This window comes from Oryctolagus cuniculus, chromosome 2, assembly GCF_051225735.1.
Source record: "Oryctolagus cuniculus isolate XC-2025 breed Fujian yellow rabbit chromosome 2, ASM5122573v1, whole genome shotgun sequence".
NCBI classification, from domain to species: Eukaryota; Metazoa; Chordata; class Mammalia; order Lagomorpha; family Leporidae; genus Oryctolagus; species Oryctolagus cuniculus.
The window spans coordinates 143390846-143514353 of record NC_142868.1 but is presented as its reverse complement, the minus strand read 5'-3'; the positions used below and the strand labels follow the sequence as shown (position 1 = coordinate 143514353).

The 123508-nt window shown below is 42.2% G+C and overlaps 1 protein-coding gene and 1 pseudogene across 14 annotated transcripts; both read left to right on the top strand.

The window, feature by feature from the left end:
* Positions 1-25285: 25285 nt before the first annotated feature.
* On the top strand, positions 25286-34842 carry LOC127488498 (large ribosomal subunit protein uL3 pseudogene; annotated as a pseudogene). The gene has a single exon (XR_016230325.1). The product of XR_016230325.1 is annotated as a large ribosomal subunit protein uL3 pseudogene (transcript).
* Positions 34843-44516: 9674 nt separating this feature from the next.
* Positions 44517-117496, top strand: AFTPH (aftiphilin). 13 transcript variants are annotated; one of them, XR_016230322.1, is made up of 11 exons: positions 44532-44842; positions 76219-78158; positions 89815-89966; positions 93468-93594; positions 94872-94928; positions 98424-98546; positions 103203-103263; positions 104203-104242; positions 104753-104836; positions 108553-108676; positions 116417-117496. XR_016230322.1 is itself a non-coding variant. In XM_051837987.3 (11 exons), the coding sequence occupies exons 3-11, from the start codon at positions 76251-76253 to the stop codon at positions 116559-116561; spliced, it is 2781 nt and encodes a 926-aa protein (XP_051693947.3). In that variant the 5' UTR covers positions 44555-44842; positions 60039-60096; positions 76219-76250; the 3' UTR covers positions 116562-117496. The 13 variants fall into 13 exon arrangements, 9 of the variants coding, with proteins under 9 accessions (XP_017196220.3, XP_002709726.3, XP_089183738.1 ...); XR_016230324.1 differs by lacking the exon at positions 104753-104836 and adding an exon at positions 60039-60096 and having other exon boundaries at positions 44555-44842; XM_051837987.3 differs by lacking the exon at positions 104203-104242 and adding an exon at positions 60039-60096 and having other exon boundaries at positions 44555-44842.
* Positions 117497-123508: the final 6012 nt, after the last annotated feature.

Genomic DNA, 123508 nt, shown 5'->3' with positions numbered 1-123508 from the left:
TGGGCCCCTGCATCTACATAGGAGACCCGAAAGAAGCTCCTGGCTCTTGGCTTCAGATTGGCCCAGCTCTGACCATTGTGGCCATTTGGAGAGTGAACCAGCAGATGGAAGACTCTCTCTTTCTGTTTCTCCCTCTCTCTGTCTGTGGCTCTGCCTCTCAAATAAATCCTTTTTTTAAAAGATTTATTTTATTTATTTGAAAGGCAGAGTTACAGAGAGAGGTAGAGACAGAGAAAGAAGTCTTCCATTTACTGGTTCACTCCCCAGATGGCCACAATGGCCAGAGCTGTATTGGTCTGAAGCCAAGAGCCAGGAGCCTCTTCCAGGTCTCCCACATGGTGCAGGGGCCCAAGGACTTGGGCCATCTTGCACTGCTTTCCCAGGCTGTAGCAGAGAGCTGAATCAGAAGAGGAGCAGCCAGGACTAGAACCAGCACCCATATGGGATGCCGGCGCTTCAGGCCAGGGCTTTAACCCGCTGCGCCACAGAGCCAACCCCTCAAATAAATCTTGAAAAAGGAAAGAAAAGGGTGTTCCAGGCAGGGAGAAAGACAATGATGAAAGGAAAAGTTTGAGAAGGAAAACTTAGGATGTCCAAAAACTAGAGCAATGACAGCATTTTATGTTCTAGTAGATTCCATGGAGGATATCTCTGTGGGTTTTTTGTTTGCTCAATATCCTTTTTCCCTGTATTACCCCAAAGCTTAGCAACTCAGAGAAACACATTTTTATTATGTCACAGTTTGTATGATCAGGAGTTTGGGTGGGGCTTTGCTGGGATATCCAGCTCAGGGGTTCTTACAGTGCTACAGTCAGAGAGTTGTCCAGGGCTGCCTTGGGCTCCTTCCAAGTTCGCTCAGTTGTCGTTGGCAAGATCTAGTTCCTGGGGGGCTGTTGGGCTGAGTCTCAGGTCCTCATTGGCTATTGGCCAGAGGCAACCCTTGGTTACTTGTCGTATGGACCTTTCCATAAGGCAGCTTATAACGTAGGAGTCGGCTTCATTAGAATGAGCAAGAGAGGAGAGAAAGAGAGTCACCAGCTTTCATAAAACAATCTCAGAAGTGATGTTCCATGTTCTATTCAATAGAAGTAAGTCCCTAGGTCCAGCCTACACTCGACAGGAGAGGATCACGTGAAGGCTTGCATAACAAGAGAAGTGATGACTGGGGGCCATCTGACTACCCCTCTGCCCTTCTGCTAAAAGCTACCCTCCTTCCTCAGTAAAGCCACATATGCTTCTAGTGGGGCTGCCCTCCATGATACTTGCTGTCCTCACCACATCCCCATACTGGAGTAGCATGAAACCCAAATTTGGTGAATCATCATAGCATATCCCCTTGGTCATAGCGATTGGTCCAAGAAGCTGTATGACCCAAGCTTGGCCAATCAGAGCCTTTCCCTGGGACTTACATGTAACGAAACAAAAGGGGAGAAATTCTCTTTCATCTGAAATCGCTAACACGAAATAATGTAAGTCTACGATTTCCTGTGCCTGTATCATCTGCTAGCCCTCTAAAGGAATTCTAAATATCCTAGGAACAAGAGAAATCATCACACTCTGAAGCAGAGACAAAGGATTTGAGATTAAAGATTAAGGCACAAAAAGAAACTGGCAACAATTTTTTTGAATCCTAGAGGATAGTTTCAATTCTGCAACCTAATAGATCTCCCCTTTTTGCTTGAGATCATTTAAATTGGTTTCTGTCACTTAAAGCAAAAATAATATTGATTAATTAAGCCACAGTTTTTTCATCTATAAAACCAAGGAACTGAACTAAATGATCTTGATGTTTTTTCATATTTCAAGTTCCAAGATTGTGACTTAAAATATTTGATCCTTCCCTGAGAAACATACTTTCCCAAAGTGGAGCAAGAGCAGGAAGAGTAGCCTGAAGGAAGAGAAGTGCAGGAGAGTGAGACCAATCACTCCTGGGACCAGTGAGAGCCAAAGCCCTACTCTGCCTTCTTCATGACTTAGATAAGGCTCTAGTCTTTAACTCAGCACCATAAGAACATCACCAAAAGGACTCAGGCATCTTGTGATCCCATGTAAGGACCAGGCATATATTTCTCTTACTTGCCTTTAGAGCCAGGATAAACAGTGCAGAACGGCATGGGTTTAGATGCAGTAGCCTTGGACTCCATGATCATAGTAACAGCAATGTTTATTGAGTGTTTATCATATACTTGACAAGACTCGGTTTCTTTATTTACTACTCGTATGACCTTATGCAAGTGACTTAACCTCCATAAGCCTTTGTGTCCTCTCCTGTAAAATGGGGAATAATAATAGTTCCCTTCTCATAGGGCTATTAGGAGAAGCAAATGAGTCTAATGCAGGTAGGGCACCAGAGTGCGGCTCTGGCACACACTGTTCTTACAATGTTCTGTGATTTTTACACCTAGCCCAAATAGCAGCTATTCTACCAGCCTTCTCCAACTGCTGTCCACCTCCTCTGTTCCCCCACAGTGCTTTATTCCTGCCTGCCAGCTTTCCAGCCCTGTGGCTCTGTGTCTCATTTACCTATTCACATATCCATTGCTCCTGGATCACCATACCTTCTCTTTGGGTTCCTGAAGCCTAGATTAATGCCAAACACATAGTAGGACTTGAACAAATCCAAATGGATTGAATCAACAATATTATCACTCTCAAGAAGACCAGACAGCTTGATCAGGACATGCCGCACCTCTGGATTCACCACCTCATTCAGCACGAAGGACTTTTGTCGGGTGAAACTCTGATGTGAGGTTGTAAGGCTGCTTCTCAAATGAAATCACCAATTGCTCAAGCTAAAAGTAACAATTCCTCACAACTGGCAGGCCAACCCAGTGGCAACCAGCTGTGGAGCCCTGTGTTAACGGGTGCGGCGCAGCTGGTTTGGAAGTTGACCAAGGAGACAGTAAATATGACGGTTGCCTGGGTGCATAAACACATAACCGCTCCTCCTCATCTCTTCCCCGGCACACTCCAGTCCCGACATCAGGGACCTGCAAGTGGCTACTAGTCAGTGCCAGTCAAATGTAGCAGCAAGGGCCTTCCACCTCCTGAATGTCAATCTTAAGCACAACATCACAGTAACTGAGGTTTTTCTGGGAAGCTGAACAGTGTGTGCATTCAGAAAAAGATATTTTTCCAAGGCGAGTCTAAGTCAAGGGCCTGAGTTAAGAGAGGAAGCATTTCCCCAAATCTGAGACCACATTCTTTTCACCAGCTAGAGGCTGTGTGGGGCTAGAGGAACTCTGTTGGAAGCACCCACCCAGCTGACTACAGAAAGGACCTCTGGGGGACTCCATTGTGCCACATGGGCTGACCTGTGGTGCCTTATTTCTCATCAGTGTAAATGCTAGTCAAGGAAATAATGCAAACACTTTTGAAATCTGTCACACAGGCCGGTGCTGCAGCTCACTAGGCTAATCCTCCGCCTGTGGCGCCAGCACACCGGGTTCTAGTCCCAGTCGGGGCGCCAGATTCTGTCCCGGTTGCCCCTCTTCCAGGCCAGCTCTCTGCTGTGGCCAGGGAGTGCAGTGGAGGATGGCCCAGGTGCTTGGGCCCTGCACCCCATGGGAGACCAGGAGAAGCACCTGGCTTCTGCCTTTGGATCAGCGCGGTGTGCTGGCCGCAACACACTGGCCGCAGCAGCCATTGGGGGGGTGAACCAATGGCAAAAGGAAGACCTTTCTCTCTGTCTCTCTCTCACTGACCATTCTGCCTGTCAAAAAAAAAAATTAGAAAAAAAAAATTTTAAAAAAAGAAATCTGTCATGCAAGGAGAGTAGGAAAGGAAGTGAGATGAGCAGTTGGCTGGGTGGTGTGGAGGTGTCAAAGTAAATAAGGGGATAAACCATTTTAAATACAACTTTTATTCCCCTGCATTGATCTGAATTCAACTCCAGGGCATGGTAGTGTTTACAGAATTACAGTGGGTGGTCTCCCAAATGACTGGAAGCCAAAGAGGGGAAAAAAAAAAAAAAAAAAACCCAACCCTCTCTTGCCCCAGTCCCTATTCCCCATCTGTTTGTTTCTATTTCCTGCTGAGCTCTGGAAAGCCATGAGGCCTTATGCTGGGCAGGCACTGGGGAGTTAGCAAGTTTTTAAGCAGGACACCTCCACGATCAAATATGATTTTTACATCATCTAGAATCAGCACTGAAAATAGACTCAGAGAAGTCTGAGACTGGAGCCACCCAGATGAGTCCTGATTAAAGACCATGGAGGAGAGAGCCTGGAGATTTAAGTGGTAGAATGAGCAGAATTTCTTGGGTGGCTGAATGTGGGTGGTAGTAAAAGGGAGAAAAAAGAGGGTAAAAAATAACTAGGAAGTGTCTTGTTCAGATGACGTGGTGAATGATGACAAAGCAGGTTGGGAAGCCAGGAGGAGAACCAGTTTGGGAGATAAAAGCTTGAGGAATGGCTTTCGTAAAACGCGCCAAACAAGGGTACTGAGATTCTGATCGTGTGTCCAGGCACCGGTGTAGACGAGAGAATGTGCTAAGAGATCAGCGGTTGCTTCGGCGGTCCCCTGTGGGTTGAGCTCCAGCTGCAGTGCTTGAAGCTGTCTGTCCTACATGCACAGCTTGTCCTGAACGTGCCCCACTGGCACTAGAGGAATTTTGAGAATGTGCGAATGGAGCAGCCGAGGCCCCGGGACACCCTTAGAGACGCCACATGGGCTCTTTCACATCTAAACAGTTAGAGGTTGGGCAGAAATCTGTCGGCAGTGGGAATCTAGAGTATAGTAGTTGATGATGTGCAGGGTGATTGTCCTCAGGCCCGGTCAGCCCAAGTGTGACTTCATAGCTTGAGAGAGGCAATGGGGAAAGGAGTCCTCCTGTCCAGTTGGCCCGGTCTTCTCCCTTCCCCTCTCCGTCAGGGTCTCTGCTGCTCCTTCCGTGTCCCAGACGTCTTCCTCTCCACTGTCGTCAATTCTAATCTCCAGGCAGTTTCCTGGAAGGGAGAGTTGCTGTTATGTATTGGTGCGACCTATTACTGGACTTAGTCTATCTGCCTGTAATTGCTCGCAGAGAGAAGGCTTTCATTTAGCTTGGGAATTTTTTTGTGTGTCATCTATTCTCATCTTGTTGTTTAAAATATTTCAGGCATCTTGGGTGTAACAGGCTTCAAAACAAAACAGGGCTGGGGATGCCTTTCCTGGGCTGAGAGCCTAAGGTGCAAAGGTGGGGGCGCCCCCTGCTGGCTGGCTTTTGCTCCTTCAGCCTCTGCAGACATTGGTGAAGTCAAGTGTAGCTTTGGGTGAGAAAGTTCCAGCATCAGAAACCACTCATGCCTTTCAGAAACAAGTGTGAGTGTGCTGTTAGACTGACCTTGCTAAAAACTCATTCCATCACTTTCTGCCCTTCCCTTTCATTAGCTCTTGTGCAAATGTTCAGGTTCCTCATTTGTTCATTTGTAGACATTGCCTGGGCTTTGCTGCTGAGCCAGACCCTCTGCTAGTGCTGGGATTCCCAAGGCAAATGTATGAGATATTCCCTGCCTTTGGAAGGCCAGCATCAGCCGAGCTGCCCCCTTCAGAGGTTAGTGGTCACCAGTCCAGGCTGGGCACACAGCCTAAAGGAGCCTCCCAGGCTCAGGGCCCCAGACTCAGGTACATGGGTGGAAAGGGAGTATTTTAGCAGGAATCAACTTCACTGTTATCTTGGCCCTTCCCCCAGGCACAGGCAGGACCAGGCTGACCCCTACAGGTGGGAGGGAAAGCCAGGCATCCTGAGGGCCGCAAGCCCAAATGGCTCACCCTACCCAGGTCGCCTACCCCGAGGGGTGCTCTGTGCTGGGCAGGGAAGGATTCTTAGTTCTCAGCATGTGGTCTGTACATAAGCAGCAGCAGCAGCAGCACCCAGGACCCTGAGAAGTGTGGGTTCAGCGGTTGATCCAGAGGGCAGACCACATGGCCACCCCTGGGAGCCCTCCTAGATAGCTCAAAACTGGGCCTCTCCTGCCTCCCATCAGCCTCAAAACCACTGCTTTGGGAGGTCATCATAGCACCCCCCTGCACTTTACCAGTGAGGATTGCCCCAGGCAGTTCCCAGGAAAGGGACCTACCAGGGTGCCCAGACCTACCTGCTGGGTTCCCAGAGCCCTGCCAGTCCCACCCAGCTCTGCCTCTCCCTGGCCTGTGAAGCTTGGGACCTTACCCCGCAGGCCCTCTAGGCCCTCGCTTCGGCTTGCTCTCCTCCTGGGTGATGTCGCTTTCAGCTTTCTCCCCTTAGACCACCTTGTCCTAGCTGCCACTCAGGGATGAAAAATGAAGGCCCCAGCTGCAAAAGGATCACAACAGGCTTTGGGTTTTGTAATCAATCACTTGCATCTAAAAAAACTTGTCAATATCACAGAGAAAGGGAATCTCTAGAAAGACAGAAGATGTTTTAGAATGGAAACCCATGCCTTCTCAACTGGTCATGGCATACACGGCTTTGCAGATATGTGCCAAGCAGGCTAGAATTGAGGGAATGTTCTGCCCACTCAACGCATAGTATTCACAAATGCTGATTTTTTTAATATACATTTTTAAGATTTATTTATTTGAAAGGTAGAAAGACAGAGACATATCTTCCATCTACTGGTTCACTCCCCAAATGGCCACAACAGCCAGGTCTGGGCCAGGCCACAGGAGCAAGGAATTCCATTTGGGGCTCCTATGTGGGTGGCAGAGACCCAAGTATTTGGGCCATCATTTGCTGCTTTCGCAGATGCATTAGCAAGGAGCTGGATCAGAAGCAGAGGTAGAACTCAAACCTAGGCACTCAGATGCAGGTATCCCAAGTGGCATCTTAATCACTACACCAAATAACCTCCCCAAGTTTGTTTTTCTGCAAGGGATGCAGAGGGAGGGGAAAAAGAGAAAAGAATTGCATCTTTATTAGTAGTACCGTCTTTGTGAAAATCAACAGAGGGCTTCGGTCCCGTGGGGGGACTGGACTGTGAAGACACAGCTCTGTCTCAAAGAAGAGAAAGACAACAGCTCGCAGTGTGAGCAGGTCCACGTGGGCTGCACGGCAGCTGGTGAGGTGCTGCCTCAGCACCAGGAGGCCTCGCCACACTTCCACTCACCTTGGTCTTTGCAGTGGGCCCAATGGTCCTCCATTTGAAAGCACTGCCGCACACGCTCTGGCATCTCCTCCCTACCCAGTGGGCAGGGGTGGGGGAGCACAAAGGATAAACTACACCTTCTCACCGCATGTAGGGGAGCCAGTCTTTGGGGGGGCTTTTATGGAATGTGCTAAGTAGGTTTGGGCAAGCGACTGTTCTATTGGGAGGTGTTTCAGGGAGCATAAGCACCGTGGCTGGATTTCAGGACTGTAATTAAAAGGAGCAAAGGAGAGAATCTTGCAGCTGGCTTGGAAAGGGGAGCTCGAGGTATACAAGCAGCCCCTCCACACCCTGCCCCCTGCACACTCAGAGCCACTCCTGCTTTGTTTCAGAGATCCCACCTCCTCAGTGCAAGGAGTGGGCAGCCCTTCCATTTCTTAGTCTCAGAAAGAATAGAAAGCGAGTATTTCCAGAAGATGAATTCTCTTCCTAGCCTAAATGAAAGTTTAATCTCACTGAAAATATTATATAAGATACTCTGCAAGTGGGGGAGGGGCGTTGGGGGAAGGATGGCTGTTGAGCAGGAGGAAGAGGACTCATGAGGACTCATGGGTTCATCAGGGACCGGGACCCACACCCTGCTCTCCCCGTGTCCCGGAATCCAGCAGGGCCTTGGGGAGTGGGATAAAGTATGGGGATACCCAGTTCACATAAAGACAGAGTGGCAGTGGGAAGAAATCCGATAGCCCGCTTTGAGCCCAGGCTCTGCCCCTTCTGGGTGTGTGACGCGAGTCCTCACTTCTTTGGATTGCCTCTGTTTCCTAGTCTGTAAAATATAGATTATCTATTTACTCCATGAGTCTTTTTTTGAAAGATTTATTTAATTATTTGAAAGAGTTACAGAGAGAGGTAGAGACAGAGAGAAAGGAATTCCATCCATGAGTTCACTCCCCAGATGGTCACAACAGCCGGAGCTGAGCAGATCCGAAGCCAGGAGCCAGGAGCTTCTTCTGGGTCTCCCATGCAGGTGCAGGGCCCAAGCACTTGGGCCATCTTCTACTGCTTTCCCAGACCATAGCAGAGAGCTGAATTGGAAGAGGAGCAGCCGGGACTAGAACCAGTGCCAATATGGGATGCTGGCACTTCAGGCCAGGGCTTTAACCCACTATACCACAGTGCTGGCCCCTCCATGAGTCTTTATTGAAGTATATGCCAAGATTGTTTCTAAGGATTGGGAGACGGATGTAAACAAAACTAAAACTCTACCTTCATTCACAGTGATGGAAACTCAAAGCAAGTTACGCCTTCTGGCTCATAGAACTATGACGCTCAGAACTGGTCCACAAGCCATAGCTGAGACAGAAAATTGAGTGTGAATAATGCAGCATTTATAGCAGAGTCAAGATAAAAAATAAATGCTGTCCACATATTAGGACACAGGCAGGTGTGAGGCTCCCTGGGACTCTCAAGGCATTACTTAAAATCCTTTGTAGGCCATTTCCTAGAGCAAAATACATCAAGCATCGACCTTGGGAAGGCAGGACATGCGCAGAGAACTGCTGAATAAGGGTCTAAAACAGAAATTGTGAGCCTGCGATCCATGCATGGAGTCACAGTTCCAGATATGCTCTGTCTGATCCACAGGGTGGGCTGTTTTCCAAACTCATCTATAACAATTGTCTGTTCAGTGTGGTGTGCTAGGTGCTGCTCTAGGCAGATGGCATACAACAGTGAACAATGGAAAGAGGACATTCTTGCCCTGAAACACTTCAATTATAGTTGTTGGAAATAGGAAATCAACAAGCTCTTAAAATCTATTATTTTGGAAGATGATAAATAATATGGAAAAAAACACAGGGAAATGAGAGCAAGCAAAAATGGGGAAGAGGAGGCACTGCAAGGGGGATCGGGAGAGGACTCACTGAGAAGGTGACTTCTGGGCAAAAGCCAGATGAGAAGGAGAAGCAGTTGCAAGTGTCTGGAGGGATGGAGGGCGGCATCCCAGGCAGAAGGCACAGCAAGAGACAGGATACACATATGCTTGGCAGACAGCAAAGATGTCTGGTCCTTAGTATTGTTTTGTTCATCTGTATTAGCTGCCATCATTGAGAGTTTCACATCAAAATCTAGATTTACTGCTTTTCTTGGAAAAAAAAATAAAAACTAAGATCTGGCAATTCTGGTTCCATGTTATTTTATAGAAAAATGGGCTAGATGTGAGTGGCAGCTCTTCCATGATGGGACCTGCATCTCCAAACCAGCGTTGTCCCCCTTCTACCTCTAGAGTCTTCTCTTAGACTCACTCCCAACTGCTTCATTTCAGTTACTGGGAGAGCTTCTGCAGGCTCTAACCCCTTGTGGCTGACCTGGGTCAGCAAGGCCACGGTCATCAGCAAACTCCCAGAGCTCTCTTGATTAATTTAACCAAAGATTCATTTCTTGTTCACACAAAACCCAAAAGAGATGGGATGATTCTTCCAGGCTGTGACTCCTGGATTTGAGTTGTTTACATCTTGTGACTTTGTGAACTTCACAATCGGGAAAAGAGAGCTTGGTGCCATCATGTTGGCTCCTATGTACTTCACCTTGTAAAAGTGGTACATGTCTGGCCGGCGCCGTGGCTCAATAGGCTAATCCTCCACCTTGCGGCGCCGGCACACCGGGTTCTAGTCCCGGTTGGGGCGCCGGATTCTGTCCCGGTCGCCCCTCTTCCAGGCCAGCTCTCTGCTATGGCCAGGGAGTGCAGTGGAGGATGGCCCAGGTGCTTGGGCCCTGCACCCCATGGGAGACCAGGAAAAGCACCTGGCTCCTGGCTCCTGCCAGGATCAGCGCGGTGCGCCGGCTGCAGCGGCGGCCATTGGAGGGTGAACCAACGGCAAAAGGAAGACCTTTCTCTCTCTGTCTCTCTCTCTCACTGTCCACTCTGCCTGTCAAAAAAAAAAAAAAAAAAAAAAAAAAAAAAAAAAAAAAAAAGTGGTACATGTCACTGTGCCTACGTTTTAATGGCTAGAGCTAGTCACATGTCCAGCCCTAACTACGAGAGTGCTGGGAAGTACAGTCTTTGCATGTACCCAGGGAAGGACGAAGAACGGGTAAAAGTATTGTTCTCTTCCATTCCCCTGTTTAAAACTGTGTTTAGAAACTTCACATAGTCTTAGCCAGAGTTACCTGGTTATAGCTTTATGCTATAAGACTGAGACATTTCCAGAGAGCTGAGCCTCCGAGCCATGTGGCTGATTTATCTAGGCAATCTTCAGTAATTACATACCTGACACTGGGGTTAAGTACAGGGCTCTGGAATCGGATGCCTTGCTTTCAATTACGGCTCTACCATTGCTGATGGTATGACTTTGACCAAGGTTTTCAACCTCTCTGAGCCTGTTTCTCATCCCTAATTTGAAGATAATAAGAGTGCCCATCACATAGGTTTTATGTAAAGATTAAAAGAGATTATACATTTAAAGTGCTTTGAAGAATACTTAGTAAGTCCTTAATAAATATCTATTGTCTTCAATAAACATTGCATAGTGTTTTATGCAATGTTTTAAAACCTCATATTATGAAATAACTTCCAACTACATTGCAAAAATAGCACAAAGAATTCCCACACACTCTACCAATTGCCTAAACGCTGATACTTTCTTCACTTGCTTTTTGTTCTCTCTCTAAACACACAAAATTTTTCCTGAAATATTTGAAAATAAATTATAGGTGTGATCCCCCTTCACTTCTAAATATTTCAGCGTGTATTTTCTAAACACAAGGTCATTTTCTTTCACCACCATAGTATAACTGCCAAAATGAAGCTGTGGCATTGAAGCAGTAGTATTATCTAATCTACAAACCTTATTCAGAGTTTGCCAATTGCCCTCTAATGTCTTTATGTGGGTGTTTGTGGTCCAGGATCCATTTGGAATTATATATCACATTTAGTTGTTATGTTCTTTAATTCCTTTTAATTTGAAACAGTTGTTCTTTCTTTGTCTTTCATGACTTTGATTTTTTTTAAAGTAAAAATTAATTGTTCTGTAGCATGTCCTTCAATTTGAGTTTGTCCGATAATTCCTTGTGATTCGTTTCAGGTATGCTGTTTTGGAGGTCAGGAATGTTCTAGAAGCAAAGCTGTACTCTTTTGAATGCTGCACACCAAAAGGCACATGATGCCCATTTGTCCCTTTAGTGCTGATGTTCCCTTTGATCGCTCGGTTGAGGAGGTATTGGCCAGAATCCTCCACTTGAAATTGCTACTCCTACCTTTTCAATAAGTATCTTATGGGGAAATATTGCGACTGTATAAATATCCCATTTCTCATCATTCTTCCGCCTACTAATTTTAGCTTCTATTGATGAGTCTTGCCTGAAGAAATTATTACTGCAGTGGTGACCAAATGATAATTTTCTAATGCCATCAGTCCTTGTGCATATCTTCATTAGTTATCATTATATATTAACACATCTTGAGTCTCTTAAAGGGATAGTCCTCTGGTGTGAGACCAGGAGACTAGTCCTTAAATTCTAGGTGGTGGAGGTAGGCTGAGCACTGAAAGACTGTAGCAACACCAAGGACCTATGGAATATTGTCTCTATTGTCTCTATGGAAACTGATGACGTAATGTTAACATGAATAAATGTTGCCACCACCACCTCCCACAGCCTTCCAAATTGGTGAGTTAGGGTGGAACAGTCTGATGCAGACTTGCATACCTTTCAAAATTATCCAAAATAAACTGTGCCTCCTGGGACTTAGTATACTCTTAGTCACACTGTAGAAGCAGGCCTTTTTCAGGATGCATGTGAATGAATGGGAAATCAAGGTTCTGGGTCTTGGGAGAAGAGAACCCATCATAAAGGGGAATCTTGGGCAGATTCCACTTTACAGCACGTGAGAGCCTGTGAGAAAGACCAGAGAGGAAGGAGTCATGTTGTGCTGTGAAAACCACGTGAGAATGTGAAGCGAGAGAGTATCCAGTGTTGTGTTCTGCTCCTGGTATAGTCTTAGATCTGGAATAACTTGACTTGTTCAGATTAGAAAGCTTGGGGTAGCCATTATCAATGTGCCTAGGTCCTAAATTGCATCATGAGATTGGAAAGGACATCCTGAGGTCTGAATTAACCAGGTCAGTAAGGTGGAGAGCAATCCTGGAGACGGGTGTGACATACTCAGAGTTCCTGCAACAGTTGATGAGCTGAGAGACAGCTCGTATGTCTGGAGTGTAAGAATTGAGTAACCTCCCCTGTAGGCTCCGGGATTCCTGTCTAACACCTTTTCCTCAAAACGGAAGCCACATGGCTGCCCATCTGCTCACGCAGTGCTACACCCAATCCCACCAGAATGCACAGGACATGCTGACCTGGTTCCGGTAGCATGACCTGGGAGCCAGCTCTGTCCCCTCCACTTAACACAAAAGGGAATACAATCCAAGGTCCTGGTGTGTTTGGCTCAACTTTACCTGTGTAGTGGCTGCTAATAAAATCTTCCCTTCTGCTCTGGAATCCATCATGCCCCTCTCACTGTCTATTCCCACTGGCCTTCTTTTCGAAGTACGAGCAGAAATCAGGAGCATTAAGCGTTTCAGAGATGAGCAGGATGGGGTCTTGGATTTCTGGTACTTAAACATCCATTGACAAACTTTGAGAAGCTAGTTTCAATCAAAGTGTGATGATGTCTGCCTGAAAGAGGTTTGGAAACAAAGCAGAAAACCGGACAGCAGTCTACAGTTTCTAGAATGTGTTTGTAAAAGGAAAGAGAGGATAACAATGTGACAGGGAAGCAGGGTGGTGCATGGGCACAGGCTTTCACAGCTGGGCCATTAGGGTGTCTTCAAGGAGCTAAAGGGTGACAACCTGGGGAGGCCAGAAAGAGGCAGAGAATGGTGGAGGGAGACAGGTGTGGAGAAGGATTGGCAAGGTCAGGGATTCCAGGTAAGATTAGCTTTGAAACAAGTATAGGTTGCAACTTCTCTGGAATTAGGAAGAAAGAATGGAGGAGAAACAATAAATAGATGATGATCCAGACAAAATTGTGACAGTGGATTGAGAAAGTAAACTAGATGTGGAAGCCATCTGTGGGGCTGGGGCTGTGGGAACTTCTTTGAGAGGAATGAAAAGAGTTCGGCATAGCTTCCTGGAAGATTTCAATAGAAAGTCACTTAGACAAACATGCCTGAGGATGCATCAAGTACAGGTTCATTTGTTCCAGAAGAATTTATAGGCCCCTGCTGATTGTAGCACTTGTTGGAACATCTATCTGAATGTTGAAGTCTGATAGAAATCTTTGGCAGGCAAACTAATGGCTGGGGTAACTATTAGCATGCACTTTTCAATACTTAAAGAAATGAAATTTTCCACGCACAGCACGCTTTGGAGAAATCCTAATTATCTCCTTGGAGCCTGGCTCTCCATTTCAGAAACTAGCTCCTTTGCAAAGGCAGGAAATCGCATGCACAAGTACCCATTCATGCACATCATGAATAAAACAAACCGACCCCCACTTCCCTCCCCGTCTGGTAAGGTACTCTTAAGTCACTCCTTGACACACTGACTTCCTGGTAATCCCGTTATTGATTGTTCTGCACAAAGTAGGCTTCCCGCCTGTGACCGTGAGAGCAGCAGCTGTTTTCTGTTGGAGAACACATTCATGTAGCTGTGTAGAACCTTCACTCGTACTCTCAGTGCCGCCCCTTGCCACGTGATGGCCAGTTAAGAAGGAAATGCCAGTTCCTTTTCTCCTGGACTTTTGTGGAGAGACTGAGGACATCGCTTCCTGGAGAAATGTAAGGAAAGAGATAATCCTTCAGAGAGGAGGAACAGGTTGGTGGGTGGGGGAGGGCTGGGGGTATAAGGTATGGATGTCAGAAACAAGGTACCAGTGTTCCGGCTCTGAAAGGGCTTCTCCATGTTTTTCAGCCAATGGCAGCAGTCAAGCGGCTAAGCAGTGAGGAAAGTTGCCCTCCTTTGGTCCCGAGAACAAAAAATGACGTGGCCTAGGAAACCCCATTCAAACAAGACCCTTTGGCAGGTTGCCTAAAAGAGAACCTGGAGCAGGTGTTTGGTCTAGTGGTTAAGACACTGATTGAGACACTCTGATCCCATATTGTGTGCCTGGGTCCAAGTCCCAGCTCAGCTCCTGACTCCAGCTGTCAGCTGAAGCACACCCTGAGAGGCGTTAGGTGATAACTTGAGTAATTAGGTTTCTTTCACCAGCCTGGGGGACCCAGATTGAGTTCCAAGCTCCTGGCTTTGGCCTGGCCCAACCAGGGGCTGTTGTAAGCATTTGGAGAATGAACCAGTGGATATGAGCTTTCTCTCTCTCTCTTTCTGCCTCTTTCTCTTTCTCTCTTGCTCTCTCTGGCTCTGCAAAAAAGAAAAGAAAAGAGAGGATGTTAGAGGAAGTTTGGGAAGCAGCCTTGTTTGAGTGACAGGTGAGCAAAAAGGAGGGAAAGGGAACAAAAATCGTCCTCCTTGGTCACCTGCTTGGAAGATAGAATTCATAAAATTAAGAGACTCAAATATACTCTACAAAAACTTAGAATTGCAGTATTTTGTTATTTGGGAGTTGGTATAGTTAGATGTAAAGTTTAATACAGAGACTCATATCAGATACTACAGTAATTTTTAGAGATACTTTGCCATTTGTAAAATGTGCCTTGTGGGAAACTATCATCTCCAAATATGTGAAACAGAAGGAGTGACTCGGCCGGCGCCGCGGCTCACTAGGCTAATCCTCCGCCTTGCAGCGCCGGCACACTGGGTTCTAGTCCCGGTTGGGGCACCGGATTCTGTCCCGGTTGCCCCTCTTCCAGGCCAGCTCTCTGCTGTGGCCAGGGAGTGCAGTGGAGGATGGCCCAAGTGCTTGGGCCCTGCACCCCATGGGAGACCAGGATAAGTACCTGGCTCCTGCCATCGGATCAGCGCGGTACGCCGGCCACAGCGCGCTAGCCGCGGCAGCCATTGGAGGGTAAACCAGTGGCAAAGGAAGACCTTTCTCTCTGTCTCTCTCTCACTGTCCACTCTGCCTGTCAAAAAAAAAAAAAAAAAAAGGAGTGACTCAGTGAAGAAAAGAAAGTAACCATAAGCTTTAGTGCTTGAAAGAAAAAAATCAAGTGTGGGGGCAAAGTCACCTTTAAAGGTTGTGCTGATGACTTGAACAGCCCTTGTCTTGACTGTCGAGGAAAAGGTTTTTTTCCCCCCTTAATGGAGAATGGGACTGGGATTGGGAGAGGGAGGAGGCGAAAGAGGGGTGGGGGGACGGGTATGGTGGGAAGAATCACTATATTCCTAAAGTTGTACTTATGAAATTTGTACTCATTAAATAAAAGGAGGGGGGAAAGTTAGACTGGACGTTCCAGGTGTGCATTAGGAATCCGCTAATGGGAAGTGGGAGGGGAAGGAACCAGCGGGGCTATGAGGATAGGGATACTTTGGGGACATGGCCACGACAGTTAAAGTACAAAGAGGGGCGGTCATTCGGCTCAGCACTTGAGTTGCCCACACTCCATATGCGGGTGCTTGGGCTTGAGTCCCGGCTCTGTTCCTGATTCCAGTTGTTAACTAATGTGTACCCTTGGATGCAGCAGGTGAGGAGTCACATGAATGGGGTTGAATGAATGCGAAGGTAAATAACAACCAGACAGGTGATATAGTGTTCTTTCCCAATGCTGGCTTTTCTCTAGTTGCGCTGTTTATCTTCCAAGAACACTTAAGTAGTTGCAAGGCAAACTGTGAGCTGAGAATTGAAATCTCCAGCACATCCACTGCCAGCCTCCTATTGCTGCAGACCCCTCAGGATGGAACCAACCACGCAAGCTGGTCTCAGGCTGAGGTTTCAGATTAAGACATAGAAGAGTCGGGGCCGGTGCCGTGGCTCACTAGGTTAATCCTCCGCCTGTGGCGCTGGCATCCCATTTGGGCACTGGGTTCTAGCCCCGGTTGCTCCTCTTCCAGTCTGCTGTGGCCCGGGAAGGCAGTGGAGAATGGCCCAGGTGCTTGGGCCCCCGTACCCTCATGGGAGACCAGGAGGAAGAACCTGGTTCCTGGCTTCAGATCAGCTCAGCGCTGGCTGTAGCGGCCATCTGGGCAGTGAACCAACGGAAGGAAGACCTTTCTCTCTGTCTCTCTCTCTGTCTATAACTCTACCTGTCAAATAAAAAAAAAAAAAAAGACATAGAAGGGTCAGTGGCTAAAGCATTCAGTCGAAAGAGATGGGTTAACATTGGGCCTCTATCATCCAGCTTGAGTAATACTGATGGCCTAATAGTAGGGCGGTGGGAAGTATGAGGCCTGCCCGTCTAACCCAGCATCATCCCATCTGCTCGGCTGCCCTCTCTACTTCCTCCCTCCTTCGCTCCCAGCCCTTTTCCAAGAAAGCCAACTGCTCTGTGGAAGTGCTTTCTGACAGACTGAAGTTATTGTCGCAGCCTGAACAAGGCTTGCTCACCCTTTGACAGGCTCCAAACTTACTACACTCTTTTCCTTCCAGTTTCTAGCCCACTCCACACACAAATTCTTGAGGAAGTCATGGTGTTGTTTGTCATAGCAAAATACCACAGAGACATCTTAGGGGCAAATAACATGGGGATTGGTTACAAAGAAATGTATGGAGGCTGGTACTGAGGGGTAACAAGTCAAACTGCTGCTTGGCATGCCAGCATCCCATGCCCAAGAACTAGATTGGGTCCCCGTTGCTCCACTTCCAATCTAGCTCCCTGATAATGCACCTGAGAAGCAGTGGAAGATGGTCCAAGTACTGGGGTCCCTGTCACCCCTGTAGGAGGCCAGGATGGTATTCCTGGCTCCTGGCTTCAACCTGGCCCAGCCCTGACTGTTGCAGCTATTTGGAGAGTGAGCCAGCCAGTAGAAGTTCTTCTCTCTCTCTCTCTCTCTCTCTCTCTCTCTCTCCTTCTCTCTCTTTCTCTCTCTCTCTTTTTCTCCCTCTCATTCTTCTGATGCTCTGCATTTGAAACAAATAAATAAATGTTTTCTATAAATATGGTTACCACATTAAAGAGTACTATGCAGCCATGAAAGAATAAGGGAAATGTATGCAGGGGTGGGAGTGTCTGGCCCATGGGCCATATAAGGTCCATGAAATTATTTGGCCTTTTTTTAAAAAAATATTTATTATTTAAGAGAGAGAGAGAGAGAGAAATCAATTGATCTTCCATCTACTGGTTCACTCCTCAAATGGCTGTATTGGTCAAGGCTGGGTCAGGCTGAAACTAGGAGCCAGGAGATTCTTCTGGGTCTCCTACATGGGTCCAAGGGCCCAAGCACCTGGGCCATCTTTTGCTGCTTTCCCAGGTACATTAGCAGGGAACTGGATGAGAAGTGGAACAGCCAGGACTTGAACTGGTGCCCGTATGGGATGCCAGCACTGCAGGCAGAGGTTTAACCCACTATGTCATAGCACAGGCCCTAAAATAATTTGTTCTTACCTTGCCAAGGCAACCACTGGTGGGATTCAAAATTCAATAAATCTACAGCAGGCTAATTTTTTAATTGCTAATTTTATATGGCCATATGACCTGTGAATGATGATGTTATAAATATACAAATGGTCCTTGGCAGAAAAAAAAATCTCTCATCCCTGAAATGTCTATAATATGTGGATGAGTTTTTTTTTGTTTGTTTGTTTTCTTTGTTTCTTAAATAGAGGCAGGCATTTGATCCACCAATTAAGCTACCTGTATCCAATATCAAGTGCCTGAGTTCAAGTCCCGGCTCCAGCTCCTGACTCTAATTTCCTGCTACTGCGACCTTGGGAGGCAGTGATGAAAGCTCGATAGCTCGTCATTGGGTTCCTGCCACCCATCCAGGAGATCTGGACTGAGCTCCCGGCAACTAGCTTTGGCCCTGCATTTGGGGAATGATGGGATCTCTCTCTCTTCCCCTCTCTCTCTCTCTCTCTTTCTCTCTCAAATTAATTAATTAATTTTAAATTTACCTGAAACTGTTCAGGATAAAATGATTCCATAATGGGACTGGCGCCATGGCTCACTTGGTTAATCCTCCGCCTGCAGCACTGGCATTCCATAAGGGCACCAGGTTCTAGTCCCAGTTGCCCCTCTTCCAGTCCAGCTCTGCTGTGGCCCAGGAGGGCAGTGGAGGATGGCTCAAGTGCTTGGGCCCTGCACACGCATGGGAGACCAGGAGGAAGCACCTGGCTCCTGGCTTCGGATCTGCGCAGCGCCGGCTGTAGCAGCCATCTGGGGGGTGAACCAAAGGAAGGAAGACCTTTCTCTCTGCCTCTCTCTCTCACTGTCTAACTCTCACTGTCTAACTCTGTCAAATTAAAAAAAAAGATTCCATAAATAAAATAGAATAAAAACTATACAGATGTCTTGATCCCTCCAAAGTTACCACTGAGGAGCAACAGGTCGTCTGGCTTGGCCAAGGCCCGAGACTCTTGCCTCCCTGGGTTGGGTAGGTGTAGGAAGCAGAGAACCAGAGCCAGCTCTGGCAGGAGGCAGGACTGGGAGCAGGGATGAGCAGGAGCGAGGGGGAGGGGGAGACCATGAGGGAGATGCCACAAAGAGAAGAATTATATGCTTCGGGGCTATCTGGCCAGCTACTCTGAAAGCCTCTTCAGGTTTGGGGTATCATCCCCACTTTCTAGAGCCAGTTTCTTGGTTCACAGTATTTTTTGTTTGTTTGTTTGTTTGTTTTTTAGATTTTACTTATTTAATTGAATGGTAGAGTTATAGACAGAGAAGGAGAGAAAGGTCTTCCATCTGCTGGTTCATGCCCCAAATGGCTGCAATGGCCAGCACTGAGCCAACCAAAGCCAGGAATCAGGAGCTTCTTCTGGGTCTCCCACATGGGTACAGGGGCCCAAGCACTTGGACCATCTTCTGCTGCTTTCTCAGGCCAAAGCAGAAAGCTGGATCGTAAGAGGAGCAGCCGGGACTCGAATCAGCTCCCATGTGGGATGCTGGCACTGCAGGCAGAGGATTAACCTAGTGTACCACTGCAATGGCCCCCACAATATTTTTTTAGCATACTTGGAAGCAACAAAATTCCTTGTTGAGTTTTAGATTTACAAACTGTTGGAAGGATTTTTATCTAGTTAGTCTTAAACCGCTGCAGGAGGAAGGTAACGAGGCTGGCATTTGGCCTGAAACACCAGAGATCACAGTGCATGGTCTTAAAGAAGAAACACCCAGAACAAGGTGAAAAATGAGAAGAAAAACATGCATTGGCTGTAGTGTGCCTATCTCTTCACATGACGGACAGGTGACTTGTGAGCCAGCAGCATCGGCTACACTTGTTTTATTACCGTCCGTGACCGTCTGAGCCTTTATCTCAGGCTTCTCTGTGCATGCAGATAAAAGGGGCTGCATTTCCCACGGGTAAGCTCTGTAGAAAAACCATTTGGCGACATTGGGGTCCTTGTCTCAGTATCATTAATGACAAGAGAGAAATCTGTACTTTGATGGATATCAGCCTGCAGACAAATTTATTCTAATTTGAGACATTTGCCACTTTCCCGGTAGTCAGCTAACAGGCTTTTGTTTAGTTCATCACGTCTGCACTTCAGCTTCCTTATCAACAAAGAGCAGGGCACTTGACACACTAGTGAATAAGCACAATATTTTAGACTCAAGTGATTTGTTTCATAGACTCCACTTAGTGTAAACTGACTCCCTTCTTAAGGGTTTTGGTAGTTATTTCAGTATAATCTTTTCTGTATTTTCCAAAATGTTGATGATAAGCTATTTAAATTCATAACCCCCCGGATTATTTTAAAAGACAGGAGAGACCAATAACAAAAAGAAATGCTTTATAAAAGCTGCCGTCCTCCTCCTGAGTCTGCACTGCTGTGTCCTCCCGAGGCAGAGGCAGGCGTCTCCTTAGACAGGACAGCTGATTGTGCTGTAGGATCTCTGTTGGCGTCTGGGTCTGCCTGGCTGTGCTGGCCCCTGGAAGATGCCATCGGCGGATTCCACCGTTGGTAAACCATGTACCCTGGTTGGAGCCTGGGTATTTCATTACTGTGCTTCTGGTTCCCACAGGAGATGAAGCTTGCAAAGTGTGTAGGTATCAGTCAGTGTCCACCCAGAGGTCAGTGGGAGAGACATAACACAGACAACCAGTTACCACGGGGTTGGGACAGCTGAGCAGCTCGCCTGGGGTCAGTGCTGCAACCCAGTGATTAGCAACCAGATGACAGCTGCCACACACACACACACACACACACCCCGCCCCGGGGCTGGAAGGACAAGACTATTGGAGGGCACAGAAGCCAGGGCTGCCTGCTGAGAGCTGGCTCCACAAAGAGAGGGGCTCACCCACAGGAGGTGGACGTGGTGGGAGGCACATCCCCTGATGGATGAGAAGCAGAGAGAGGGTGGTGAGAAAGACCCACTCTTCTCGCTTCCACCCTCTGACCTCCCTGCAGTGCCACCCACAACCGAAGCTTCGTGGAAGCCACTTGGCAGAGGAGCCTGAGAATCAAGCAAGGAAGCGTCAAGCACCGTGCCCTGATGGTCTCGGGGCTCAAATGTCGACTGACCTTCTACACTCCTACGTCAACCCACTCCGCATGTCTCCCACTTGGGTTGTGCAGCGTCTAACCCTGACCCAGCCTCCACGCTGGTCCTGCACCCCAAACTGCTGCTTAAACCCTTCAGTGGCTGAGGCAGGCATTCGATGCTGCGGTTGAAACGCTGCTTGGGATGCCCAGACCCCACGTTTGAGTGACTGGATGTGAGTCCCAGCACTGCTTCCTGGACTAGCTTCCTCCTAATATGCACCCTGGGAGGTGGCAGACTTGAGTAACTGAGTTCCTGCCACCCACTTGGGAGACCTGGGTTGAACTCTGGTCTCCTGGCTTTGGCCTTGGTCTAGCCTTAGCAGTTGCAGCCATCTGGGTAATGAACTAGTGAATGTATTACCAATCCAGAGTTCTTTGACCTACACTCACAAATGGAAATTGCCAAAAGCCAACATGCAACCCAGACAAGGTTTATGGGGGCTTATGCTCAAGCATAAAGGAGGCAGCACCACCAGCTGGCTCCCCGACGAGCTGAACAGGTCTTTTCTGGGCCTGAGGAGTAGTTTCCCTCCTCACACAACCCATCCGTGTGCACCTGGCCTAGTGGTCTGTGAAGGTGAGCACAGCCTGCTGAAAATGGCAGTGTGGCTCACTACCACCACCTCAGGATGGTCGCGTGAGTCACACTGGGCTGTGGCAAGCATGAGTGCAGGCTGCGGAAGTCCCTAACAGGGCACTAGCGGGTCTTTTGCAGTTCGGTCTGGATGCTCTTTGCTCCTGATTGGTTTGGAGCTGCAGCTGGACACACAGTCCTGGTAGGAGACAGATACTTGTCAAGTCTGGAGGGGCTTAATTTGGTGAGTCCTGCTTCTGATGGAAGGTCGCTCTCGCTCTCACTCTCCTGCTCCCTCTGTCTCTCTCCATCTCTTTCTTTCAAGTAAATAAAATTAATGAAAAAAATGTTGAAGAAAAACCCCCTGTGTCTCCACAGGGTTGTCAGGTGCAATCAGTGTCAGCTCAGAGTCCTCCTGCTCTGACCCCACCGCCACTCCACCCTTGCCTCTTCTGACGGCGACTGCCAAACCAAACCTCTCATCTTAGCTTTGAGCACTTGGGCCATCTTCTACGGCTTTCCCAGGCCATAGCAGAGAGCTGGATTGCAAGAAGAGCAGCCGGGACTAGAATCAGCGCCCACATGGGATGCCGATGCTGCAGGCCAGAGCTTTAACCCACTGTACCACAGCGCCATCCCCCATACTCTTTTTTAAAAAAGATTAATTAATTTATGTATTTGAAAGCAGAGTTACAGAGAGAAAGGGAGAGATCTTCTATCCACTGATTCACTCCTCAAATGGCCACAGTGGCCTAGGCTGGGCCAGGCTGGAGCCAGGAGCCAGCAGCTTCTTCTGGGTCTCCCATAGGGGTGCAGGGGTCTAGGCACTTAAGCTGTCTTCTGCCACTTTCCCATGTCATTAGTAAGGAGTTGGATTGGAACAGCCAGGACTCAAACCAGAGCCCATATAGGATGCTGGCATCACAGATGACGACTTAACCCACTACACCACAATTCTTTTTTTTTTTTTTCAATTTATTTTATTTTATTTTTAAGCATTTTTTGAGAAATTTAATGAACTTTGAAGAACCCAAGAATGATACATCTTTTGCAAGCACTTAGACATAACTATAGCTTATGCAACATAAGAATATCCTTCACTTAATACACTAAAATGAACTAAATCTTTGAGAACAAGTTTTACTATTAACTCTCATAATCCAACTCTTTGAGGACAGAGGTCCTGCATGGGAAGTTAGTGCATAGTGACTCCTGTTGTTAATTTAGCAATTAACACTTATGTATGACATCAGTGATCACCCGAGGCTCTTGTCATAAGCTGCCAAGGCTATAGAAGCCTTCTGAATCCACAAACTCCATCAGTATTTAGACGAGGCCATAAGCAAAGTGGAAGTTCTCTGCTTCCTTCAGAGGAAAGCACATCCTTCCTTGATGCCCCCTTCTTTCCACTGGGGTCTCACTCACAGAGATCCTTCACTTTTTGCCACAGTGTCTTGGCTTCCCATGCCTGAAATGCTCTGGTGGGCTTTTCAGCCAGACCAGAATGCCTTGAGCTTATTCCGAGGTCAGAGCACCACAATGCTTGACTCACTGTGCTCACTTGCAAGGATTTTTCTGGAATGTACATCTAACCCAGAGTTGCAGCTGATTTGTGAGTTACATGCTAGCTGCTTCATTGCATATTGGCAAGTTGCTCCCAGGAATGAATGTGCAGTTGACTTCCTTATCCTTATTTTTGCTTTTTGCAATTTCAGATAGGTACAGTCAGCCATAGTCTGAAAATATGAAATGGAAAAGCCCAGAAATAAACAATTCATGAGTTTTAATTGTACACCATGCTGAGTAGCAGGATGAAACCTCGTGTCATCTGGCTCCATCCCACCTAGAATGTGAATCATCCTTCTGTCCAGCTTATCCGCGCTGTAGATGCTATTCATCCACTAGTCACCGAGTGGCCGTCCCAGTTATCTGGTCAGCTGTCACAGTATCACAGTGCTTCTGTTCAATAATCCTTACTTTACTTAACAGCCCGAAGTGCGACAGCAGTGCTACTGGCAACCTGGATACGCCAAAGAGAAGCAGTAAAGGGCTTCCTTTAAGTGATAATTCTCAACTTAATAAGGACAGGAAAAGGAAGAGCATGCTGAGAATGCTAAGATCTTTGTTTGCTAAGAGCAAAATACAGGTCATTGCCATCTGTGGTTTCAGGCATCTTCTGAAGATCTTGGAACATACCCCCCCTTAGATAATGCATGGTGGGGGGGAATCACTGTGTTGATTTAAATCCCCTCTAGCAGGAAAACAAGCATTCCTGTTTCTCTACATCCTTATCAACACTCGGTGTTGTAGGTTTGCATTGTTTGTTTAATTTGCTGCACTAAGGTGTTGAAATTGCATCTTAATGGAATTGGAGAGGGAGCGGGAGATGGGAGGGGTGCGAGTGGGAGGGAAATTATGGGGGGGGGGAAGCCATTGTAATCCATGGGCTGTACTTTGGAAATTTATATTTACTAAATAAAAAATAAAAGAAATTGCATCTTAATATGGTTTTAATACTTTTTTTCCTAACTAGTAAATTTGGGAATCCTCTTATGTTTACTGGTCATTTGAGTTTTCTGAAAATTGTCTGTTATTTCTTTGTTCATTATATGTTGGGATGTTTACCTTTTTTTCCTACTTAACTGTAGAAATTCTTTATGTATTCTAAATATTAATGCTTTGTAATTTGCATTGCAGATTCGTTCTCTGGATTTTTGGTGTATCCTTATACTTTATTTTTTTCTTACACTTTTTTCTTAAAGATTGATTTATTTGTGTGAAGAGCAGAGCTACAGAGAGAAAAAGAGACAGACAGAATTCATCCGTCTACTGGTCCACTCCCCAAATGGCTGCTATGGTGGGAGATAGGCCCATCTGCGGCCAGGAGCCAGGAGCTTCCTCCAGGCTTCCCATGTGGGTGCAGGGGCTCAAGCACTTGGGCCATCCTCCACTGGCCTCCCAGGCCATTAGCAGGGAGCTGAACTGGAAGAGGAGCAGCCGTGACATGAACTGGTACCCATATGGGATGCCAGCACCACAGGCGGCTGCTCTACCTGCAACACCACAGCGCCAGCTCCTCATTACACTCTTTAAATAGTCTTTTATTGAGATTTTAAGCTGTAAATTATAACATAGTCAAATTTATTAGGCTCCTCTTGTGTGGTTATGCTTTTGTATTATATTTAAGAAATAATGCCTTATAATGAGGTCATAAAAATATTCTACATTTTTCCTAAACAATAAAAATTTTTGCTTTTCAGAACAAGCTTTTTTTAAAAAAATTATTTATTTATTTATTTGAAAGGCAGGGTTACAGAGAGGCAGAGGCAGAGAGAGAGAGAGAGAGAAGTCTTGCATCTGCTGCTTCACTCACCAAATAGCTGCAACGGCCAGAGCTGGGCCAATCCAGAGCCAGGATTTGCTTCCAGGTTTCCCATGTGAGTGCAGGGGCCCAAACACTTGGGCCGTCTTCTACTGCATTCCTAGCCATAGCAAAGAGCTGGATGGGAAGTGGAGCAGCCAGAACTTGAACCAGTACCCATATGGGATGCCAGCATTGCAGGTAGCAGCTTTACCTGCTACGGCACAATGCCAGCCCCCAGACCAAATTTTTATCTACCTGGAATTTATTGCTCATCTATAACAAAATATGGTTCTGGTTTTATGACTGGATGGAAAATGCAAATAACCAGCTTCGACCAAACCATTTTCCCATTGTCTGTTCTTTCACCCCTCATCTGCAAGGACAGCTCTGTAATATACCCAATTTCTGGCTTTCTGCAGTTGTGTTTCTGAGCCCTATTTTCCACCCCATGGGTTTGCATGTGTGTGCTTGAGCTAATGCATATTGTCTTTAACATTATAGCCTCTAGTCTGGCCCCATATCTCATTGCTTTATAGTAAGGCTTGATTTCTTACAGGGTGAAGGGACCCATTTTTTCAAATTTGTATTTTTCTTGATCCTTTCTTCTTCAAAGAAATTTGCTTGTTAAATTTAGCACCAAAAATTTATTGAATTATTATGGGAAATTCATGAAATTCATAGATTTATTTATGGAAAACTAATGGCTTTACCATAGTGGATTCCTTTTCTGTGAATATGGTGTACTTCTTTCTTTGTCGAGGTTGACTTTAATGTATTTTGATAAAGATTTATTCTTTCCCTCCATAGGATCTTGCCCATTTTTATTAGATTTACTTTTTAAACTCTTTATATTTTTGTTGCTTTTATAAATGACATATATATTTAAATTATATTTTTCTCACTGTAGCTTATATATAGCCATGCAAAGATTCTTACATGTTAATCATATGTGTAGTAAACTCGTTGAGCTCCAATAATATGTAGAGCAGTCTTTGTTTTTGTTTTGTTTTGTTTTGTTTTGTTTTGTTTTTTGACAGGCAGAGTGGACAGTGAGAGAGAGAGACAGAGAGAAAGGTCTTCCTTTGCCGTTGGTTCACCCTCCAATGGCTGCCGTGGCCGGTGCGCTGCGGCCGGCGCATCACGCCGATCCGAAGGCAGGAGCCAGGTGCTTCTCCTGGTCTCCCAGGGGGTGCAGGGCCCAAGTACTTGGGCCATCCTCCACTGCACTCCCTGGCCACAGCAGAGAGCTGGCCTGGAAGAGGGGCAACCGGGACAGAATCTGGTGCCCCAACCGGGACTAGCACCCGGTGTGCCGGCTCCGCAAGGCGGAGGATTAGCCTAGTGAGCCGTGGCGCCCGCCAGTCTTTGTTTTTATATGGCCATTCATACTACCTTTGACTTTGCTGTCCCCATATCTATGTTATTTGAGAGGCAGAGAGACACTGAGGGACAGACAGACATCGGAGATAGCTCCCATCTGCTGGTTCACTCCCCAAATGCCCACAACAAAAAAGGGCTAGACTGAAGCTGGGAGCCAGAAACTCAATTCAGGTCTCCCACAAGGGTGGCAGGAACCTAATTATTTGAGTCGTCACCTGCTGCCTCCCAGGTTTCGCATTACCAGGAAGCTGGAATCAGGAGCTGAAGCCAGGGATCAAACCCTGAAACTGAAATGGGATGCAGGCTTCCCAGCCCGCATTCTACCGGCTAAGCCAAATGACTGCCCTGCATATATTGAATGCATGCTTTACCCTGCTGGCTAGGGCCTCCAATATGGTGCGAAATAAAAGTAACAGCAGACATCTTTGTCTTATTCCCGATTTTAAAGAACATGCTTCTAAAATGTTATGACTCTTTAGTGTTTGCCATAGGTTTTTGTGACACTCTCCTTTGATATTCCTCCTCCAGGAGGGTTTCTGCATTCCTGCTCCCTTTGTCACAGGCATCTGGGAAGGAGCAAGCAGGCTCCAGTAGTCTGACTCATGCTGACCACACTTTCAAAAGACTGACTAGAATATCAGTTAATTACTTTACTACAAGGAGGACAAATTTCAAGCAGTGTTTTCTAGGCCAGCACTTTCTGTCCATAGACAAACCTTTCTGAGAAATCAAATTCTCAGCAGAAAGTGGCAGAGTGAGGTCGAGAGTTAGCTGGCTTGTCATCAAACCGTGATCAGCTGATGCTTCCTGCTCCACAACAGGGAAAGACCTATTTACCCGCATGGTTGAGAGCCAAGCGTTCTCTCCCATGGACTAGGTATTTGCTTGCCCGGCTCTCTGATTTCCATGTGGACAGTTCAGCCAACCCCCTTCTAAGTGACATACCCTGTGGCATGTTTGTATCTTCAGTCGTATTAACACCTGTTCTCTTGAGGATAGCTTCATGTATTTCTGCTTTGATCAATAGTGTGTTGGTTTTATAGCTTGACAGTCACAAGGCAATTTTATTTCATCTAATTTTAATAATTTATAGTATAGACAACCCCAACATACGCACACCCTTTGCTATGGTTTGAACATGACTTGGCTCCCCAGCTCAAGCAAACTCGTAAGTTAATGGAACTAAAGAGGGTGGAGACTCGATTCAATTATTCTGTCTGAAGGTTGGGCCTTTGGAAAGTGATTAGATTGCTGGAATGGAAGCCCCAGTGATGGAATAAATGAGGAGAGGACACGTGGATAGGAACCGTAAGCACATTCCCTGTCTTCTTCCTGGCTCTGCATACGATCTTTCCTCCGCACTTGTTCTTCCATGTACCCCTCTTCATACTTCAGACCAGTGAGGCCACCCAGTCTTGGACTGTGGACCCCCAAAACAAGAGCCAGAATAGGCCTTTTTCCATCATAACTAGCTTCTCTCAGATATTTGTATTGTCACACAACACTAATACACTCTTAGATCTTGCAGTTCCAGTTCTAGGAAGTAGTGGCACGAGTTCTCAAAGGCACAGAAGGAGAATGTTCCAGTGTTATTTGTAATATATGCTATTGAAACATAAATATACCTCAACAGGAGATGGATTTAATTAATGGGTATTTTCAGTCAATGAAATATAATACAGCCACTAAAGAAGCTAGAATAGGCTTTTATATCCTTACATGGGAAAATGTACCCAATATATTTCTTATAGAAAAAAATGTAGGTCATAAAATACTGTTTATAGTGTTATCTTCCTTTGTTAAATATGTGTGTGTGTGTTTATAAGCTTTTGCTATTCATAGGAACTACATCGCAGCAAGGAAGGAGAGGGCTCACCAGCCAGGGGCTGGGAACACCAACCCCAGTTCCTTGGCGTATGGGTTTTACAGGTTCTCTTTTACACCTTAGTATAGCCCAAGACACAGTCCTGCCCCTCCACCATAGGAGCTACTTTGTGAACCACAGGGAGGAAGAACCTTGCAATACTTGGACGCTGACCCCTCTTCTACTGTTAGTATTGCTGCAGAGCATAGGGTCTGGTACTCACCTATTTTTAGGAAGAATTTATTTATTTGAAGGGCAGAGCCACAGAGATATGGAGAGGGAGAGGGAGATTTCCATCTGTTGGTTCACTCCCCAAATGACCACAATGACCAGGGTTGGGCCAGGCCAGGAGCCAGGAGCCAGGAGCCAGGAGCCAGGAGCCAGGAGCCAGGAACCAGGAGCATCTTCTAGGTCTCCTATATGGGTGCAGGGGCCCAAGGACTTGAGCCATCCTCTACTGCTTTCCCATTTGCATTAGCAGGGAGCTGGATCCAAAGCAGGGAGCAACTGGGACTGGAACTGTGCCCATATGGGATGCTGGCATTGCAGGCAGCAGCTTAACCCACTATACCACAATGCAGGCCCAGTACTTACTTATCAGCAAACTTCTCCCTTGCTCAATTTGCCTTCCCAGAGTGAAGTCTAGCCTCCCAACCCTTACCTCCCTTTCCAGAGATGTGTTATCGTGAACTTTGATATGTAATATTTTCTATGCATATTTTTATATTATAAAATAACATATATATGTATTATTTTATGTTAAATTTACATGAACAATTTTGTGCTTTGTGTATTCATTAGCATCTTGCTTTTCTTTTCAGTTAACATTGTTTTTGAGATTTATTTGTGTTTATCCATGCAGCTCTAGTTCATTTTTGATGAGTGTGAATAACCACATTTTATTTACCCATCTCTCTGTGAGTGAGCAGTTAGATTGTCATATGCAGAGCTGCAGTTAATGTTCTTGTACTTGCTCCTTGTGTGCAGGTGCCAAGATAGTTCATGGTACTCACTGGCATAGATATTTTCTGCATTTTCTCAAAATGCATATTGAACTCTGAAACATTTAGAATACTGCCTCTGTGGTTCTGTGGATATGGGTGGCCTTGAGTGTCTCTGGGTATGTATGATTTGATCTCTCAGAGTGTATTATGAATTCAACAGGACTTGGCTCCCCAGGCTCCTGAAGACATTGAAGCCCCAAAGAGGTATATTTTTTTTAAGATCTATTTATTTGTTTGCTTGTTTGAAAGGCAGAGTACAGAGGGGGAGAGGGAGAAACAGAAACCTTCCTTCCACTGGTTTCACTACCCAAATAGCCACAATGGCCAGGGCTGGGCCGGGCCTAAACCAGGAATCCTGAACTCCATCAGTGTGGGTAGCAGGGGCCCAAGTACATGAGGCATCTTCCACTGCTTTCCCAAGCACATTAGCAAGAAGCTGGATCTGAACTGGAGAAGCTGGGACTTGCATTGGTGCTCTGATATGAGATGAAAGCATAGGAAATGGCAGCTTAACCCTCTGCACCATAACACTGTCCCCTAAACTCCACAGTCTTATGCTGATGGTTAATGGTTAAGGCTAATGATTGATGAATTACGGTGGAGGCTTGATCTAATTATGATGGCTAGGAGGTAGGCCCAATGGGATGTCTTTCATTCATGGTGGCTTGATCTTAGAAGGTAGTTCCCACCAGAGGGTTGGTTAAATAAACAAAGAAATAATAAACAAACAAACAAATAAACAAAGCTAGGTTTGGCTCAGCTTCTCTATGTTCCTCACTCACCGTGAGATTGTTCCTCCACACGTGCTCCACCATTGCCAACCTCTCTCAGATGCCAGACTAATGGGGCCACCAGATCCTGAATGTGAACCTCCACTCCGTAAGCCAAGATCACCCTTCTTAAATTGCTTGTCTCTAATGTCTAGGTGTTGACTGATCTGGTATGTTAACTGAACCTTATAGTAAAATGAAACAGCAGAGTCAATAGTAACTATTCTGCAGAGTCAATAGTAACTATTCTTTTATTTATTTATTTTTTAATTATTATTTGTCAGAGTTAGTGAGAAAGACAGAGAGAAAGATCTTCCTTCCATTGGTTCACCCCCTCAAATGGCCACCACGGCTGGCACTGTGCCAATCCGAAGCCAGGAGCCAGGTGCTTCCTCCTGGTCTCCCATGCGGGTACAGGGGCCCAAGCACCTGTCATCCTCCACTGCCTTCCTGGGCCACAGCAGAGAGCTGAACTGGAAGAGGAGCAACCGGGACTAGAACCTGGCACCCATATGAGATGCTCGTGCTGCAGGTGGAGGATTAACCAAATGAGCCACTATTGGGCACCGGCCCAATAGTAACTATTCTCATACCTTAAAAAGAGAAGGGGAAGGGGGCAGGCATGTGGCATAGCACTTGAGTCACCAATGTCCCACACTGAAGCACCTGGGTTTGATACCCAGCTCCAGCTCCTGGTTCCAGCTACCTGCTAATGCAGACCCTGGGAGGCGGCAGTAGCTGCTCAAATAATTGGGTTCCTGCTGACCATGAGGGAGACCTGGATTGAGTTTCTGCCTTTGGCCCAGCCCAGGCCCAGCCATTGTAGATAATATTTGTGATGTGAACTATTGGTAAGACTCTCGCTCTCGCTCTTCCCCCCACTTCCCCAACCATGTGTGCTCGTTGCCTCTCAAATTTAAAAAAGATCCAGTGAGAGCAGGACTTCACTGTGTTACCTGACCATTGTCCGCCTTTTTAGACGTGTGTCCTAGCTCTCCAGCGAGACCACGAGCCTCTTCCTCAGCAGGAGTGACAGCGTGCCGAATTTTCAGAAGTTCCAACACCGAAGATAGTGCCCTTTCCATAGTGTAAACTCTTGCTACTCAGGGTGCGCCTCCAACCAGTACCGTTGGCATTGCCTGGGTGCTCGTTAGAAATGCAGTATTTTGGGACCGGCGTTATGGAATAGCAGATAAAGCTGCTGCCTACAGCAACGGCATTCCATATGGGCATTGGTTAGTGACCCAGCCGCTCCACTTCCAATCCAGCTCCCTGCTAATGGCCTGGGAAAAGCAGCTGAATATGGTCCAGGTGCTTTTGCCCCTGTATCCATATGGCAAGACTCGGATGAAGCTCCTGGCTTCTGGCCCAGCCTTGGCTATTGTAGCATTATGCGGAGAGCATCAGTGAAGGGAAGATCTCTCTCTCTCTTCTCTCTCTCTCTCTCTCTCTCACATCTCTCTATCTGTAATTTTGACTTTCAAATAAATAAATCATTAAAAAAAAAACAGAAAAATTAATATCTCAAGTCCCATCCCAGACCAGCTAAATTGGTTTCTGCATTTTAACAGGATTCTCAACATTCAAGTGTGAGTAGCACTGATGTTAACTGATTGTTCCCTGGACCTCACCAATATGTGTGCTTAATTTTGATAATGTTAACATCAACGTCTCATGTTACCTGACTTCGCCTTTATTTACTTTCAGAGACCTTAATTATTATGGTGCCATGTGATTAGTGTTCCCGAGTGTGCTCCGGGGCACAGAACAACTGCATTTTCAGGGCAGTGAGTCAGAACATCTTCCCAAAGATGCTGATGTCTGAGCAAGTCTTATAGGACTTGGAGTCATTACGCAGACTGAAAAGGGAACAGTGTTCTAGGCAGAGGTAAAAGAAAATACATGCGTGATTGAAAAATGTGGAGCTCCAAGTAATTGAATGCATCTGAAGAAGTATAACAGGAAGCCGACAGCAAATTATGAAAGATCTTATTAAGTATAAGATTTCTGTGTTTATCATGCAGGCAGGCTGGGAGAAACCAGTGAAGTGTTTTTGGTGATAAATGACACAATTAGATTTGTAGTACAGATAGGTACTCTAGAAGTAGTTTTGAGGTTGAATTTTGGGACTGCACTGGGGAAAAAAACAATAGATGGCAAAATGGCTAGCATACAAAGAGGCGATCCACAAACCCAGATCAACAAAGGGAGACTTAAAAAATACACCACCAGAGAGTGGATGCCCTACCTGACTGAGAGATTCAAAGCTTCAGAATGTGCGTGACTGCCAGTCCAGTTGGCTGATGCATGATGGGACTGGCAGGAGTGAGCTGCAGTAATGCTTCTCTAATCGGTTAAAAGGATGGATAAGCCGGCGCCGCGGCTCAATAGGCTAATCCTCCACCTTGCGGCACCAGCACACTGGGTTCTAGTCCTGGTCGGGGCGCCGGATTCTGTCTCGGTTGCCCCTCTTCCAGGCCAGCTCTCTGCTGTGGCCAGGGAGTGCAGTGGAGGATGGCCGCGGCAGCCATTGGAGGGTGAACCAACGGCAAAAAGGAAGACCTTTCTCTCTGTTTCTCTCTCACTGTCCACTCTGCCTGTCAAAAAAAAGAGGCAACTTCCTGTTTAAAAAAAAAAAAAAAAAGGTGGATAACTGGGTCTCTCTGAGTAGGTGCCTCCATAAGATCAGTGCACAAGATGCTCAGGATGGATGCCTTTCTGAGGGAGGTAACACAGATGCAACAGTGCTGATGCTTTCCCGACATATGTGCATATGCATTAGGTAAGCATTTGAGTTACCCATGTGCTTAATACTCATGCAAGGATGAAAGCACCAGGTAAGCCTCTACTGGCGGATTGGCAGTGAGATGTCTCACTGGAAGTTCTCCACGCCCAGACATAGGTCCCTGGGCTTCTTGCCTGGGAAGTGCAGCAGCAGGCATCGGGGGAAAGTGAAGAGCTACCAAGCCCCTGCACCTCACCACCTTCCTGGGCTCCAAGGCCGGCATGACTCACGTAGTGCGGGAGGTCAACAGCTGCGCTCCAAGGTGAACAAGAAGGAAGTTGTGGAGGCTGTGGCCATCGTGGAGACCCCACCCATGGTAGATGTAGGCATCGTGGGCTACGTGGGGACCCTGCGAAGCCTCCATACCTTCAAGACCATTTTTGCTTAGCATACCAGTGAAGAGTGCAAAAGGCACTTTTACAAGCACTGGCACAAGTCGAAGAAGGCCTTCACCAAGTAGCGCAGGAAATGGCAGGGTGACATCGGCCAGGAGCAGCGGAGGACTTCAGCAGCAGGAAGAAGCACTGCTGGGTCATCCACATCATCACCCACATGCAGATGCACCTGCTTCCTCGATGGCTGAAGCAGGCCCACCTGACGCAGAGCCAGGTGAACGGCGGCACCCTGCCTGAGAAACTAGACTGGGCCAGGAGGGCTGGAGCAGCAGATCCTGCTGAACCAAGTGTTTGGCCAGGACGAGATGATCTATGTCATTGGTGTGACCAAGGGCAAGGGCTACAAAGGGGTCACCAGCCGCTGGCACACCAAGAAGCTGCCCCACAGCACCCACTAGGGGCTGCACAAGGTCACCTGCACTGGGGCTTGTCACCCTGCGCGAGTGGCCCTCTCTGTGGTGCGGACTGAGCAGAAAGGCTACCATCACCACACAGAGATCAACAAGAAGATCCACAAGATCAGGCAGGGCTACCTGATGAAGGACAATGCCTGCACTGACCACGACCTGCCCGACAAGAGCATCAACCTCTGGGTGGCTTTGTGCATTACGGTGAAGTGACCAACGACTTTGTCATGCTGAAAGGCTGTGTGGTGGGGACCAAGAAGCGAGTGCTCCCCTCCTCAAGTCCCTGCTGGTGCAGACCAAGTAGCGGGCCCTGGACAAGATTGACCTCAAGTTCATCAACACCACCTCCAAGTTTGGCCATGGCCGCTTGCAAACTGTGGAGGAGAAGGCAGCATTCATGGGACCACTTAAGATAAACAAGATTGCCAAGGAAGAAGGACAGTAACGTCCTGGGGAACAGATTATGCAGCTGGTGGTTTTGCAATAAAGTGGCTTTCCAGTGGGGTAAGGGGGAGGGGAAGCACTGGGTAAGCTCAGAGAACGTCCCAGGGGATGGAACCACCAACACCAGTTCCTTGGCATGTGTATTTTACAGGATCTTTTTCTCTACACCTGAGTACAACCCAAGATTCATCCCTGCCTTCCCCCTCTCTGGGAACAGCCTTATGAACCACAGGGAAAAAGGGCATTGCAACAGCTGGAACTCTGATCCACTTGAACCTGTGTTCAGGAGTCCTGAGCCCACTGAGTTCCAAAGTACACCATGGTCTTTTGGCATGACTTGTCTGTCTCAAATGCATTGCAGCTAATGTAGCCAGAAGAGACTGGTCTGTCCCCCCATTGGCAGGGACAGCAAAAAGCTCATCTTTGCTGGTATTTACTGTGTCTCAAGCCTTAACTTCAGTACTTTACTTACTTAAACCTAGGGAACATTTCACCTGGACCTCACTTATGTTCATGAGGTAGAGAGAATTATTTATAAATAATTGTTTTATTGAGGTATACAACACACAAAAAAAGTGCACACGACACATACAGAACCTCCGCATGTACCTGATACCAGGTTGCAAATTCCTGGAGGGCAACAGAGCACCTCATTCATCTTTATGTACCCACAGCACCTGGAATTTAAGTGATTAAATAATATGCTAAAAGCCAAAAGAAAATAATTGGTCCCTTGTCTTAATTCTGAACTTTTAGTACATACCCCATCACCTGTGAAACTCCAAATGACACAGGTGCCAGTGCCCCAGTGCCTGGAGATCCTGATGCAATGGTCAAATCCTGACACAGTAGCAGGAATTGGATCATCTAAATATTTGAATTCATCTTTAATCGCATGCTCTTTTCAAATGAGAATAAGTTTGCCATGACTTCACTAAACAAGCAAAGGCTGAAGGCACCATGATACGTATCTATCATCTCTATTTCTAAAATAATTTTCCTTATACAGCTCTTCTGCTCACATAGTTAGATTAAAGTGCTCTAGAGAATATCATCTAAGTGGATTTTTAAAGCCCACACTTTAAACATTTTTACATCAAAAAGAATAAAAGTCATCATTGGAATAACAATGAAAATTTTTCCAGCAGTACACAAAAAGGAAACAGTTACTAAGTTGAGAACGAGTCCATTTATATTATGGATACCAGTATCACCAAAGAATTCACAGTGTTATTTTTGAAAAGCAATATAATAAAATTTGCTCCATTTTTATTGTCAGTTTAGCCTTATCAATGTTCTCTTACAAGAATGTGAATGGTAAATCGAAACCTTTGAAATGATGCCTATCTATGTCACTCTTCTAAACACACTAAATTTCATATCATATCATTCATCCAATTATTCATTCATCCAACCAATGTTATACAGACACTGTTCTGGACACTAAAGATACAGCGATGACAATTTCAGCTGTTTCCTTTAAAGTTATCACTTTTACAAGGTAGGCATTTTAGGAAATTTGAAATTCCAGTGGATACAAAAAGACCAATATTGTAGATACATACAAGACCCTGCAAGGGTTTAGAAGAAGCGCCACAAGTCTGGAGGTGAGGTCTGGGGAAAAGATGTCAACCAAGGCTTCCAGGAGGAGTAATTCACAAGCTTTTAAGTTTACCTTAAGAAAAAAAATAGGAAGCAGCTTTTTAAAATACATGTCAGAGGTCCTAGCCACAAGCAACAGCCATCAACATTGACTGATCAAAAAGAAAAGAAATTTACTAAATGACGTTAGGGAGCTCACAGAGCTCTCTGGGTAAGAACAAGGCTCAGAGTCCACACAGCTACAGACCCTCCCAAATCATACCAGATATCTGGTCTAGTGAGGGTGCTGCTCAAACTGCTGTTGCCAGAACCACTGACCTTGACCTTTCGATAACAGCCCCCTACTGGTGCCTTGGAAGTTCAGTCTGGCTGCAACAGCAAACTTCACTGTCAGAAAAAAGTTCTCTGTGGTTCCTTCTTCTGTATGTTATTAGCTCCTAAACCAAATCCTGAGTAGAGATATCTGATCAGCTTAGCCTAAGTCACATGTCTACACCTCCTGCAAAGGAAGCTGGGTAAGTAGGTAGTTGCTTGTTTCATTATCCATTGCTGCATAACAAACCACCTTAGGATTTAAAATAGCAGCCGCCATTATTGTATTTGAATATTCTGTAGGCTGCCAACACTCAGCTGGAATGTTCTGCTCTGAGGAGTACCCACGGGTCTCTAAAATCATTGAAGGCTCATCTACCTGATAGGTCCACGATGACAGATAAGCTCCCTCTCCCAATATAAGAAGTGACACACACACACAAAAGCAGCTCTCACTAATTCTCCACACTGACATATTCAGCTTTTATACTGGAAGGAATGCTTTGGCTTCCACCTCAGGTGAAGTTGAAGATTTTCCCAAACACAGCCAAGAGGCTCAGATCCTCAGCTGTCCAAAGCAAACAGGACTGTCCATTGTAAAAAGCACGAAGAAGGGCATTCCAGCTAGAGGGAACAGAACTGAAAAGTCACAGAAGGCCTCAGCTGATGCTGCCACTTAAATAGTGCTCTTATAGTAATATACTTTCTACTGTTCTCTTACTAACACTGCATTAGAACCCTTGCTTATTGAGCAGAGTTGTAATTCTACTGTATTTGTGCACATTAGACGGTTTAAGCTAGTTACAATTGATTCAGAAGTCGCAGTCTGTGTTTGATTTCTCCTTTCTGCATCTTTAAAACCCTTTTCAAGATCACTGTTTACAAGATCTGCTCCAAGACTGGAAATGTGTATTTGACAATGATTACTTGGGGAATGCAATCATTTGGAAATAAATAAATCCAAGCCTCTTCTGTATACTCAAGTATTTCTTAATAGTATTTTCTTTTACTTCTCATTATGGAAAATATTACAAATAGCAAAAAATAGACTATTTTAATAGACCTAGATTAAATACAGTTATTGCTAACATTTTGCCATATTTTCATTTTTGTCCAGGTATATGTTTTTTCCCCGTTCCATTTAAAAATAAATCATGATGGCAGGCATTGTGGTGCAGCAGGTTAAGCTACCACTTGGAACGCCTGTGTCCCATATCAGAGTGCCTGGTTTGAGTCCCAGCTACTCTGCTTCCAATCTAGCTTCCTGTTATGCATCCTGGGAGGTAGCAGGTGATTACCCAAGTATTTAGGTTTTTGCCACCCACAGGTGAGTCCCAGATGCAGTTCCTAACTCCTACCTTTAGCCTGGTCTAGCCAAGGAACTGGTGTTGGTGGTTCCCAGCTGCTGTTTGGGGAGTGAGCCAGCAAATAAAAGATATTTCTTTCTCTCTCCCTTTCTCTCCACACTCTGCCTTTCAAATAAGTAAATAAGTCTTTTAAAAAATAAATTATGGACATCATTTCAATCATCTCCAAAAAGTGAGGGCATTTTCATATATATATCTGTAATTGTATTACTATATTTTAAAAATTAACAATAAACTCCCAAAAGTATTTAATACCAGTCCATTTTCTGTTCCTCAATCATTCCCAAAACATCTTTTATAATTGGTTTATTCAAATGGGGATCCCATCAAAAAACCATGCATTGCATCTGATTGTTACTTCTCTTAAGTCACTTTTAATCTTGAATATCCTTTTTGCAAAGATCAAGTTATTTGTCTCACAGAATAATCCATGTAGTAGATTTCTGTGATAGTTTCCTTGTAGCACTGTTTAACTCGTTCTTCCAGTATATCTTGTAAACTGGAAGCTAGATTTAAAGGCTTATGTTGATTTGTCTTAAATATATTTGGCGAGAGTACTATGTACTTCTGTGAGATCTGTACTTCATATTGCATCACTTGAGGAAACTCACTGTGTTCAACTGTCATTATCATTTAGTTTAGGGGTAGGAGGAGAAGCAAAAATAATGTACATCAGGCTGGATGAAGTAAAATCTCCAGGAAAGAGTCACAATGGGACTACAGGTGTAGAGCAGTGATAGCCAGTCCATGGCAGTGCTGTGTGCCGCGCCTCTGTGCCCTTAGCTTCTGTGAGAGGGGAGACGTTCCTTTGGTGGTATTAATGCATGGAGGCAGAGGGCCTCCCACTCTGGTCCTGGCTGCTGTGGGCAGACCAGATCCCCTCTGTGGTAGAGCAGCCAAAGCCCCTGCACGGGTCTCTCAGCAGAACCAACCGGATACACTGATTTAAACACATTACGGAAGCACTTTTCAGCTCTTCCAGCAAATCTTCCTTGCCTCTGAACTCCAATTACTTTCATTGTCAGTCCTATGTAGCTCAGCATTTAATTGTTCTGTGTTTGATAGAGTCAGAAGTTTCAAGGACGCAATTGTTTCAGGTTTATTGGTCTTATCTCCCCAACTAGACTGTACTCTTTTGTTTCTGGCCAAGAAACAAATCCTGTTTCTTTAGACTAGTCTCTCAGCACAGTACAAAGTGCAGAAAGGTGGTCAGTAAATTGTTTATTTTCAAAGATAAATTACAAAATTAATCAAGGATGGGATAATAAATGGATTTATACCTAGATGACTGTAGAACCATTAAAAGACATGATAAATGCAAAACCTCAAGAAAGCTGATTAATAGTTACATTACAATTTTTTTCTGGAAATATTCTACTGACTCAAAAGCAGGTCACTTGTAGAATATTAATTGCCATCTTGAGGTTGGGAATACAGAAGTGAAGAAATCTCCACCCTCATGCAGCTGTTGATTGCACAAAAACTTTGTTGCAGCTCCTTGGACGCTATGACTACACAAAGTTAAAGACAGATGTAGGGATTTTGCAAAGATCATGCTCGAGTTCAGCAATGTTTTCAAAGACACAAATTCCATCTACAAAGGTCTTTCAAATTCTACAGACCTTTCTAAAGATAAAATTTGAAGGATAGGCTCAGGAGTGTTGGAGTTGACATAAATACATGACATTTAAGTCAACAAGCAAACACATTTCCTGGACTTAGGGAAGTATGATTAATATCTAAATTTAACTCCTGTTTTGGTGGCCTTATTAACGTACTGAAGTGGCTATCACATATGTGATTGCCTAATCGAATGCATTATTGAAAAACAACTGAAGGGGCTGGTGCTGTAGCATAGAGGGTAGGGCTGCTGCCTGCAGGGCCAGCATCCCATACGGATGTGGGTTGGAGTCCCAGCTGCTCCACTTCTGATCCAGCTCTCTGCTGTGGCCTGGGAAAGCAGTGGAGGATGGCCCAAGTCCTTGGGTCCCTGCGCCCATGTGGGAGACCTAGAAGCTCCTGGCTCCTGGCTTCAGATGGGCCCAGCTCCTGCTGTTGCGGCCATCTGCAGAGTGAACCATCAGATGGAAGACTTCTTTATTTCTGTCTCTCTCTGCTTCTGCCTCTCTGTAACTCTGCCTTTCAAATAAATAAAAAAATCTTAAAAAAAAAAAAAAAAAACACCTGGAACTGCAATATCCAGCATGGTAGGCGCTAATCACTGAGATGTCCTGTAAGTGTGAAATACACACCCACAGGGTTTTAAAGCCCTTGTACAAACACATTGCAAATTGTCCCATTAATAAATATATCTATTGCATGTTAAAATATTTTAGATACACTTGATTATTAAATATTAAATTTAATGTTATTATTCTAATTATTAAAATTAATTTCAGTTTATTTTTTTTAAAGAAGTAGGTACCAGAAAATTTGAAATCACGTGTAGCTCACATTAGGTTTCTATTTTTTGATTTTTTTAAAGATTTATTTATTTCAAAGAGTTACAGAGAGAGGTAGAGACAGAGAGAGAGGTCTTCCACCCACTGATTCACGCCCCAGATAACTGCAGCAGCCTGATACGTGCCAATCCGAAGCCAGGAGCCAGGAGTTTCATCTGGGTCTCCCACATGGGTGCAGGGGCCCAAGGACTTGGGCCATCTTCTACTGCTTTCCCAGGCCATAGCAGAGAGCTGGATCAGAAGTGGAGCAGCTGGGACTCGAACCACAGCATCCATGTGGGATGCCAGCGCTTCAGGCCAGGGCTTTAACCTGCTGTGCCACAGTGCCGGCCCCCTGATTTTTTTTTTTATTTTTTATTTTTTTGACAGGCAGAGTTAGACAGAGAGAGAGACATGGAGAGAAAGGTCTTCCTTCTGTTGGTCCACTCCCCAAATGGCCACTATGGCCGGTGCGCTGTGTGGATCCAAAGCCAGGAGCCAGGTGCTTCCTCATGGTCTCCCATGCAGGTGCAGGGCCCAAGGACTTGGGCCATCCTCCACTGCCTTCCCTGGCCACAGCAGAGAGCTGGACTGGAAGAGGAGCAACCAGGACAGAACCGGTGCCCCAATCGGGGCTAGAACCCAGAGTGCCAGCACCGCAGGCGGAGGATTAGCCTAGTGAGTCGCGGCGCCGGCCCCCCTGATTTTTTTAAAGATAAAAAATATTGCAGTTACAGATGAAGTCCTCTCTAATGCTGCTTGATATTTTAGCACTTCTAATGAATTGATGTATATCCTTATCTATATTTATATTATATATATATTGAGATATGTCTATATATCTGTCTATATTATCTGTAATTTACTATAAAAATGTACACCCATAAAAATATTTTTCTATTTTAAAATCACATACATTGTAACATTTGTCATATTTTACTTGTTTTGAAACTCTTGTTTTCATTGTTATAATTAATTATACTGACTATCCAATAACTGTAGTTTAATTGCTGAATAGTAATCTATGAAAATGTCATTTTTATCTACTAAAAAGTATTTGTTTAGCCAGAAAAATTGTACTGAGCTATAAAATAAAATCTTAGGTAAATGTTCGGATAGAGAAGGGACCTTAGAGATCATCTGGTATAGATTTCTTAAACTGAGGCTCATAGACCCTTTTCTATGAAATTGCAGTGTCTGGGGTTAGAACTGTTTTCTTCAAAAAGGGCCCAGCCTTGACTACATTCTCAGAGATATATGCACTGGTTTCTTGTCCTTTGAGGAGTCAGAGTTTATGGTGTAGTTCTACTCTCAAATTTGACATTTAAAGAGACCGAGGTCAAAGTTAAGTAATTCATACAAAATCAGAGTTGTAATTGAGTCTGTTCATAGACCCGGGTCTATGTTTATTGCCTTTTTAGAACACTACATTGCTTGAGTTTTATGCTTGCTTGTTTATTGATTTCTCATATAATATAATGTGTATTAGATTTCTTTTACTTTTTAGTCTAGTCTTTTATTTTTCTCCCTTTTAACTATTCCACTGCTAGTGAGGATGTGTTAAAATTAGTATATTCCTATATTACTGGTAGCACTGTAATTTAGTATCATCTTTTAGAAAATAATATGAGATGATTATGTGCCAATAAAATACTCATAGCATTTTGGCTCAGTAATTTTTATATTGAGAAAAAATGCTATTTTTCCTAAATAAATAATACATGCACAAAATGTATTATTTGTAATACTGAAAAATATCCACTAATAGTATCATAGATAAATCATGGTATACCCACTCCTTTGACTACTATGTAGACAATTTTTAAGTGCTTTTTTTCAAAAGACTTTTTAAAAATTTTTTGAGAGGTAGACTTGAAGACAGAGGGAGAGACATAGAAAGTTCTTCCATCCGCTAGTTCACTCCCCAAATGGCCCCACAGTTAGAGATGGACCATTCCAAAGCCAGAAGCCAGGAGCTTCTTCCGGGTCTTCCATGTGGGCTGCTAGGGGCCCAAGCACTTGAGCCATCCTCTGCTTTCCCAGGCCATAGCAGAGAATTGGATTGGAAGTGGAGTGGCCTGAACATGAACTGTCCCCCCGTTCCCTGCCATCCCCATATGGGATGCCGGTACCACAGATGGAAGCTTAACCTACTACACCACAGTGTTAGCGCCTATATAGGCAATTTTTAAAAAATATTTATTTATTTATTTATTTATTTGAAAGGAGGAGTTACAGAGAGGCAGAGGCAGAGAGAAAGAGAAATTTACAGGTCTTCCATCCCCTAGTTCACTTCCCAAGTAACTGCAACAGCCAGAGCTGTGCCAATTTGAAGCTAGGAGCCAGGAGCTTCTTCTGGGTCTCCCACACAGGTGCAGGAGTCCAAGGACTTCTGTCATCTTCTACAGCTTTCCTAGGCCATACCAGAGAGCTGGATCAGAAGTGGAACAGCCAGGACTCGAACTGGTGCCCATCTGGGATGCCAGCACTACAAGTGGCAGCTTTACCTGCTATGCCACAGTGCCAGCCCCTGTTCCACTTCTGATCCAGCTCCCTGCTAATGTGCCTGGGAAAGCAGCAATATGCCTGACCCAAATGCTTGGGCCCCTAAACTCACATTGAGACACCCAGAATAAACTCCTGGCTCCTGGCTTCTGCCTGGCCCGCCCTGGCTGTTGCAGCCATCTGGGGAGTAAACGAGCAGATGCAAGATTTCTCTGTCCTCCCTCTCTCTCTGTAACTCTGCCTTTCAAATAAATAAATCAATCTTTAAAAAAAACTACTTACATTATGATTACAACTTTGTAAAAAGTCCACAAGAAAAAAAAATAGAAGTACATGCAACAATTGATAGCCAGTCTATTTTTTTAATATTCCAACATTATTTATTTAATCAAAGTAAAATACACTTTCCATCACTATAAACTAAGCACAACTACAGTTGTTTACACATCCATATATTTTCTTTTCTTGATTATAATTCTTAGGTCATGCAGTTAAAGTGATAATTTTAAAGGAAAAAATGAATGCAAAAAGAATATTGTCATCAACTCCAAATGCAATGAATATAATAAATATATTTCCCACAGATTTATCACCTTAAAAATGTCTCTTTTTCAATACAGTTCCATAAGCATTAAAATGCTTTCTTCAGATTTAAAAGACTGGTTTTCAATTACAAATTTGTTGATTATATTTGCAAATTAGTTGGCCAAACAGCCATTTGATTTTTACATACAAAGTTGGAAACTGATCTTTCCACTGTTGTTCTTAAATAGAATTAGTTTCTGTATTTACCTGGCAAAAAGCATTTTGTAATCATAAGTATGAAATCAGGAAGACATTTTCCCAAAAGAAGGGCTTCTTTTTCAATGTTTTGATGTGTAGATTAATTTTTTTCTTAAAAATTTTTTATTTTATTTACGGCAGGGGGAGAATCTTCCACTTGCTGGTTCACTGCCCAGATGACCCCACCTGGCTAGAGTTGGGCCAAGTTGATGGAAGCCAGGAGCAAAGGCGTTCTATCTTGGCCTACCACCTGGGTGGCAGGAGCCCAAACACTTGCGCCACCACCTGCTGCTTTCCCAGGCCCATTATGCAGGGAGCTGCACAGAAAGTGGAGCAGCTGGAAATCAAACTGGTGCTGCGATAAGGGATGCTGTTGTCACAGCCAGGGTTTAGCCTGCTATCCAGAACACTCTCCGGTAAATTCATTATTTTAAACACTTTCTTAGTATAGGGACTATTTTAGGATCTTGTCATATGCTCTCATTCCAATTTTCTATTTAGTAGAGCTCAAATGAAAGCAAGCATATGTTTGTCTAAAATCAATTCATTACCAGTTTTCACACACACATATGCACATATCACACACAAATATTTAGTTTGTGTCCTTCCTGGTTAATACACATTTGTACTGACATACATAGGAGTATTCGAGCTTGCACATGAGCTAAACCAGCAGGGGGCGAAATACAATGGGAAAAATTCGACAAGCCATGTAGATTTTTCTCACTTTAGCGACTTAAGCAATAATCAAAAAATCCAGCGTCACCACAAAGCACTTGGTACTCCGATGTAAAGGGATGCAGTCTCCGTATACTTTACAGCGACTGAGTTGTAAGGAGGCAAATGCGGGTCTATTTTAACGCTGCAACTTAATTTGTCTAGAACATTGTAGGGGCGGGATAGACCATGATGAACTGCTATTGTCCTTATCTTTCCCCTGATTTGTTTAATTCCTCCTCAGATGGGTGGACACTTCTCTGTGGCGGAGGGTGTTTTCCAGCCTTGTCTCTTGGCGTAGTTGCTGAGCTTCGCTGTTTGGGAAATATTTTAAATTTTTCAAATTACTGATGCAGAGGTTGGGCAAAGGTGGGCAGACCGGGGGACCCTGCAGGGGTCATGATTCACAGAGCAGGACCCTGGGCTCAGCATCCCCGACAGTAATAATAATCTGGGGGATGCGGTCAGATTTCCACAGTGGCCAGAGTTCTCACAGGATTCACCGTAAAGGAAGGCGAAAGGTTAGAACTTGCTATGACCTCTGTTAGCGAAATGAGTTCAGATTCAGAGGTTGATTTTTCAAGTTTCATTGGCTATTCCTCTGAAAGAGCTATGAAAAACGGCCGCTGTCTCCGTCCGTTAGCAAAAGTCTGGATTATCATTATTTTGCCCAAGACTATTTGTCAGTCCGGCGGCAAGCTGCAGCTTTCTCACCTTAAGTTCGATTTGTAGCCATCCGTTCTTTGTTACTTATTAAACACCGGCTTGCTCCTCTGTTGGCTTACATAGAAAAGAGCAAGGGACTTGGACTGGGAATGAAAAAGTCATTTTTCAGGGCGAAAAGGGCAAGCCGATGAATGTTCCCTAATTGGTTTATGGTACAGAAAAGTCTGGTTCCGTATTTCCAAACCCGTGCAATTTTAATGGGAGTCTTAACTCGGTCCTGGGTTGACCAATAATTCCGACGGGCTGAGAGCAGCGGCTGCTCCTCGCCGGGAGCGCTGCCTCCTTGGGCGGCGGAGGGCGGGAGGACGTCTGTCGCCCACAGCTCGATGACTCGCAAGGAAGTAAAAGGAAAGGGCGGTTTGCCCGTACCCAAAATGGCGGCCGGAGCTCGGCGGCACGGCGCCTGCGCAGGGGTAAGCGTTCTGTGACACTAATTCCCCTGGAGCGTCTTCCCCCACCCCACAGCACCCACCAGCGCCGGGCCCCGACCTAGCCACCTGCGCCCGGAAGTGACGTGTCGGTGGCAGCGGTTCCCCCGCTGCATGATGGGAGAGTGTGTGGAGTGGGCGGGGGGTCTCCGCGGAGGAGGAGGTGGAGGAGGCGGCGGCGGCGGCGGAAGAGGGCGGAGGGTAGTGGGATGGGGGTCCCGCGGCAGCGCTGAAACTCCGGGTGGGCGTCCATGGCGCTGCTGCGCTGACAGGGCTGTGAACAGCCTGTCTTCCGCTCTCAGCAGCTCTGCGTCGGAGTAGCCGGTCCGTCCCCGGGGAGCCAGTTCCTCCCCGGGCCCCTGAGCCATGCCCATCGCGGCCGCCCCAGACGAGCCAGGTAAGCGCTGCCGCTCCGCTCCCCGAGCTGCGCGGGGTGGGGAAAGGTGCGGGGACTGGGCCCGGCCCACAGGCTGGACCCTCACCCTGGCCTCGAGCACCTGCTCGCTGCGGACCTGGAGGCTGCGGAGACGGGGACGGCTCTGCGGGCCTGCGGGCGTCGGGCTGTGCTCCCTTCCGCGCGGGTGCGGGAACGCCGCTGGCGGCGCCCGAACCGCACGGCCCCGTTCCCGGCTCGCCGGACACCGGCCGGGGGAGTGCGAGCCGTCCCTTCCCCGGCCGCTGCCGGCTCGCCCTGCCCCTTGGCTTCCACCTGCCCGCAGCTCGGCGCCGGCCGCTCCCTCCCGGGAGCTGTTGAGAAGTTTGGGGCACGGCTCGGGCTTCCTCTTCCTCCCTCCCCCTCCCTCGTGACAGGTGTAAACACTGCTTGCTCTGCCGAGGCCCGCGGCCCGCGGCTGCCTGGGGTCTCTGAAACCAGCGGATTTTGAATCCTCCAGCAAGCAGGGGCGACAGCCCCCAAAGCTCGTGCATCCTTTTCTAAGGGGGCCTTTTCTGCCTTCTTCTTGGGTCCCTCCAGAAATAATCTGCGTCTCTTCAAATTGCGTTTGAAAAGTTGGACCATTATTCTTTAAGCGCCCGGCTTGGCAGGTGCTGCGTGTTGCCTGGGGCAGGGACAGGGTGTGAGGTGAGCCGTGGTGGGTGCTTTCCATTAGGAAAGGAATAGAAGTTGTATTTATTTTCCTGTGGGTTTGCGCAAGTTATAGCTTGGTTCCCCCCCCCCCCCCCAATCTTCTGCTGGCTAGGGTAAGGACTGACTCACACATGCAAATAATTGGGGGGGGGGGGTGTAGGAAAAGCAATAGTTGAGTTCCAGAGTTCTACTTTAGGAGAAGTCAAAGTAGAACTTTGGGTTTGAACTTTTCCTATAGTATAAATCTGCCCTCTAGCTTTTATCTCTTAATCGGAGTTTTCTTTTTAGGGGGGTGGGGTGGAGTGGTGAGCAGAGTTTATCCTTGATGTTACATTTAATGGTTGCTTTCCGTTAACTTCTTGGACGTAGAAATAGTGGCATATGCTAAATTGTGGGGGAAATACGTTTGAACACTGTTCTGTTGAATGATTAGCACAGTTTACCTGCACTTCAGGGCTGCAGCTTAATTGTTGGCTTTTGTAGTAGTCATTTTTAACACAACAGAAAGTATATTTGTTTAAACCAAGTCTCTGTGGTTTTTCTCAATTTTGTTCATAAAGATAATTTCCATATGGATTAAAAGTCTAGCTCCATAAATGGCACCTAATGGGTGTTCCTCTGGGTATCAAACTAGATCAATTAATCTTCAAAGTACAGAGACGTGTTAAAATCTTTTAAAAAGCTCTTTAAAGAAATTCACTAGAATTCAGCTAATTTTTAGGACATCTAAGTTTGATGTTTTCTGGTCATTTGACCCAGAGATTACTTTAAAATAATCCTGTATCAAAACAGAGATAATGCGTCTGTAATCCCATTGATGAATTTTGCAGAATCCAATTGTCTTTAGAAAACACATATAATCTAGGTGCATCCTATTTAAAACATCGTTTTAATTTTTAATTTGTTCTTACAGCTAGTCAAAAAGAACTAGTTCAGAAAGGGGATGAAATTTGAGTAGCAAATAGTGTTTTATTTTGTGTGACATCTGAAGTGCCTCCTTCAACAGGCAAAGACTTTGTGTATCATCTCATTAAGGGATTGCCCTTTCCCATTTCTTCCCTCAAAATTCATGAAAAGAAGTCACTAAGTATTTAGATATTTTCAAAATCAGAAAGTATTTAGATCAGCTATTTATATTCAAATTTGATGATGCCTATAGATTTTAAACTAAAAAAAATATTTTTTTCTCTCAGCATTTTCAGTTCCTCTTTTTGTAGGCTAGTGAGCCTTTCCACCCTGAACTTCATAAGCATTTTTAATTCTTATGCAATTTGGAAAATATCTGTCATGGATTTTACGTGTCATTTTGATCATCTTTTCTGAATCAGCATATGTGTGTGCATAAAGATACACAGAATCACAGGTCCTCTTGTAGATTTTTATGATAATTCCTAACACCCATTTACATTGCTTTCTGTGAGCAAGGTATTTTTCTAAATCCTTTCTGTACTGTATATTAAGCTTATTTAATCCTCAAAACAACCCTATAAGGGAGAAGGTAGTGTTATCCCTATTTTTCAGAGAGGAAACTGAGATAAGTAATTTGCCCGAGGTCAAACAGCTGATAAATGACAATGAAGATGTAATGTGATCCCATTTATATAGTTTTGAAACATGCAAAACTGTTCCATGTGAGTGTATTCTCTGTGATTGATGGAATATGTAGCAGAGTGTATGCATAGTAGTGATATCAACACCAAGTCAGAGTAAAAGTTATTTCTAGAGAATTGGAGAGGAATGAAGAATTGAGGAAAGGCCGAGTTTTCACATATCTCTTTACTGTCTTTAAATCTGAAGTATATTTGGTAAGCGATTAAAACTTAATCACAGCAAGGTAGTGGACAATTGATCATTCTTCCCTCTTCTGACCCCCAAGCTTTGTTCTGTGCTGAAATCCTTCATAATAAAGTTTAGATATTTAACTTTAAAACATATATAAAGTATCACTCAAATTTTAGCATTTTACATATATATATGTATATGTATTTTGATGCTGTTTTGAGTGGGAGACAGAGCTCTCATCCTTTGGTTCACTGATTCCAGGTCTCCTGTGTGGGTGGCAGAAACTGAGTTATTTGAGCCATCACCGTTGCCTTCTAGGATCTGCGGTAGCAAAAAGGTGGAGTTGGGAGCTGGGAATTGAATCCAGGCACAGTAATATGAAGTGGGGACATGTTAACTGCTAGGCTAAACACCCATCCAAGCACTATGTATTTAACAAGAGGACAGGGACGAAACTAGTGTTATTTTCTGTTGATTTCCTTTTAAAATATAAGGAACTTCTAACTCAAAAATATCTGGGGCCAGCACTGTGGCATAGAAGGTTAAGCTGCTGCCTGCCGTGCCAATTCGAGTCCCAGCTGCTCCACTTCTGATCCAGCTTCTTGCTTATGGCCGGCGAAAAGCAGTGGAAGATAGCCCCAGTCCTTGGGCCCTTGCACCTATGTGGGAGACCTGGAAGAAACTCCTGGCTCCTGGATTCAGCCTGGCCCAGCCCTGGCTATTGCCACCATTTGAGAAGTGAATCAGCATATAGATCTCTCTTCTCCCTGCAACCCCATCCTGCCTCCTTTTCTCTCTATCTCTGCCTTTCAAATAAATAGATAAATATTTAAAAAAAATTTTTTTTTGACTTAAGAATTGGGTTCTCTAGTCTCCTCTGCATTAACTCCTCTTGCCTGAACTCTGATTGCTGTCAGCCATCTCATATCCCTGATTGACACTCCGTGTTTTTCCCACCTTACCTAGGAGATAGTAGAGGCTCCTAGGTCTGTGGACTAGACCTTTCCTTGCGAAAGGAAAAGGTCAGAAACGATTCAGTGGGTGGTGGAGGCATGAGAATCATTGCTCATTCATTTAGCAGAGGTGAAAAGAGGAGGAAAATAGAGATTTAAGACTCCATCCTGTCAGTCACCACCACCCTTATTCCAAAAAACTAACTTCCAGGTAAGCCTCTTAGAGATACATTGCTAATAAATTGAAAGTTGTGTCTATGCACAAAGCCTGATTTGTAAGCACTGTGTTCATGGATAGTTTCCAGATTAAAATCACATAGTAAATTAGAAGAAATTTATTGTAGGTTCTGTTTGTGTCAGTACTTCAAGTGTGCATAGCCATTTCAACCAGGTATCTTAACACTGCAGCGTCCTGTTCCTTTCATTCATACAACAAATGTTCATTGAGTACCTGCCTGTGTCAGGCTCTGTTCTAGGTCCTGGGGATACAGAAACAAACAAATAAACAAGGGAAAAAAGAAATCTGCCCTCATAGAGCTTCAATTTCTTGTGTTATGTGTTTGGTGTATTTGGAACACACAGTTGTAATAGCAGTAAGATGGCAGATGACATTAAGTGTAATGAAGAAAAATAATCAATTTTGGGGCATAGGGAATGCTGACATTTTCACTTAGAGTAGCGGGAAGGCTTGCTGTTTTATGTAGCGTGGAGACAAAGAAAACTTAAGACCTAGAGGAGACAGAAGAAGGGAAAGAGTGGTAGAGGCACAGGTATGCCTAGAATAGTTAAGGAGTTGTGGCAGGCAAGTCCAGTGTGGCTAAAGTAGTCTGAGCAAGCAGAAGAATAGATCTGAGCAGAATTGGAGGGTGAGGGGGAACGTGTTGTAGAGTCTTTGTAGAAATTCTGGTGACTCTGGCTTTTTATTGTGTGAGGTGGGAAGCCATTGGAGGACTTTTGACTAAAGATGTAAGATAATGTGTTTTAAAAGGGATCTGGCTGGCTGCTGTTTAGATGCAATGATAAAACTAAAAGATGGTGATGGAACCAAGGTGGTAGCAGTAGAGCTACTGAAAAGTGGCCTAGCCAGTATGGAGAAGCTAATCTTCCTCTACTGCCCCCGTCCCCTAGTCCACCTGAGATATGAAAAGGCCCAATCTGGAGGGTTCTGGGCCTTCTGCCATGCATTTTGTCTGTGTACACGCTGGCTTTTAGTCGACCTCTGTGAATTTATTTTCTCTGAATAAATTGGTTGTTAAAAAAAAAAAAAAAGTGGTGTAGCAGTTTTCTTGAATTGGAACCTTCAGCAAGTCCTCCATTGATGAATCAAATTTACAGAGACAATCCCTTCTGAAATTTCAAGGCCCTCACAACCTGTGTTCTAGTTTACTGCCTTCTCCCTTCATAGATCCATTGTTTATTTGAAAGGAAGAGAGATTAGATTTTTCTTCCATCTGCTGGTTCATTGCCCAAAAGTCCTTGACAACTGGGGTTGAGCCAGGCTGAAGTCAGGAGCCTGGAACTCCATCTGGGTCTTGCACATGAACCCAAATTCTTGGACCATCACCTGCTGTCCCCTGGGTGCATTAGCAGGAAGCTAGATCCAAAGCAGAGTAGCAGGGTAACCTGGGCTTCAGCCAGGCAGCCCCTTATTAGATGCAGGCATCCCAAGTAGCAGCCTAACCCACTGTATTCCATTGTGTGTCTTACTGTTCTTGATAGTGGCACCATGTTGTTTTTTTTTTTTTTATTGATAGTTCTGCCATTTCCTCTATCACTTAAGTTTTTCCAGTTATAAATTCTTTCTCCTTCTTGAAACTTTTTCTCATTTCACCATTTCTCACAAAAATGTTACAAAAATGTAACAGGTCATCATACTACAAAGATAAAACTGTTAACATTTTGGTTTTTCCTTCATTATTTCTCCCCTTATGGATATGGGAATGTGTCATCCACACACACACACACATACACATTTGTATATAAATCAGGTTATATAGATTTTCCTTTTATTTACTGTTAAATATTCTTTAAAATATGATTTCTAATGGCTTTGTAGAATGCCATTAAGTGAGTTTCAGGTTATTTTTCCTATTTCTCATTGATTTGGTTTTTCCAGTTTTTGTTATCACAGAAAAGCATCTTGGTGAACAAGTCTGTGTGTAAATCCTTGCCCTTGCCCTTGACTATTTCCATGGGATCAAGTCTTAGAAGTAGTTACTAAATCAAAGGAAAAGCCCATTGCTTTCTAAGAGATTGTAATAAAATCACTCCTGTATACAGTGGTGTAATACCTTTTCCCCATTAATCCTCTCAGATGATCAGTAAATACAAAGTTTTTAAATTATTTGCCTGAATTTTTATTTTGGATTTAGGTATTTCAGCCAGGATGGTGTGTTTATATAATTAAAAAAAACTTTTAAGGATTGAAACCTGACCTGTGTCCTGACTTGTTATGAAGTTAAACTTGCTTAGTTCTATGCCCTTTTTAAAATGTTATTCTGAGGCCAGCGCCGTGGCTCAATAGGCTAATCCTCCACCTTGCGGCACCGGCACACCGGTTCTAGTCCCGGTCGGGGCACTGGATTCTGTCCCGGTTGCCCCTCTTCCAAGCCAGCTCTCTGCTGTGGCCTGGGAGTGCAGTGGAGGATGGCCCAAGTGCTTGGGCCCTGAACCCGCATGGGATACCAGGAGAAGCACCTGGCTCCTGGCTTCGGATCAGTGCAATGCTCCGGCCGCAGCGGCCATTGGAGGATGAACCAATGGTAAAGGAAGACCTTTTTCCCTGTCTCTCTCACTGTCCACTCTGCCTGTCAAAATAAATAAATAAATAAATAAAAATAAGTTATTCTGTTGCCAAATAAGAGGGTATTTTTAAATGCTTATAGAAAATTATGAAAAAAACTGCCATGAATTTCTTTTTTTTTAAAAGATATATTTATTTATTTGAAAGGCAGAGCTACAGAGAGGCAGGGGCAAAGAGAGAGCGAGGTCTTCCATCTGCTGGTTCACTCCCCAGATGGCTGCAATGGCTAGAGCTGAGCTGATCCAAAGCCAGGAGTTTTCTTCCAGGTCTCCCATGCAGGTGCAGGGGCCCAAGCACTTGGGCCTTCTTCTACTGCTTTCCCAGGTCATAGCAGAGAGCTGGATCAGAAGTGGAGCAGCTGGGACACAAACAAGTACCCATATAGGAAGCTGGCATCACAAGTGGCTTTACCTGCTACACCATAATGCTGGCTCCAAATTTGTATTTTATTTATTTGAAAAGCAGAGAGCCAGAGAAAGAACTCTCATCTGGTGGTATACTCTCCAAATGCCAGCAATAGCTAGGGTTGGACCAAGCTGAAGCCAGGAACCAGGAACTCCATCCAGGTCTCCCTCATAGGTGGCAGGGACCCAACTACTTGAGCAATGCCTGCTGCCTCTCCCAGGGTACACATTAGCAGGAATCTGCAATCTAGAGCAGGGCCAGGTCTCAAATCCAGGCAATTGGATATGGGATTGAGTGTATCAAGCATCTTCTTAATCATGAGGCCAAACACCCACCCAATCTGCTTCTTTTTTAATGTGGCTAATAGATCTAAAATTGCTTGTCTTTATTGTGTTGCAGTTGGACAGTGCTGCTGTAGAATTTGACCTGGAGTTCGTTCTATCTGTGGGGAAGAAATATAAGATTAAATTCACTGTTCTAGAAAGTAGTCAGTAAGTTTTTAAAAATTACATATTATATGTAAACCTGTCAATATATTTTTCATAGTAATTTTTCATAGTTTTTCCAGTACTTTTTGAATTATAAGTGTTCAGTTACAGTCTATAGCTTATTACATTTCTTATGCTCTGAAAAAATTCAGGGGAAAGGGTACTAATAAATTTACCTGAGGAATTGATTTCTCACCTAAAAAATTAAGGATGTGTTGGGAATGTTTTAGGCAATGAGGCTGTAAGTGCAAGGACAAGGGAATGTCACTGACTCCTTTCAACAACTGGAAGAAAACGTAGTTTAGAGCATTGAAACAATAGGAGAGGGCTGGAGAGTGGTCGGAGGGATGGGAATGACTTACAAGTTTCGTTGCACTTGTTTTTGTAAAAAATATTTTCCACAAGGAGAGGATTGGCATGAGATTTGGCTTTTAGGAAGATTACTTGTATTGCACATAGGGGAACTAGGTGATGCGAGCAGTAGCCTAGATCCGAATCAAGGGAGCTAGAAAGAGCTGCAGGTATTCCAAAATTAAGGGATTTGTGACCTAAGATGATTCTTTAGAGACAGTGAGGGTTGAGGACCTTTGTCAGAGATGACTCTGAGTTTGTGAGTTAGTAACTGGGTGGACAGTGGGGCCATTCACAGGATTAGAGATCCCTGGAAGAGGACTAGGTTTAGCTCTGTTCTTGTGAAGTTCACTTTGAGGTCTTTAAGGAATTTGAGTAACAAAGTCCAGTGTAAAGAATTGGATTGGTTGGACTACAGAGCTAAATCTGGGAATTCTAGAATATGATAACTATAACCCTTAAGTGGATGAGATTACTTGAGGAAATTTGACTAAGGAGAAAACTGTAATAAAACCTGGAAAAATTTATACTATTAATTTGAGTGTATTTAGTACTTATGAGAAAATTTCAGTTTGTTATGAAGTCTTTGTATAAAAGTAAAAGGATCGGATAAATACTTACCACTTGACATCTGTGTAATCCAGTAAATAATTTTACACATGCTAATTCGATTCTCTGGAACACTTTACCTTTTTACTGCAACAGAAAATACACTGGACTTCCTAACTGTTTAGGAAGCTGGCGATAGTTATGAATAGAGATTGGTATTTTGCTGTGTTAATAGATCTAAGGAAAAATATAAATTATTTTTATTAAAAATATAAATTATTATTTTAGATGCCAAAATGCCTATCTTTTTCTTTTTTTTTTTTTAACAAAACAAAACAAGAATTGGTATGGTGGTATTTAGCTTAGCACCTTAAGTCACCATTTGGGATGCCTGCATTCCATATCAGAGTACCTGGTTTCAGTTCTGGCTACCCTTCTTCTGATCCAGCTTCCTGCTAATGTGTACCCTAAGAGTCAGCAGATGATGGCTCAAGTATTTGGGTCCCTGCCACTTATGTGGGAGACCCAGATTGAGTTCCAGGCTCCTGAGGTCAGCCTGGCCCAGCCCTGGCTTTTGGGAATGAACCAGTGTATGGAAGATTTCTGTCTCTGTTTGCCTTTTAAATTACTGGATAAATCTGTAATAGAAAACATGGATGTCAGCCCTAACAGTATCTTAATTAAGGGGGAATGTTAGATACTTGTCACCACTATCATGAGACTTCACATTGGAGGCATTGACCAGCGCAGTTAATAAGGAAAAATAGAGGTATAAGAACTGGAAAAGAGAAGCTCTGTTCCAGTTTGCTTATATCGTATGGAACTTAAATTTATATAAATAGTCTTTGCTGACTATTTATATAATGACTTCATGACCAGAAAAAAGATAAAATAAATATTGTATATTGCTAACAGATTGTTTTTATGTTAAGTAAAATTAACAGTTTCTGTGTTTGTTGAGATCATTCCTTAGGCGAGCATTTAGCCTAGCAGCCCATATCAGAGTACCTGGGATAGTAGAGTAGCGGGTCTAGTACTCGGCTCCTAACTCCTGCTTCCAGCTAATGCAGAGCCTATGAGGCAGCTGTGAGGCCTCAAGTAATTGGGTTTCTGCAGCTCACAAGGGAGTCTTGAAGCAAGTTCCTGGCTCTTGCTCAGCTGGGCCCCTGCTAGCCATTGCAGTCATTTGGTGAGTTGGCCCTCTGCCTCTCAAGTGAAGAAATTAAAAATTTTAAATTATATTAAAAAGAAAAAGATTGTTTCTGAGTGATTAATGACTGATTTATCACTTTTTAACTCAGTCTTAAGTTATTTTTAAAATGATAAAATTTAACATGTTAAATGCTAATGTAATACTTTTTGAAAGCAGGATTCCTAGAAGAAGGATTTTTGATATTTTCATACATCTTAAAGAGGCCACAGTGTTTTGTTTTGTTTTGTTTTTAAGATTTATTTATTTATTTGAAAGGCAGAGTTACAGAAAAGTAGAGGCAGAGAGAGAGAGACTTCCATCTGCTGGTTCACCCTCCAAATGGCCTCAATGGCCGGAGCTGGACTGATCTGAAGCCAGGTGCCAGGAGCTTCTTTCGGGTCTCCCATGTGGGCCATTTTCTACTGCTTTCCCAGGCCGTAGGAGAGAGCTGGATCACAAGAGGAGCAGCTGGAACTAGAACTAGTGCCCATATGGGATGCCAACACTGCAGACAGCAGCCTTACCCACTACGCCACAGCGCCGACCCCCACGATGTTTTTTAATAGGTGAATAGTGTTTCTGCCTTACCCACCTTCCCAACTGGGTTTTTGATGTTTTCCTTCCTGGTCATTGCTTCTGTTTGTATCATATATTCTGCTGTGTTTCATCACCTCTCACAATCTTAACTGTTAATTGTGTGATGTAACAATGTTGGCCTGGAGTTACTTGCAGATAAAATACTTCTGCCTCAGTGACACTCCAAATCTGAAGTATTGATTTATTTTCTTAAGATTTTTGTTTTCAGTAGTTACTTGTAAAAAGTAATGAACTTTTTAAGAAATAATTTAACCCTTTTTTCATTGGACTCTTTTTAGATACGAAATTCAAACTTTGTTTTACTTGAAACTTCCGTAGAATATTTGATACTCACTACTTTGCTTTTATTTTAGAGCTTTATTTGAAAGAGATACAGAGAGAGAGAGAAAGAGAAAGAGATCTTCCATCTGCTGGTTCACTTCCCAAATGGCTGCAATGGTGGGGGCTGGGCCAAGCGGAAACCAGGAGCCAAGGAGCTTCTTCCAGGTCTCCCACATGGGTGCAGGGGCCCAAGGACTTGGGCTCTTTTCCACTGCTTTCCCAGGCCATAGCAGAGAGCTGGATCGGAAATGGAACAGCCGGGACTCTTAACTGGTGCCCATATGAGATGCCAGCACTGCAGGTGGAGGCTTTACCTTCTACCCTACAGCGCCAGCCCAACTCATTACTTTTTACTTAGAGTTAAGTCATCATATTCTCTTCTTTCCCTATTGCAGATTAATTTGCCTGTATCATAATAGGCCAACAGATGACAGCTTTCTGGCATATTAGGTTTCAGAAGTTTACTTGAAGCACAGTGCAAGTATTACATCTAAATAAAGTTAAGGGTTAATTAAGTTAACAGTAACTTGGTTTCTGAAGTAGAGCAGAGTTGTTTCTTGTTGTTGCTGCCGTTTACTTATTTATTTCTTAATGTCATCTGCGGATAAAACTGTAATTTTTTTTAAATTACTTAGTTGAAAAAGTGACAGGGAGAGAGAGGGAGAGATCTTCTATCTACTGGTTCACTTCCCAGATGCCTGCAGTAGCAAGGACTGAGCCAGGCTGAAGCCAAGAACCAGGAACTCCATTCTGGTATCCTACATGGATGGCCGGAGCCCAAAGACTTCATCATCTTCCAGAGCCCATTAGCAGGAAGCTGGATTGGAAGCAGGGTAGTTGGGACTGACACTGGCTCTCTGATAGTAGATGTTGACTTTGCCAGTAGCATTTTTAACCCATTGTGCTACAACACTGGCCCCTGTAATTAATTTTTTAATGTGTTTTTTTTTTCTGAAAATTCTATAGCATTAAAATGTGCATAATTATGAATGAAACTTCTAAAAGGAGTAAACAAATTATTTCATAAGCTCTGGTTCATAGGAAGTAATAATTGAATATTTGTGATTTGGAATTCCTCAAATTCAGAGCTGTCTGAAATATTTATTTATTAAGATTTTTATTTATTTGAGAGGCAGAGTTACAGACAGAGGGAGAGACAGAGAGAGAGTTTTCCATCTGCTGGTCTACTACTCCCCAAGTTGCTGCAACAGCTGCAGCTGGGCTGATCCAAAACCAAGAGCCAGGAGTTTCTTCGGAGTCTCCTATGCAGGTGCAGGGGCCCAGGCACTTGGGCCATCTTCCATTGCTTTCCCAGGCCACGAGCAGAGAACTAGATGGAAAGAGGAACAGCTGGGTCATAAACCAATACCCATGTGGATGCCCTCGCCACAGGTGGAAGCTTACCCTACTACACCACAGCACTGGCCTCTGAAATATTTAATGTTTCAAAGATTGCATGGTAATTTGAATTTGATCATTTTAAGTAAATCTCCCAAGTTTCATTTTTAAGAAAAGTGTTGAAGATTTAATGTTATAAATTCTTTGTTTTGGAGACCAGCATTGTAGAGTAGTGAGTAAAACCTCTGCCTACAATGCCACATCCCATATGAGCACTAGTTTGAGTCCTCACTGCTCTACGTCCTATCCAGCTCCCTGCTAATGTGCCTGGGAAAGCAGTGGAAGGTGGTCCAAGTGGTTTAGCCTCTGCATCCATATGGGAGTTCCAGAGGAAGCTCCTGGATCCTAGCTTTAGCATGGCCCAGCCCTGGTCCTTGTGGCCACTTGGGGAGTGAGTGAACCAGTGGATGGAGGACCTCTTCCCCCCAACTCAACCCCGTAACTCTGCCTTTTAAGTAAATAAAATAATCTTTAAAAATAAATAAATCCTTGTTTTTGAAATGTGAATGTTAAATTTTTTTTTAGTAATATTACCAGATAAATGTGTATAACTTTAGAAATATTTGTACAGTCAACTCATTGTAAGATAAAACATTTTATTAAAATTAGTGCTTCTTTATGGCAGGTGTTTGGCCTATGTTTTAAGAAACCCACATCCCATATTGGGGTGCCTAGATTTGATTTGCCCCTCCAGCTCCTGACTGGCTTTCTGCTAATTCAGGCCCTAGGAGACAGTTGTCAAATGATGGCTCAAGTAATTGTGTTTCTGCCACTCAAATGGAGACCTGGAATGAGTTCCTGGTTCCTGTCCAGGAGCTGTTGCAAGCATTTGGGAAGTGAACCAGTGGACAATAACATGTTCCTTCTTTTCTTCCCTCCCTCTTCTCTCTGCCTCTCAAATTAAAAAAAAAAAAAAAAAAGGCAGTATATGAATAAGTGCCTTAGACTTTTCACATAGTAACTCACTAAATATAGGCAATGACATTTCACCATCCCTTCACAAGAAATTCATGCCTGAATATGGTTTTGATGGCTTAGTAAATGGATACTCTGGACATGTAAGAAGATGAAATTAGATGAAGTGGGACAACTTGGAGTTAACTTGATGTCCCTGGGGGAACCAGAGGTTGTTCTGATGGCTGGAGAAAAGGGGGAATATCAGCCGTATTGGCTAGGATAAGGAATTTCAAGTGTTCTGCACTAATCTTGGTCAAAAATAATGAGGCCTTGAAATAAAGTATTGGTCATGGATGTTAAAACAAAAATAGTAATAGGTGTTGGGGACAAAGAGCCATGTGTTTTTTTTTTAATTTGGGGTGGGGAGGTGGTAATGGTGAAGAGGAAGCAATCAGAGGTAACATTCAGATTCTAGACTTCAACTTCACAAGATTGTATATAGGAATAGGTGGTTTGAGTAGAATTTGACTTGAGTTTTGGAACTGGAGGATATGATGTCTCTGGAACTTCTAAGTAGCAGTTTATTTTTAAAGATTTATTTATTTGAAAGGCAGAGTTACAGAGAGGAAAGACAGATCTTCATGCGATGGTTCACTCCCCAAATGTCCACAGCAGCTGGTGCTGGGCCAGACCAAAGCCAGGAGCTTCATCCATGTCTCCTATGTGGGTGCAGGAGCCCAATTACTTGAGCCGTCCTCTACTACTATCCCAGACACATTGGCAGGGAACTGGTTCAGAAGTGGAACAGCGGGGACTTGAACTGGCTCCCATGTGGGATGCTGGCATGGCAGGGAACCTGGTACCCCACAACACTGACCCCAAGTAGAGATATTTTAGAATGACATTTGAGTAGACAGATCTGGAGGTTAGCAGCCTGAAAATGGAGGCTTATACATTGTGAACATATAAAAACAAAAAGTGCATAAGAGTATAAGGAAGCCATGACCTTTGGAACACTGGCTGTTCTGATAGAAACCAAAGAAGCAGATCCAGGGGCTGGCATTGTGGTGCAGGGTGTTAAGCCGCTTCCTGTGATGCAGGCATCCCATATCAGAGTGCCATTGGGAGCCCCAGCTGTTCTACTAACGATCTAACTCCCTGCTAATGTGCCTTGGAAAGCAGCAGATGAAGGCCCAAGTACTAGGCCCCTGGCACCCGTGTGGGAGACTTGGATGGAGTTCTGAGCTCCTGACTTCAGCCTGGCTCAGCTCTGACCATTGCAACCATTCAGGGCGTGAGTGAGGCATGAGGTGGTGGATGGAAGCACTTTTGTGTCTATTACTCTGCCTTTCAAATAAATAAATCTGAAAAAAAAAAGGGGGGGGGGTTGTAGGTCTATTGGAAGCAGAGGGATCAAATACGATTAAATAGAAGAATGCTTTTCAGAAATGCCTTTTCACTTAAAAATGTATTTTAGATACTTTCCCTTATTAGCAGTTTAGCTTTATTTTATTTTTGAATGCCTGAACTTTTCATTTTCCTTATGATGGGTATTTCAGTTGTTTTTATTTGCTTATAATTAAACAGTATTGGAGTTAACATTTTTGTGGAAATGTCTGCATACTTGCATGAATGTATCTATAGGAAACATCCTTGTAGATGTAGATGAAATTGCCTAGTCTAAAGAATGTACATTAAATTTTTGATATATTATTGAATTGCTCATGGTATATAAGCTATTGTATGTTCCTTCCAGTAGTATCTTTTAGGCAACTTTGGCTCTTTTAGAGAATATTTGTAATCTGTCGAACATCCATGTTTTGTATAATGAGTGTTTTGTTTTTTTTTAAAGATTGATTTATTTATTTGAAAGGGTTACACAGAGAAAGAGAGGCAGAGAGAGAGGTCTTCCATCTGCTGGCTCACTCCCCCTTTGGCCACAATAGCCAGAGCTGTGCTGATCCGAAGCCAGGAGCCTCATCTGGGTCTCTCTTGTGGGTGCAGGGGCCCAAAGTCTTGGCCATCTTCTGCTGCATTCCCAGGCCATAGCAGAGAGCTGGATCAGAAGTGGAGCGGCCAGGACTCAAACTAGCACCCATACAGGTTGCTGGCACTGCAAGTGGCAGCTTTACCCACTACACCACAGGGCCGGCCCCAATGAGTGTTCTTTTAAAAAATTTTCATCTTTAAAGTGTCTTTCATCCCAGATTGAAAGTAGTATGAATTCGAAGGAAAATAAATAGTATTTTATTCATTACTTTGATGCATAATAAAGAGAAAAAGAACACTTTAATTTTATCTAATTACTTGGTTATTGAAATAATGTAATTTAAAAATGCATTTTGTTCTTGTAAGCATCAGACTGGGAGGAGTTCTTTGTTTTTAAAGAAACTCTGTTTCTTTGACTTGTATGCTGGAAGCAATAATTAGATTTAGAGGGATTGGATTAGAAGGAAAAGAATACTTTTTGTACTTTGGGGTTACAACCTATTTCTGGTTTGTAAAATCAATTTAGGGAGTCATGATCAGCTTTTAAGTAAAAATGAAATAGAAGTTAAAATAGAGTACACAGAGAGGAAGGATAAAAACTGTGAAACTGTTTTCAATGTGTGTTGGGTCACCATGCAAGGTGTATCTTCTGTGAATTCTGGGCAGAAAGTGAAAAATCCTACTTTATATGACAGGCTAATTTTGAAATAATTTCTAACAAAGGTATTTGGTAAGTTGCAGATAATAAATACTAATCTGTTTTTTTCCTTTTACCTTTTAGTACTTCTCGCTCTCAGGAAAAAGTAAAACTTTAAACCAAGCAAAAACACCATTAAAAGGTCAGTTAGAAATTTGTTTGCCATGGAATTCTTTCCATAGTTTTCACATGGTTATCAGTCAGGTGGACCTGCTCATTACCTGCACACAGACATTACCTGTATATAGCATGCACATGAACCATTATGAGCACTATTTTGGAATGTGTTCTTATTTGGTTTTTTAAATGTACAAAGATTTTGTTTAATGATAATTCCCCCCAAGAATGTATTTGTTATTATCTGGATCATTTATGACAATTTTTAAGCCTGGTTCATTATCTTATTTCTTCTTTTTATTTTATTTATTTGAAAAGCAGTGGGAGACAGAGATCTCCGATCCACTGGTTCACTTTACCAAATACCTGCAATAGCTTGGGTTGGGCCAGGCTGAAGTCAGGAGTCAGGCACACGGTCTGGATCTCCCACATAGATGTCAGGGACCCAGGTACTTGAGCCGTTACTTGCTGCTTCTCCCAGGGTACACACGGGCAGGAAGTTAGGATTGGAAGCAGAAAGGGCTTGAACACAGGCACTTTAATAAGGGGTGCAGGCATTTTGCTAGGGCAAACACCTGCTCTGTTGCTCTCTGTTCTGTCAGTCACTTCTTATGCCTGTAGGTCATCTTTTTCTCCTAATTGATAAGTGGTCAAACAAATTAAAATAAAACTAAAAATAACTGGCAAAGACCTAATTTGTAAGGTAAATAAATATGTTGTTACATAGTTCATATTTTAAGGCCATATTTGTGAATTTTAGATTACCTAGGATGTTGTCTACTTTTTATTAGCTCAAATATTTGAGTTTTAACTGCATTTGCAGTTTTATGACCTTTAGTAGGTGCCTCTTTCTGTGAAAGGTAAGTTACCTCTAAAGTAGACATTTACAATCATACAGACAGTAGCACTGTCGGGAAGGGCAACTGCCAGGACCTGCCAAGCTGTACATTTTTCAGTTACAAACCTGTTGTGTCTTTGTTTTGAATGTCCACACAGTAATTATTTTTTTTTCCTTCAGAATATCCTGGGTTTTTGAGGTTTAACTCTCAGTCTTGACCAGAATGCTAATATGAAGCTGTACAGTAAGAAATTTCTTTCAAGGCATGTCAGTTGTTCATGTCAGCTGATTGCAGAATCTTTTGGGGAAATTTTTGTGAAATATCAAAGTTGCTGGGGGGTTAGAGAATGAGAGCAAGGGAAATTATTTGGACTGTCCATAATAGCTGACCGCTCCACTGATGCTGAGTAGTGGCCTTAAATCAAAGCAAATACTCACTTTACCATGTCTGTTAAAAACACTAATAAGGAGTAGGCATGGAGGCTCAGCCAGTTAAGGCACTGCTTGGAATGTCTGGGTCCCATTTCAGAGTGCAGGTGCTGAGTCCTGGCTACTCTGCTTCCTGCTAATGGGAAGACAGCAGATTGTGGCCTAAGTCCTTGGGTCCCTGGCACCCATGTGGAAGACCTGGATGAAGTTCCGGGCTCCTGGCTTTGGCTTGACTTAGACTTGGCTGTTGCAGGCATTTGGGTAGTGAACCAGCAGACTAAAGAACAATCTCGATGTCACTGTCTCTCGCTCTCTATCTGCCTTTCAAATAAATTTTTTGAAAAATAAAAACAAATTTTAGTTCATTAGTTTTTTCTTTTCCAGCTTGCATATAAACTATTTCTGAACACATTTTTTGCTTCAGATTGGTTGTAATAGAAATATTGAATTTGCTTTCTCCCACATTTATTACATTTCCATCCAGCCTCCCTCTGGTCAGACTTCCTTGACTGACCCAGGATATTTCCTAACTTCTTTGGTGGAGCACCAAGTGACTAGATAGGCTGTAGAAATGGGGGGGAGGGGCACAGTTGAAGAACAATTAGTAGAATAAATGCCCCAGGAAGAACAATAATGTATTCACTTCCCACTGTGAGCCAGGCCCCAAGGATGTCAGGGCAAACAACAGAGGCCTGTGCCTGCACAACATTTACAGTCTTTTGAGCTCAAGTAAAGGAACTCTTGCAAGAGCAGTTTCAGTGGAGTGGTGGGATAGAAGCCAGATTACGTTAGGTTGAGGAATGAGTGGGAGGTTAGGAAGTAGAGATAGTGAACAGATAGGTCCCTTTCAAGAAGCTGAGTGGTGAGGAGGAGGGGAGCTGAAGAGCACGGAAGGAAGGGTTTAGTTTCGTTTTGTTCTGTATGATGGAAGAGTCTTCACTATTTCCTGGCTGAAGAGAAAGCATCAGTGGTAACAGAGAAATTCAGTGAGCTCTGAGCAAACAATTGAAGGAAAACAAGTTGTAGGGATGATCTGTTGATTGTGAATGCAAAAAGGTTTTAGTAAAGGGCATAAAATCAAGGTTATTCTTGGCTTTCAGATTGTATTTTCATTGTAAAGTTTAAGGAATATGAGGGTGGAGAATTAAAAGAGTGGCTAATTTTTTCTGCAGTATACGATAGAGTACTGGGAAAATTGTTTTCCAGGGGCGAGTGCATCTATCGTCACTGCTGCTCCCATATTGTAGCCCTTGTTATTAACAGTTCTCCAAGATTATTTGCTAACTTTCAAGTTGAAATTTGGGAAAAATAGCTAGTGAACTCTCAAATAATGTAAGTTAATAGGACAAGTTAGGGGCCGGCGCTGTAGTGCCAGCGTTACTTGTGGGTGCCAGTTTGTGCCCAGCTGTTCTTCTGATCCAGCTCTCTGCTAATGGCCCAGGAAAGCAGCAGAGGATGGCCCAAGTGCTCAGGCCTCCGTACTCGTGTGGGAGACCCGGAGGATGCTCTTGGATCCTGGCTTTGGATTGGCCAAGCTACAGCTGTTACGATCATTTGGGGAGTGAACCAGCAGATGGAAGACCTTTCTCTCTGTCCCTCTCTCTGTCTGTGACCCTGCTTTTGAAATTAATATTTTTTTAAAAAATAGGACAAGTTAAAGGTAAAATAATCTCTAATGTTTTTATTAATTTATAACTCTTATGTAAAACTATCCAAAAACTAATAAAATACAGTATTATGGATTTGAATACAAGGTTATATTAAAGGAAAACTTTTTCATGGGAATTTTTTTAAAACAACAGTTTCTATAAAATAACTTTTATTGCTGTATAACATGGTAATTAGCACTTGAAGAGTGAATGTATGTTGCTGCTTCTTATAATTGACTTTTTTTTTTTTAATTTATTTTATTTATTTGAAAGGCAGAGTTGCAGAGAGGCAGAAAGAGAGAAAGAGGTGTTCCAGATGCTGGTTCACTCCCCAGATGGCTGCAAAGGCCCAAGCTTTGCCAGTCCAGAGCCAGGAGCCAGGAGCTTCTTCTGGATCTCCTACGCAGGTGTGGAGGCCAAGGACTTGGACCATCTTCTACTGCTTTCCCAGGCCATAGCAGAGAGCTGACTGGGTTTTGAACCCAGCTGAATGGAGCAGCTGGGATTTGAACCGGCACCCATATGGGATGCTGACACTGCAGGTGGCAGCTCTACCTGCTACGCCACAGCGCTGGCCCCCATAATTGACATTTTTTATTGTACTGTTTTTACTTTGGGTTTATCCATTGTGGATTTTTTTTTTTTAAATTTTTGGTTTTACTTGAGAGAGATCAATCTCCTATCCACTGGTTCACTCCCCAAATGCTGTCAATAGCCAAGGCTAGGCCAGGCCAAAGCCAGGAACTAAATCTGGGTGTCCCACGTGGGTGGCAAGGACCCAACTACTTGAACCATCACCTGCTGCCTCCCAGGTTATGCATTAGCAAGGAGCTGGAATCTGGAGCAGAACCAGGACTGAAACCCAGGGACTCCAATATGGAATGCAGGCATCTTAAGTACTTCTTGACAACTAGGCATATGCCTACCTCCTGTAAATTGACATTGTATGTATTTCTTTATTGACATTCAAAACAAGGAAGACAAAATTTTTGTCATGTTTGGTGGTCTGGTTTTTCAGTCTGGCTTTTTTGGGGTATTAACTAAGGTATAACTTAGTTTAACTTAGGTATAAAAATATTTTGTTGCTTACTTTCATTGTTTTCTCACATTTGGTACTACTTCTGTTAATATAAAAATACGAGACGGAGGCTGCATTGTGATGCTACAAGTTAAGCCACTGCTTGCTAGGCTAGCATCCCATACCCAAGCACTGGTTCAAGTCTTGGCTGCTCAGTTTCTTTCTTTCTTTCTTTCTTTCTTTTTTTTTTTTTTCAATTTTAATTACTCATCTTTATTGATAGGCTCTTATGCTGTACTCTCAAGACATAAATTTAAGGTTCAGTTTAAAAAAAAAAAGTACAGGATGGAAAACTGTCACAAAAAACAAACTGAATGTCTTACAACACCAAGACCATAAAGGTAACCAAGCAAGAAAACCAAGAATAAATTAACTTACTTGTTTATAAAAATAATTATTTATCAAGTAACATTTGTTAGCAGAGGTGCCTCAATGTGCTGCCTCAGGCCTAGTCCCAATTGGGTAGCTTATTTTCTTTAATCCTTACTTGGGATAAAAACTGTTTCAGTGAATGAGCCATCAAATTAAGGGATACTTGCCCAAAACCTATAGAAAAGTTTAAAACTAAGAAGTACCATTTATTTATAAAATATCAAGTTAAGCCCTCTGAATGATCACGGAAATCCAATTAATGTCTGGGCTACTAGCCCTTTTCTGTTCAATCAGTCCCATTCCCCCTACCTTAAGATAGAAACATTCTGAAGCAAAAAGTAGTTTTGCATTGTACCAATATATGAAATTATACATAAAAGTTGCCACGGGAAGTAATATTTGTTTAATAAATTATATACTCCAAAGTAGAGTTTCCTACTTATGCTAACTTTAATATATATTTATATAAATGAATATATTTAATTGTATTTGACATTCATCCTTTTACTCTGTAATTACCATGGAGTAAGAAAAATTTAGGTTTCAGCTAATATTAAAGTTCATTTCTATATCTGGTGGTTTTTTAAAAATTTACATACTTTGTGCTTGGTATTTTTAAAAAACAAAATATTTTGGAATCCACAGACTTCCTTTCCTTTCAACTGAAATGTTGTAAGAAAAGCCTTACAGGTTGTAAGACCAGATCAAGCTTAAAAATTGATTCAGAAAATTTTTCTGAGATTTTGATTTACTTTTTCTGTATCTCAAGCTAATTACTTTTGATAGAAGGGTGCTATGAGCCAGAGGAATTCCCAGCTTACTTTGAAATTACTTTGCTTATTTTGCTCTATCACATTTTTCAACTCTCTTAGATAAATGAACTACGTAATATCCTCAAAGATCAACCAGAGAAAAATCTCATCTTTGTTACTTAGAACCAAAACTTATTCTTTCCAAGGAGTAGTTTAACCTACTAAATGTTTATTAAAAGATTTTTCTTTCTTAGAAAGTAACATTTCTTCTCTTTCATTCCTGTAATGATATTTCATACACTTAATGCAAGTTATAGACAATTGTTAGGTAAGTATCAGGACAAAATTAAATCACCTCTCTTAAGGTGCATGTAAAACATTCTTACACCCTTTAAAACTGAATTTTCTTTGACAAAAATAGAAATTAATGGGAAATTAGATAATCATTAAAGCTTAAGTATCATGGTCCATAAGCTATTTAACTTTTGACACCAAACAAGAAGAGTAAAATTTACTAAGAGGATCTTCCAGTTGTAGAACTATGGCAAAAATAAATATTTTATTTTATTTTATTAATGATTTATTTATTTTATTTGAGAGAGTTACACAGAGAGAGGAGAGGCAGTGAGAGAGAGGTCTTCCATCCAATGGTTCACTCCCCCAATTGGCTGCAATGGCCAGAGCTGCGCCAATCCAAAGCCAGGAGCCAGGAGCTTCTTCTGCATCCCCCACGCTGGTGCAGGGGCCCAAGGGCTTGGGCCATCTTCTACTGCTTTCCCAGGCCACAGTAGAGAGCTGGATTGGAAGTGGAGCATCCAGGACTTGAACTGGCGGTCATATGGGATGTGGGCACTGCAGGCGGTGGCTTTACCCGCTATGCCACAGTGCAGAACCCTCGTGTTGCTCTTTTAACTTCATTATTATACCAGGATCATCTTTTTTGCTACCCATTAGCAATCTAAACATCTGTTCTCGATACATTATAAGTTCTAAGGCAGGCTGATGTTCTTCCAGAGATGTACACAATTATTCTTCATTGTTTCTGCTCACTTGTTGAGAGCTGTGGTTTGCTCTGTCAGAGATTCTGCTGCATCGTTGTGATCTCTCAAATCTTTCTACAAGAGCTTTAGCATCAGCAAGTGCCTTCTCAGTTGTGCAACTCATTTATAAAGGAATGTCTCACCAGGAGAAGCACCTGGCTTCTCCCATCGGATCAGCGCGGTGCGCCGGCCGCAGCGTGCCTGCTGCGGTGGCCATTGGAGGGTGAACCAACGGCAAAGGAAGACCTTTCTCTCTGTCTCTCTCTCTCTCACTGTCCACTCTGCCTGTCAAAAAATAAAAAAAAAATTAAAAAAAAAAAAAAAAAAAAAAGGGATGTCTCAGTTCCAGGAAGAGGAAGAGGATGAGGCCGAGGAGAGGAAGTCAGCTCCCAGGAGCAGAGCTTTCCGAGGTCTGTGGCAGCCGGTGGCTCCGGAGCGACCCAGCACTGGGGCGGCCCAAGCGGAGTAGGCTCCTCACTCACCTCCCTGCACTTCGTCCACTTACTTGGTTCTAAATCTCTCACAGACGTTAGCTGTGGAGACTGGGACCCAAAGCCTCCGCCAACCCTGACCTATGCACCCTAAGGGTAGTGACTTCGCGGCCCGGATCAGTTTCTTCATCCAGCGACACAGAAACGGGCAGAGCCACCGGAGAGGCAGCCAGGGAGCCCTCACTGGCCCGAGGGGAGCCTCGGCTGACCACTCGGCTGCTTGTTTCTGATCCAGCTTCCTGCTCATGTGCCTAGGAAAGCAGCAGCAGATGACCCAAGTACTTGGACCCCTGCCACACAATGTGGGAGAGTTGGATGGAATTTCAAGATCCTGGTTTTGGTCTGTTCCAGCCCTGTCCATTGCTACTATTTGAGGGGTGAACTAGTAGACGGAAGATCTCTTTCTGTCTCTCCCTTTCTGTGTGTCCCTTTGCCTTTCAAATAAAGTTTAAAAAAAGATTAGCTTCTCAGCATTTTTGTTGGTTATACTTTATAAAAAAAAATCTTGCTTCCCAATTACTGTAGAAAAACTTTACTGTACAACTCAGAAACCTTTTAGGGAGAATTCATTTAATTCTCATATTTGCTCTCAATTTCATAGTATTTTAAGATTTATCTGATATTTAAATAGCTCATGACTAAGTCACCACATGCCAGTTATGCTACCTTGAGAGATTACTTAACTTGTTTAAGCTTCTATTTCTTCATCTGCAAAATGAAGATAATTTTTGTCTCATTTACTAGTATAAGAAGTAAATGAGATAATTTGTGGATGCTCTTCACATAATATTGGCACTTAGCACTCAGATATTAACCTGATATTGGTATAAGTTGGAAGAGAAAAACAGAAGATGCAATATTTTAACAAATGGCTTAAATACTACATATTAAATGGTTGATGACATTGACATACAGTATAGTGTCTGTGGTATTTTGAGTTTTTGTTTTTAAGTTGGCAAGATAATTATGAGATCTTTTACAAGTATTCAGAGGGTAGCATTTGAACTAGCAGTTAAAATGCTGGTTAAGGCACCTATATCTGAGTTACCTGGGTTTGTTTCCTGGCTCTGAGTTCTGATTCCAGCTTCCTGCCACTGCAGATCCTGGGAAGTGTGTTCTAAGTAATTGGATCCCTGCCACCCACATGAGAGACCCAAATTGAGTTCCCAGATGCTGGCTCCAAAGTCAGTGTTTGTAGGCATTTGGGAGTAAATCAAGATATGCAAGCTCCTGTCTCTCTGCCTCTAAAATAAAGAACAAATAAAGCAAAAAATAAAAATACTCAGCTTTGGGATATGGAAGTTTGATTGAGTAGTCTTCAAGTTTGCAGCCTATGTTGAAAAGGGGATGATAGTCCTAACACAAAGAAACAACAACAAAAACCTTTCTTAATTCTTTATTAAAAGCATCTACTTTTAGGCGTTTTCCCTGTATTTCCTAGTCTCTATGGAGTTAATATTCTGAGAACAAATGCCCCAAAAAGAAAAATGGTAATTTTTACAGATTTTTATATTTAGAGTCATGAAAAGTTTTGTGACATCAAGGTTCTCTAAATGCATTGGAAACTTAAAGGTAACTAAAATCCAAATCTTTATATGGCTCCTTTATGACTCATAAATAGAGAGGTTGGTTTGGCAGGTTCATTGATAGTACATTTTTTTTTTTGAAGATTTATTTATTTATTTGAAAGGCCGAGCAAGTGAGAGAGAATCTTCCATTTGCTGTTCACTCCCAGATGGCTGCAGTGGCTAGAGCTGAGCCAATCCAAAGCTGGGAGCCAGGAGCTTCTTCTGGGTCTTCCATACTGGTTCAGGGGCCCAAACACTTGGGCCATCTTCTACTGCTTTTCCAGGCCATTCCAGAGAGCTGGATCAAGAGTGGAGCAGCCGAGACTCGAACCGGCACCCATATGGGATGCTGGCACTGCAGTGGCAGCTTTACCTGCTATGCCACAGTGCCGGCCCCAATAATACATTTTGACACTATTTTAAAACTCACGTAAAGATTTTGGAGAATTTGAACTACTGTAATAACAGACAACATTTATAATGCAAACTAATGCTGTCAATTGATTATATAATATTTTCACTCATTTTTCTTTTTAAAAATTATTTATTTGAAGGGCAGAGTTATGGGGGAAGTGGGAGAGACAGAAAGAGGTAATTTTCCATCCACTGGTTCACTTCGCTACTGACTGCAATGGCTAGAGTCGGGCTGTTCTGACGCTGGGAGCCAGGAGCTTCTTCTGGGTCTCCCAAGTGGATGCTTTCCCAGGCACATGAGCGGGGAATTGGATTAGAAGTGGAGCAGCCAGTACTTGATGCGGCACTGATGTGCGATGCTGGTGCTACAGGCAGCATCTTTACCTGCTATGCTACAGCATCGGCTACTTTCACTCATTTTTTTTTTTTTTTAAGTTTTATTTTATTGGGGCCGGCGCCATGGCTACTAGGTTAATCCTCCGCCTGCAGCGCCAGCATCCCATATGGGCGCCAGGTTCTAGTCCCAGTTGCTCCTCTTCCAGTCCAGCTCTCTGCTGTGGCCCAGGAAGGCAGTGGAGGATGGCCCAAGTGCTTGGGCCCCTGCACCTGCATGGGAGACCCGGAGGATGCACCTGGCTCCTGGCTTCGGATCGGCGCAGCGTGCCAGCCGTAGCAGCCATCGGGGTTGAACCAACGGAAGGAAGACCTTTCTCTCTCTCTCTCTCACTGTCTAACTCTGCCTGTCAAATAAAAAAAAAAAATTTATTTTATTTATTTAAAGAGAGAGGTAGAGACAGAGAGAGAGGTCTTCCATCCGCTGGTTCACTCCCCAGATGGCCACAATGGCTGGAACTGCACCGATCCGAAGCCAGGAGCCAGGAGTTTCATCTGGGTCTCCCACGTGGGTGCAGAGGCCCAAGGACCTGGGCCATCTTCTGATGCTTTCCCAGGCCATAGCAGAGAGCTGGATTGGAAGAGGAGCAGCCGGGACTGGAACTGGCGCCCCTATGGGATGCCGGTGCTTCAGTCCAGGGCTTTAACCTGCTGCGCCACAGTGCCGGCCCCTCACTCATTTTTCTAAAGAAAATACAGATTCTCTTTTTTCCCCATTCAGGTGACTTAACAAATGAGTAATTATAAACCTCAGGTGTAATGTGATTAAAAAGATAGTGATTATTTCTCATTATTGTTAAATGCACCTTGCTTGTGTAGTTTGTTCTACTGAAGTAAGTAGCATAACTTGAGATGTGGTTTTTTTGTCTTATCACCGTCCTTAATGCTGATGTTCTCCTCTACCTCTCATCTCAGTTCCTATAAAAGTAAATTTAGAGTGAAGGTTCCTGATTAAAACTCGATTGCATGTACAACCTGAGTCTACTTATCTGGCCTTGAAAGGTGGTATAAACATCCGTGCAGCTGGACTGGGGTTCTGTAAAGGTTAGGAGTTCCTCTCTATGGAGTGACGCGGGTTCTCAGCTTTTAGTTTGGAAGGAACTCTTGATGTTTGATTCAGGTGATGGTAGACATTGACACACAACACCACCAAATGTGAGCTCAAGGATCTTGAGGGTGGGTAATATTGTGTGTGTGGAGGATAGAGTTTAGAGAGGTGGTTAACCGTCAGAGGATTAAGTAAGGAAGACCTTATGTATTTCCTACACATGAAGAACCCTTTCCATCCGGACCAGGCACCTTCGCTTATATAAACCTTTATTCTTTGATCTTTCCTCTAGCTGGATAGAAACTACGGCCAGTTTATGCCAAGATTCTGCATTTTCCTATTGTTCTTCAAGCCCTCCATCTTGCAGCAGACTGGTAACCTTTGTACTGGTTTGGAGATTATGGTCTCAGTCCTTCAGCCTTGGGCTTCAGATTTGATCTGTCATCAGTCCCTCACCCTACCTTTATATATATATGTCAGGTTTTATATTTTCTAGGGATCAATTATAAAAATTAGCAGTATCTGGGACAGGCATAATTCTGTCAGTTGAGATGCTCACATGCCACTTCAGAGTACCTGGGTTCCCAACTCAGACTCCTGCCACCAGCTTCCTGTTAACGCAAACCCTAGGAGGCCCCAGTGATGGTTTAAGTGATTGGGTTCCTGCATGCTAATGGGAGACTTGGATTGCACTCCTGGCTATGGCCCTTGCCCATCTTTGGGCATAGCAGGCATTTAAGGAGAGTGAACCAGAAGATGGGAGATATCTCAGTCAAATAAAGAAATAAATAATTTTGTAAAAAAAAAATTTAAGATAAAAATTAACAACAAAGTCTTCATGTATCTTTAAAGTGGTTACAAATATTTTTGTTAAATGACTTTGACTTACTCTTTCATTGACCTTTTAAAATACAGAGTCACATGAAAGTTTATGCCAGCTGAGCAAACATTGGCTTAACATTTTGTTATAAGTAGATTATTATTTGAGTCACATACTTGGTGAAAGTTAAAATGTGATGATAGTTGATAACTTACTGAGTGCACAAAATATGCCAGGTACTAAAGATCTAGTGGTAAATATTTTCAATTTTTCAAATGCATACATCAGTTTATACACCCAGCAATAAAGTATGAGAGAATCCCACTTGCTCCACATCCATGTGAGAAGTAGCTATGGTTAGAATAGTTGTATTTTAATTTTAGCTGTTCTAGATCTTAATATATACATTGGTATCTTACTGTAGTTTTATTGTGCCTTTCCCTGATAATTTTCATACATTTATTGGCCATTTGGATAGCCTCTTTTGTGAAATAACTTTTCAAATATTTTGGCAATTTTTCTGTTGAGTTGTCTCACGTTAATCTGTAGGAATTATTCACATAAAGCTGGATTTGCGTTCTTTGACAGTTATACATGTATTGAAGATCTCTTCTCCCAGGCAGTGCTTGCCTTTTCACTGTGTATTAATGATGTTCTTTTGATGAACAGAAGTTTTAAATTTTAATGCAGCCCAATTTGTCAATCTTTTCTTTCATGTTTAGTGGTTTCTGTGTCTTGTTTGAAATATTTTTGCCTTCCCTAAGGTCATGAAAATAATCTCAAGTTATCTTCTAGATGATTGATTTTTATTGTATTTTTTATCTTTCACATTTAGGCCTGTGCTCTATCTTGAGCTTATTTTTGTGTAAGATGTTAGAATCAAAGATTTTTCCCCTCTGTGGGAATAGCCAGTTAATCTAGCACCTTTTGTTGGAAAGGCTGTCCTTTCCCCCACCACACTGTAGTGGCATCTTTCTTATCATATAATGTGTGGCTTTAAACCAAGTCTTGATATTTGGTAGTTTGTTCTCTAATTCTGTTCCTGAGAAACTTGTTAAATGGCCAGAAGTCTCAGATGATCGATGGCTCCATTCCTTCTTTGTTCATCCTTCCCAAACTCTTTTTGCCTCTTGACCACAGAGCTCTCAACCTACAGAGTCCTCATATCATCTCTTTTATGACCAGTTCAGAGTTGATGTCCTTTAAACAAGTGCAGCTCTCTTCTGGTGAAAGATTAACACCTTCACCCAGTATGCCCTGTACCCTGGCTCTTAATCTGGCCCAGGGCTTGAGTTACACTGTTGATTGCTGTTGCTCCTGGACTTCTAGATTATGCCCCTGGCTCCTTTGTTTGGACCTCCTACACCAGATTTCCCAAACCTTGTAGTTTTCCTGGTTTGTAAAGCCCTAAATGCTTTAGCCTGCATTTTCAATTACTGTAGTCACCTGTACTGTCCCCTAGTCTTCTTGTGAAGTGTGATTTCCCGTGGACGAATCTCCACAATCCAGGAAGCCTGCCCAATTTCTCTGTCTGCTCTCACTATGTTCAGGATACCTCTTTACCACCTACCTAGTCACAAGGATTTATGTTAACTATTTGTGTATAATGTAGCTTGAATGTTCCCAGGCTGCCAAGATGATAGCCCCAGTACTTGTTTTCACCTCTCTTACAGGTCTGGTACTAAGCAGAAATAAAGATATCAAGTAGAGTACAATCCCCTCTTCATAAACACACATGCACAGGCACATGCGTGCTTATTTGCTCAGGTTCTAAAGAAATCCAACAACTGATTGGAACACCTTGTGGTGTGGTGCAGGTAGTCATTAAGAAGAATGAAACGTCGTTGAGTTTGCTGTATGTCAGAGACAACATTAAAGTAGCATATTACTCTGTTCTTTCCCACTCCCCATCTTTTTAACTGTTGGTCTAGCTATTTAAACACGTATTTCCTGTGTTTAAAAAAAGAGTGGATTATCTAAGTCAAACATCATTTGCAAATTAATTTTACAAATAAATTAACATGGCCGGCGCCGTGGTTCACTAGGCTAATCCTCCACCTGTGGCGCGAGCACCCCGGGTTCTAGTCCCATTCGGGGCGCTGGTTCTGTCCTGGTTGTTCCTCTTCCAGTCCAGCTCTCTGCTGTGGCCCAGGAAGGCAGTGGAGGATGGCCCAAGTGCTTGGGCCCTGCACCCACATGGGAGACCAGGAGGAAGCACCTGGTTCCTGGCTTCCTATCAGTAGCGGCCATTTGGGGGTTGAACCAACGGAAGAAAGACCTTTCTCTCTGTCTCTCTCTCTCACTGTCTAACTCTTCCTGTCAAAAAACAAAACAAAACAAAAAAACAAAAACAATAAATTAACATAAAGCTCCTTTAAGTTGAGTTGGCCTGAACACAGAGGAGTTATCTGGGAAGTTTTGAGCTTCCTCCATGCTGGTTGGCTGGCTGAAACTTAGAAGCAGTGGCACTCTCAAATTTCTGAAGGGTGAGTTGGGCAGGGGCAAAACCTGCTGGAGGGGAACATGTAACAGCCCAAGTTCCACATATGAATAGGTGACTCTGTTTTTGGGAAATACAGAAATGTCTGGAAGGCTGATAGAGCCTTTGCCACCTAGAAGGGGAAATAAAGCACTTGACAAGGTCAACATGAAGAAACTTGCTCTGTATTATTGCTTTAGTCACAAAGTTCCTGATGCAGATCTTTGTATTAACAGCTGAGTTTGAAATAGGCCTTGAACAATCAATTATTTCATTTTTTTCAGACATCACACATGTTTTTTAAAATTAAGTATTGTAAGGGTGGGTGTTTGGCCTAGTGGTTAAGCTGCAAGTTGATATGCCTGCGTCCCATATTGGAGTGGGCTGAGTTCAAGTCCAGCAGATGGGAACTCTCTGTCTGTCTGCCTCTCAAATAATTTTTTTCCAAATTTCAAAGAGAACTAAAAGAAAAAAATAAAACTGAATATTTGTGAAGTTTTATGCTTATATAATAGCAAAATAATGAAGAAAATTGCAAATAAAAAGATCAATTGATTTGACTCTGTTACTAGAGAAGCAAAGGGTCCTTGTCTTCATGCAAGAAAGCATTCAGGCGTGAGACAGAGAGCAGTGGAAAGCAAAATAGCAAGGTTTATTAGGGTAGGGACATCCGTAAGAACGGATGGGCACCTCTGCAGACAGAACCTGAGAGAGAGTGCGCAGTGCACATTTAGGCTGGGGTTTTTAAGGGGATGGGTCTTGCCTTCCCTCCCCCTCTCCTCCTTCTCCTCCAGAACAAAGGACTTGTTGGATGTAAATACAAAAAATTCCTTTCTGAGTTTTCCCCCTGAAGTTATCAGACAGGGGAAGCCTGGCTGGCCTTTGCTGGACCTAGATGTCAATTCGTTAGGCCTTTGTCACACACACATCAGCTCATTTCTGACTTCCTACCTAACAACCCCATAAAAATTAACTTGACAAAACAGGCGGTTTTTTATAAAACTGAATATACCATATGACCCAGCATTCAAACTGTTGGGTATGATGTCTTAGAGAAATGAAAACATAACAGTTTGTACCCAAATGTTCATAGTAGCTTTATTTGTAGTAGGACGATACTGGAAACAATCCAAATGGACATCCTATAAGGAGTGACTGGACAGTCAGTTGGTGATGCATCTATATAGTGGAATACTACTGAACAATAAAAAGGATTGTATTAATGATATATACAACAGCCTTGTGGCTCTTGAGCATTAGGCTGAATGAAAAAAGCCAGCTTCACGGGATTACATATGATGTGATATCAATTATGTAGCATTCATAGCAAAATTAGAATGACAAAGACTAGATCAGTGTTTTGCAAGGGTTAGTGTTACGGGAAGTATGTAAGTAGTAAGAGGTAACATGAAAGAGCTTTTTGTTAAAGGAATGGTTCTTATTCTGATTGTTGTAGTGGTTACTCTAATGTAATCTACACATGGAATAAAATTTCATGAAACTACACACACACCAACAAAACTGGTGATACCCACACAAAGGGATTTCATGGTAATGTATTGCACTTTTGTCAGTTTCATCATTTAACCATGTGCCAACAGTCCCTGTGTTATTATGGATTAACTTGGGATTTTTCAGCTTGACAGTGGCATGAGTGATATGTGTTCAATAGAAACCATACTTTGAATTTTGCTCTTTTCTTGGACTAGTGATATGTAATATGGTAGTCTCTCATGGTGCTGTACAGCAGCAGTAAGTTTCTACTCCCAGTCAGCCCTGTGATCATAAGATTATCACTGGGGAAAGCTGGGTGGAATATACACAAGTGCTCTATACTGTTTATCAATTTCTTATGAATCTTAAACCATTTCACAATTAAGGTATTAAAAAGTTAACTGGGGATGGATGCATTTGATAGAACATTTAAATTTCCACTTGAGATGCCCACATCTCATGTCAGAGTGCCTTGAGTCCCAGCTTCTCTGCTTCTGATTCAGCTTCCTGCTAATGTGCACCATGGGAGGAAGCAGGTGATGGCTTAAGACCTGGGTCCCTGCAACCCACATGGGAGACCTGGGTTGAGTTCTAGGTTCCTGGCTTTGGCCTGGCCTAGCCCTGGATGTCACAATCATTTGGGTAGTGAACCAGTGGGTGGAAGATCTCCGTGTCTCTCAGCCTTTCAAAGAAATTAAAAAAAAAAAAAAACAAAAAAGGGAAGGGAAATGGGAAAGGGTGAAAGGGAGGGAGAAGAAAGAAAAAAATTTTTAAAAAGATAACTTATAAAAAATATGGTAAATCTTTTAAAATTTTTAAATAACAGGTCAGAAACAAACATTGAAAAGCAAAGTTAAGAAAATATTTGTAGCAGTTTATTAGATATAACTGTCATGTCTTTTATTTTATAAAGCACTCATACAAACGCATAAGGCAAGTACTGAGTCCTCAGTGAATTTGAAACAGAATATTTAGCAAAACAAGCAAGTAGAAAATTTCTCAAGTGTACTTTTGTAAGAATATGTTCAAAATTTTCTGGAATCCCTAAATTTCCTTAATGTACTACCAGTGCCCTTGGTAACATATATTAGAAGAGAGAATTTTTTCCCATTATATCATAGCTATGTAATCTCATCTAAGTGAAAAATAGTTTAAAAATAAAAAACTGAGTAGTATAAATTTACATTGTTTTTAAAGTAGCTTTGAGAAAACTTTGGAAGACATTTTAATTGTTATCAGCCCCCTCCCCAAAAAACTCCTTTTATGTTTTTTTTTTTTACAGGTATAAATTAATTATTTGAAAACAACTCAGCAATGGAGCCAGACATCATTCGAATGTATTCTTCATCCCCACCACCACTAGACAATGGAGCAGAGGAGGAAGAGGAGGATGAATTTGGGGAATTTGGTGGGTTTTCAGAAGTTAGTCCTTCTGGTGTAGGGTTTGTTGATTTTGATACACCGGATTATACTCGTCCCAAGGAAGAGTTTGTACCTTCAAACCATTTTATGCCAATTCATGATTTCTCAGAAAATGTAGATAGCCTTACAAGCTTTAAGTCCATTAAAAATGGTAATGATAAGGACATCACTGCTGAACCTTCTCCTGTGAAAGGACAGTCTGATGTCTTACTTTCTACCACCAGCAAAGAAGTAATTTCATCTAAAACTCTAGATTCTCCCGAAAATCCAGGAGTTTTAAATAAAGTAATGGAGCAGAGACAGAATGTTGGAACACCGGAAAGTTTCTCTCCAGATTTTAGAACTGACATGAATGTTCATGAAAACAAGAGGTTAGAGAGCTGCAATGGCGAGAAGCCTCCTTGTCTGGAGATTCTAACAAATGGGTTTGCAGGGTTGGAAACTGTAAATCCTCAGGGAACAGATGATCTGGACAATATAGCTGATTCAAAGGGACAGAAGCCTCTTAGCACTCACAGCACTGAGTATAATATTGACTCTGCACCTAGTCCTGCTGAGGAATTTGCAGATTTTGCCACATTTTCCAAACAGGAAAGGATACAACTGGAAGAAATAGGATATGCAGTCTTAAGTGATAGAGAAGCACTTACCATTCAGGAAAATAATAAAATTAACAGAGTCAGTGAACTGAATTCTGTGAAAGAAGTGTCTTTGAGTAGAAGCTGTGACAATAAAGGAGACACTGATGGCGACGATCAGGTTTGTGTTTCAGAAATAAGTGTAATGACCAGCAGAGGTTTCAGTGTTGAGCCCCGAGGATTTCCAGCACTGCAACAGGATGAATTTTTAAATTCAAGTACTCAGTCCAAGACTTGGAGTTTGGTAGACTCAGCGGATAACTCAGAAGCTATGCGGAGAGAACAATGTAAAGCTGAAGAAAGACGTGATTTACCTAATTCTGAATGTGATGACCTGTGTATGGATTCTGTTAACACTTCTGATGCTGGTGATGCAGTTGGTTTTTCCAAAGAAGAAAGTAGGAAATTTACTAATTCTGAAAATCCAAACATTGATCCCACAGAAGAAAATGTTTTGGATGATTGTGTAAGTGTGAAAAATGGTGATAGTAGCAATGACTTTGTGACTTGCAATACCAATGAGGATGATTTTGGTGACTTTGGCACAGCCAGTGGCACAACTCCACCTTATGTTACTGGTACCCAAGATTCAATGAGCGATGTCACTTTTGAAGAGTCCTCAGAGCACTTTCCACATTTTAGTGAACCAGGTGATGACTTTGGAGAATTTGGGGATACGAACACTGTTTCTTGCCAAGAGGAAATGATATTTACTGAGTCAGACCTAAGACAGACTTCTGACAGTTTATCAGAGGAATGTCAGTTGGCAAGAAAGTCAAGTGTAACAGGCACTGAACCGGTTTTAAAACTGAAAAATGAGCAAGAAGGTGAGTTTGGAGATTTTGACTCTGTGCCAGATACTCAAGAGGCCTGCAGTGCTTTTCAAGACTCTGATGATTTTGCGGACTTCAGTTCAGCGGGTCCTGGCCAGGCTGTGGACTGGAATGCTTTTGAGAATGAAGAGAAAGATGGTTGCTCTTGGGCTGCTTTTGGAGACCAGCAGACTACTGAATCTCATCATCGAAAGGAAGCCTGGCAGTCACATAGGACAGATGAAAGTATTGATACTCCAAGAACCCCTAAATCGCACAGTGCCCCTGTAGCAGCTTCCAAAGGAACAGTTGCCAGTGGCCGTTTACAGGAATCAGCCACTTCAGTTCAGGTATTTACTGATTTTCTTTATTTCATCTGACATTGCTATGGAGGCTTCTAATGCAACTTAAGTTTTTTGTTTTTTTTTTTTTTTTCCTATGGAAGGCATCTCTGTGATATGTAGTACTTGATTTGTTGGTTAGCTGCGTTTTTTTATAATGCTTTGGAAAACTCCAAACGGTACCATAGTAAAGTTTGCTAAGCTTGCTCTTTCTCTCAGTAAGTTCATTTATATTTAGAGAAATTAATCAACTTGAGGTTTTGGCAAAGGTAAATAGCATGTAGGTAAGCAGTCATTAATTAATTAACTCTTCCATAACTTCTTCAATTTTTATCTCTATAGTGATTTGAAAAGAAGGTTAAACAGAAATATAGGAGTTTGCGTTTTTTTTTTTTGTTTTTTTGTTTTTTTGTTTTTTTTTTTTTAAGCTTCAGGAAAAAAAAGTCTGTTGATTTTATCCATCAGAGACCTAGGAGATTGAAATAAAGTTTTTACTGCAGGAAAGAGCTAGCAGAATTTGAAACTTCAACTTGTGGTAAGAATACAGTGAATTAAAGGTTAGGGAAAAAAAAGAATTAGAAAAAGCAAATTTGGGCCTCATTTAACAGATACTAAAAGACCTGTGGTGAGGTTGTGAGATGAATTTAGGTTTAGGTTCTAGGTTTTTCTACAACAAGAAGTGTCTGTTTATTGATTTATAGTAATTGTATTTATTTGCTTCTAATGTCTCACAAATGTGCACTTCACTTTTCCTGTGGAGCAGGTTTTTCAGGGAGAATATTTGTCCCCCACAGCCTTTCTCTTTTAACCTTTTCTGGTGCAAACTTTTTCAGAGAAGATCCATCAAGATTTATTTTGACTTGAAGCAGCCCATAGAGCTGTAGCTTGATATCCAGGTTGTTCCTTAGTCTTAAATTGTGTCCTGTGCTAAATTTCATCTTTCCTCAACCCGAGGGCTTGTACATAACACTTGGTCCATGATTATTTTAAAAATAATTTGAACAAAATCAGAATCTACAAACTGAATTTCTCTAGCTATTTTTTGGTAAGTAAACAATTTTCAATTGGAAATATTTCCAAAGTCTGTGTTAATTGAAATGATTAGACATCATTACTTTAATATTTTTTACATGTTGAGGTGTTTGAGAAATTAATGGTCATTACCAATTGTTTGCATAGCTAATCACTTTCCAGCTGGCTTTGGGTATCTGAATACTTTAATTTGCTAATTCCGTTATTACATGGTTTAGCTAAATGTGTATTTCTATTGAGTAGTTTACTGAAACAGAACCTTGCAATTTTAAACAAGTGAACTAATTACAATGTAAAATGAAGGCTGTTGGTTTTGACCTAACCCTTTCCCTATTAAGTTTCATCCTTACTCTAAGAGTATAGGGTGACACTAGTATTGGATGATCTTGAATTTGTAGCCTTAGAACTTTTAACATCATCAGATAATGAATTTTTTAAAGTATGACCACTTCAGATAGGAATTTCTTCCATCATACAATTTGAAATTATTTCTATCTAGTTTGATACTGGATACAAGAGGTAATGAAGCACATGGGCTGCATGGAACTGGACAGATATGAGTTTGAACCTCGACTCAGCCTCTTTACAAGTTCTGTGGCTTTGGATCTTAATCTGAACTCAGTTTTCTATAGAAAGGAGGTAGCACCTACTTCAAAGAAATTTTGTGATGATAAAATGAAAGTAAATTTTTAAACCAGTGAAAAAATAAAATCAATCTGCAAAAAAATAAGAATTTTGTAATCTTCTAGTTTTTGTAAAGAAATAAACCAAAAAGTGCATAAACTATGGAAGGATGCCTTAAGACTTACTAAAATTTGTTTGGCTCAGACCTCAGGCTTTTATATTTGGTGAAGGAGTTATACAAAATGATTTGAACATGGATGCTGAGAAAGAGAAAATGCCAGAAGTTTGCAAAAACAAGTGAGGTAGGGAAATGGGTAAGCCCTACTGAGTAAAGGATTGAGAAGTGGACAGATTGAACAGTGACTTTAGTTCTTATTCTGCTGTTACAAAAGAAATTTAGGGCCTGTACTTTTCTCTCTTGGCATTCTGATTCTGTTGGAAAAGTACATTAGCCTCATCCTTTTGGGGAGGATTAGATATATTAATATTTTTCTTAAGATATTTTACCTAGTTGTTATAGTATTCAGGATAGCACAGAAATTCTCACATATTAAATATTAGATTCTCTTAATGGTACACCTTAGATGATTTATTCCTGTTGAGTGTTACCTGGATATAACTAGTGTCCTGAACAGAGCGTTATCAAATGAGTTTGTTCAAATTTTGCTTTGTGAAAGACTTTTAGAATTCAGAGTTTAGTTAATTTAATTAAACAAATATGGGGAACAGTTGTTTGTATTGTGAAGTCACATAAATGGTGTAGCTGTCATTCCAGATTTCAGTTTTCACTATATTTGGTATGTGACATTGTCTAGATCCCTATTTATTTTTTAGAACTTTGCCTTTTTAACCTACAAAAAAGCTTTCTTAAGTTTTTAATAAATACATCTTCCTTGATTTTACAGTGATAATTTGTTACTTGGGCAGGGAAAATTCAACCAAGAAAAGAAATCTTTCAAAGTTAAAAAATATTCTTAGTCAAATTAATTTTCAGTCGTGGGTCCAGCACACCTCAAGAGGTTGAAGCCATGATGTAAAAGCTGTACATGTACATTATTTAGAGAAGGATATTTTTCTCCTCTCCATTAATAATCTTTTCTGAGAACCCAAAGTTCAGTATGTTTTGTTTTCTTGTTAACATCCTTATAAAATGTAAAGAAAAGTAAGTAAGTAGTATCTCCATTGTAAAAATGAGAAACAAGTTCAGGCTGTTTTTTTTTTTTTTTAAGATTTATTTATTCATTTGAAATTCAGAGTTACACAGAGAGAGAAGCAGAGGCAGAGAGAGAGAGGTCTTCCATCTGTTGGTTCACTCCCCAGATGGCCATAATGGTCAGAGCTGCGCCGATCTAAAGCCAGGAGCCAGGAGCTTCATCTGGGTCTCCCATGCAGGTGCAGGGGCCCAAGGACTTGGGCCATCTTCTGCTGCTTTCCCAGGCCAAAATAGAGAGCTGGATCAGAAGTGGAGCAGCTGGGACTCGAACCACAGCACCCATATGGGATGCCAGCACTTCAGGCCAAGGCTTTAACCCACTGCGCCACAGCACGGATCCCAAAAAAATAATTTTTAAGCATTGTATTTAACTCTGGGCTTCAGTAAAATTTTAAAATACTGCTTTGGATATTATTTGGGAGTTTAGGTAATTGAAAAATTATCTGTTTATATTAATTGGCTGTAGAAAAGAAGGCTTTGTGTCATTTTTTGTTATTAGTAATCTAATTAATGCTACTGGGAAAATGTTACTAGCTGACGATTTGAGAGCTTTAAAAATTAAGCATGTCACAAAAGATTAAAAAGAAGAAAATTACTAATACTTTGGTTTGTGTTGTTGCAAGCTTATTGGATTTTATTCACCAGAAAGATCAGCATTCTGAAACTGAATATAACCAATTTTACATTTTCACCTTCATTTAATCATCTACCTATGATTTGTGCCAAGTTTTCCCATCTGTGACTGAACACTTGAAGACTGAAAGCAGAAATAAAAAGCAATGAGGGAATTAAGAGTTAAGATTTTGGCCTTACAGATCTTTGCTTGCTTTAAGTATTTGGATAACATTTGTTTTTGCTCTTTTTCCCTCAGAAAATTTGACACTCTGGTGTTTAATTGCAAAACAAATAGGAATACTTTATTAAATTTATCCAGAAATTAGGCAGAAGGAGCATGCCATCTTTTTTGAGCACAGTGAATAATATACTTGGTCACTCTTTTTGTATGGTTTGAAATTGGAAATCAATAAGTATACAACTGTAGATTGTACTTGATATCTTACTTAATATTTAATGGTGATGAGGCATAAGGTATCCTCTTAAATGGAAGATTAAATTACTCAGGGATTTTACATTTCTTCTAAATGTCCTCTTGAGTGCAAGATCTAATGCTATCAGTATTAGAACTAGTGACATTAATCAGCTTCTGTCCCTAAGCAAGAAAGGAAAACTATCAGAAATATGTTGAAGAAATTTTAAGAGTCAGCTTAAATACAAGATGCTATAAAGGAGATACATATCTGAGTGCTGAAAGAACCAGAATCTAGGATCCTAAGTCTGGTCTTTTATACCTTTCCAGAAATGTTACCTTTTTGTAATCCATTATAGTCATTTACAAAATAGCATATTAGTTAAAATTTTTCAGAGAAACAAACAATAAGATGTGTATGTATGGCTAGACAAAAGGGAATTTATTGGAGATTGAAACTGTCATATGATGGAGACACAAGGGAACTAATGGTATAGTTCCAGTCAGCGTCTGAAGACCTAAGAACAGAAGAGTCAATGGTATCAGTTCACAAACCTGCAGGCTTGAGATCTAAGAAGAGCTAAGTTTTCAGTTTCAACCCAAAGACTTAAATATCAATTTTTTAGATATCAATTTTTAAGAAATCAGACAAGTGCCCTCTTAACTAGCCTTTTATTCTATTCAGTTCTTCAGTTGATGGATGACACTCAAATTAGGGAAGGCAGTCTGCTATAGTCACTTAACCAACCTGAATGGTAATATCATCAAGAACCACCCTCACATGCACACCCAGAGTAAAGTTTAATCAAGTATCCGGATACTTCATGGCCCACTCAGGTTAATGGATATAATTAACCATCATAAGAGGGGGCATACTGTATGTCTATAAATAGCTTTCAGGATTTTTGAAGACTTGTAACCTATTCATACCAGTTGGGAAGCTATGACTTCATGAGTCCCTCTATAAAAGATGCTTAAAATTATATTATGACTTGGTATAAATATAGATATATGAATATTAGATATTAAAACATCTTTGGGAACCCTAAAAGTATTGTGGGCCCTAGTCCCTGTGCTTATGGTATAAATTGGCCTTGGGTATACAGTACAGTGATTAAAAACAAGGCTCTAGAGAAATACTGCTCGATTAGATTCAGGTTTCTGGAATAACTTGAATTGGCAACTTCACTGAGCCTCAAGATTTAGAAAGTGATATGGTATTTACTTTGGGACTCTCGTCATGAGGATACATGAAATTGTGCTTGTAAAAGTGTATGGCACGGGGCCGGTGCCGTGGCTCACTTGGCTAATCCTTCGCCTGCGGCGCCGACATCCCATATGGGCACCGGGTTCTAGTCCTGGCTGCTCTTCTTCCAGTCCAGCTCTCTGCTGTGGTCCAGGAAGGCAGTGGAGGATGGCCCAAGTACACGGGTGCCTGCACCCGCATGGGAGACCAGGAGGAAGCACCTGGCTCCTGGCTTCGGATCGGCATAGCTCCGGCTGTAGCAGCCATTTGGGGGGTGAACCAATGGAAGGAAGACCTTTCTCTCTGTCTCTCTCTCTCACTGTCTAACTCTACCTGTCAAATAAATAATTTTTTTTTTAAAAAGTGTATGGCTCAGTATCTTGTGCTCAGTGAATGTTAGCTGTTTCTGAACAACCTCAGAAATGAACTTTTTTTAAATTTAGCTTAGTAATACAGTTTTATTGGGGACAGGGCAGCCATCAGAATGGAAGGGATAGTGAGTGAGTGCCCAGACGCTTGGACTGGGGGAAAGTAAGGATTCCGTGGTTGAATGGAGAGGATACATCTGGACAGGCCTGGCGGGCAGCTCAGCAGAGAGCTGAGAGCATCGTCTTTGTTTAGACTCTTGGTGTTTAAGGGAGTCTCTTTATCCTCTTTCCCTTCTCTTTTAGGATAAAGGGTTTTGTGGAGAGTAAATTAGCAAATTTCTCCCCGGGTTTGCTGGAGCCCCGCAGAGCAGAGGAGAGGAGAGGGGCTTCCCCTAGGGCTTTATTGCTCCATGTTATCAGGTAACCCACGAAATTAACTTCTTGAAAGTGGTCCTCCAAGGTGCAGGAAATAGTGTGGCCAACTATTTTTTTGTCGTTGTTGTTATGGTGGAAAGTAATAGAAAGGCAAATGAGTTTGTGCAGGAGTGCCTCTAGTTCTGATCCCTTGACAATGTACTCACCTTTGCAGCTATTTTGAGAGCAGAAGCTCCTGCTTTGGCGGAGTTCCCATTCTCAGAATGGTTTTGACAGTGAGGAACTCCTCTGAGCACAAGTGCACTTCTGTGCAAGTAGCAGACCTCTGCTTGACTTCCCAGAACTGGATACCAGCCTTGAAGAACATTTTAATTTTCAACCCTATGTTTATCAAAACCGTAGTTCTTAAAATATTTAGTGGGCCAGATGTGCTGCTGTTTACCAGGCATAGAATTTGGTATTTGTATGAATGGAAGGTCAGGATTGAGTATTCAGCTAACCAGTCACCAGTTTTCCTTATTCCAGATTCAAGGAAGAACTGATGAATATTTCTCCTCTTGGTGCTTTAGAGTTGCAGACATTTAAAATTGAAATAATTGCTGTGAATATTGTTTTATTCAGCCTGCCATTAATCAGTATTGTATCCCCAGCTAAATACTAAGTATGCTGAGTTTTTGTGTGCACTTACTCGTTACTTTCATGTTCATTTTGAGTGCAACACTGACTCTAGTAAAAAAAATTACAGCTAACTGTTGAAAATGATGAATTATAGTATTAGATAAAATTCGTTTGTTTTTTAAAGTATAGTCATCACCCCCAGCAATTAACAAGTGAATGCTTTATCTAATGGCTAGCAGTGTTAGAAAAACCACAGAAAGTGGGCCAGAGCACTTGTGGGAAAGAATGTAGGCTTTGGGCCAGTGCCATGGCTCAATAGACTAATCCTCTGCCTGCGGCGCCGGCACCCCGGGTTCTAGACCCTGTTGCTCCTCTTCCAGTCCAGCTCTCAGCTGTGGCCCGGGAGTGCAGTGGAGGATGGCCCAAGTGCTTGGGCCCTGCACCCACATGGGAGACCAGGAGGAAGCACCTGGCTCCTGGCTTCGGATCCGCGCAGCGCGCCAGCCGCAACACACTGGCCGTAGCGGCCACTTGTGGGGTGAACCAACAGAAAAAGGAAGACCTTTCTCTCTGTCTCTCTCTCATTGTCTAACTCTGCCTGTCAAAAAAATAAATAAAATTTAAAAAATTAAAAAAAATAAAAAGAATGTAGGCTTTGGAGTCAAACTTTGGATCAAATCTTGCTGTGCAGCATACCAGCGTTAAGACTGTGGTTAATTATCTTACTCTTCCTTCATTTCTTCAGCTCTGACATGAAGACAATTGAGTTGCCTTGCAGGGTTTCTTTTAGAGGATATATCAAATAAAACATGCAGAGCATCAAGCATAGGGTAATGCATAGAAAGCATCCAGTCATACTTATCTGTTTTATATAAGTATGACCAACCTATAAATGAAAATTATTTAGATGGCTTATGGTAGGGTAAACTTTCATAAATAGAGCAATTATGCCCCCTGCAGTATTAACTAAAAATGAACTGCCTTTTTTTTTTTTAATCTAGTACACATTGATTTAGTTAACATTCCTCTACTAACCATGTACAGGAACACAGATACTGGAAATTCAGAAACTAAGGTATAATGCTTGCCTTCAAATTGTCTGTAGTTTTTAGAAATTGGTCTTGGAGCTGCTTTGATGTGAAAATAATAATTAAGAGCACCTACTCTGAAGCTGTATGTCCTGAAATCTAGCCTGCCTACATTATATTCATATGCAAATTAACCTCTCTGTGCTATTTTTCCGATCCATAAAATGGAGATAATATTATTGTTACCACCCACATATGGACCTTATGAGACTTAAATGAACTAATACTTATAAGCCATTTAGAATAATACCTGGCACATGATAAGCACTAAACAAAAAACTAATACAGTGTACCACATTCTACCTTTGCATCTTTAAAATTTATTTATCCATTTGAAGGAGTTACAGAGAGAGGGAGAGACAGAGAAATCCTCCATCTTCCATTTTCTGGTTTACTCCCCAAATGGCCACAACGACCAGGGTTGGGCCAGGCCAAAACCAGGAGCAGCTTCTGGGTCTCCCATGTAGGTAGTAGGGGCCCAATCACTTGGGCCATCTTCTGTTGCTTTCTCAGGCCGTTAGCAGGGAGCTGGATCAGAAGTGGAGCAGCTGAGACATGAACCAGTGCCCATATGGGATGCTAAATCTTTAGTTAAAAAAAAAAAAAAACAACTTGGGCAGTGCCCCCATTTATTCAAAAACCAGGAGTAGATTTCCTATTATGTCTGTGTGAGTTTATATTAACAGGGTAATATAAACAATTCCTTTTTGCTCAAAAATATTAGAACATGTCCAAGTAAATATTTTTATTGGCTCTAGTTTTGGTGAAATGGTGTATTTCATTGTTTACTTAATATATTGCATATATTAAATTGCTCTTTTTTTGAAATTTTAGTGTCTAATTGTAATCTTTCAGGAAATTTTTTTTAAAGAAATCTCTGGTCCCAAGAGAAATTATTCTTGTGGAAGATTATTTAAGTTCCCTTTTTCTGAGAATTTTATTAGTTACATTTTTGTACCTGTTATAAATTACTTGGACTATGTTTCATCACATTTTTAAACTTTTAACTTTGTTGTATTTCTTAAACACACTTAATGTGCTTTTTCTTTCATATACTTTTTGTTTCATAATGCAACCAAGATTTAAGTCACAAATGCCAGTACCCAAAACTTAAAATCTATAAGGCATAGCATTAGCAGATTCCACTTAAATGAAAGGCTCCTAAAAATAGAAACTTGAAAACTAGGTTTATTCCCAACTCATCGGAAGATCTTGGGGAGGATGCAAAAATGCTTGGATTATTTAATTTCCTGTTGAGTCATAACATGAGAGAAATTGATAGACTGAGACAGGTGTTTTCATAATGATTTAGAATGCTAAATAGTGGTAGAACAGCCTTAGTGACCTTTTAGTCTCTCTCTTTTTTTTTTTTTTTTTTAATTTATTTATTTGAAAATCAGAGTTATGCAGAGAAAGAAGAGGCAGAGAGAGGTCTTCCATCCGCTGGTTCAATCCCCAATTGGCCTCAACGGCCGGAGCTGCACTGATCCAAAGCCAGGAGTCAGGAGCTTCTTCCTGGTCTCCAATGCGGGTACAGGGGCCCAAGGACTTGGGCTGTCTTCTGCTTTCCCAGGCCATAGCAGAGAGCTAGATTGGAAGTGGAGCAGCCAGGACTCATGGTGCTCATATGGAATGCCAGCACTGCAGGTGGCAGCTTTACCCACTACGCCACAGCGCTGGCACCTGAGCTTGGTTTTGATAATTATTGTATCTCCTTGCAGGCCTCTGTGCCTATATGTATCATCTGTTTAATACTAATAATAATGACAAAAGCTGCTACCTCTGACACACACTAAGTGCCACATGTTTAATCCTGTAATTGGTCATCCACCTTATGAGTTAGCCTTTGACAGCTATAATTTATAAATGCAGAAACTAAGTCTTAGGTTCTGGGCTCCTGGGTCTGTAGCCCTCTCTTGAGGTGTTTTAATTATATCAGCCATTTATTTATTGGAATTAGCTAGTATTAAATGAAATTTGGCATTATTTATTGCCATCAACAAGATAGTAGTGAGAAGCTGCTTTTATCGGATGCCTTTAGTATCAAACTGGTATTATGGGTAGTTAGATATACTTTTAAAAGTAAGATGTCAGAACAAATTTCAGTGTGTTCAAAAATCTTTGGTAATTCTATTTCCTTTCTTGCTGAATTGTTGAGTTCCTTCCTTGTGATGGGTGTTGCTGTTAGTAGATTCTGGTTGTTACTGGTTGCTGGAAAACTATGGCCCATGGGACAAATCTGTGTGCTGCCTGTTTTTCTAATAAAGTTTCATTGGCACACAACTACAAAGCCTAAAATGTTTACTATCAGCTGTATCTAGAAGATTGCTGACCCATGCTCTCTACCTTATTCAACAAAATATTTGAAGCAATCAGATTTTATATCTAATGCTAAAATACATGAATCTGTCTTTTAAAAGTTTCCTGTAATTTATATGTAAAAATTGGGTCACTAGGTTACCACTGCTTTTCCTCAAGTGCATTTCACTCATTTGAGCATCTGTTCATTGGTGACCCTGAGTGCTGGCAGGTAGTTATGTATAATAATGTCCAAATGAATGAAAATGTTTTAGGGCCAGTTTTTTCCATTCCATTTAAACAATAACAGAGTACATATTTGATTTTGTTTACCTTCCCTGCCCAGGAGGAGCCAACAGTCATCATGTTTCCAATTAGTCGGTTATCTGATCCCTTTAAAAGTAGTGTCTGTGCCCTCTGTTGAAGCAAGTAAGTGTTGGGTCCCCTTGACACACTCAGGTCTCATGTGCCTTGGGATCTGGGGTCTGCCCCTTGCTTTAGGGCTCATTATTGATAGTGAGCGACTTTTCCCATATCACACACGTGGATATAATGAACATGTTAGAATGACTGTAGAGTTGGCAGAAGAGTATCCTGAGACTAATTATACAGTGTTAAGCTTTTGGGCCAATAGAACTTCCAGGAGAGAGATTTTTGGTTTGGAAAACATGTTCATGAAAATTTTTGTTTTTATTTTCCTGCTTTCTCAGTACATGGTACAACAAAAACTAGTGTTGACTTGTTTCTATTAATTGGCAGGAAGTACCACCCTGATGTGGCATTTTTCTTCTACTTTGGTTAGTACACTTAATTTTAAAACAGGCTTTAACTTATTAGCAGGTTTTTTTAATTCCTTGATATTTAAACAGTAAATGGATATTAGTTGGATGCTATCTTACATATATTAGAAATATAGTTGAGAAAATGGGAATAAATGTTATTATAGGTTGCATGTATAATAAATCTAATGGTGTCCGAAAATAAAAGGTAAGGTAATCTAAGTCCAACAAATTTTAATTAATGAAAATACTTTAAAATGCCAAAAAATGTATCTGGTCATTCTTAGTGAAAATCCTCTAGGCAATATGTAGCTTTATTTGAGGGAAAGTAGTGTTCTATTCAACAATATACATATTCATGCAACAAAGTAGAGAGAAGGAATTTCTAAAAGATAACAAAGTAAGTGAGCTGTTGAATTTCTTAGTAAAAACTGAGACATTCTTATGTTAGTGTATACTGTTAGCAGCAGAGATATTTCAAAACTGCTTTCAAAATTCAAGGGTTTATATCCAAGAAAAAAGTTCTGTTCAGCCATAATAGTATAATTCTTTTCACAAGCATCCTAAATCTAAAGCACATTGATGAGTGGTAATAAAAACATCTCAGTGTCATGGAAAGAATATGAGGCTGGTTTTTTTTTTAATTTTGATTTTGCTTTGGGAAGATGATTCAAACTTTGAGATTAGTTTCTCACTGTACAATTCAGTAATAATTTCTTCTTCATAGATTTTGTAATGAACTAAGTAAAGCGATGTGTCTAATGTACCAGTGTGGTGCTTGGTGTATAGCTACATGTCATTGTCACCTATGCATTGGCACCATGATTATTTAATCATTCCAAATGATTGTGCCATGAGTAATGATGTTCCTTATTGTTTTCTGAATGGTAGTTTCCCTCCCTCTCTGTCGTTAATAGTGTGTTTTAAATACAAAACTATTACATTTTTAAAATCAGAACTGAAAATAAACTTTCGGTGGGGGAATGTTTTGATGCAGACAGCTTTACTAAACCGCCTGGAGCGAATTTTCGAAGCCTGTTTTCCCTCCACATTTGTCCCTGATGCTGAGGAGGAAGTTCTTTCCCTGAAGCACTTGCTGGAAACAAGCACCCTGCTAGGAAAAGCGAGAGAGGCCTTAGCTGAAAGTGGGTAAGTAGTAGACAGCTCTTAGATAACAGGTGTTTTGTTAGTTTCAACAAATCTAATTTATAAGTTACCTAAAACATTATTGCCTTAAGGCTTAGTGATGTTGTGCTAAAAGACTAACAATGAAAAAATGTCCTGCTTCTCCACTTCTTAGCTATTTGACTATTTCTAAGTTGCTATTCTAATCTGTCAGTGTTGAATGTTATCTTTTGTCTTTCTAGTATGATGGGTGAGAATTTAGATTTTACCCCTGCTATTTTACTGTTTTTCCAGTATACTTACATCATAGTTTTTGGTTACTTTCTTATTTAGTATTTTCCTTTTTATAATGTAATTATAGTATTATCATGTAAATATTGTTTACTGCTAAGCCACTGTTACCTTTATAGTACAACTTTCTCCTGGACTTAATGGTTGCTCTGTTTTGTTTTCTGCATTTCTCTCTACCCTCCAACAGCCTGCCAGTACAATTTTAGAGGCCTGTGTTGTGGCACAGGGGTTACACCACTGCTTGCAATGCCAGCATCCCATATCAGAACATCAGTTCCAGTCCCAGCTATTCTGCTTTCTGTCCAGCTTCCTGCTAAAGCATCTGGGAGAGCAGCAGATGATGGCTCAAGTACTTGGATCCCTTCCACCCATGTGGAAGCAAGAATGGCTTTCCTGGCTCTTGGCTTCAGACTAGCCCAGACCTGGCTGTTGCAGTCATATGGGGAGTAAACCAACAGGTTGAAGGGCTCTTTCTATCTCTCCCTCTTCCTTTGTTGCTCTGCATTTTAGATAGATAGGTAGATGTAGATCCATCGATCTTTTTTTAAGAAAAACAGTTTTATTGTTTACATTTTTCCCCGGAGCAACCCTCCCACACACACATTGTCCTATTTCCACCTAGAATGGTTTCATTCTAAGCTTATTATATGTGTGTTGTCTTGGGATTTCCTTTCACTTAAATTCCATTTTTTGTAGTACATCTTATTACCCTCCTGAAGAAAAAAAAAAAGTGGAAGATAATTTTATTTTATTCCACTCTTGCATTAAATTTGTAGCTGCATTCAGTCTGGAGGAATCTGTTCAATTTTATTAAACATTGCCCTTGTCCTGTTCCTTCACTCCTCTGTTTTCTTCTTCTGGAACTCTTTTTTTTTTTTTTTTTTTTTTTGACAGGCAGAGTGGACAGTGAGAGAGAGAGAGAGAGACAGAGAGAAAGGTCTTTCTTTGTCGTTGGTTCACCCTCCAATGGCCGCCACGGCCAGCACGCTGCGGCCGGCGCACCGCACTGATCGATGGCAGGAGCCAGGTGCTTCTCCTGGTCTCCCATGGGGTGCAGAGCCCAAATACTTGGGCCATCCTCCACTGCACTCCCTGGCCACAGCAGAGAGCTGGCCTGGAAGAGGGACAACCGGGACAGAATCCGGCGCCCCGACTGGGACTAGAACCCAGTGTGCCGGTGCCGCTAGGTGGAGGATTAGCCTAGTGAGCCGCGGCGCCGGCCTTATTTTCTTCTTCTGGAACTCTTATAAATTATTGGATGTTAGCAGTTCCAGATTGATTTTGTAATTTTCATTTCCAAGTTATTACCCTTGGGTTCTTCTTTTTCATTTTATCACTCACTAACCCTGGAAGCTTTCTCTGTCCTCAAGTCTCTCCTTCCATTGAGCTAGGTCAGTTACTCCTTCGTTCCTCCTTGTGATGTCTGTATTTATGGTATGGGGTTTTAAGTGTCTCTTGACTTCATTCAAGGTAGAGATTCAGTTTTTGTTCTTTAAGAGGCTTTTGTTTTGGGATGATTTCTATGAAGATGAAGGAACAAAAATTTTATATTCTTTGCTGTTTTTAAACCATTTGTGTGTTTTTTTTAATGTGCTAATTGTAGATGGTTAATACTTTTAGGTCCAGTAATTTCTCTTCAAGAGATTGATTCTAAGGGAATAATACAGGTTTTGTTTTTTTTTTTTAATTTTTATTTTTTGACATGCAGAGTGGACAGTGAGAGAGAGACAGAGAGAAAGGTCTTCCTTTGTCGTTGGTTCACCCTCCAATGGCCACCATGGCCGGCTCGCTGCGGCTGGCGCACCGCGCTGATCCGATGGCAGGAGCCAGGTGCTTCTTCTGGTCTCCCATGGGGTGCAGAGCCCAAATACTTGGGCCATCCTCCACTGCACTCCCTGGCCACAGCAGAGAGCTAGCCTGGAAGAGGGGCAAGAGGGACAGAATCCGGCGCCCCGACTGGGACTAGAACCCGGTGTGCCGGTGCCGCAAGGCAGAGGATTAGCCTAGTGAGCTGCAGCGCCTACTAGAATAATACAGTTGTATAACAATGTACATCATAAAATACAGGAAGATATTCATTGCCTTACTAGTAATAGGAGCCAAACAGTAAAACGGCTTTAGAGCTTTATAGCTAAGCAAATGATAGTATATCAGCCTAATAGAACATTACACAGCCATTGAAGAAGATGTGGGAGTTCTCCACAGACCTTCATACTGAATCTTCTGTATACTATGTTTTTTTTTATATGTGTATACCAGTGATAAGTTTGATTTTAAAATTAAGCACAGTAAGAGATTAGAAACAACAGTAAAATAGAATAATAAGCTACATCAGTGTTGTAGCTCTCTCAAAATATCTTACTATACAGTACTTACCCTTCTTTTCCTTGTGATGTTATGAGATGAACAGTCAGAACAGTGTGCAGTTTAAAGCTGATGAATTTTTTCAATTTTTTATCTAATATTTTTTGGACCACAATTGACCACAAGTAACTGAAGCTGCAGAAAACAAACTTTGGGGCCAGGGGCCTACTGTACATGTGTAGACTGGGAAATGCTTAAAATCTGAAAAAAATACAAAATTTTATATATGCTTTAATTGGAACTGTGTGTGCGGATCAGAACACAAGAAGAAAACACAGATACGGAATAACTTTTTTTTTTTTTTTTTTTTTTTGAAATGCATAGAGACAGAGCAAGGTCTTGCATCCACTGGTTCACTTCCCAAATATCTTAACAGTTGGGGCAGGGCCAAGCCAAAACCATTAGCCCAGAACACAGTCCAGGTCTCTCACATGGATGGCAGGGACCCAAGTACTGAGCCATCAACTGCCGTCTTCTAGGGTGTGCGTTACCAGAAAACTGGATTGAACACAGAGAAACCAGAATCCAAACCAGGCATGCTGTTATGGGATGTGGGCATCCCAAAAAGTGACTAATGCTGCACCAAAACACTTGCCCCTAAATAGCTATATGAAAGTAGAATGCTGAGTGATTTGCTCTTTAAATTTTTTTGTTTTTTATAATAATCACACATGAGCTAAATGTATGCCTGATTATTGCCATTTGATGTGAACTTTTCTGATGACTAAGTGTTGCTTGTATTCAAATAATAACTGTTTATTCACATTAAACACAAGATTAAATGGAATTTATGAAATGTTGTAGTCACATTCAAAGTGAAAGCTATTGAGTAACCTATAATGTTGGTGGTTTCATCATGGCCTTCTGCAGAGAACTGCTGGACGTATGGACTGAGCTACAGGACATCCATGATGCGTATGGCTTGAGATATCAGTGGGGTGGCTCCCACAGCAACAAGAAGCTTTTGTGCTCCTTGGGAATAGATACCCGAAACATTGTGAGTTTGTTAGACCTTTAAAAAAATCCCTTCATCAACTTTTGCATGTTTTTAAATTCTGTTAATTTTCTTCAGGCTGTGATAAGCAGTTCCTCAGAAAAATAAATATTGGTCCATTTATGAGAGAGAAAGAGGGTGCTCACTTGCTGATTCACTCCCTAAATGCCCACAGTGGCCAGGGGCTAATCCTGGAGCCAGAAACTCAATTCAGGCCTCACACGTGAGTGGCAGGAACCCAACTGTTTGAGCCACCACTGCTGCTTTCTCAGGTGTGCACTAACAAGAAGCCAGAATCGAGCCAGAGCCAGTGTGGAGCACAGGCACTCTGATTTGGGACTCCAGTGTTCTAACTGGCCATGTAACCACTAGGCCACATGCCCAACCCATGCTTTTATTTTTTTTTAAGATTATATACTAACTTGACAGAGTTAACAGAGATAGTGAGACAGAGATTATCCATTTGTTAGTTCATTTCCCAAATGGCTACAATGGCCAGTGCTGGGCCAGGAGCTTCATCTGAGTCTCCCATGTGGGTGTCAGGGACCCAAACACTTGGGCCATCTTCTGCTGCTTTTCCCAGGCCATTAGCAGGGAGCTAGATGAGAAGTGAAGCAGCTGGGACACAAACTGGCACCCATATGGGATGCTAGCATTGCAGTTGGCTACTTGACCTTTTATACCACAACACTGGCCCTGCATGCTTGTAATCCAAAATTTTAGAAAAAATCCATATTTTTAGAAAAAGTTGTATTTTTCCCTTAAATGTAAGATAAAAAAAACTGGACTAGGAGATAAAAATTTAACCCCATATGGGTAATTTACCAGTTTGCTCAAATTAACCTTCACATCAGGGCTGGCGCTATGGCATAGCCATTAAAGCCACCGCCTGCAGTGCCAGCATTCCATGTGGGCACCAGTTTATGTCCCGGCTGCTCCACTTCCGATCCAGCTCCCTGCTGTGGCCTGGGAAAACAGTAGAAGATGGACCAAGTCCGCGTGGTAGAGCTGAAGGAAGCTCCTGGCTCCTGGCTTCCGATCGGCACAGCTCTGGCCATTGCGGCTAGCTGGGGGGTGAACCAGCAGATGGAAGACCTCTCTCTCTCTCTCTGCCTCTCCTTCTCTCTCTGTGTAACTCTGATTTTAAATAAATAAATCTTTTTTTTTAATTATCCTTTACAGTATTTGTAGTAAGCATTGTAATCATATTTTGAACACTATTTCATTATATTACAGGTCTTTGTCTAAATATATGTTCTTTCTTTCTGACATGCGTGTAGCTCTTCACAGGCAATAAGAAGCAGCCTGTTATAGTGCCCATGTATGCAGCAGGACTGGTAAGTAAGCAGTGTCTCTACATATATGTTATTACTGCATTTATTCTATAAAATCATCAAAAAGAAATTATATAGAGGCCTATTTAAGAGGCATTTAGTAGGAAAATTAAGGGTATAGATTTTTAATCTCACAAATCCCTTCAAATCTTGATCTCAGGACATTTTTCTATTAATCATAGATACTTGAAAATTATTTTTATCCTAGTAATATTAGCACATGCAACTCTGTAAAATGTACATTTGGAGACTTCTCTCCATTTTTCTTTTCTAAACTTGCTTTTGAAAAAAGCTGGGTATGACATTTGACCTCACGGTTAACACACTTGCATCCCATATTGAAGTTCAATGCCCTGTTAAATTGCTGAAGCCAGCTTCCTTCTAATGCAGACCCTGGGAGACAGTATGATGCCTCATGTAATTGGGAGACCTGTATTACATTCCCAATTCCTGGCTCCCGGCCTGGTGGCTGTTGTGAGCATTTAGGGAGTGAATCAGCACATGGGCGCACTCCTTCTGTGCTTTTCTGTTTCTCAAACGAGATATAAAAAGAAGGTGTGGTGGATGTTGTGGCTTAGCGGGTTAAGCCTCTGCTTGGGATGCCTGCGTCCTATATTGGAGTGCCTGGAATAGAGTCCCAAGTGACGTGGGCTGCTGCCACTCACGTGGAAAACCTGGATGGAGTTCTAGGTTCCTGGCTTCAGCCAGGCCCAGCCCTGGCTGTTTGCAGACATTTGGGAAATGAAGCAGTAGTTGAAAGATCCCTGGCTCTCCCTTTCTGACTTTGACTCTGTCTCTCAGTTATAAATGTTGGGGGAAAAAAAGGGAAGAAGCTGAAGGGTCTGAAGATAATGAAATATTGAGGCTGTGGATACATAAAAGCTTGGAAGTACCAAATTATAATAAATTAAAATGAACCAGTGCCCTAGGTTGACCCATAGTTTTTCTAGTAATGTTTTCAAAATGTGTTTTGTTTTTTCAGATATGCCAGGTAGTTCCAGAAAACTGAGGCGCTTTCATTCTGTTCCTTATCAGGACTCAGTCATATTTTAAAGTTTGATGTGTGTGTTTTTGCTGTGTCTTTGAGTTATTGGTGACTAAAAATTCATCTCTGTTAAACCAGTTTAAAATGTAATTATAACCAAAAACTTGAAAATTTAAAAATATTTATAAATTAAAAAATAACCAAGGAGCCCTTGGTATAGAATTTAAATTATGCAATCTATTATGTGCATGTGAAAGTGAATTTGCTGTGGTACGTGACCTTTTATCTACCAACTTTTTCCACAAATAAGCACTAATTATTGATAGTGAGTTGAAATATTTTATGTTTGTTGTTTTATTTTGTGGAATTTTTTGTGCTTGAGTGTTTTTGTTTTAATTAGTTTCTACACCTTTTTGAGTGGTTAAGCTGTATTTTAAAAACCTTGATTCTTGCACTCTTTTCTGTTGTTTTGGTAAAAACCATCCAGGACATTACCTTAGCTTTTTGGTTGTTTAAATTTTCTTTGTAAATAGCATACCAGAGGTTATGGTGTTGGTGTTAGTATTTTCAGGTTCTTAGTAGGAATGGGGTATTTTCATGGGTCAGCTCTTTGGTTCCACATACTGGGGCAGTGACCTACTTAATGCTTATACATAGCTTCAGCACATTGGCCAGTTCTTTGAGGCTTGTGAGGAGTTAGTGGTGAAAACATGTGCTTTATTTTTCTATCTTGACTACAACCTTTCCTTATAGTTTCACTGTTTTTATGATGTCTTAATACCAAAGTTTATTTAGTGGATCTAAGTTTTCTTTTCACCTCCATCTCTAATGTCTTTCATTTGAAAATTCATTGTTAACATAAAATTTTAATTATACCTGAAGTTTTTCCTTGGTACGTTACCCTGTGAGATGCTCACTAATCTTTTGATCTCATGGGGTGGTGTAATCCTTTAAGTCACTGGTTCTCAGACTTGAGTGTGTGGAAAGACTTGTGGAAATGGAGGTTGCTGGACACTACTCACGGCTGACAAGTTCTAGGTCATGCAGAAAGAACCACTGGTTTAAGATGATAGTACAAATTAGAACACTTTGCTGAGACTAGTCATATTTTGCCAAAGTGCACAGTACAGATCCTGTATAATACATATGGTATTGAGTTAGATCATGAATTTATTTTCATCTTTCTAGCTTTACTGTTTTTATGATTAAAGCCTTTGATGTGTACTAAGAATTGCATCTGTAAGTTGCTTTCATTAACTTTTGGGGTAGGGGGAGGGAAGCAGTCTCCTGAAAGCTCAACGGCAAAAGGAAGACCTTTCTCTCTGTCTCTCTCTCACTGTCCACTCTGCCTGTCAAAAAATAAAAAATAAAAAATAAAAAAATAAAATAAAAAAAAGAAATTTATAGATTTTGACATTACTGACTTGGCAGTTTTGATTTTTACCCCCAATTAAGGGTAGCCTTTGTCTGGAGTATAACCTTTAAAAAAATACTTGATAAGCTCTTGAATTTTTATCAGTTAAAGAGTTAGTTGACAAGCAGATTGACAGGGAAAGGTCTCCCATTTACTGGTTCACTCCTCAAATGCCACAAATGGCAGCAACAGTCATGGCTGCCTCAAGCCAAAGCCAGGAGCCTAGAACTCCATCCAGATCTCCCACATAGGTTGCAGGGGCCCAAGCACTTGGGCCATCCTCCACTGCCTTCCCAGGCACATTAGCAGGGAGCTGGAACAGAAGTAGAGCAGCTGGGAGTATAACTGGCGCTCCAATATGGGATGCTGATTTCTCAAGCAGCAGCTTAACCCACCGTGCTACAACACTAGCCCTAAGAATTATTTAAAAATAGTAAAAGGTTGATTTTCTTCCAAGTCATTAGCCTGAATTATTCCTATTTTGTTTGGTTAAGTGTTGATATAAAAACAGATTTTTGTGTGTGTGCATTTCTGTACCCATCCTGAATATCTTCCTCTTTTTCAAAAAGTATGTTACATTTATTGGAAACCTAGTCGAATACGCAAGTTGTTTTCCCTTAAAATGGCTGTCTCTCTTTAGTGCTGATCAGGACCAACCCTAAATTCACACCTAAGGATATAGAAGTCACAGGATTTTATGGCGTGTTTGAGAACCAGCCCTCACTTCCCCAAGTGCCACTACAGCATGCGGTGTATTAAGAATGCCGCTTCCTACAGTTTCAGTGTCTTGAGAGTCTTAAGGCCTAGATGTGCTAGATTATTGTGTTTTCCCACAGCCACTTCCTAAGTTGTACTTATACTTTCCTGGGACAGTGATAACTATGCACTTTAAAATGTCCCATTTAAAATGCTTTTGGAATCAAAAGACTGTATTAATCATAGTACTTTGGTAAACAAAATGCTAATAGTTACTTTTAGTCTTTAGTGCCCTCCTTATGCCCTAGTTTTTTCTTTCTTCTTTCTGGTAGATTAACTTTCTTATGAAGTTTATGGGTTGGTCCCTCCCACCCCCAATTAATGGCTAATATACCTTTTTCAGGGTATGTTAGAGCCCACCAAGGAACCATTGAAACCACTGTCTGCTGCAGAAAAAATCGCTTCCATTGGCCAGACAACCACCATGTCACCGGAGATGAACACATGTACATCTGATCAGTTCCAGGTAAAATGTGTGTAGATGTGTTTAATTGCACACACATTTGCACATTTCCCCCTTAAAAGTATCTTAAAGTTATTGAGATTTAACTTAATCTCTATTAAAAACAGAAATAATTTGAGAACTGGGTGATTAGGGATAAGTTTCTAAAACTTCTCAGGCCTTGTCCTTTTGACTTTTAAACTACAAAGTTTGAAGCTGATATTTCTATAAAGTACCTTGCATTTTGAGCATTGAATGATCATAAATATTGATACAAATCTGGTAAGTGCTAGATGCTTTTAAAAAGAACAGGAATGAAAAATACTTCTACATTTGTATCAACTCTTCAAGTTTGCCATTGTGTTTTTCCTGAAACTGTGTGAAATTTTATAAAGCAATACATTAGGTGTGTTTAATGCCTCACACTGCTCATTAAAGTTGAAATGATGTGACCTTTAGCAAAACATTCTATAGATGAGGAAAAAAAGCTCTCTTATTTACCTCCTTGGCACAGTTAAGCACAAATTTATTAGTTTAACAAGTTTAATACCAAATTCTTCCTTCTCTTTTTACCTGAGAAAAATAGACCATTTTGATTTGCTTACTCTTCCCTCATCAAATTGGAAAATGATTTAGTGCTGGTTAAACACTTTTTTGGAAGATTGATATTTAAGGTTAAGATTTATTTATTTAAAAGGCAGAATTAGAGGGTGGGGGGAGAGACAGCCCAAACGTCCAAGGCTGGGCTAGGCCAAAGCCAGGAGCTTCTTCTAGGTCTCCTTTGTGGGTACAGGGGCCCAAGCACTCGGGCCATCTTCTGTTGCGTTGCTTTCCCAGGCACATCAGCAGGAAGCTGGATTAGAAGTGGAGCAGTCGGGTCTCAAACCAGCACCCTATGGGATGCTGGCGTCGGAGGCTTAACCTACTATGCCACAACATTGGCCCCGTTGCTCAACACCAAAATGTTTGGGAGTCTTCCTTTCCCAAAATTTATGTTCCATTGAACACTAATCCCCATAAGTGGTCCATTAAAGAAGGATTTCAGAGTAAAGTTAAGTTTGGGAAATGTCATACCCTCCTGTCTAGCCTTGAAGATTCACAAGACACGCTGAGGACTCTGAAGAGTCCAGCAGTAAAGAATCCTAATTTTAATTCATTTCTCAACTTGACTTGGTCACAAGATCTTTTTTTAGAAAATATGTAAAGCATAGGCCCTATCAGGTGTATTTTAAGAAACATCTAGGGTTGCTGCCGTGCAGCACTGTGTTTTCTACTTGGGCACAGCATGAACATTACTGTGAAGCCAGCTTATCACGGGCACTGAGCCTCCTTGATGGTTGGCAGCAGCCAAGGTGTTGTGGACAAAATGTTTCAGGAGGTAAAATTTGTATAATTATGTTCCTTTTCTTTTCCTGATATTATCCTCTGATACCAAGTACTCTCATAAGCCTGCTTTATCTATGCCAGTTCCAAAATTACCTCTCCCATGGCACATTTCCACCTTTTCTTCAGTCAACATTCTTAGTCCTAGAGTGTTTGGAGTAGCTGCTAAGTACATTTACTGAAAACAGAGCTTATTGAGACCATTTGTTGCTATGTTCTTCCTCTTTCTCCTCCATCCAGCCATTTCCAGATATTACAACCCTATAAATCTATTATCAGTTAGCTGTTGCCTGTCACTTTTTCCCCTAGTTGATTTGATCTTATTATATACAGTCATGTTTTGCTTGACAAATGGGACGAGTTCTGAGATTTCAACACTGTGCAAACATCATATAGTACATGTGAAGATGGCTACTATGCCAGAGGGCCATCTATTCTTGCAGGATACTCACATATATGCAGTCTCTTGTCCAGCATGTGATTAGTGCCTTGTAGTTATTTGTAGTTTATCATCTTTCTTACATGATTATGGGCTTAAGAGCACACCAGTTGACCTAATAAAAAATGTTATTTTCAAATTTTGTGCTAAGATGCCTGACATCCATCTTGGAACCGTATCATCCCAGAGAGAGGGAGAGATAGAGAAGTCTTCCATCTACTGGCTCTACACAGATGGGCGCAATGGCTGGAGTTGGGCTGATCCGAAGCCAGGAGCTTCTTCCAGGTCTCCCACATGGGATGCTGGCACCACAGACAGATGCCTAGCCCACTCTGCCACAGCGGCAGCCCCTGATCCTGTTTAAAATAAAACAGCCACAACCTTTAGTGCTAGATGCTTAGTAAATTGTATTAGCAAAGTCCTGTTCAAGCACTTTTTTACACCCACCCCGGCCCCCGAAAAATATACCTTGGACATCTTAACAGTAACTTCTTGAACAGTTTCCTTAATGACTGCATGCTTTCCTTCAATCCTAGTTTTGGTGCCCTTTGAGTTTCTGTGTTTCATCCAAACTGGCTTGTGCTCATCACTCTTGTAACCATTGCATCTCTTACTAAAGACTTCAATAACTTAATAATGGTATGTTTTCTTCTAAGACATTTTTACCTGAAAAGACAGCTTAAGGACAGAAAATAATGAAACTTAAAAGTCAACTGAACTTGAAGGTCCCTTCGTTCATGGTGCCACACTGAGTTCCCCTCTTAGAAAACTCAGTGCTTTAACCATACATTTTTCACTGCCGAATATAGTCAACTCTGATTAGCAGTTATCAAACTAGCCAACACTACCAACTTCCTCTCTCAGGCTACTTGATGTCTTACTTGTAGAACAATCTTAGAGCTAGAAGGAAAAATGATTATCTAGTACTGTGCTTCTTTTTACAAAAAAGGAAACATCCTTGGAAAGGCTGAGTGATTTACCCAAAATTATATATGAGTAGGAGAGCTAGGACTAGAATCCAAGTATTTAAAGTACTTTCTCTGAGTTGTCGTATCATCAGCCCTTTTGCTTTTAGGATTTTCTTTATGTTTTGCATTTCCAGTTGTGTTTAGCACTTCATTATTACTATTTGGCTTTGTCTTCAAAATGCCATACTCCTGCATGAGAAGCTAAAAATCCAGCAAATCACTTAAATGTTTGAGCACCTTGCTACTTGACATCATTTAGATAAAGTGTGTTAATGAAAGAGGTTGTTCATTTATCCAGAAATTCTGTTACTGCATAAACTTAGCTTTTCTCCATCCATTCATTGTTGAATATGACAAAGTGTCACTGCTGGAATGCTTAGAGCTTTTTGTTTTTCAGATTAGCTGAAGAAAATCTTTGCCAAATTTTCTGTTAGTTTTGTAATTAATGTACAAAGTACATTTTCACCAGCAATTTTTAATTTGTATTTGAAATAAGCATAGATAGTGCAGAGTAGTCTCTTATACCCTTAACCAGTTTACCCTGCATTTGCATGTGAAATAGTATAATCTGAAAACCAGGAATATGACACTGGTATAATATGTGTATATAGGTCACTATCATTTTGTCCCATGGGTAGTTTCATGTAACCAACATTAACACCACAGGGAGCTCCCTTTATAGTCCCACTTCCCGACCCCAACCCTCCCTTATCCCTGACCGCCATTGATGTTAGCATTTTACTTGGTTTATGCCTCCCACCGTCAACCACCAGGCTACACCTGAGATTTAGAAACTAAATACTTGTGTTACTTTGTCTATCATTGCTGTCCTAGTTATCAAGGCAGATGTTCTATATAATGGGATTAGATTTCCATGTTCTTCTCCTAGAAGGAACAGTGTCTTTACCTCCAAGAAAAAACAAAACAAAAAACCCTCATGAACAAGATTTTACTAGTGCCTGTCTTACACTAAAGCATAGTGATAAGCAATACCAAAAGAAAAAAATGAAACATTGGTATTAAAAGTGTACAACAGGTCATTTCAGTAAGTTATGTCAACATGAACCCCTAAACAATATAGATAAATTAGTTTTCTAAGACTATTCTTAAAGTACATACTCAAATATTTTTGTATTGTATCCCATCTTATATTTACTGTTTGCTTTATCTTTATATTTGGCAGTAGTGAAATTTAAAGCCTAGAATAGACAAGTCAGTTCTGAATATCCTTTATATTGTTTTAAAAATTGATTGAAATCAACACTTAACAATGTAGGCGCCATTTAATAGGCTCAGAATTTGGAAAATTATACAGAATGAGAAATCTTAAAACTTCTCATTTTATGTATGACAACTAGCTAAACTAACTGAACTATACAAGGTCATACATCTAGTTATTTAGTAGTTATTGTCTTGAATAAACCTAGATCTCCTCTCTTTGAACATGGGACCCTTCTTAATTACATTTTTATCTGTTAAATTGTAAATGGCTAGTCCTTTAAAATACATTTAATCCCGCTTTAGCAAAAAGTCAATGTTTTAAAATATTTGATTTTTACTGGAATCAAGCCAGCAGTTGATGTATAAGTCGTGGTTTGAGAGTAGATCAAGATCTTAATACGTATTCAGTCCATGCATTTGTTTGAAAATATAAAGATAAGGAATTATTCATACTTTTTAAATGTCAATAAACTATGCTGTTGTGTAAATTTGCAATTTCAGTTTGTGTTAATATTTGCAGGTGAATCTTCTGAAATTGTGAATTATCCCAATTTTGTCTTTAGGTACTTGTTGCCTAATGGTCTTGCTATGATAGTTTTCTTTTAAGCAGTCTTTACATTTGCTACAACCTGTACTGATTAATTTTGATTTTTTGGTTTTCAACTCTAGGAGTCTCTACCACCCGTCCAGTTTGACTGGAGTAGCAGTGGCCTTACTAACCCTTTAGATGGTACGTCTCTCCGTAGAGCCTCTAGCACCAGAGCTAGAGTTAAGAAAGCTACCAAGTTCAGACAGACTTCTCTCTGCTGATTTCTTTTTCTTTTTTTTTGTTTGAACGTAACTTCCTACTCTTACCTTTGGAAATTCAGGCTTTCTTTCTGAATAGCAATGCTCAAGAAACCAGCCGTTACTATTATTATTAATGTCCAGAGACAGGTAGTGGTATCTAGGCAAAGTTTTGGTTTATCTTAAGCTGATTTTTGACTTATTTTGACAGCTATCTGGGTAGTTTAAATGATATTTTAGCTAGGACCAATTTACTTGAATTTTTTCCTGTAAGTTTAATTTTTGGAATTTTCTTGGATGCAGAGTCTTGTGGCTAGAGGCTGCTTCAAAGCACAATTATTTAGCCAAAAACAATGTGCAGATAGATCCCTATGTACTGACCTAAAATATTTTGTAGCATACCTTATATGCAAATGGAGAAATCATTTTCTTGATGTTTTTTTCTAAAACGATCTCCAAATGCTAGTAGGCAGTTCTAGAAATAACTGATTTTACTTAATGGCTTTAAGAGAAAATCCTGAAAAAGAATTAACATTCTAGTAATGTGGGGGGTCTTTAATACTAGTTTCTAGTGTTGACATCACGAGTTTTAAATAGACCCTGAGACGATTGCTCTCACTCCTTGTGCTTAAGTTGTTTGAGCCATCGTCTAAAATACCTGTCATAGTCTAAATGCAGTTGTTACTGCCATGGTCTGAAACCCTGTCAGCTTTGCCTTATAGTAGAGGTACTGGGGTACACGGAAAGCATCTGTTTGAAAAACTGTGCTGAAGGAAAGCCTGGATGCACCTTTTGCTGTTGTCCGGTGTCTTTAGTCAAATCATCTTGTTTTTATTAACAGTTTCTTTAAAAAAATGTATACTTTTTCTGATTACTGTTTCAGAGTTAAAGGGGAACAGTACAGCTTGAGGTTGCACATCAGGGTAGGGCAGTTATGACATTTCTTATGTTTTAAACTAAGCTGACGTATTGGTGCGTGTCCTGAAACTGACAACTTTGTTGTTTAAAAAAAAAGTCATTAGAAAGCAACATTACTAACACGAAAGATTGATTTGGGCATGTACAGTGATTGAATGTTGGGTTGAGATTAAAGTATTGTTTCCCTTTAACGGGTACACTTTCCCTCTGGTCTTTCTGATATCGTTTCCAGTTTTGAAAGAACTGAACTAACGAAAACCTTACTAAGTGTTATATTCTTTATGTTGTACATGAGGAGATGTACATTGAATTAAATTGTTACTTTAGAAATGTCCTTAGTAATGAAAAACTAATACTGTACACATTGTTTTAATGTTGATTTTTAAAATGTGTAATGACTACTAATTATAACCTGCATGTTCAAGTGTGTGTCTTACCCCTTTTTACACATCACCCCTCCTCCCCTGGCTTACCTTCTGTGTGGCTGCCTACCAACACGGTCACTGAATTTCAAGCTAGTGGAGGTTCCACTCTTCTGAACCTTGATTTCTTTGGGCCCGTGGATGACAGTAGCTCTAGCAGCAGCACCACAATCCCAGGTCAGCCGAGTGTTAAAACCACAATTCTAGTCGATTTACTAAAAGCATGACCACATCACTTGACTTTCCTATAAACAAGGAAACCAGTAGATTGCATTCTCTCTGTCTTTTTAATGCATTTCTTTTATCTCTTATTTTCTAGTATTGGACTTCAACAAATGTTTTAAGAAAAACTTTGAGTGTAATATTCAAAGCTGAAAGTAGTTTTTAGGAATAAAAACAGCCCTAATGTCATTGGACAGTTAAACACAGGGTTTCCATGCCCCACCCCTAGTGGAAAATGTGATATTTTATATGCTCATTTTTAAAGGTATATTCTATAAAGCCATTTGAAAAAGATATAAGTTTAGAGATAAAATATTTTAGTATACAACGATGATTTTACGTCGTAGTACCTGTAATAGTATGACATTTACAAATGCTAGCATTCAATTAATTATTAGTGCTGCTGAATATTAGGTTCCAAAATACTGGAGTCCAGCACATAGTCTCACATAGAACTATTACTGTTTTTATGTAGCTCTTAAGTAGTAAGTATACTGTTTTTGATGGAGGAAAAAAATGTTAACAGAAGTTAATAGAAAATAGTTGCTATGAAATACTAAAAGCTAGAATTTAAACTTACCGGAGTGCCTGTTAAATTCATGTTTAGCCCTGAAAAAGTTCATTGACCAAAGGACTAATGTATTTTGTCATTTTCAAACTGAATAAAAGATTAAAATTATAATGGCATTTTTATGTTTATATTTTATTTAGTATGATTTTAATGAGTCCTTTTCGTCCCCAACTTGTGATCTGGTGATCATACCCCTCGATCGCCAGACACTTGTTGGGGTGTTGTGCAGATGCTGATGCCCAGAATGCAAAGCAAAGATCCCTCTCAGTGCCCACTAGTGGCCAGTGTCACGGCCAGTCTGGTTCCTGAGAATTTGCTGGTTTTGTTCTGTATCACTAGATAACCCTGCTACCCACTTATGAGTGCTCAGGAGCAGTGGTGGGATATGAGAAAGACTTAACAGTCAGCTAAGGGTGAACCCAGAGATCTTGTCCGAGATCTGGTTATGGAAATCTGACCCTTCCACAAAAAGCTCTAAGTCCATTTGGTATACTAAGCCCCTGGGTAGCATTTTCATTGTTTTCAAGATTTAATAAGCATATGAACAAACAATCTGGTTTTGACTTCAAAATGATATTTACTGATTACTTAAATTACTTCTAAATCTGTTTGATCTAAGGAATGACCTGGGTGTGCTAATTAGTTGTCTTTCATTTCATGAAATTTAATGTGGGGTGGGGGGAAACCAAAAACTTGTATGTCACTTTCCTTATCTCTGTATCTCTAGGAATTTAATCATCAAATTCCCATTTAAAATTTGCTTTCAGCTTTGTTTTGTCATGGACTAAATAATTTACATGAAGTCACTGTTTTTCTTCTTGGTGCTTAAAATCCTGGCTTAAGTTTTTTACATTTCAAGCTCATTTAAAAACCATCTATAGAAGCACAAATAACCTGGCTATATAAAGAAATACAGAAATGACCTGATAATCAGGCTCAGCTTACCCAGTTACTGCCACAGCAAATGGTTTCAGAAGCTTAGAACTGTAATGGAAGTGACATTAGCATGGTCAAATGCAGTCCTCATTAGTTTGAAACCTTTTAAATATTTTTGTTTATTTTCATTAATATGCTCTAGCTGCTATATAAATTTAATTGATAAATTTGCTTTGGCTTCTTTTTATTGCTATGGGTTTTGTTACAACTTATCATCAAGCTACAGGTATCAACACTTTCCTTAGTATTCCATTTCACCACTTGCTTGCACTTTTTCCTGACTTGTTTCTGGGAAAGTCATTTTGTCCTAGCTTGCAGTTATTTATTTTGTGTGTGAGACTTAGGAGGTTGGCATAGAACTTGGTTGGCTAGCTTTAGTTATGTAACTGAACTATGCCTCATTAAGGTTCTGTTTAAAAAAAAAAAACTATTAAAAATTACTCTCCAATTATTGGTGTATAGTAAGCCACTATCTTTTTTTTATTTAATCATGTGGTTTTTGTTGCTCTTTTTGGTGTGGTGGTGGTGGTTTTGGGCTTGGGCTTTTTTTGTTGTCTTTTTTTGTTTTGTGTTTTTCTTTTCTTTTTTTTTTTTTTTTTTTTTTTTTTTTTACTTTTAATCTACCACTTTACTGTGTGACAGCCAAGTGGCCAGTATTTTATAGACCCATTAAGTTTTTACTAGCATTTTCCCATTACCAGTCAGAATGCAGTTTATTCTGCAGTGTACATTAGACATCAACTTAAATTTTGTGGTTGCTTGGAATCGTACCTATAACTTGGAGGAGGAAAGTACTTTGGGTTCATTTGATCCCTTTGCAGTCATCTACAATTTTAATTGCAATTCATAAACTTATCATAGAAATAGAAAAGTCTTATGTGTGCTTTGAAACTGTACCTTAATGAAATATTAAGAACTTGGGAGAGTCAACATACATTTTCTATAGCCTTCCTCCCTTGTTGGACTTGGTAACTGTGGAAGCTGCTTTTGCTCGTTTTATTTCTGTAAACATCTGAGATCTATATATTTGCTGGTAGTCTGCAGAGTTAGTTGATAGAAGGCAGTTAATTATCTGCTAAGCTTACATGCTCTTTAAAGAAATACGTAAAACTTGAGGAAGCTATAAAACAGTCTTCCTTACAGTCATCTTTTCTGTTACACCTTAAAACTACTGAATTTTTTTTCTCAAGTATTCTGGTACCAAGAAGAATACAGCATTTAAGACTTTTTAAATCTATCTATATTCAAAGATTAACTTGAATTTGACTTTTAACTATTGTTTTGTGGTCATCACTGTTATTTAAGTAAAATCTACATGAACAGTTTTTAAAAACTATATTGCAGTGAACTAACTCAGATGGGGAAAAATTTTCTTTATAGATGTCCAACCCTCATAACTCAGCTTCCTTTTGAATTACTTCAACAAGAATTTCCTATAAGACTCAGTTATGAGACTGGAAATATAATTTACCCTGGACATAACAATTTTCATTTTGTCCAAAAGTAGTGCTTTCGGTTTCTGAAAATATTTTACGCTCCCCATCTCTTACTGAAGAGAGAACAGTGTGGTTTATGTTTATCTTTAGTAGTAATTTCTTTCATAGTCACAATGTATTTAAAGTAACCAAATCACTCACCATATTTAAAACATGATGCTTGTGTTGGCTTCCAGATCTGTTGTGGAAGTAAAACATGGAGAGAAAATTGTCAAGGAAGTGGTAGGAGAAGAGAAGAGGGCTTTAAAAAAATGAGGCTAATCAATCATTTTACTAGTTAGAGATGTCAGACAAGTCATGTGCATTCCATTTACAAAACACTAATAACTTTAATATCACAAACTAATCCAAAATTATGGGAATTGTCTATACCACATAGGAATTTTACAAGTATTTGGGTGGCATCTGTGACATAAATGGTTAGCTCAATTCAGGATATATTTATTCCAATGTAGAATTTTGAAAGCATTTTGCTGTTTCATAAAAACTCCAAAAAGTGGAATATTTATAAGTTAAAAAGTAAATGCAAAGGTACAGTTTTCTAAAGATGTGTTGTGCTTGTGAAAGACTCAGATGTTTACAGAAGATTGCCTTTTGCATCTTGGATTGTGGCTAATTGAGTCACCCATTGCAGCTTGCCATCACTGACTATCATTTTATACTATAAGGTGTGGATCCAGAGTTGTTTGAGTTAACAACTTCTAAGCTGGAAATTGCCACCTCAAGCCTCAAAGTGACTGATGCATTTGCAAGACTCATGTCTACAGTAGAGAAGACAAGCACATCTACCAGGTAAACAACTAGTGTTAAAATTCTTTGTAATTATTAAAGACCAGTAGATGCCTAAGCCTAGAAAATAGTATTCAGTTATGTTAATTATGAACTTAATTAGAATAGATTTATTTCATAACAGACTGGAAAGGGTTGACAGATACGATTTTTCTTTTCCCCCACTCTAGAGAAATAATTCTGATTGAGTATTGAGATCACAAAGCCACTGTGGAGATACTGCCCCTTTCCCTTAATAATTACTGAGAGATCTTTGGGAACTTATTTTATACTATGAGAACATAGCCTTTTTTGTTTTAAGATTTTCAGTAATGTGCACTTCTGAGTTGGGACATGAAGCCTTTCCTTTTAGCAAGCTTTCTGGGGGTCCATTTAGGGGCAAGCCCTTCAAAAGAGCAGTTATCTCCCAGTGTTGGAACCAGAGCAAGACAAGGAATGTCACTTGGGCTTCATCTTTAGGGTTCAGGAAACTTTTAGTTAAGTTACTGAACAATCAAATAGTTCATTGCTTTGACATGCTAGCCATCAGAAGAGCCATTTCCTAATCAAAAGGTCATCATTATGAACCAGGAAATCACGAGTGCAAGAGCAGATACTAGTTGATTAGCATGCTGACTCTGCCACCCCAAATCCATGACTCATCAGCGTTTTGAAGTGGAAATATGTTACTCATTTTGGAAGATTATGACAGCTTTCTCCTGAATAAATACATTCTACTTACATGCTAATTCAAACTTAACAATTTTTCCATAGAAATACATCCAAAAAAACAATTTTCTCAATAATTAATACTTGTCTTAAACGTTTAGTGTGATAGTCTAAGCTGTACTGTCGTGTGCTTGTATTGATTAGCACATATTTACTGCTAGTATTTGTAATTGTGAAGGCTGTTAGATTCATTTTATACTTGGAGCTATCCTGACTTTACCCAGATGGTGTTGTAGCTTGCACATCCTTATCTGTCCAGATTCTCTCCATTGCTCCCGTTGCCAATCTATTTTTATTTTATTTTGACTTTAAAAAATAGCCTTCCTGTGCTGTTTTTAGGACAGCTCTTTCTGGAATAGCCCTACCTCTTGCTCACCTTTCTTCCCTTGCAACTGTCACTGACCCGACTGTAGTACAGCTGGGGAAGACCCAGCGGTGCAGATACATTCTTTGTGCCATTAGGAGGAGCTATACACCACATTGTTAACTTATTTGCTCCACTAATTTTTTTTGCCTCATTCTTGAAACATGCTGTGCACTAGGGAACTTTTCCAGCCCGTCATTTCAAGAAGTTATTTTCATTTTCCCCCTTTTTCTTTATTTCTTGAAAATGAAGTCAAACTATAGCATTTATCTTGAGTTCTTTGTTACATAGTTAATATTAAGTACTTGTCCAGCTTCATATTTTTTTAAAAATTGAAAACACATTGCCAACTCTGTATTTTCTGTTTTGAGCAATGTGTATTATTTGAAAATAGCTAAAAGTATAAATACTTGCAAGTCTTCCAAGTACTAAAATTTTTTTTTTAAATATTTGAGAGGCAGAGTGAAAGAGATGTTTTCCATCCATTGGTTGACTCCCCAAATGGCCACAAGGGCCAGAGCTGGGCCCATCCAAAGCCAGGAGCTTCTTTTGGGTCTCCCACATGAGTATAGGGGCCCCAAACACTTGAGGCATATTCCACTGCTTTCCCAGGCCATTAGCAGGGAGCTGGATCAGAACAGGAACAGCCAGAACACGAACCAGCACCCACATGGGATGCTGGCACCATAGGCTTAACCTACTATGCCACAGCATTGGCCCCAGTAAAGTCTTAAAATACTATAAAACATCTCCATGAGCAACTCTCAGTTATATGGAGACACAGGTGGGTAGTATTTATAATTTCAGAGAGCATTTAATATTTTGACGTTTTCTCTGAGTCTTATTTCATTGGTGTTTCAACTACAGAAAGTAAAGCTCAGCAAAATCTTCCTAGCTTTTGACAGAATGCAGAACATAGAGTGCAGACATGGGGCCTGCAGAGGAGAGAAGGGTTCACCAGTGGTTGAGGTAGAACAAGTCTGACAGGCACAAACCATACCTCCCACCCCTCACCCCCCGCCTGGCACTTCTAAGTGCTCTTGAATATGTTGGAGCGTACACAGTCTCGTCTCTTCCAGTAGATGAGTTGCAAAGGTGACTTCTCACTGTGAGGGTTTTGCCTTTTTTTTTTTTTTTTAAGAAATGCAGGTTTTTAGCTTTAAATATAACAATCTTCTTGCTTACCTTTCCTAGTAGGAGAAAAATTACTTCCTAATCTAAATTGGCAGGTGAGCAGTTAGTTGACGCAGATCTCCAATTGAAGTTTATGAAAGAGAAAGGACCAGTTGCCAAAGGCAATGTCTTTCTTTTCAGCCTTTTTATTGGTATAATTCATATACCATAAAAGCCACCCATTTTAAATCTATCATTCATTTTCTAGTGTATTCACACCATCTAATTCTAGAACATTCTTATCACCCCACAAAGAAACCATGTAACCTAGCAGGCCAATCTTACACTTCCCTTTCTGCAACCCATGTCTATAACCACTAATTTGCTTTTTTGTCTATCAATTTGCATGTTCTGCTTATTTCATATAAATGAAATCCTAACATTTGCTTCCTTTTGTGTCTGGCCTCTTATAGGTTTTAAGATGTAACATGCATTCGTATTTCATTCCTTTGAATGGCTGCTTCATAAGTCGTTTGTGTGGAAATAGCACATTTTATTCATTCATTCATCGGCTGATCAACATCTGGATTGTTCTCACTCTTACTGTTAACAACCTTGTATGGACAAATGTTTTCAGTACTTTAGGGAGTCAAAGTGCTGAGTCATATGATAACTGTTTTTGCTCTTTGAGGAATTGCCAAGTTTTTCCAAAGTGATGGTACCATTTTACATTCCCACCAACACATAGACATTCTAGTTTCTTCCCATTCTTACCAACACTTACTGTTATCTGACTTGGGTGGTGGCTAATGTTGATAAACTTTTTATCTGCTTATTGACCATTTATTTACCTTTGGGAAAATGTTCAGATCCTTTGCTTTGGATAATTTGTCTTTATTGTTCATTTGTAAGGATGGTAGACCTTTGTCAGATGTGTGAATTGCAGATACTTCTCATTCTGTGAGTTTTTTCACTTTGTTGACAGTATCCTTTGAAGCACACATGTTTTTAGTTTTGATGAAATCCAGTCAGTGTTTTTTGTTGTTGCTTGGGCTTTAGGTCTAAGAAACCATACCCAAATTCAAGGTCAGGTAGATTTTAAATAGGTTTTTGCATAAATTTTATAGTTAATTTTTATATTTTTATAAAATTAACTCTTTGAAAAAAGGCTGTGATATTACTTCTTTTACAAATGTTCCTCATAATCTGACTGACATCATTGCACAGTGACTACAGATAAATGCACAAAGTATAAACTTTGTAAACTTAAAATACAATTTCATACTGCCATCAAGTAATGCCTCTGAAATAAAGCAGTTGCAAAAAAGTCCACAGTAATTTTTATTCACTCTACTCAGCTAAAAGTTCCTCCTTGCTCTGCTTTCCTGTACCCCAACTGTACTCCACAAGTGGGGAAGGCCATCAGGGATGGGTTTTATTACTGTGTACGGTAATTTCTATCATTACAGAAACAGCAAATCTCTATTGTAGGTGGTTAGAAAATACAAAGTATATTCTTACCATTCAGATCACCATGAAGGTGACTCAGAAAGTTCATGGAAAATGGGATGAATTTTGATTTTTAAAAAAATTGAGATCTATGCATACATTTTTCATCATACTCGTTTTCCCACCAAAAAGAGGTGCTAGGAATTTAACCATGTCAGCTGCAGCCATTTACATGATTACCTGAAGAAAGGTGAATGCCCTTTAGACATTTAAGATGGGAAAACAGAAGTTATCAGGAGTTAAAGGGAGGCTGTAGGATAGATGCCTAATGATTTCCCGTTAGAACTCTTAACTGGGCCGGCGCCGCGGCTCATTAGGCTAATCCTCCGCCTGTGGCACCGGCACACCGGGTTCTAGTCCCGGTCGGGGCTCCGGATTCTGTCCCGGTTGCCCCTCTTCCAGGCCAGCTCTCTGCTGTGGCCAGGGAGTGCAGTGGAGGATGGTCCAAGTGCTTGGGCCCTGCACCCCATGGGAGACCAGGAGAAGCTCCTGGCTCCTGCCATCGGATCAGTGCGGTGTGCTGGCCGCAGCATGCCTGCCGTGGCGGCCATTGGAGGGTGAACCAACGGCAAAAGGAAGACCTTTCTCTCTGTCTCTCTCACTGTCCACTCTGCCTGTCAAAAAAGTAAAAAAAAAAAAAAAAAAAACCTCTCACTGAAGTGTCCCTGTTTGATCAGAGGAATGCGCAGGAGCACCATCACAGTGGAGGACTCTGCTGATGCTGTCCCAGGGTCTTGCCTGCCACAGCCTGGCCGTCTTTCTCACAATACTGTCCTGATGAGCAGATGTTGTTCTTTGGCCCTCTAGAAAGTCAGGCAAAATGCATTAAGCATCCCTCCAAGAGAAATGTTACTGTAAGCTTTGCTCTTGACTGGTCCACTTTTGCTGTGACTAGACCACTGCCACCGCTCTTTAGCCCTTGCTCTTTGATTGTGCTGTGTCTTCAGGAGCATACTGGTAAAGCCATGTTTCATCTTAACATTCTTCCAAGAAGTGCTCAGAAAATTGATCCCACTTGTTTAAGTTTTTCATTGACATCTTTGGTCTGGACACAATGGTTCTAGTACCCACCGAGTACAAAGTTTGCTCCACCTTAGTTTTTCAGTCAGAATTGTGTAAGCTGAACCCATTGAGTTGGCTGATTTTTTTGTTGTTGTTGATTGTCAGACTTTTTTTTTTTTTTTTTCCAAAAAAAAATTTACAATTGAAAGGCAGAGCAAGCTTTTGCTCTCTGGTTCACTACCCAAATGCCTACAACAGCTGAGGTTGGGCCCAGCTGAAGCCGGAACCCAGAATTCAATCTGGGTTTCCCACCTGGGTGGCAGGAGCCCAACCACTGGAGCCATTACCCGCTTCCTTCCTGAGAACACACTGGCTGGAAGCGAAGTCAGAGCGGGTCTCAGTCCCAGGCGCTTGGTTGAGATGCAGGCATCCTCTGTGGCATCAAAGCTGCCGCACCAGATGCCTGTCCTGCGGAACTCTAGAGCACGAGCAAGTGGAGGGGCTGCCTCCTGCTGCTGGGGGCTTCGTCTTCAACATCACGTCATCCCTTTTCGAAGTCACCCATTTCGCAACTGCTGTCTCTCAGGCAGTGTCCCCTCAACTTTTTTATAAGACAGCAGTGATTTCACCCTTCTTATGCCCAAGCTTCCTGAAATTTGATGTTTGTTCTTGCTTAATTTTTAGAATTCATGTTGCCCTTAGGGACTCTTCATTCTAATGCCTTATTCTTTTCAGTGCCTCAGACTAGCTCCTGTTCAGACATGTTATAGCGAGGTAGTATGCATTTATTTTGGTGCAAAAAAACTTTGAAATTCATTCATGCTTTTTTCATTATAAGCATTTTCCATGAACCTTTTGAAGCTCCCACTCCATTTGTAAACAAAACAGACTTTATAGTCCATACTGAAGCGAAGTTAACTACTTTGGTCAGGGCTTCGATCTGTCCATTTCAGTAAGTTATTTCATTTACTAGGCTGTGTTCAGATTTCTCCAGTAATAGCCTTTCTCTCTGTTTCGTGCAAACCAGTTTCAGTCCAGGCCTGCTGTACCTGGCTATTAGGGCCCTTCAGTGCCTTTTACCCTAGCTTGTCTTCTCCATCCTTTGTTTTCTGTGCAATAACACTTGCGTGATAAAAGGCCAGTCCATGCCAGCACCACGGCTCACTAGGCTAATCCTCCACCTGCAGTGCCGGCACCCTGGGTTCTAGTCCCAGTTGCCCCTCTTTCAGTCCAGCTCTCTGCTGTGGCCCGGGAGTACAGTGGAGGATGGCCCAAGTGCTTGGGCCCCTGCACCCGCATGGGAGACCAGGAGGAGGCACCTGGCTGTTGGCTTCAGATCAGCAGCAGATGAACCAAATGCTTGGATCCCTGCATTCAAGTGGGAGATGTGGAAGAAGCTCCTGCTCCTGGCTCTGGTCTAGCCCAGCCCTGGCTGTTGCAGCCATCTTGGGAGTGAACCAGCAGATGGAAGATCTCTGTCAATCCCTAACTCTTTCAATTAAATAAATAAATCTTAAAAAAAAAAAAAAAAGGCAACAAAAGTTAGATTGCTTTGCCACTTTTTTTTTTTTGACAGAATTATAGACAATGAGAGAGAGACAGAGAGACAGAGACAAAAGGTCTTCCTTCCGTTGGTTCACTCCCCAAATGACCGCTACAGCTGGCGCTGCGCCAATCCAAAGCCAGGAGTCAGGTGCTTCTTCCTGGTCTCCCACGCAGGTGCAGGCACCCAAGCACTTGGGCCATCCTCCACTGCCCTCCCGGGCCACCGCAGAGAGCTGGACTGGAAGAGGAGCTACCAGGACTAGAACCCGGCGCCTATATGGGATGCCGGCGCCACAGGCAGAGGATTAGCCAAGTGAGCCACGGCACCGGCCCTACTTTGCCAGTCTTCTAAGAAACCCTAGAACCAAGTTCAGTATTGTTTGACCTGCTGAGAGTTTGAAGCTGTTTGCCTACTGAAAAACTCTGGCCCTAGTCTGCTGGGTTTTTCATTATCCTACAGAATATTTCAGCTTGGATTCAAAAGTGGTAACACAAAGTCTTGCTATTAAGTAAAGGCATGCATCTATCCTTCCTTCCCACTCTATCCTAAGAAAATAGGTAGAAGGAAGAAATAATTTGTGTCACACCTAATAGAGTGCCAACTATCCTTTACTGTAAAAAAGATCGGGGCAATTTATAGTTAATTTAAAATTCTCTTTGGTCTCGATTTAATTAGCTGTGTGGCTGCAGCTGCTCCTTCAGTGTACTGAGTAGCGGAGAACAGTGTGAATTACAGCCACGTGCTCAAGTGGAGCCACACTTGAGGCTCGCTTGGCGTTGTCTACAGCTCACCCACTGAGAAGGCCTGGGTCGCCAGGGTTTCGCCGTTGTTCTTACTATCCATGCTACGCCCAGATTTCACTTCTCACACTGGGGTCTAGTATCACAGTAAGTCAACTACAGAGCTGTAGGATTTAGAGATTTCCCTTTCCTGGGTCCATTCCTACCTGATGGCACCTCTGCACTGAAAGTCAACCCTCACCGGCCTGCCTTGGGACTTCCTTTGTGCATCAAAGTGGGGCTCAGAGTGGGTGTTTGAGCTAAATGCTCTCTCCAGGAATTCCCCGTTGGGGATAAAGCCAGCCTGAGATTAAAATTACAGGCCTTGTGCCAGACCCGTTGTAGGCTGTGGCGATTTCGGTAGTTTCAGAGGGCCGGGGCGGGGAAATCTTCGACAGAGTGGGACAAGGACACCAGCCTTATATTTCTGCTTATGCCTGGGTGATGCTTCTGGCCTTCCACAGAGCAATGAGCTGTATCTGGGTACGTGCCTAGCCTAGTGAGCATACAGAAACAGACCATGTGTCACTCTTCGTGAGGTCTGCCATCTAGCACAGGCAGCCGGCGACAGACAGGTATCACCAGGATCAGGAACCGGCGGAGCAGCGGATTCTCAAGTGCCCGCAGAGCTAACTGCCTGCAGTCGAGAGCCGGCATTTTCTCCCATCTGACCTACCGCAGAGTCACGCTCACACACGGATCTTTTCTCCATTTGTCAATAGGAAACCGAAAAGAGAAGAGCACTTGAGTGAAGAAGCCATCCAGGTGATCGGCAGCCTTCCCGACTTAACGTTCATGCATGCCAAGGTGTTGATGTTCCCAGCCACGCTGACGCCTTCCACAAGCTCCCAGGACAAGGCAGGCTGAGCTGACGGCAGCTGCAGAGCTGCAGTTGCTTTTCCTTTCCTCCAGCCCCTCCCTACCTTAAAGCATCCTTGCTCTAATTAAAGACATTCAAGTTCAGCTGATTTGGTGGTAAGCCGCACTAGAAAGGTATACATAGTAATGTATATTTATTTACATACTGAAGTCCTAAATTTATATTAGAAAAAATGTAAATAATTGGGGTGAACATTTTTGAAGATCTATTCTTTTTGTGTTGCTGGGGTGTACACATTTATGTCTTTGTGAAATACACTGGTGGTGTCCTTCTTAAAAAACTTTTGAAATAAAAAAAAAATTACAAACTCCCATCTCCATTGTCTGTGAAATCCCCTTCGGTCTTCTCAGATTGCATTGAATGTCCTCTTAAGTTTTCCCATCTCATGTTTGAATTTTGCTATCAGTGTGCTCCAAAGTCTGTTTAAATTTTTTTTCCTTTTAATTTTGCGTGTGATGGGTTTCTTTGCGATCGGGCTCTTTTCTACCCTTGTCAGTCTGCCTTATTGTTTGACCTTTTGCAAGGTCCTTCATCAACTGCTGTTAAGGGTGTGGCATCGGCAGAAGCTGACCGGAGGGGTTTAACAGGATTGTGTCTTTCCAATCAGCTTGATCTGGAGAAGGACCAAATTATATGAATGTCTTACAATGAAATTTACTTGTTGCTGATTTTTGTTCTATTGTACCACTATTTTTTGAGGATTTTGCACAGTGTAAAATGACATAATCATAGATTGCTATGGTTTAGGCTGTATATACAGTAAAAACTATGGGTTTTAAATGTTTGGGGAAATTCCTATGGAAAAAAAGAGACATGTAGAAGAACCTCTACCAAGGTTAATGTGCATGCCCAAGGTCTTTTGAGATTTCAGTGTGTAAATTTCCTTTTAGCTTACACAAAAATAAAATTTAAAAGAAACATAGCTTTGTGTCTTTGTATTTATATATTTTGGTATTTGAGAATGTCATGAGTTTAATACTGAATAACGTTCACATCCAATGTATTTTCATCCAAGGGAAATGATTGCTAGGGCATCTACCTTGTTGAAACTGTGGGGAGCAATCCGGACTAGACTGAGTTAACTGGAATTAAGACTTATTCTATGCATCTGCTCTCCCACAATATGGCGCTGGGAGAGAAGTAAACAGCTTCCGCACAGCTGCCTCCAGTTCAACCAATAAACTGTAGGACTTGCTACTGATTGGAGGAGAGCAGCGTACTCGGCGTGTGGGCAGCCGAGTTGGGATTGGCGGAGGAGGACTATAAAGGAGGGGAGAGACGGCATGCACCAGGAACATCTAAGGGGAACATCTAGCTGAAGGGAACACCTGTGCAGCCCCAGAGAAGAGCCGGCCGGCGGTGTGCCGCTCCCCTGCGGAAGTGGGGAATGTGGCCAGGGGGAACTGCCCTTCCACGGAGGTGGAAGGGATAGTAGCCAACCCGGGAAGAACCAGCAGCAAACCCGGGGAGGGCCGAGCAGACGAAAGAACAGCGCAGGGTCCTGTGTTGCTCCTCCACGAAGAGGGGGAGCGACATAATGGTGCCATGACTCGGATATGAAGCCTAGGCAAGGTTTAGTGTCGTTCCTCCATGAAGAGGGGGAGCGACATAATGGTGCCGTGACTCGGATAGGAAACCTAGGACGGATAGGAAACCTAGGAGGGAAGAAACGGGAAGAAATGGGAAAATACCGGAGAGAGAGAGACTAGCAAACAGCCTAGGGAAAAGCCGGACAAAAGAGGTGCCGGAGGAAGCTGTTGAAAGCCTAGGCATAGATTCAGATACGGACTACAGGGGGAAGCTGGGAGAAATCTCTAAGGTCGAAAGCGAAAGTGAAAGCTAGAACAAACAGGCTCCGATGCGGACTGTGGGGGGAGGCCAGGAGAAATGAGGGAGGAATATTGTTGGAAGAAAGCTTGGGGAAACATACCGGGTAGAGAAAAATGTTAGGGAAATTGAAGCCGCGGGGGGCAGGCCGAGGCTGAAACGAAAGCCACTTTGGGATTCTCAAGTTAGCCCGGGAATAGGGGGCAAAAAGTTGAAACCAGAAGCTGAAACGTAAGCCAGATTGGGAGCCGTCTGATTAGCCGGGGAGCAAAGGACGGGAAGCCAAACCGTGGGGCGGAGACATATGCTGGGTTGAATTCGCCAGGCTAGCCCGGGGAACTTGGATTGAATGTTAGTGGTGGAGACGCAAGCTACGCTGTGTGACTCGCGGAGGCTGCCGCGCGCAGACAGAGCGTGCGGGGCTCAAGTACATAGGGAACGCGGGGCTGGCGCGAGGCCGTGGTTCAGACGCGAAAGGGTTAAGTGCGAGACCGCGGAGTGTGCGCGCAAAGCCGAGCCGCGCAGATGAGAGAGGCGCTGGCTGAAGCGGCGCAGAGCCGTGAAGCTGCCGGCAGGGCGAGGCGCCGGGAAGCCGCGGGGATAAGAGAAACAGAAGTTTAGAAGTTTCCGTAGTGTAGCGGGTAAAACGAGAGAAATGGGAAGGTTGGCAGACAGAAGTAAAATGGGAGAAATAGGAATGCCCGGAGATAGAGAAATAGAGAAAGAGAAAGGCCTCCCCACAACACAGTAATGTGAGAGCTTGGATTCGGTCTGCCTGATTAAGGCGGTAAGCACCAGCAAGCAGCTCGACCAGAGTATGAGCTGCAGGTCACCGAAGATAGGCACGAACCAACACTAATAAGTCTCCCCCACAATACGGCAATGAGAAAGCTTGGATTCGGTCTGCCTGATTAAGGCGGTAAGCGCCAGCAGGCGGCTCGACCAGAGTATGAGCCGCAGGTCACCGAACACAGGCACGCATCAGCGCCTAAAAACCTCCTCACAACATGGCGAAGAGAGGACCCGGATTCGGTTTGCCTAATTGATAGGACGTGTAAGAACCTGTGGCAACTCTAGCAAGTAGAGCAGAATGTGTGCCACGGGGCACCGAAGACAGGCGCGTATCAACGCCAAAAATAAAAAGAAAGGGGGATCTGTGGGGAGCAATCCGGACTAGACTGAGTTAACTGGAATTAAGACTTATTCTATGCATCTGCTCTCCCACAATATGGCGCTGGGAGAGAAGTAAACAGCTTCCGCACAGCTGCCTCCAGTTCCACCAATAAACTGTAGGACTTGCTACTGATTGGAGGAGAGCAGCGTACTCGGCGTGTGGGCAGCCGAGTTGGGATTGGCGGAGGAGGACTATAAAGGAGGGGAGAGACGGCATGCACCAGGAACATCTAAGGGGAACATCTAGCTGAAGGGAACACCTGTGCAGCCCCAGAGAAGAGCCGGCCGGCGGTGTGCCGCTCCCCTGCGGAAGTGGGGAATGTGGCCAGGGGGAACTGCCCTTCCACGGAGGTGGAAGGGATAGTAGCCAACCCGGGAAGAACCAGCAGCAAACCCGGGGAGGGCCGAGCAGACGAAAGAACAGTGCAGGGTCCTGTGTTGCTCCTCCACGAAGAGGGGGAGCGACAGAAACCAGGAACATTTAGAATCCAGAGAAATTCCCAAAAGAAAAAAGCCTAAGGTTGCCACATAAAATTCAGATACGTAGTGAATAACATTTTTAAACAAATTCCCATAATTCATTGTAACATGTCTTCATCGGAATGTTAACCAAGTTAAGTAGGGATTTGTAGGGAATTTTTTTTCTAAGAAACTATATAGAAGGGGGCCAGTGTACACAGTGGGTTAAGCCTCCTGTGTTGCCAGAGTCTCATGGCAGAGCACCAGTTCCAGCCCTGGCTACTCCACTTCTGATCCAGCTTTCTGCTAATGTGCCTGGGAAGGCAGTGAAAGATGGCCCAAGTGCTTGGGCCCCCACCATCCATGTGGAATCCAGGATGGAGTTCCTGGTCCATAGTGTTTTGACCCGGCCCAGAGCTGGCTGTTGCAGCCATTTGGTGAGTGAACCAATGGGAGGGAGATGTCTGTTACTCTTTAAATAAATAAGCCTTTCAAATGTATATGTACATGCATGAAATTCAGATGAGCAGAAAACTTCTAAAGGTATTTTTGAATGTTATTAGGTACTCTTGCAAAAAGTCACATGACTAGGCTGAGTGTTTGACCTAGCAATTAAGCTACTGGTTGGGATGCCCACATCCCCTATCAGAGTGCTTGGTTTGGGTCCTAACCACACTCCTAGTGTGCACCCTCTAATAGTTGGGTCCCTGCAACCCGCATAGGAGACCTGGACTGAGTTTTTAGTTGCTGGCTTCAACTGCAGCCGTGAGCCATACAGGTATCTGGAGATGGGACCTCCATGCCTCTCAAAAAGAAAGCTGTGTGACATGTCCCGTGGGATAGGCTTCAGCCTGACAAGCAGCCGCCACCCACACCAGGGGAGCACCCCAGCAGCAGGCTAACATCGCCAGCATGTACGGAGGCGCCAGGCTACGTGGGCCGTCGGACCACCTACCCTTCCTGGATGTGACGAGAGTATGGCCTGGAGCAATGCTGTTTTTCTTTTCATCTTTTTCTGAGAAAGCTTTCCTTTAGAATAGTTAACAAGTTTCCAGTGTCTAGCAAATTTTCTGAATGGAAGAAAGAAAATTGTAATAAACCCACTTATTGGCTGTGTTGCTGGGAAAAGTTTACTTTTCTGCCCCTTAATATTATTTCTAAAAATAAGAATGATACATCCTATCTACACCCCCATAGGACTAGTGTCAGGTTTTTTGTTTGTTTTTAAGATTTATTTTTTATCTGAAAGGCAGAGTTACAGAGAGGCAGAGAGAGGTCTTCCATCTGCTGGTTCACTCTCCAAATGGCCTGCAGCAGCCATGGATGGGCCAGGCCTAAACCAGGAGCCAGGAGCTTCCTCCCAATCTCCCACGCAGGAGCAGGGGCCCAAGGACTTGGGCCATCTTCTGCTGTTTTCCCAGGCATATTAGCAGGGAGCTGGATCAGAAGTGGAGCAGGCGGGACTTGAACCAGCACCTATATGGTAGCACTGCAGGGGCGACCTTATGCACGATGCCACAGCACCGGCCCCAGGTCTAGTTATTAAGTAATGAATGTAGGAAACGTCCTGGGTTTGGACAATCAGTAAATAGTAACCAGAGCACAGCATCAGAAAACCCTGTAAGGCTCTTGGAGTCCTAGTGTATTCAAGAGGCAGTCGCTGAAGGAAGGGTCACTTTAGATAATGCAAAAACGTGTTAAAAATGGGCCGCTCCTGGCGGCTTTGGGTCGGCCCTGCTCTGGGCCATTGTGGCCATTCAGGGAGTGAACCAACAGATTGAAGAATAGCCCTCTGCCTCTGGCCCTCCGAAACTCTGCCTTTCAAGTAAATAAATCTTAAAAGAAGAGCTGCAGTGATTCATAGAATGGATGTTTTCATCTCGAAGACCTCCGTTTTGTGGGTGGGTTCTGATGTTTTACTAACACTTACTGATATTGGGTCATAGGTTACCATGCTGCAGTACTGAGCGCTGAAAACACTTGGCTTTGCACCAGAGCAGGCTCGTATCTCATCAGGAAGCAGCATCAGGGGCTGCTGACGTAAGGGTCTCGACTGCCTACCTGGTGGCTCAGCTGCACGGAGCCCATCAGCTCCGAGCTGGTTAGCTGCTCCTAGAAGCACCCACCCAGTGTCTGTCGCACAGTCACCCAGGGAGACCCTGTGGGACTGCGGAGGGGAAAACCAGTGGCCACAGCACAAACCAGTTTAAGCACCGCTTCGTGTCCTTCGCATCTTTAAGGGAAAACTGTTTGCTGAACTGTGCTCAGTTACCATTTATTGACTATCCGCACCCAGGACAAGTTTCTCACGCCCACTACTTAGTAATTAGTCCCGGGGGGTACAGACAGCATCATTCTTATTTTTAGTTTGTAAGATTATTTGGCCTAGTGCTTAAGGTACCAGTGGGGATGCCCATGTCCCACATCAGAGTGCCTGGGTTCGAGACCCAACTCCACTCTTGACTCCAGTTTCCCATTAATGTGTACCCTGCGAGGCAATGGTGACTGATGACTCAAGTGATTGGGTTCCTGTCACCCATTTGGGAGGCCCGGATCGAGTTCCTGGCTCCCAGCTTCAGTCCCTGCCATTGTGGGCATTTGGGGAGTGAACCAGTCGATGGAGACACACACACTCCCTCCCTCCCTGCCTTCAGAACAGAAGGTAGCCACGCGTGATTCCCTGGGTGGGAACACTCGGCTGAGTCACGTCACCACTATCGTAATGAGTCATTTGCTAATAGAGGAACTCATTCTTCCCTCTGCATCACTTACTCCTTATTTAGAGCTTGTCATTTTCTCATGCCTTCATGTTTCTCGAAATCAGTTAAGATTAGTCTTGGCTATGACTAACAAAAAAATCAAAAATAATGCATTTTGCATGGCGAGACTCATCCTTTTTTTGTCATTTTCTGAAATTGGAATGTGGTGTACAACCTAAGGGCTGTCTGTTAAATTGGAAATGGCTCCTTTTACTTAGAGATAAAGTATAAAAATAATTGTGCCTTACATCTAGTGTCCATCGATGAAAATGTAAGGGCAGCTCACACAGAAGTTTATTTCTCTGGGTAGAACTCTGGGAGAAACAGTCAGGGGCAGCCAGGGGACTTCCTAAGCCCTCACAGACTCAGGTCTCTACCGTCTTGCTCCCCCCTTCCCCCTCAGCACCTGGTTTCCACCTTCTGCCCCAAGGTGGCTGCATGCCACAGGAAGAAAATGTGGGCCTTTCCGTGGGCATCCACACCATTTCAATTGCACTCTACTGGCCAGAGGTAGTGGCAGCATCTCATCCAGCTGTGGACAAGCATGAGAAGCTACACTTGTTTCAGACAAAATCGATTTGTAAGGCAAACATGGTAAAGAGACAAAGTTACTGTAAGAGGAAGTAGTTCAGCAAGATCTGACTGTAAATTTACGTGCACCTAATGCTAGAGCACCCAGCTTTATAAAAATAAACATTAATGTAAAAGGTTAAGCA

Bases quoted from the DNA above. Each gene is read 5' to 3' on its own strand.
- AFTPH (XM_002709680.6), top strand. From the start codon at position 76,251: ATGGAGCCAGACATCATTCGAATGTATTCTTCATCCCCACCACCACTA. The intron at 103,264-104,752 runs GTACGTCTCTCC...CTGAATTTCAAG, and splicing joins CCTTACTAACCCTTTAGATG to CTAGTGGAGGTTCCACTCTT. The intron at 104,837-108,552 runs GTCAGCCGAGTG...TTATACTATAAG, and splicing joins CAGCAGCACCACAATCCCAG to GTGTGGATCCAGAGTTGTTT.